The sequence below is a fragment of the Ursus americanus genome, chromosome 2 (genome assembly GCF_024610735.1).
Source record: "Ursus americanus isolate L20-20 chromosome 2, mUrsAme1.1.p, whole genome shotgun sequence".
Classification (NCBI taxonomy): domain Eukaryota; kingdom Metazoa; phylum Chordata; class Mammalia; order Carnivora; family Ursidae; genus Ursus; species Ursus americanus.
The window spans coordinates 38,161,138-38,278,350 of record NC_142128.1 but is presented as its reverse complement, the minus strand read 5'-3'; the positions used below and the strand labels follow the sequence as shown (position 1 = coordinate 38,278,350).

At 56.9% G+C, this 117,213-nt stretch overlaps 10 protein-coding genes and 2 long non-coding RNA genes across 18 annotated transcripts; 5 read left to right on the top strand and 7 right to left on the bottom strand.

The window, feature by feature from the left end:
• Positions 1-2,295: 2,295 nt before the first annotated feature.
• LOC123783336 (serine protease 27) lies at positions 2,296-17,488 on the bottom strand. Its single transcript, XM_045784018.2, has 8 exons — positions 17,386-17,488; positions 9,622-10,099; positions 5,455-5,481; positions 4,887-4,960; positions 4,625-4,787; positions 3,552-3,823; positions 3,078-3,247; positions 2,296-2,651 (listed from the first exon to the last, which is right to left on the bottom strand). Exons 1-8 carry the CDS (start codon positions 17,486-17,488, stop codon positions 2,358-2,360), a joined length of 1,581 nt encoding a protein of 526 aa, XP_045639974.1. The 3' UTR covers positions 2,296-2,357.
• A 6,543-nt stretch (positions 17,489-24,031) lies between these two features.
• LOC148110550 (uncharacterized) lies at positions 24,032-28,756 on the bottom strand. The gene is made up of 2 exons (XR_015720862.1): positions 28,408-28,756; positions 24,032-26,939 (listed from the first exon to the last, which is right to left on the bottom strand). It is a non-coding gene; the product is annotated as an uncharacterized LOC148110550 (long non-coding RNA).
• A 441-nt stretch (positions 28,757-29,197) lies between these two features.
• Positions 29,198-34,471, top strand: LOC123783768 (brain-specific serine protease 4-like). 2 transcript variants are annotated; one of them, XM_045784761.2, is made up of 6 exons: positions 29,198-30,346; positions 31,056-31,082; positions 31,365-31,536; positions 31,742-32,019; positions 32,822-32,979; positions 33,539-34,471. In XM_045784761.2, the coding sequence occupies exons 1-6, from the start codon at positions 30,265-30,267 to the stop codon at positions 33,749-33,751; spliced, it is 930 nt and encodes a 309-aa protein (XP_045640717.1). In that variant the 5' UTR covers positions 29,198-30,264; the 3' UTR covers positions 33,752-34,471. The 2 variants fall into 2 exon arrangements, with proteins under 2 accessions (XP_045640717.1, XP_087709489.1); XM_087853363.1 differs by lacking the exon at positions 31,056-31,082.
• A 14,168-nt stretch (positions 34,472-48,639) lies between these two features.
• Positions 48,640-50,470, bottom strand: ZG16B (zymogen granule protein 16B). Its single transcript, XM_045784017.2, has 3 exons — positions 50,293-50,470; positions 49,961-50,060; positions 48,640-48,976 (listed from the first exon to the last, which is right to left on the bottom strand). Exons 1-3 carry the CDS (start codon positions 50,438-50,440, stop codon positions 48,640-48,642), a joined length of 585 nt encoding a protein of 194 aa, XP_045639973.2. The 5' UTR covers positions 50,441-50,470.
• An 8,752-nt stretch (positions 50,471-59,222) lies between these two features.
• Positions 59,223-63,160, bottom strand: LOC123783333 (testisin-like). Its single transcript, XM_087853352.1, has 7 exons — positions 63,086-63,160; positions 62,970-62,997; positions 62,855-62,881; positions 62,508-62,673; positions 61,756-62,039; positions 59,756-59,910; positions 59,223-59,471 (listed from the first exon to the last, which is right to left on the bottom strand). The coding sequence occupies exons 1-7, from the start codon at positions 63,158-63,160 to the stop codon at positions 59,223-59,225; spliced, it is 984 nt and encodes a 327-aa protein (XP_087709478.1).
• Positions 59,411-73,848, top strand: LOC123783625 (uncharacterized). 2 transcript variants are annotated; one of them, XR_015720856.1, is made up of 7 exons: positions 59,411-60,295; positions 60,404-60,546; positions 62,188-63,714; positions 67,707-68,211; positions 68,999-69,096; positions 70,585-70,673; positions 72,233-73,848. It is a non-coding gene; the product is annotated as an uncharacterized LOC123783625 (long non-coding RNA). The 2 variants fall into 2 exon arrangements; XR_015720857.1 differs by lacking the exons at positions 70,585-70,673; positions 72,233-73,848 and adding an exon at positions 69,535-69,786.
• LOC123783332 (serine protease 33-like) lies at positions 66,050-70,268 on the bottom strand. Its single transcript, XM_045784015.2, has 5 exons — positions 70,148-70,268; positions 69,452-69,614; positions 68,624-68,901; positions 67,053-67,219; positions 66,050-66,333 (listed from the first exon to the last, which is right to left on the bottom strand). The coding sequence occupies exons 1-5, from the start codon at positions 70,266-70,268 to the stop codon at positions 66,061-66,063; spliced, it is 1,002 nt and encodes a 333-aa protein (XP_045639971.2). The 3' UTR covers positions 66,050-66,060.
• Positions 73,849-74,604: 756 nt separating the features above from the next.
• On the top strand, positions 74,605-84,157 carry LOC123783624 (testisin-like; the record flags this gene model as incomplete). Its single annotated transcript, XM_045784477.2, has 4 exons — positions 74,605-74,771; positions 75,428-75,711; positions 83,286-83,440; positions 83,845-84,157. Coding segments are annotated over 4 exons (855 nt in total), but the record flags the coding sequence as incomplete, so codon positions are not given.
• Positions 84,158-86,380: 2,223 nt separating this feature from the next.
• Positions 86,381-88,788, top strand: LOC123783688 (serine protease 33-like). Its single transcript, XM_045784603.2, has 6 exons — positions 86,381-86,447; positions 86,817-86,849; positions 86,948-87,110; positions 87,201-87,472; positions 87,680-87,849; positions 88,009-88,788. Exons 1-6 carry the CDS (start codon positions 86,402-86,404, stop codon positions 88,165-88,167), a joined length of 843 nt encoding a protein of 280 aa, XP_045640559.2. The 5' UTR covers positions 86,381-86,401; the 3' UTR covers positions 88,168-88,788.
• Positions 88,789-93,532: 4,744 nt separating this feature from the next.
• ELOB (elongin B) lies at positions 93,533-97,947 on the top strand. 4 transcript variants are annotated; one of them, XM_087853456.1, is made up of 4 exons: positions 93,533-93,665; positions 93,820-93,954; positions 95,059-95,164; positions 97,668-97,947. In XM_087853456.1, exons 1-4 carry the CDS (start codon positions 93,663-93,665, stop codon positions 97,883-97,885), a joined length of 462 nt encoding a protein of 153 aa, XP_087709582.1. In that variant the 5' UTR covers positions 93,533-93,662; the 3' UTR covers positions 97,886-97,947. The 4 variants fall into 4 exon arrangements, with proteins under 4 accessions (XP_087709582.1, XP_087709579.1, XP_045639758.1 ...); XM_087853453.1 differs by having other exon boundaries at positions 97,665-97,947; XM_045783802.2 differs by having other exon boundaries at positions 93,534-93,665; positions 97,773-97,947.
• A 500-nt stretch (positions 97,948-98,447) lies between these two features.
• LOC148110549 (serine/arginine repetitive matrix protein 2-like) lies at positions 98,448-109,534 on the bottom strand. Of its 2 annotated transcripts, none has more exons than XM_087853404.1 (6): positions 109,304-109,534; positions 101,568-108,268; positions 100,548-100,832; positions 99,345-99,458; positions 99,108-99,218; positions 98,448-99,015 (listed from the first exon to the last, which is right to left on the bottom strand). In XM_087853404.1, exons 2-6 carry the CDS (start codon positions 107,060-107,062, stop codon positions 99,006-99,008), a joined length of 6,015 nt encoding a protein of 2,004 aa, XP_087709530.1. In that variant the 5' UTR covers positions 107,063-108,268; positions 109,304-109,534; the 3' UTR covers positions 98,448-99,005. The 2 variants fall into 2 exon arrangements, with proteins under 2 accessions (XP_087709530.1, XP_087709533.1); XM_087853407.1 differs by lacking the exon at positions 109,304-109,534 and adding an exon at positions 101,231-101,325 and having other exon boundaries at positions 101,568-101,707.
• Positions 109,535-109,949: 415 nt separating this feature from the next.
• LOC123783218 (serine/arginine repetitive matrix protein 2) lies at positions 109,950-115,577 on the bottom strand. The gene is made up of 10 exons (XM_045783801.2): positions 115,543-115,577; positions 112,919-113,191; positions 111,936-112,043; positions 111,587-111,751; positions 111,297-111,374; positions 110,799-110,861; positions 110,663-110,695; positions 110,407-110,457; positions 110,142-110,234; positions 109,950-110,056 (listed from the first exon to the last, which is right to left on the bottom strand). The coding sequence occupies exons 1-10, from the start codon at positions 115,560-115,562 to the stop codon at positions 110,014-110,016; spliced, it is 927 nt and encodes a 308-aa protein (XP_045639757.2). The 5' UTR covers positions 115,563-115,577; the 3' UTR covers positions 109,950-110,013.
• Positions 115,578-117,213: the final 1,636 nt, after the last annotated feature.

Below are 117,213 nucleotides of genomic sequence, written 5' to 3'. Positions count from 1 at the left end.
TTCTCTTCCACTCTCTTGACTATCTGCCCCTGGTCTGGGTGGGCCCGAGTTTGGGGACCCCAGGGGATGGGGACTGTGCCCGGAAGGATCCTGACCAGACCCTTGCGCTGTAGCAGGGGCAGAAGGATGGGGGTGTTGGGAGTTCCCCAGAGCAACAGAAAGCTGGAACGGCCGAGAGGAGGCACCAGTGGGGTGGCACGGCCGCCTCCGAGGGGAGCCTGGTCTCCACCTGGTCTCCCACGGTCAGTTTCGTCCTGGCCTCTCAACACAGAGGCAGCAGAGGGGCCTCCCTCCAGAGACCACTTAACCTTGAAGCTCCCTACACGCCAGCCCTGGGCCTGAGGCTTTTTCTACCCCCACAGTGTGATGGTGGGTTCACCCAGGCCTCTCTCCAAGGCTGCAGGACCCAGGCCGGCCCCTGTTCCCAGCCAGGATGACCCAGAACTTGTCCCTAGGCTGCCCTCAGGACACCCGCAGCCTCCCTCTCCCTCCACCCTCACCCCATCTGGACCTCAGTGCACCTGCTGCCCCCGCCTCCCACCAAGGGACTTGGACCCATGTGGTCTGGAGAAGGAGCTCATCAAGCCACCTGGTCCCTAGAGGGCCACTGAGCAGCCAGCAGGGAGGTGGGGCCCTGGGAGCCTCTGCCAGTGCCTCCCCTCCTGTCCTTCCTGCCTGGTGTTAGGGACGCGCCCAGACACAGTGGAGCACGGAAGGGAATTCGTGTTTGTTCCCAGTCTGTCCCCGGGGCCAGTTCGCAGCAGGTGCTTGCTAAGTGATTATTGATCCGTTCCAGAAATATCCAGGTCTGCTTTCTTCCTGGCACCAGGCCTGGGCAAGCTGTGCCTTTGTGTGTGCCAGCGATTGTGTGCATGGGTGCGTGTGTGTGTGCGCGTATGCGCACATGTCTGCATGCGTGTGCATGGGTGGGACGCAAGGCAGCCGGAGACCTGGCCCTGTCTTCCTAGAAGGTTCGTCCAGTGGATGTTGCTGAGCTCACAGGCAAGCCCAGGTACCTTTCAGGAATCGGGCCGCACGAGGGAGCTGGCCATCTGGCTGGAGAGTGGCTTGCTGTGGACGCACCGGGCCGGCGGCAAGCCTGAGACCGTCTCCCAGGGCAGCTGCGCCGAGCAGGCCTGAGCAACGCTGGAGCAAGCTGGGGACCTGAGCTCTGGGGACCTTTTGTGCTGGATTCCTGGTGGCAACAGGCCACAAGAGGGGGGCTGCAGATCTAGGGGGCTGGTGGTGGATTCTAGCTCATTTCTGAGTTCCCGGGGAGCCTTGCACAATCCACTGAAGACTCCGGCTAGTATGGCCTGAACCCTAAACCCTGTGGAAGGAAGAAGGAGTGGGTCCTGGCCTTGGTCTGGGCAGACGGGCCTGTCCTGCTGATCTCCATGGCCCTCAGCGGCTTGCCCATGCAGTGTGTGGACTTGGGGCTCATGCTGGTTCCTGCATCCCTGAGGTTTAGAGAGGTCTGGCCTCCCAGGGTGTCGGGGCTGGTGGCCCAGGAGAGCTGTACCCAGGCTATTGCAAAGGGGGTCTGGAACCCAGGAGGGAGGCGGGCAGGCATGGGAGCCCAGGGGCAGGATGTACGTCTCTACCTTTCCCTGCCTTGATCTTCCACCACCCAGTCACCCCTCTGAGAGGCAAGTGGGGGCGCTCGTCTCAGGGCTCAGAGAGGGTAGCAACTTGTCCGATGTCTCCCAGCAGATGTGGGCTCCAATTCCAGCCCCTTCAGTTCCCTGCAGTTTTGGACTCACCACTGGGAAGTCGAGGCTGAGGGAGGAGATGGAGGAAAAGGAGCCAGGGGCCAAGAGGGACCCAGGGAACAAGGAGTCCCTGGGGGGGGCCAGGGCACCAGGAACAGCCCTCGCCTCCCCCCCCCCCCCGCATTCCAGTAGGAAAGCACACACGTGGGTGAGTCACCCTGCTGATGTTAGAGGAGACTTGGGGTGATTCAGACAGGCAGTGGGGGCCATGGGAGAGCAAAGCCTTCCTCCTCGAGGACCCTCCAGTGGGCCCCCGCTTTCTCTGCTGGTATCTGTTGCTGCCCCCGGGGTGCCCTTCAGTGATACAGTGAGGACGGTGTTGGCAGCTGCTGAGGCAGGGCTGGGAGCCTGTGAGGGGATCCGGGAATGGGTGTCCAGTGAACCTGCCGCAGCTCCCTTCCCGCTGGGGAGCCTCACCCCCAGCCCAGCGGCGCAGCAGCCCCCCATCTGGTGTGCTGAGGCACACGGGGCAGCCAGCACTGAGGTTGGGTTTTTATTGGAGGATGAACATAAATAAAAAACAACGGCGCCTGACGGGAGAGAATGGGGTGCTATTTACAAATGTACAGCGTGGGTCCCCGGGGCTCAGAGTAGGGCGAGCAGGGCAATGAGGACTGAGAGGAGCACAGGGGCCGCCAGGCAGGGCACAGAGTTCCCAACGGGCGGCTTCTGGCCCCGGGGCCCCCGCGTCTGGCCACCCGGCTCAGCCTGTTGGAACTCTAGTTCCGGGATGATCCGACGGATCCAGGCATGGTGGGAGGTAACGCGGATGTAGACACCTGGGCGGTTCCGGCGGGCACAGCCCTCGCCCCAGCTGATCACCCCAGCCTGCAGCCATGACTGGCCCACCAGGCATACGAGGGGTCCCCCTGAGTCGCCCTGTGGGAGAAGCAGGGGCACAGTCAGAGCCCACGGGCCCAAAAGCCAGCCTCTGCTGCACCCAGGTTCACGCACACACACGCGGCCTTCCCTCGTCCCTCTCCTCAGCTCCAGGAGCGTCCCTGCCCCGGACCCCCACCCCACCACCCGCTGGCTGGTCCTTTTCTGCCCTGGGGTGCCCATTTCCCTAGCACCCCCAGACTGCCTGGCCTGATTCACCTACGAGGGGCTCTTGGAGGTTCCTGGCCCCACGGCAGACCTTACTAAACTGGCTGACTGTGCTGGGTGGGGCCTGGGAGTCCACTTCCCAGCTGCTGAAATGCCAGGCTCTGGTGTGGACCACGGCCCGCCTACGGGGGCCTCCTGGGCCCAGCCAGGCTAACTCCCACCTCCACGGGGGCCAGGGGAGCAGGGCTTGGCCCCTACCTTGCAGGCGTCCTTCTTACCCTCGGCGAAGCCAGCGCACAGCATGTCGTCCTTGATGGCTTTGGGCTGGAAGCCAGACTCGGCATCTTTGCTATAGAGCAGGTTGCACCTGGGTGTGTCGATGATGGGCACGGCGAGCTTCTGCAGGACCCGCGGGTTGGGCAGGCGGTCTGGGGAGGGGGAAATAGCCTGCAGCTCAGTGCACAGTCTTCCCGAGGACCCCATGGCCCTGGCTTCTTGAGATCCACAGCTCTGTCCCCCCTCGTTTCTTGCTTGGGTTTAGGTTGGGCTCTCGCTGCCCCCCTTCTCCCCACTTGCCCCTTCTGAGCCCTGCTTTCCCGTACCCACCCCACGTTGGGGGAGAGATCCACGTGTACCAGTCAACAGAAGACTGTTGGTTCAGAGTGGTCCCCCCACAGACTGCCCTTCCCCAGACCTGGCCCCCACTCCCCACCCCCAGCTCTGCCCCATTACCTTCCTCACTGGGGCTGCCCCAGCCAGTGACCCAGCAGTTCATGCCCGTCTCAAAGACGACGGAGGGGTCAGGCACACACACGGGGAGGATGTAGTTGGTGAAGGTCACCGGTGCCTCCAGCTCCACCAGGGCCACGTCGGCACTGGAGGCCATGCCCTGGTACAGGGGGTTGCTCTCCACCCGCTTCACCCGGGCGAACACAGCATGTGGGCCTGGCCTCACCAGCTGCCGCGCCCCAAGCAGGACCTGGTACAGGGATGTCTGGGAGGTGCTGGTGGGGAAGAGCAGAGGGCTGGTGTGAGACAGAAGAGGGACTGGGAGGGGTCGGATGGAGCCTCGAAGCAGGGAGGGGCTGGGGTGATACCTCTGCTACCAGCCCCCCGCCCTCACCCCTGTGCCTGCACACGGTCTTCAGAACCGTCCTCTCCTGGGGCACGTACAGTACGGTTAGACTGAAGCAGCTTTAATTCCTGGCTTTAATGCCCAGACCCACCCTTGGCTGGCCAGGTGACCTTGGGTAGGTCACCCCGCAAGTTCTCTGTGACTCAGTTTCCTCCCTGTAACAGTCCCTACATGAAGGGGTTGAAAGTGGTGCCTACACGAATGGGTTGAAAGAGGTGCCGCGCACAGGCTGCAGCTGGGGGCCAGCCCATGAGCCTTGGGCAAGCAGCCTGCTCGCTCTGAGCCCACGTTTCTGAATTTAAGATGTGAGGTTGTCAGAGAATCCCTGTGCTGTGGTGAGGCAAGAGCTCAGATGAGGGTCTGGGGCCGGGCGGCTCCTAGTATGGTGGCATGGGGGACCTCAGCCCAAGGGCTCATCTGGAACCCGAGTCCCGGTCGGAAAGGGAGTGTCCTGGATTCGAGGTGTGGGAGGGGGGCAGGGAAGAGGGCCAGGATATGGGCTGAGCCTGCCAGCATGGCGGGGACATGGCCCCAGGCCTGGCACAGCCCCTCACTGTCTAGACGAGCAGCAGGGCGAGGGCCGGGCTGCGGCCGTGGCGCTGTCCGAGGTGCTGGAGCCCGGAGACACCCTTGCCGGGTGTGGAGGGAGCCTGGGGGCCGGCTGACTCACTTGGAGAAGCAATGCGCGGCGGTGAGAACCCATCGCTCTGTGATGAGGCTGCCCCCGCAGAAGTGGCTTCCGTTGCGCTGGATGCTGACCTGCCAGGGCCACTCGCCCTCCAAGGCGTCCTGGCCGCCCACCATCCGGTTCAGCATCCTTGGGCGCCCGCACACTAGGGGACAAGGCGGGGGTGGTGCTCACTAGGGGCACTTCTGATTCCCAAACCCACACTCCAGCTTCCATTTTCTGCCCAGTTCTGGGCCCTCTTTACCCTTGACCTGCACGGAGACCTTGGGCAGGTCAGGGGTGTGGGCGGCTGGCTGGTCACAGGCAGACACCTCACGGCTGTAGGAAAGCCCCCGTGCCCTTCACCTCTGAAACGGTGACCTCAGACCTACCTCTCTAGTCATGAGACACGGAGAGGGTTCACATAATTCTCAGAAAGGTCTTATCCCAGGGCCCAGCAAATAGAGGCTCCCGGAGGGGCAGTGGGCGCTGGGAGGGTCCCACACAGCATTGGTGACCCTGCAGGGTCTGTTACTGTTACAGCAGAATGGTCTTCAGATTGTCCTTAGCCTCTTTGCAGTCACTTTTCCCTGCCCACCTCCTCTTGCTGGGCTCCTGTGCCCACTGCACCGCGTGCCAGGCCTTCCTCGTCCTCTCCTGTCTTGGCTCTAATTCTGCAGAGCCACAGCTGTTCCTTACTTTGGGATTCCCTGTGCCCCAGCCCTTGATTCTGGGTCCCCCTCTGGGGGGTGTGTGTGAGCCTCTGGCCAGTCTTGCTGCTGTCAGACCAGCCCCTGCCCTTGTCCCCCCATCCAGTGGCCTTGGATGCTCACCACTTGATGCCGTGGCTCCTTGAGTCCCTGGAGGTGAGAAAAAAGGGGGTGATCAGCCAGCTTTGCCAAAGCCAAGGTCTGCTTCTCCCCTGCCTACTACTAGTCAGGGCAGCCCCTCCTCTGCTCCACTCCCAGCCTCCTGAGGACACCGAAGGACAGTCCATGGAGGGACCTGGCAGGAAAGGCCGGGGGCTTCCATGTCCCTGGAGGCCTAGAGCTTACCTGCAGGGGCTGACAAGCTCCCTGCCACACAGGAGCCAGTCAGGACCCCCATCATGGCTGGACTCTGCTGCTTCTCCTGTCCTCCGGGTCTCTCCCTCCACGCCCTCCACCCGTCCCTGTCTGGAAGCTTTGGTGCCGGGGGGGGGGGGTCTGCCTGCCCCCCTGGGACAGTTTGGAGATGGGGTCAAGCAAGAGGCCCCAGAGCGGCTCACACACACTGCTCCAGCAAGAGCCAGCCTCCGTAGGGTTCTTCCCGGAGTCTCCCTCAGGCCTCTGTGGTCCCCGGGGAGCAAACAGAAGCCAGCCGGTGGCATCGTGGGTCAGTCCCCCCGAGATTCCAGGCCCCCAAGGACTGAACACCCGTCACGCGTCTCAGTATGTTCTGTAGTTGGCACCCAAGACCCCCTGCTGGGCCACCCTCCCAGGGGAGGGGACAGGCAGAGGGGTCGGAGTAGTGCCCCTCTCCCCAAGACCCGTCACCCCCCACATCCCTGGACACAGGGAGGCACACGGGAACCTCCACCCCAGCCCAGTGTCAGCAACACTCCAGAAACACTTGCCGGTCTCCCAGCGCCCCCAGCATATCTGGTTCATTGGGGGCAAACCTGATCAGAACTGGGGTGGGGGGCTCAGGACAGCTTCTCCCCACCTCAGCCCCAACCCCTCCGGTGACCAGAGGGTGTGGTAAGTTCGCTAGCAGTCCCATGGAGGGGAGGGGCCGTGGGGTCTGAGCCACACATCTCCATGATGCTGGGGGTTTTTACAAGGACCCCCCCGTCCGAGGGGTGCGCTCCCCAGTGCTGAGGGTGGGGTTGGCGATGAAGCAATGACGGGGAGGAGCTGGACAGCGGGGGGCGGGGGGGCGCTGAGCAGGCACGGGCAGGACTGGCCGTCTTCCAAGTAGGGGTGCCAGGCAGAAGTGTGGGGGCAAGCATGTTGTCTGCCCAGGCCGGTGATGGGGACAGGAAGTCTGCCCTGGACATTCCAGTCCCTGGTTCGTGTTAACAGGTGCCCTTTTAAAATGCCAAAGTCCCCTGGGAGGTCTGTTCCCTGCAGCCCCACTCACCTAGTATAAAATGACTGCATTGGATGGAAGACGCCCAGCCAGCTGCTCTTCCTAAGCCCTGGCGTTCTGCTCGGTAGTCGGTGTTCACCCCAGTCCCCTTGGGAACTGACCTTCCTTCAGGTTCATTCCCTCCCCGTGCGGATTTCCCAGGGCCTTCCGCTTCCCCCACAGCCACCCGCCCTTCCCTTACATGCAGATGCCTCTGTAGTCCACACCCAGGATCAAGTACGCACTCCTGTGGCCTGGTGGACAACCCCCTTGAGTCTTCGCAGACTTCCTCAAATCAGCTTCATGCAACTCTCTGTTTCTCACACAGCCTGAGCCTTCTGACCTGTGAGTGCTTGCTAACAACGCCCCTCTGCCTAGAGGCCCTTAGCTCCTGGTCTCTACTAGTGTGAATCCTACGGGTCCTAATCCGGATCAAGGCCCAAGTGAAATGCCACTGCCTCCGGGCAGCCCTCCTTGCTTGTGCTGTCTGTCTAGGAAGCCTGGCTCCCACTCCTGAGCTCTGTCCACCTGCTGGGCCACACAGAGCTCTGCCCACCTTGCTGTGGGGGGAGTACCATAGTTTCATCTCACTTAGGGGCCCAGAACCTCAGTCCAAGCAGAGCCCCCTTCCAGGGAATGTATAGAAGGACAGAAGGAGGACAGCTATGGGGGCAGGGCTGACCAGGAAGGGCTACTGTGGAGCCTTGGGCTCTGCAGGGTGGGTGCCCTGTCAGGGGCTGGGTGAGCCACCCGGGGGGGGCCAGTGTGGGCCCAGGGTCCCCATGCTCCTGTAGCTGGTCAGGGCTCAGCTGGTGGGGATGGTAGAGACCCAGGTTTCTAGGAGGTGGGGAGTGAGGGTGGCATTGAAGGAGCCCACGACTCCTGTTCACAACTGTTTGTAAGCCAGATGCAGGCTGCTGTTTCATCTTTGGCAATGATTGCGATTACTCACCCCATTAGGAGCAATCACGGTATTACAGCCTTACTGGAGATGGGCTTCCTTCAAAAACGTCATTATCCCCATGCCAGGAAACCAGGAGGCAGAAGCCAGGCAGCAAGGGTTGGGGAGGCCCTGTGGAGCCTGGGGAGACTGGGCCTCCCCGCCGAAGTGCCGCCCTGGTGTCCTCTGACCCCTGGTAGGAAGCCTGAAGCCCCAGCAGAGTCGAAGCCGGGGTGACCTGGCCCAGCCCTGGGAGGTAACTTGAGGACAGGGAAGTGAGGTGGCACCGGGCTGGCCAGGCTAGCCCAGGAATGCGGGAGTGTTTCCCTGGCAGGGAGCAGCCCGCCCTCAGGGAAGGGGCCTGGCAGGTGGGGTCCCCCTGGCTGGCACCTGCTGACCCTGACCCAGGATTGGGAGAGGGGAGGAGATGCAGGCCTCGCTCCTCCCCACACATCCTCCCAGCCTGGTGGGAGCAGGAGCCCGCACCCCTAGCTCCCCACTCCCCGGTGAGCCCTTACCGGCCTCCTGGGGGCTCTGGCTCAGGTGGCAGCTCAGCCACCCCCCCCAGCCCAGCAGAAGGGGATCCAAGGCTTCGGAGCCCAGTGGCCCCGAGTTCAGATTCTGCACACATTCAACCCCATGTCTTTATCTGGGGGACGGGAAGAGACTGAGATGGAAGGAAGCAGAAACCCCAAACCCAGAGCTTGGCCCATGAACGCCAGAGACAAGCCGGGGGACAGGGCGAGGAGAGCCCCTCCCATGTTTCTGCTCAGGGTCCTCTTGGACCTGTGCCTCCAGCCCCATCCTGCCTCCTGCAGGTCACTGCCTCAGGAGTGAACCCTTGAGCCTTTCTCCCTGCTCAGCAGGCCGCCCACTGGGGCAGGAAAGGGAGGCTGGTGCTGCAGCCTCAGGTCTGGCTAGGGAGTGGGGGATTTTGCGAGCTCCAGGCAGGTCAGAGGGCGCCCCTCTGGGCAGGAGGGGGACGGACTTTCTGCAACATCCAGTACTCACCAAACCACAGCAGGAGCAGGGCCATGGCTGGCAGCCGCCTCATGATCTCAGGCCGGCTGGGGCACCGAGTCGGGGGCGGGGGGGGCAGTGGTGGCTGGAGGTCCGTGAGCACCAGCTCAAGATGCACGGCTCCATGAAGTGGGGTTTTATGCTGGAGGTGAGTGTCAGCTTGGCTATGCCACCCAACCTGTTGGCCCGGCCCGCCCAGCTCTTCTCAGCCGGAAGGAGGTGCCCCAGAACCCCAACTTCTCCGTGACCTGTCCCTGAACCCCGAGGGGGCAGACCCCTCACCCCAAAATACCTTAGGGTCTTGGAGTGGGGGTGTGCCTGCCTCATTTCGGTGCTTGTGGCCTGGGATTCCACCATAACTGACCAGACTCCCCCCCATCTGGCCGCAGGCCTCACGTAAGCTGACAGCAGTCTGCCCACCAGACCCTCCCTGTTTCATTCATTCATTCATTCGTGGGTTCATTCATTGATTTATTGAGCACCTACTTTGTTTCAGGGCATCAGTGATCAACACAGTTCAGGTCTGTGTCTTACACTGATGAGGAAGGGGACTCGGAAAAGTCCAGGTCACCCGTTCTTATGGAACGAAGAGCAGGGGCGCCATCGGGCCGTGGGGGGACTGTCCCTAGCTGACCCCAGCGCCCCTCACGGGCCCTTGCGCCAGGAGAACCTGCGTCCCAGGACCTGCCCCAGGGTGGCCCCGACCCCCGTCCCCTCCCCGGGGCTGCACCCTCCTCCCGCGCGCGGCGGGCGGGGGGCTTCCCGGCACCCGGGGGCAGGGGCGGGCGGGGCGGAAGCGGGTTCTGGGAAGGCCGGGCCGGGAAGGAGCGTCCACGGACGCCCCTGCCCTGGGCGCGGCCGGCCGGGCTCCGGGACGTGCGGCCGCGGCGGAAGAGGCTCCGGAGGAAGTTATTTGGGGCATGGGGCTGACGTCAGGGCCGGACTCGGGGCTGGGGCGGCCACCCCCCGCCCGGGCCGCGGGGTCCCGGCTCGGGACCAGGTGCGGTCGACGCCGCCAGGCCCCGGCCGGTGGGTGCCGGGCCGCAGACCAAGCCGTGCCTCAGTTTCCCCGCCTGCGCAGCGGATGCGTGCGCGGACTGGGAGCGCGTGGGGGCCCGGGTGGCCGGCTGCGGGGCGCGCTGGGTGTGCGCCGGCCCGCGGCCCCCGGCCCCCGGCCCGAGCGACGCTGCTGGGCGGAGCGGGCCTGCCCCCTGGTGGCCGCGGGCTGCAGCGCGGGGCGCGTGGGCTCGGGTCTCTCTCGGGGACCGCCCGCCCCGCCCCCAGGTTCCCGCTTCGGTCCCCCAGCGGCCCTGCGAGCGGCGTGGGGGTCATCACCCCGATTCGCTCGTCCGTTCTTTTCTTGCGCACGGCGATCTGAGCACGGGCGGTGCCCACCACCGCTGTCCCAGCTGCGGGGACCGTGGAGCTGAACCGCACAGACGCAGCTCCCAGCGTGGAGACGACAAGGCTACTTTAAAGGAAAAAATGTCTAATCACAGACTGTGGAAAGTGTTTCAAAACGACAACCAGTTTGACTAATAGGCTTTACTGAGAAAGGTCCAGCCTCCTTAATCAAGTAAATGCAAATCGGAGCCGCCGGGAGAGGCCAGTTGTCCTGTTGGGAGTTAGCAGGTGGCAGAGGAATGCCGTCCGTCGGGGCTGTGCGGAAATGGGCCGGCTGGTGGGCGCAGCTCTTCCGTGAGTCGGCTGGCCAGTCTGTGGCCTCAGCTTTTTAAAATAGTTATTCCCTTTGATTCACTGACCTCCCTGCTGGCGGGCTATTCCAAGAGGAAAATCCTAAGTACAGAAAAAGCAGTCAGGTGTTAGTGGGGCACGTTCTACTTACACTTGCAACAACAAACACACACCAAACAAAGTCCGGTTTGGCAACGAGTAGAATCCATAAGTACAAAAACGATTAAAACATTTTAAGTTTTGTAACAACAGCAGCATCCTCCAACATCCATAAGGAAAGGTGGCGGAATGTTCAGCAGTGACCCGCTGGGAACATGTCTGTCACCTTGTGGATTTCTTTCAAAAGCGGGTGACAGGAAGCCAGCCTAGATGCATGGAACACAAGGGATGTTCACAGAACCTTTGGTGGGTTTGTACCTCCCTTCTCACCCCCAGGATGCTCTGCCTGTCTCTGCAGTGCCCAGGATGACTCCACGAGCCGGGAACTTCATAAGAACTTCCTATAAGGAAAGCCAGCCGAGAGGACTAGAGCTCCTTTTCTGTCCCATTCAGATGAACCATCCCAGGAAAGACATTAAGTGGCCCAACTTGTCTCCTGACCGTGTGATTGTCCCAGGCTGGTCACAAAGCCACCGCGTGGCTACAGGACAGATTTTTTTAAATAAAGATTTTATTTATTTATTTGAGAGAGGGAAAGAGAGAGAGGGCATGCGCGCAAGCAGGGGGAGCAGGAGAGGGAGAAGAAGGCTCCCCACTGAGTAGAGAGCCTGATGTGGGGTTGATCCCAGGACCCTGAGATCATGACCTGAGCCGAAGGCAGAGGCTTAACCAGCTGAGCCCCCGGAGCACCCCCCAGGACAGAAAGGAGGAAGAGGGAAAGGTGCTGGTCAGTAAGAAGCAGTAACCACCACCTCTCAGTAAGCATGAGAGTAAAATAAAGACCTTTTCAGACATGGGATGTCTCAAAAAACTTAGCCCCCCATGCACTGTTCTTGGGAAGCCCCTGGAGAAAAGATGTTCTCTGACTACAGAAGGGGTGCACCAAGAAAATTAGGATATGTGGACTGTGGAACACAGAGCTCAAATGCAGAAGAGCAGTGAAGGGATCCTCTAGGATGCTGGTGAAGGGGGGTGCTGGAGTGACAGCTGCAGAGAGGGCAGGCAGTCCTCACTGGGACACAGGGACACAAGCAACAGGAATGATAACATCATCATCATCATGCCCTCTGCCACTACACGGTCTTCTCAGTCTGATGAACCTACCGAAGGATGTGCTCCACCAAAACAAGATGGAAACTGAGGCAGAGGAAGACGGGAGACCCAGGACAGGGAGTACAAGCCCGGAGAGAAGCAAACAGAATTCCAAGGATGACAGCTAAAGGAATGTCCCAGAGAAGAGGAAAATGGGCATCTCAAGGAGGAATGCAGTGGGCAAGGAGAAAAAGGAACTGATGTCGTCCCTAATGGGATTGACCTTGTGGGGAACCGGAAAGTGTGGGTAGATACGAAAGAAATGAACACCATCAACAAAAGCAGTCATTAACTTCAGGGAGTCAAGTTAAGAAAGGAAGCAAACGGGTGCCTGGGTGGCTCGGTTGGTTACGTGTCTGCCTTCGGCTCAGGTCATGATCCCGGGATCCTGGGATCGAGCCCTGCATCGGGCTCCTTGCTCAGCATGGATCCTGCTTCTCCCTGGTGGCAGAGCCTTCATGGGTGAGGTTGCTCTTAGAGTTCACCTTGCCCACCCACCCAAGACACACAGAGAGGAAGAGACAGGACAGCCGTCATCCATAACCACACATAGCAGTCGCTGGCCCATAGCAGTTCTGAAATCCAGCCGGGCACATGCTGCTGCTATCTCCCACTGGGATCAGGGAGGGGGCTTGTCTGGAGTCCCTGGAAGTGATTCTTCATGACTCTCCACACCACCCTCCGGGCTTTGGGCTCTGGTTTCTGAATCATCCGTCCTTTTCCATAGGAAATGGTCTGTGTTTGTAGTGCAGTAGTTTTCTCTGCCAACTTGTTTCTTACCTGCAGAAAGTTGGAATCTAAAGAACCCTTCCTTTCATTCAAGCTTGTGCAACATGCTGGCTTCTCCTGAGAAACAGTGGATGCCAGAAGACAGTGGAATGTCTTCATGTTGGAACCCCATGATGATGATGGTCATGGTGGTGGTGATACCTATCAACCCAGAATCCCATAAAACCCATGTCCAATGAAAATATGCTCTAAGAATGAGAGGAAAAACACAATTTCAAATAAATGAGAACTAAGAGAATCGATTGCCAGTAGGCCTTGCACTGCAGGAGAAGCCCAAGGAAGGTCTCAGGCTAAAGGTAAAAGGATCCCAGATGAAATCACAGATCTTCAGAAAGTAATAAGAAGCACAGGAAATGGAAAATATGTAGGTAAATATAAAATACTGGTTTTTCCTCCTCATTTCTTAAAATACAGGAGCACTTAAAGCAAAAACTGTGTTTTGGGGTCTGTAACATGTAGAGGTAATGCATATGACCACTATAAAGTACAAGGCGAGGAAAATAAACCTATATAATTACAAAGTTTGTACATTTTGTATGAATTGGTACACTAAGAACTTTATGTAGACTGTGAAAAGTTAATAATTTCCACCTTTTTGCATTTGTTATTGGGCCATCTCATGCATTTAACCCAAACTCCCGGGTAACCAATACCTGGGTTCATTAGGAGCCTAATGTGTTAAATTCTCAAAAGACACCCAACACTCTGGATCTCACTGGTTTGTACAAGAATTTCCACCTGACTAAAAATTACTTAAAAATTGTGTAGCTGGGGTCGCCTGCATGACTCAGTGAATAAGCATCTACCTTCAGCTCAGGTCATGATCCTGGAGTCCTGGGATCGAGTCCCTTGGACTCCACACTCATCAGGGGGTCTGCTTCTCCCTCTCCCTCTGCCCCTCCCCCTGCTTGAGCGTGCTCTCTCTCTCTCTCTCTCAAATAAACAAATAAAATCTTTTAAAAAATTGGTGTACCTGTAATTTGTCTCTGACTCTGACCCAAATAAGAGGTAAAACTAACCATTAGTTTTTAAAAGCCACTTGAGAAAGTTGACCAATCTGACCCTTGACCCTTACTCTCCTACTTAGACCCTGTTTGACTAAAACATCGAATACAAAATATGCTCCACCTGTTTCTCACAACAGTTGTGATTGTTCTCAGACCGTTCTGCCCTCCTGTACTTTCTGATACTCGGGTGCTTAGATATCACCACAAACCGTTGTCCTGAATGGGCATCCAACAAATCACACCATGTCGACAGAAGACCGAACCCTCGTGGGCAGATGGAGTCTTTTAAGAGCTTTTGGGATTTTCTCTTGCGGGGCGGGAGTTGGTGTTGAGAAATTCTAATGAGAGAAATGTTGCACACCTGGGTGAGCTGAACAGGTGCTGTCAGGTTAAGGGCAGATGTCATGTCACCTGTCACCTCTGTTTATCACACGATTCTCAAGATTTTCTCAGAATCCATTACAAGGGCAATTGTTTTCTCAGATCTTTCTAGAAGACCTACTCAGGGACAGAACAACCAGACCTACCACTCTGCTGATGAATTTACTTCGCAAAATGTGTTAAATAGATTCACTTTTTGCTAAACCATATAGTTCGTTCATCCTTTCTCTTTTTTCTCTCTTACAAATATTTATTTGTCTATTTATTCATCCAGCTTTATCGAAATGTAATTAACAAATAAAAATTGTATATATTTAAGGCATACGATGTGGTTTCATATGTGTGTACATTGTGACATGATTACCACAATCAAGCTAATTAACACATCCGTCACCTCCTGTAGTAACCTTTTGTGTGTGTGTTGTGAGAATGCTTGAGGTATAATCTCTTAGCACATTTTAAGCATACAATACACTATTATTAACTACAGTGACTGTGCTGTACGTTAGCTCCCTAGAACCTATTCATCTTATCACCAGAAGTTGGTACCCTTTGCCCAATGTCTCCCCATTTCCCCCACCCCACAGCCCCAGCAACCACCACTCTGTTCCTGTGAATGTGACCTTTTCAGATTTCACGTATCAAGGAGATCATAGTCTTTCTGTAGCCCTGACCTTTCTGTATATATTGTTTATATCCTAACAGATACACACAGATGTATCTTACTTCAATGTCACTTCAAATCAGTGGGGAATGAAATGATTATTCAGTAAACATCATTGAAAAAAGTTAAGTAATATCTCTGTACTTTTGATCATTCACAAAAATGTTTTTAAAACCCTAAACTATAGGGGTGCCTGGGTGGCTCAGTCATTAAGCGTCTGCCTTCGGCTCACGGCATGATCCCAGAGTCCTGGGATCGAGCCCCGCATCGGGCTCCCTGCTCCACTGGGAGCCTGCTTCTTCCTCTCCTGCTCCCCCTGCTTGTGTTCCCTCTCTCGCTGGCTGTCTCTCTCTCTGATATATAAATAAAATCTTAAAATAAAAAAAAAACCCAACCCTAAACTATAAACATATTGGAAGAAAATATAAAATGTGTTTACAACACTGGAATACAGAAACAGAATGCAAATGTCATAAAGATTAAAACATTATTTTTTATTTTTTAAGATTTTATATATTTATTTGAGAGAGAGCATGAGAGAGAGAGAGATCATGAGCAGGGGGAGGGGAAGAGGGAGAAGCTGACTCCCCACTGAGCAGGGAGCCCCAACGTGGGACCAGATCCCAGGACCCCGGAATCATGACCCAGAGCTGAAGGCAGACGCTTCACCAACCGAGCCACCCAGGTGCCCAGATTAAAACTTTTAAATGTAAATGCTACGCAAAGGCAGTTTTATTTTTTGAATTTGTCCTATGGAATGATTTTGAGTCGTACATTCAGCTAGTCAATAAATTTGGGTAAAATTTACAAAACAGAGTGTGTGAATGAGAGAGAGAGAGAGAGAGAGAGAGAGAGAATATGTGTGTTTGAAGAGAGTTTGGGGCATAAGAGCAGGGGGTACCAGGTATGGAGTCCGGCGCCTTCAGCCATACTACAAGCAGTATTCCTTTCTGGCGGGAGCACGGAAGGAAGGTGGGAGATACAGCGGAAAAGTCGAGTGTCACTGCAGACACGGAGCTCATGACTGGAGAATAAAGGAGAACACACCCGAACTCCACTCTGTCGGGACTGGCTCCTTGCCCCCCACACTGGAACATTCCCCCTCAGCCTCATCAGCCATCTCCTGGACCTCGCCCACCCTCGCCAGCCTCTGTTCCAGCCCAATCTCCTAGGCCCTCTACAAACAAGGGCCTTTGCCAGGGCAGTCTGTCAGCCTGGGAGCCCCACCCTCTTCCTTCTTTTATAACTTCCCTCTGCCTACAAGCCCCACTTGTCCGGGCTGGGTTACAGCTTCCTTGCCTCCTCCAGAAAGAATGAGTCACCCCTTGGCACTTAGATCTGCGTTTTTCAATGCACTTATCACACTCATATTAATTGTTTACTATCTTCTGCCCCACTAGATTGAACTCCTCGGGGCCATGCACTGGGGCTCACGGCTATCTCTGCAGCCCCATCTCTCCACAGGTCAAACACAGTGAGTACTGAACAAAGTCCTGAATGAGCAGGCTGGTCTCCTGGTGTCTGTTCATTCCTCTCCTCAGCTTGTCCTCCATACTGGCCTGATGCTCATCCGAAAGCGAAGTTTGGGTTATATCACCCCAATTAAAAATCCTTTCCTGGCTGAAACTCTTTTGAGTATTGGCATTCAAGGCCTTGCATGAGTGCAGTGAAGGCTGTTAGGACAATTAGAGAAAGGTCAGGTGAGAGTCACAGTCAGGGTCAGGGTTAGGCAAGCTGACCTTAAGTAAACTGACAGCCCAGGGTAGCACATAACTTCCTCCCTCCCTTCCTCAAACATGTACTGAGCACCGGTCAGGACCCGCACGAGGTCTTAATAAAGAGGAGGCTGATTCCGTCCCTACGCTGGTCCAAAAAAACCCTGGGCCTTATGTTCTTGAAAGTCTCCCCTGGCCGTTGTCTGACTCAAGTGGCGTGCTGGGGAATGCTTAACAACTGGCTCTGGGAGAATGGGGCGGAGATGTGGTGATTTGTAGAGTCCACCAATTTTTATTATGAAAATTGATAAAAAGGAAACCTCCTTTAGAACGCACTCAGGACGCCAGCAGGCGGCACTCGCAGCCCTGTCACTCACGAACAGCCGACCCAACAGGGAGAGCCAGATCCAGCACGTGGCTGCCACTTTACTAGTCCAGCTGGAAGGTTTCCTCCTGCCCCGGCAACAGCCCAGCCAATGAGAGACCGTCACGGCGCAGCCAATGAGAAGCCCCCATACTTACAGCTCCCGGTTTGCTCCAATGGACTTTCAGTTGACAACAGCCCTCCCACCTTCCCCCTCCCGGGTGTTCCGGGACCCGCCCATCCGCTAAGCTGGCTGTGGGGACGTTTTTCTCCTGGCAGCTGCCAAGCGACCACCACGGTCACTGAGTGTGGGGCTGCAAGTAAATGTCCCCAAGCACACAGTGCGGACATAATACACACAAAAAAGTCTCTGAAACATAGGTCAGAGTAAAAAGTAGCACAATAGTTAGGAAGAGAGGTTTTTATTGGCTTTGTTTTTAATATAACTTATTTAGTTGCAGGTCTACAGAATTGTTTTTAGTACTGGCTTTTAAAGACCATGAACATTTGACAGCCAGCTGCAAAATTCCGGAAGTTTGCGCGGGGGCCGTAGGGACTCCGCACAAGCCGGTGCCGGCACGCCCCGGGCGGCGCTCCCCGTCTGGTGGTTCGTATTCTACTTCTCGAGCGGGAGCAGGTAAGAGCTTGGGGGGGAGGGGGGCGGGGTGCTGGCCCGGCCGGAGCACTCGGCTCGCCGGCGGGCACAGGCCTCAGCCCCGGGTCCCGCCGGGGCCCAGCCGAGCCTCGCATCCCGGCCGGGCCTGCGCCGGCCCCACGCGCACTCTCAGCCCGCCGCTCCCGGCGTGGCGGCCCCGCGCACTCCCCTCACCCGGCAGCCTCTGCGGCCGGAACTCGGCCGGCCGCCTTCCCGGCTCCCCCCTCGCGGTGCCCGCACTTCCGCCGGCTGGTGAGCGGGTGCGAGTGCGCGTCATTCGGCTGTAGGAGAGTCTATTAGTCACCGCGGAGTCGCCTTGTGTTTTCCCGGGTCCTGAGTCCGGCTGGATTAGTGCGGAGGGACGAGCGACCAGAGCTTCCTCCTGAGTCACCCTGAGGCAGCGGCGCCCGGGGGATGAGGCAAGAAGGCTGCAGGCGCCCGTGCGGGCGCGGACAAGGGCAGGGCCCCTCGGGCGGGGAGGCCGGGGGCCGGGGGGCTGCCTTCTCCTCCCGGGGCGCAGGCCTGTTCGCGTGACAAGGCATCGCACCCTGCTGGGCCTCGCTTTCTGCAGCGGACGCCGCCTTCCCTCCTTGCTAGCCTGCAGTGCAACGTCCCCGATGCAGACTCGTTCGCGCTAGCGCGGCCGCCACCGAGTCAGATGCTGAGAACAGCGTCGAACAACCTGTCGCTTGTTCAGGGAAAGAGTTCTGAGTCGAGAGGAGGTGGGAGGGCTCAGTTGAGGTATTGAGGTTTGGGGCCAGTTGAAGGAGGGCTTTTGGATGCAGGGTTTAATTAGGATTGGGTAAGGCTTGGGCTACATAGTTGAGGATCGTTGGGCACAATAGTTCAGGATTTGTGGTCCCAGTGAGGTGAGGGTTTCAGTGTCTGGGAGCTTCAACTATTCTTTAATGCTGCCTGTTAAAAGTTGTGTGGTTCTTTTTTTTTTTTTTTTTTTTTTTAAGGTTTTCTTTATTTGAGAGAGAGAGCACGAGCAGGGGGCGGGCAGAGAAGAGAGGGAGAAGCAGACTCCCCTAATGAGCGGGGAGCACTATGCGGGGCTCGATCCCAAGACCCTGAGATCATGACCTGAGCCGAAAGCAGACGCTTCACCGACTGAGCCACCCAGGCGCCTGGAAAGTTGTGCGGTTTTAAATGGATTTTTGTGAAGTGGGAGAGTCAGGTTATTTGCACCTTTTGTTTCCCTGGGCAGGTGTTCCTGGCATGGTTAAGCCCCAATAATAGTCACGTTATTTTGCCTCAGCCTGTGTGAGTCACGGTCCTTGGTTATGTGCACCCAGAGGAATCCTGTATAGGGTTTGCTTGCCTGGGGAATGGGGATCATATTGCAAGGGGAGGGGAAGGAGCTAGGCCTGCCCTGAGAAGACCAGGGTTTCAGCCTGTGCTAGCCTTTAAGTATTGCAGCTCTGTGGGGCTCATAAAAAGGTCTGGGTCCTGAAAAACAATTCTTATTCTCACATAGGAAAAGGAAGCTGCCAAATTGAAATGAATAGATGCTTGTTAATATCTCGAAAGCATTACTGTTCACCACCCAGCTGCACCTCAAAGCATATAGTTATAGGGTCCGTTGCATTTACTCTGCAGAGAGAGGTGCGTGTACATGTGATTGATGCCATACGGTCAGGGCTTATCAAGATCTTAAAATGGCCCTGGGGCATTTGACTCCTGACCTTCCCTGCTGCTCCCTTCTCTCGGTTCATTTCCTCATCTGTACAGTGGGGAAGATGAGGCTTTGAGCAGAAGAAGGAGGAAGTGAGGCCATGCGTTGAGTATGGCAGCCAGCTGTTGTTGGAACTGAAGTCCACGTGATCCTGGAGCAGCATCAGCTGTCACCGGCGTGGGCTGCTCTGCGTACTATGGATCTAGAACAGGCTGAGGGCCCAGAGTTAGCAAGTTGGCAAGGACTTGGAGGGGTAACCAGGTTGGGAGACAGCAGGAGAAATGGACAAGGTATTAACCACTCTACCAGCTCCCTCTAGTTTCCTCCCTTTCTTTTTTTTTTTTTTTTAAGATTTTATTTATTTATTGACAGAGAGAGAGACAGCCAGTGAGAGAGGGAACACAAGCAGGGGGAGTGGGAGAGGAAGAAGCAGCCTCCCAGCGGAGGAGCCTGATGCGGGGCTCGATCCCAGGACCCTGGGATCACGCCCTGAGCTGAAGGCAGATGCTTAACGGCTGAGCCACCCAGGCGCCCCGTAGTTTCCTCCCTTTCCTGCACTGCTCCCCACCCCTGCCCCCCAGGACAGGTGCAGGGGCAACATTGAACATATTCAATAACTAGTTCCAAACAGTCAGAACAGGCTTGCTCAAAAGGCTTGGAGGCCCCCTGCCTTAACAGGCATTAACTTTTTTTTTTAAGATTTATTTATTAGAGAGGGAGAGAGCAGGGGGACAGGCAAAGAGAGAGAGAGTCCCTCTAGACATGGGTCTCATGGAGCTCTATCCCAGGACCCTGAGATCATGACCTGAGCCGAGATCAGGTCAGGAGTCTGCTGTGCAGCTGGCTGAGCCACACAGATGCCCCCAGGCACGAAGTTTCCAATTGCTAGAGTTCGGGAAGGTTTAGGGAAGGGCTGGAGCAGCTGGGCATTTAGGGGCAGTTGGGGCCTTAGGGAAGTGGCTGTTTACCAGTCCGTAGTTGACATTCAGTTTGGGCCCTATCAGCATCCTGGTTGCTTAGGGAAGCATGGAGCTCCACCCCAGGCCCTGGCATGTGAACGACAGAGTCCTGGTGAGAGCTGGGGTCTACCAGTGAAGCCTCGGCTTCCAGGGGCTCCTGGACATACAAGTGGCACTCTCACGGAACTTTGCTAGGTTTGCAGGCCCGCCCATCTTAGACTTGGGGAAATCTTTCCCGTTTCCTGGTCCTAGCTGACACACTTCCTGTCTCCTCTCTCTCTCCACACCAGTGCTCCCCTCTTTCACAATACCGTGCTGGTGAATTCAGCCTTGACACCACATCATTAGCAGCTGGAGAGCTAGTTCTTTCCTTAGGACAAGGAGGACTGAGCTTTCAAACCCTGCCAGGATGCGAGGGAAGATACTTACATTCTATTTTTCCATGGTAAAGAAAGGGGAGAAAAATCACTACACAACTCTAGACAAGTCTTTTTAGAAAAGAGAGTAGTTTGATAATACATATCAGCTAAATTTATAACCTAGTGATTTCTGTACTAGGAACATACTTGAGGAAGTAATCAGAGATGTTTTTAAGTGTTTATGAACAAGGTTGTTTACTGAAGTATTACGTACAACAGTAAAAAGAATGAATGTACATATAAGAGGACACGGCCTTGGGTCACTTATACAGTGGAATATTACACGGCATTAACAGTCGTGTTGTGAATGGTTTACTGACATGGGATACCAAAATATGTTACATTTTAAAAACAGGTTAAAATAGTGTAATAGCATGAGAGAAATAATATAAAAGGGAAAAAATAGAATTTGAAGCCTGCTTTATTAAGTACAAATTTATAAACTATTCCATTTAATTAATTGATTCAACAAAATTGCCATTACATGCTAAGCACTGAGGGTATAATAGTAAGACGTTAAAAATGTAATTTTCAAGGGGCGCCTGGCTGGCTCAGTCAGTGGAGCGTGCGACTATTGATCTCAGGGTTGTGGGTTTGAGCCCCACATTGGGCATAGAGATTATTTAAGAATAAATTTTTTTTTTTTTTTTTTTTTTAAGATTTGATTTGTTTGGGGCGCCTGGGTGGCACAGCGGTTAAACGTCTGCCTTCGGCTCAGGGCGTGATCCCAGCGTTGTGGGATCGAGCCCCACATCAGGCTCTTCCGCTATGAGCCTGCTTCTTCCTCTCCCACTCCCCCTGCTTGTGTTCCCTCTCTCGCTGGCTGTCTCTATCTCTGTCTAATGAATAAATAAATAAAATCTTTAAAAAAAAAAAAAGATTTGATTTGTTTGTCAGAGAGCACAAGCAGGGGGAGCTGCAGGCAGATGGAGGAGCAGACTCCCTGCTGAGCAGAGACACCCCCCCCATGTGGGGCTTGATTCCAGGATCCTGGGATCATGACCTGAGCCGAAGGCAGACGCTTAACCCACTGAGCCGCCAGGAGCCCCATAAAATGACTTTCCTAAGATCGTCTCAGATTTTTTTTATCAGTTGAGGGAATCAGTAAGATATTACAACTTGTACAAAAGAGGGTTCAAAGCACCACATGTTTATAGTCCGGGAAGGATTGCTGAAAGAGTTTGCCAACTGACAGAAACTGGCAAAGGTGTCAAGACACTGAGGAAGCAACCAGTTGCAGTTGGTGGGATGTGACTTGGTTTTCTAGGGACAAGAATTACTGGCATTACTGTCCGTTTTCTGCCAATTAAGTTCTGTCCCTACAGAGTTGTGAATAGCTTCATCAGAGACAGGGAAAGGCACACACCCCATAGGATCAGATCATCTCTGGAGGCGCCAGTGCTGCCAGCAGGGATCTCGTGTTATCTTGCTTGCCCAGGGCAGATCTTCCCGCTTTTACCCGCGGGGCTGAGGAGAGGAGTCAGGGAGAGAGTGCCACTTAAACCAAGCCATTGTAGAAGCTGTCAGCTCTGAAGACGGGCTTAGGGCCTTCCAGGTAGATGGAGGAGCATGTGTGGAGGCCCTGAGAGGGCAAAGGGCTTCGAGCACAGGGAGGGCCGGTGCGTCGTCATGTGACTGGACAGAAATGAGCCAGGAGAGAATGTGAGGGAGAGGAAGGCAGGGGGCACGTAATGCAGAGCCTGAGGGAGGAGTCTGGCACTCCTTCCAAGTGCAGTGGGCACCGGGCACCAGCAGAGTTTTAAAGGAGGAAGTGTCCTGATCTAACTTGAGTTTTGTTAAACATCTCTGGTTGCTATGGGAGGAGACTGGCGTGGAGGCCGTTGCCGAGTCCAGTGCAGAGCTGATGAGCTGTGCACTGGGGAGAAGGGCCTGGATGCCCCAAACGTGGCTGGAACCCCCCACCCTGCCGAGGGATCCCGTTGAGGGTGCTGCTCTAGGCTGGGGGTGCCTGGGGCTCTGGTCTGCCTGCACTGTGGTGACAGGCTCCCCCAGACACGTCGTGGCTGCTTAGGCCCTTGTGGTTCCTGCGACTGATTAGAAGATGCGCCTCAGCGACAACCGTCAGGGAACGGGAAACAAAACAGAAAAACCCCAGATTTGTTACTCACATCTCCTGGAGGGGCACGGCAGGCCCTAGGGCCACGCAGGGAGGTCACGGGAGGCGGGGGAGAGCACTGACCAGGGCTCTGTCTTTACTTGGGTCCAAGCCAGGCAAGGCTGGGGTCTCACAGTCTCACTCTTTACTGAATTTACACAAAGAGCAGGGATTAGGGCGTGGGAACAGAGAAGTGGGGTCGCCCAGGGGTCAGTTACCTACCTCACCCAGCGCTTTCCACAAGGGGAACGTAGCTTTGTCGTGCAGCTAGTGACATGTTTATTCCAGATGGATGTGTTTGAAATGGATGCCCTGCGATCTGCGAGCCAGAGCTTTGTGTCAGGACTTCTGCTACAGATGCACGCTGCCCTCTGCCCCCCAAGGCCTGACCCAGAGCTCCTGAGTCCCTTGCAATTTCCTGGGTGGCTTTTGTTTGAGGAAGCAACTGTTGGTGGGCTCTGGGTAGCTCTAGGATGGAGGCCCGTCACCCTAAAGACCAAGCCTCCGGGGGACGGGACGGGGCTGGAGTGGAGTGAATCCTCATTCACACCCACGTGATGAGCCTCCATGAAAATCCCTGCAGTATGGGGGTCGGGTTGGTGAACAGGTCCATGTGCTGGGAGCATGGTGCACCCCAACTCCACAACACGGTAGCTCCTGTGTTCAGGATCCTTCTTGACTTTGCCCTGTGTGCCCTTTCATTTGGGTGTTCACCTGTGTCCTGTATTATATAATAAATTGGTAAACATAAGTGTTCCCTTGAGTTCTGTGAACCATTCTAGCGAATTATTGAACCTGAGGAAGGGGTCCTGGGAGCCCTGGACTTGCATCCGAGTCGGATAGAAGTGTGGGTGACCTGAGGACCCACTACCTGGGGTTGGCACCTGAAGTCGGGGGAATCTTGTGAGGCTGAGCCCTTATCCTGTGTGGTCTGCGCCAAGTCCAGATGGTGTGTGAATTGAGTTAAATCGGAGAACACCCAGTTGGTGTCCACAGAAAATTGGAGAACTGCTTGGTGAGCAAAATCCCACACATCTAGTGTCGAAAAAGCATTCTGCGCGTACACAGTAGTTTTTGGTTTTCAGTTGGATATGGGGGGGGGGGCACAGGATGAGTCCGGGATGGCTCGCCTTAGGCCTGGAGCCCCCAGGTGAACGGTAATGCCATTTTCTAAGGTGGGAGGTCTGGGGGTGTCAGGGTTTGAAGGAATGTCAAGGTCCCTTAGCTGGAGATGCCCGTCAGGAGTCCAAGTCCTCAGCACCCAGACGGGCTTGAAGGACAGGCTGTGGTAGTGGAAGTTGGTGCCTCATATCTCACTAGGTGTGCTGGGCCTCCCCCACCCCCAATTCCCAGCACAGACGGGTCCCCATCCCAGCCACCGACTTATGCCCCAGAGCTGTCTGTCCTCTTGGCTGGAGAAACCACACTGACTTAACCCAGAAGCCATTCATTAGCAGTAACCAGCAGTCGCCCCTTGCCCTGGAGGGGTGAGGGGGAGGAGGAACGTGGTTGGAGGTGGCTCTCCACCCTGCGGGGGAGGCTGGGGCTGGTTTTCCGTGCTTCCTCTCCGCAGGCATGACTCGGCTGGGCAGGTCACCTGGGGGGCTATGTCACGTCTCTGTAGGAAGGCCTGAAGGAAGTCCTGGGGGACCTGCAGCTCCCAGCTCTGGGACCAGCTCCCCTGGAGAATTGGACTGGGGCCCCTAATTCTGCACCTGCCCCCAGATGGGGCTGATCCCATGCAGCAGTCACTTCCTTTCCATGAGCCCTTGGCCATGACTTGTGACCTCGAGACTCTGAGGTCCTGCCCCCTCTTCTTGGACTATGAGTCACTGATGTGTCACCAAGAGTGCTGGGAGCTGCCCAGCCTGGTGATGGGTACCCAGCGAGTCAGCTTGTCCGTTGCCCTCTGCCCTTCTTCCCAGCAGGCTCCTCTGGCCCTGGCCCTTCCCAGCCTGGAGCTCCCCTCTGCTTCCTGGTCGTAGAGAAGCGCAGCCCTTCCAGACCGATGTCAATGTGGTGGTGAAAGTAGGCTCCTGTCTGTCCAGGTGGAAGGAGACATGCCTGAGTGCTGAGAGTCTGACTCTAGCATAGGCTGGTCATGTGGATGACATTCGGGGGCATGTGGGTCAGAGCTTCGCGGTGGACCGTCTCAGGGGAAAGGCCTGTTTTGTGGCTTTTGCTGATTTCGGTGGTGTCAGCTGTCCCGCTGTGCACGCCCGATTTCAGGATATTAATGTGCTGTCAACCACTTGAAGACTTCCTGCAGACTTAGATCGGTTCTTGCTAACCAGTCAGAGCCCCTGGGAACACATTCCTCTAGTAAACATGCTGTTTTAAAGATAAACAAAGCAGGGGCGCCTGGGTAGCGCAGTCGTTAAAGCGTCTGCCTTCGCCTCAGGGCGTGATCCCGGCGTGCCGGCGTGCCGCATCGGGCTCCTCCGCTGTGGGCCCGCTTTTTCCTCTCCCACTCCCCCTGCTGTGTTCCCTCTCTCGCTGGCTGTCTCTCTGTCACATAAATGAATAAAATATTAAAAAAAAAAAAAAGATAAAGCAAAGGGGTTTGTTTGATCAAGTTTACCTGTGATCCATCAGCTTAGCCAGACATGAGGAGGAAATTCTCATGGGGAGGGGGCAATTGAAGGGGTTCTCCACCAACCAGGGAAGTGGTGTGTAGACTAGAGAATGGAGGTAAGGGATTCTGGCCCCGAAAGTGGACAGGCCCAGTGATATTTCTGTTGGGGGACTGACTACCTTCCTCCCCAAAGATTCGCAGCCCAGACTGATGGGTTATTTTTCCATGAGAACAGTAGGAGTCACTGAGAAAACATGAAAAGCTCTTCAGCTTTTCTGAAGGAGGAAACAGTTGTGAACAAAACTTAGGAGAGTGATCTAAGGCATGGAAGGAAAATTCTGGAGCAAGCTGACTTAGAGATGTGCCGTAGCAAAAGAGAGTAGATCAGTAAGGGATGGGGGAGTAAACTGCTGTAAGTGCAGTTAGGAAAATGCCTGAAGGTCTTAGTGGACCACCAGAACTAACAATGCTTTCTATTCCAGGAAGACGTTAGCCAGCACAAAGATACCTGACTCATATAATTAACACCTGGACCCTAGAAGTCCAGCATGCAGAGTCAGGCAGCTGGGGCTTTGCGTTTAGAAAGTGTGCCACTGAGGAAGGGAGTGGGGAGGGGGCCCCCCTAAGACCAGAGAAAGGAAGGCTGGGCAACAGGGGGAGGATGCTCAGCCTCCACTTTATGGAGGTGTCACGAGGACAGGCAGTGCTGTTATAAGGTGGAGAAAGCTCTATTCCCCAGAGTTGGGGGGGGGGCGTGCCCAGACCACACAGGCCAGGGGTGGAGGGCCAGAAGATGGGGAGGGGATTCGGTGTGCTTGCCACTTGAGACTTCGGTGGAGTATCCCAAGGCGCCAGGTGTGGAAGGAGCAGGGGCAGAGCTCTGCGGCCAGGACCGGGATGGGCAGAACTGGGGAGACGTGAGGAACCTGGGCAGAGGCAGAGCAAAATAGGAGGCCCAGGCTGTGGGGGCTGGGCTGGGGTAGAGGTGGGGCTCTGAGTGGGACCTGGGATGGGGTTGGAGACGCGTGGGTTCCTAGGAGAGTCAGGAGTGCGGTTAGACCAGAGAGAGGACATCCCCAATGTTGGAACACCAGCCAGTGAGCCGTGTCCTCGAGTGTCCCCAGGGCCAGCCAGCCAGGGACGAATGGTTCCTGAAAACCATTAGTGCCCCAGAAAACCTTGCCTGTAGACGCGCAGCCCGGTGTTGCTCGACTGGCACTGAGCCCTGCAGGGCTGCCAGGCCCTCACACCTAAGCAGCCCTGGCTCCTGCACTTGTGACAGGCAGGGTGGGGGGTGGGGCTGACCAGTTCCTCCTCACAGATGGGTAAACTGAGGCCCAGGGTGCAGGAAGGCACTCCGTTTACCTGCTTTTGTGAGTGCCCTGCTCTCATGTGAGGGGGCTGTCGTGGCTGTTGCTGTCCGGGTGGACCAGGGCACTGGCCAGGGCCACTCTGCCCCCTGCAGCCCAGTGTTGCCCCAGATCCCAGTGTTCACAGGACGGGGGGACATTCAGATTTGCTCGCCCATTCTTTTAGTTGTGGTAAAATAAACATGATTTACCACTTTCACCACTGCTAAGTGCACGGCTCAGTGGGATTAAATACGTGCAGACGTCCTGCCTTTGTCTGTGGGCCTTTTCCATCTTCCCGAAGGACTCTGCTCCCTCCGAACCCTAATTCCGGGCCCCTCCCTGGCCCCCAGAACCCCCCCTTCCACTTCCTGGGGCCGTGGTTCTGCGGCCTGGGGACCTCCTAGAAGTGGAATCCTGCAGTGTTTGTCCTTTTGCCTCCGCCTCCTGTCACTGAGCACAATGTTCTCCGGCTCCCCCATGCTGTGCAGGCGTCAGGCGCTTCATCCTTTTTATGGCTGGATAATAAGATCATGTTCTGTTGGGTGGGTGGACGGGCCGCACCATGTTCATCCATTCATCCACGGTGGACATTGGGCTGCTTCCACTCTGGGGCTCCATGCGTCCTGCTTCTGTGAACGTGGGGTGCAGGACATGCTGGGGCAGGTGCTCAGATCTGCCGGCCACGTGCATCCCCAGCTCCCTCTGCTGAGAGCCCTCAGCCGCGCCCCCAAGCACCCTGCCTCTGTGCCCAGGAGCTGGTTGGTCCCTCCCCCTGAAACAGCCTCCCCACTTCTGTCCCCCTGTGGCTCCCTGGAGCCCAGGTCAGTGTCACCTCCACAGAGTGGCCCCCCTGAACCTCTCCTTTGCCACAGCTCGAATCCGCCGTTCCCACCCAGCAGAGCCTTTGCTGGTGCAGTTCTGGGGGCTGGGATGACTTCCGACTGCACCCCTAAGACTCAGCCGGAGAGTGAGCACTGTCCTGAGTCCTGACAAGATGGCCACCCTCCCCCCGGCCCCATCCCCTTCCTGGTTTGGCTTCCCCGGGACTTCACCATCCATCATCCATCCACCATCCATCCATCCATCCATCATCCATCCATCATCCATCCATCAGATTCCTATTGTTTATTCTCTCTTTCCCCCAGCGTCCCTGACACAGGGGCCGGGGTTGGTTTTGGTTTGCTCACTGAACGGCAGCACCCAGCACATGGCGGGCACCGGTAGACTTGGGTTGGAGATGGACAGATAGCCCGGGGTGGATATCTGCCCTGTCTGTGGTGGCGTGGGTGGACCCCTTCTTTGGGTGGAGCGTGGCCAGCCCCAGCTCTGCAGCCCCGTGCATTCTGCGCGCCTCGCTGCACATCAGCCGTGGCCCTGAGATGGCGCCGCAGATACACAGCCGTGTGGGTGGCAGGGGGCACCCGAGCGAAGAGGTGCCCAGCCAGCACGCCTGGCGTGGCTCCAGCATACAGTAGGCACTGCCTAAATCTTTTGTTGAATGTTGGATCACACCGAGGCCCCCACTCTGGGAAATGGGGAGCCGGTCTCTGGGCCTTGCTTAAGACCCGTGCCAGAGCCTTCACTGGCTTTTCGGGACTTCCTGTGCACCTGCCAGTTCGTTCCCCTGAGGCCCTCTGCCTGGCCACCCTGTCTTGGGGACAGCACGTCTCAGGACACACACCTGCCCCTTGGGTCACCTGGGCAGTGACCCAAGTGTCAGGAAAGGCTGTTACACAAAGGACACTGGGGAGACAGCAGTCTGGAGCAGTTTGGCCCAGCAGAATCCTCCAGACTCCCCTCTGCTCTCGTCCCTGACTCCTCACCACCCTCACCTGCTCCATCTCCTAGTCCTGGGGAAATGCGTGCTGCCTGAGGTAGGACTTCTGTCTTACCCACCATTGTGTCCTAGTGCCCAGCACAGGGCCTGACATACAGCAGTTGCCCAGTAAATGCTTATCAAAGGAGCCGGGGAGGCCGACCACCTTAGTTGCAGGAAGGGAGTGGGTTGGGGGAGCCTGAGGCTACTCATGGAGTACAGGGGTGACCCAGGATCATGAGCAGGTGGGGAGGGGGAGCACCACAGAACCTGCCCCTCACCTCGGCCGCTGTGCTCTCCGGCAGCCCCCTCCTTCCAGTCCTGGGAGTAGCACATCAGCTGGGGGCTGTTGTGGGCAGACGGGGTGTGACGGGGGCTCCCCCTAATGCGGAGGGGTGGTTCGGGCTGCAGTTTAATCCTGGGTTGTCTCCTGCCCTTCCCACCAAAGTGGGGGGGGGGGGAGCGTCAGTAAAACACACTGATGATCCTTTGGTATTGACAGTCCCAGTCTCGGTGGGGGGGGGGTAGGCGGTCAGTTGCCAGGGGGAGGGGGTTGGCTGCTGACTCTCCTGCCGCCGGACCCTTCTGGCCTCTGGGAACCAGCACGGGAGTCGCCCCCCCCCCCCACAGGCTGTGGGGACAGAGCATGTTGGCCAAGCTGGGGAGCTCCAGAGAGGCCTAGGTGGTCTGCCCAGCGGGGTGCACTGAGAGTTGGCCTGGCCCCCAGCTCCTCCCAGCCCCAGACCCCCTCTCTCTTGCAAGCCCTCCTACCTGAGTCTCTGCAAGGCCCACTCCCACTTGCCCTGCAAGCCTCTGTCTCAAGGTTCCTCCTTTTCCGGGCAGCTTTCACCGGTCGCCCTGCCAGAGTCACATGCCTCCTTGGGCCCCTTGAGGCCCTCAGGCTCCCCACAGCTAGGACCTTGGGTGAAAACCACCCACCCCTTGGACCGAGATCCCTCAGGATCTACTGAGTCCCATCCAGTCACCCGCCTCCAGATTGAGGTTCACATCGAGGCTCCACCCCTCCCCACCAGCCTCCCCCAGCTCCACCCCTCCCCACCAGGCCCCGGTTTCCTCATTGCAGAGCAGGAACAGTAAGGGGATTTGAGCCCGAGATGCAGCGATGTGGGGCACACCATATGCCCCGCTGTTTCGTGCCCCTTCCCAGCACGAGGATCGAATGAACAAAAGGACAGAGACACAGTGGGTCTCAGAAGAGGAATTGGCCCGCCCCTCCTGCTAGGGGAGCAGGGCGCTGAGTCAGGGAGGAACTGGTAGGGACACCGGGTCACAAGGTCTCATCTGGTGCTCCCCCCAGGCTCCCTGCTCCAGTGGAGCCAAGCTGCCCTCTGACCGTTCAGAGTGCATGGGCCAGGCCAGGCATGGGGGATGGCATCCCAGCCCTTCCCAGGCAGCCACGTCAGTCAGCCACCTGGGCACCTGGCTGGCCCCGCCTGGGCTTCCCTGCAGTCCAGGTGAGGGGTGAGTTGTTCGCCACCGAGTGACAGGGCCCATATGACCCATCAGGCGGCCACTGGGGGCCTGATGCACAGCTTTCTGGGAAGTGGGTTAACGGGATCCCAGAGCGGAGGGCTCGGTCAGGTCTCCTGGCTGAGTCATGGTGGCCCCTGGAGGAAGGAGCCATTACTGAGCCTCTGGGCAACCCCCTTCTCCCCAAGGCCCTGGGACCTTGCCCAGACTCCATAACCTAGCCTTCAGCTGCTGCAGACCCAGGCCCCAGGTGTTCCCTTCCCCACCCAAACTGGGGAGCTTTCCCAGTCAGTGTCAAGGGCATTGGCCTAGACCTCTGGGTCCGGGTCCTTTTCCTCCACAGGGTTGATCCTGGACCTACAGCTGGAGCCAGGGTCCAGAGCCCTGAGTCCACTGCTCCAGGGCAGAGGTAGGGGTCTCAGCTAGAGCCCCCAGTCCCCTTAACGGCTCATTTCCTCCCAGCAGTCCCACCCCTCCTGTGACCTACAGCCTGGGGTGGCAGGGACTGAGCCACTCACTCACTTGGGGGACTGGTCCAACAGCATTCCACCTCCCAGGATAAAACCTGGGGTGACCTGTAGGGAACTCTGCACACTCCTGTCGTGGGCAGGACTGCTCTCCCAGCCTTTCCTGCGCCCCTGCTGGCCATGGTGGTTTCCAGAACTCCCCCGGCCCTAGGTGGGGGCTGTCTCAGAATCTTAACCCCCCTGCTGCTTCTGGCTTCTGCAGGTGAGTCCTGAGGACCTGCCACCCCTCCCTCCTCTGCCCCTCTAGGGCCACCCCTTCCCTTCTCCGTACTCAGCACCTTCCTTCCCAGCCCTGCCTGCACCCGGTCTCTGTCTTCCGTCTCTCCCTCACCTTCTGTGCTCGCTTGCTCCTCTCTGCCCTGTCCTGTGGCTGCCAGCAGAGGACTGCAGGACACACTGAGGCAGGCGCTGGGCACAGGCTGCGCCAGCGCCCCGACCTCAACACACCTCAGCCCTCCCGTTCCTATCCGTCAGCGTCCTCCTCATCTTCCTCTGTCCTCCTCCTCATCCTCATCACCGTCTTCCGTCCTCTTCCTCCAACCCCCTCCCAGCACTTAGGTCCACACGTTTCTGTTCCAGGCCTCGGGCTTGGGGTTGAGGGGATCTCGGGCCACAGCCTCAGGTCTGGGGGGGAAAGCCTGAGAGGGTCAGGCAGGTGTTCCCCGACTCTTACCCTCCGTGAGAGGCACCCCGGAGCCAGCCGTCCTCCCCCAGGCAGGTGGGACGGAGCACAGGCACAAGACGGACAGGAAGCTGGTGGGAGGGTAAGGCCGCAGCTTAGAGAGAGCCTGAGGTTTCTGTCAGCCCTACCCAGGCTCCAGGAAATGCCCCACCCTGGAGGTCTGGGGAGCTGCCCTGGGCACTGGGGGGCTCCTCTCCACTGGCCTGACCCTTCCTTCTCTTGCCCTCAGCCTCCCTCCATGCTGCCAAGATACCTGGTGAGTGGGGCCCCCCCGAGCGGGGGGGGGGGGTCAGAAGGGGTGGTCAAGCAGGAGAGGAAGGCAGAGCAAAGGGGGCCTGGAAGGCAGAGCAGAGACTCTGACTAGGAGAGGGGCCCAGGGCAGGGCAGCACCAGCAGGTGAGAGGAGCGCAGAGGGAAGGCCAGCCTGAGGGGAGGGCAGAGGAAGGGCAGGGAATGGCCAGGGGAAGAACAGTGCGGGGCGTGGACAGGGCGGGAGGCTTGTGCCCCGGGGATGATAAAATGTGACCTCCTCCTCAAGCACCCCCAGCCTGTGGGAAGCCCCAGCAGCTTAACCGGATCGTGGGTGGTGAGGACAGCACCGATGCCGAGTGGCCCTGGGTCGTGAGCATCCAGAAGAACGGGACCCACCACTGTGCAGGCACCCTGCTCACCAGCCGCTGGGTGGTCACCGCCGCCCACTGCTTCAAGGGGTATGTGCGGCCAGTCTCTTGCGCTGGACCCCATGCTCCCCACTCAGCCCCAGCCTCCAGGTCTTTGTCCCGTCTCGCGGCCTCTCAGAAGAGAGACGCTGCTTCTCAGGGCCTCCATAAGCATGTTGTCCCCGAGACCCTTCCCAGCAACACCCCCCCGCCCCGGGTTCCTGACTGACCCTACCCCCTTTCCTCTTCCTGCCAGCACTCTCAACAAGCCATCCCAGTTCTCTGTGCTGCTGGGGGCCTGGCAGCTGGGGAACCCGGGCCCCAGGTCCCAGGAGGTGGGTATCGCCTGGGTGCAGTCCCACCCCGTGTACTCCTGGAAAGAGGGCTCCCGTGCAGACATCGCCCTGGTGCGCCTTGAGCGCTCCGTCCACTTCTCCGAGCGAGTCCTGCCCATCTGCCTGCCTGATTCTTCCGTCCGTCTCTCTCCAAACACGCGCTGCTGGATTGCAGGCTGGGGGAGCATCCGTGACGGAGGTGCGGCTGCTCCCCACCGGCTGGCCAGGGGTGGCTGGGGTCGGGCTAGCAAGGCTCCTGGAGACACAGGAACAGTGCACAGCAGAGGGTGGAGGCCAGAGGCATAGCAGAAGGAAACAGACTCTTCGGACGACACAGACAAAAAGTGAGCTGCAGGTGGGAAGTCACAGAAAGCTAGGTGGACAGTTGTAGGTCCTTTCTAGTTAAAAGGGATCTGTGGTGCCGTCCTGGGGCGGCAGCAGCCAGATCAGTGAGGCCATTAAGTGATGGAGGAGGGGCTGGAAGGAGCATGTGTGGGGCCAGGCTGACTGCGGGGATAGGAAGACAGCTGGAGACTCCCAAGGGGGAACAGGCACCTCCTGGTGGCAGCGTGCCATGATTGCAGGCGAAAGTTCCAGAAGGATGTAGTCTCCTTAACAAAAATACAGTTGTCAGACCAAGTCTGGAAAACATCATCTAGAGACACCAGGCAGTTAAAGGAAGAGGCAAAGAAGCAGAAAAAGATGGATGGATGGATGGATGGATGGATGGATGGATGGATGGAAGGATGGATGGATAAATGGGGGGATGCTAAGAGGAAAAAGTGTAAGAAAAATGGGACTTTAACCAGAATCCAGAAGAATTAAGAGAAGTGACACCAGGTAGGCCCAGAGGTGGAGTCTTGGGATTGGGGTTTTCCACAGGCATTTGGGAGAGCTGATCCATTAGCCTTTGAGAACTGCCTCTGAGGGGGAGCGGAGGGGGTCGTGGGGACAATGAAGACAGGGTTTCTCAAGCCTGACCCTCTGCTCCCTGCCCGCAGTGCCCCTGCCGCATCCCCAGACACTGCAGAAACTGGAGGTTCCCATCATTGACTCAGAAATTTGCAGCCGCCTGTACTGGCGGGGAGCGGGGCAGGGAGCCATCACCGAGGACATGTTGTGTGCTGGCTATCTGGAGGGGCGGCGAGATGCCTGTCTGGTGAGCACCCCATCTTCTTCCCCCATTGCCGGCTGCCCACCCCCCACGTCAGCTGGGACCCGCGAGCCCCCCAAATGCCTACAGAACCGGCGTCCATCCGGTTGGCTCAGGCATCCATCTGTCGGGCTGCACACCAGGCGTCTACTGCGCGTCTTGGGGGTGCCGGACCCCACTCTCTGGAAGCTTGCCTTCTCCTGAGAGGCTTCCTACGTCCTGGTCCCCAGAACCAGCTTCAGCTCCATCACAGGGGTAGCGGACAGCGGTGGTGGAATGGTCCACACCCGGGTTCAGACACTAAGGTCCTGGTTGTGGTTCCTTCTCTGCTACCCAGGATGCCAGTGTGGCTCGGGGGCCGTGAGCAGGAAGGTCTGGCACAAGGTGCTCCTCGCCAGCAGCGAGCCCGAAGGCCTGTCTGGCCCGGTCCTGCTGGGTTCCAGCACCTCCTCCGACAGAGAAACCCACCCCCAAGGGAATTGCTCCTTGCCACCTGCTGTGTCAGGTCCGGGGCTCTGTCCAGCCCTGACCCACGTGGGTCCCTGACCTTGCCTCCTCTCCGCAGGGTGACTCCGGGGGCCCCCTCATGTGCCAGGTCGAGGGCACCTGGCTGTTGGCGGGCATCATCAGCTGGGGCGAGGGCTGTGCGGAGCGTGACCGGCCCGGGGTCTACATCAGCCTGGCCTCCCACCGCTCCTGGGTGATGAGGATCGTGCAGGGCGTGCAGCTCCGCGGGCACTCGCAGGGGAGCAGCCCCTCCCGGGGCCGCGCGCGGTAGGGATCTGGGAGACGGGCAGCCGCGTGCCCCAGCTGCCTGACCGCGCGTCGTCAGTGAGCCACCTGCCTCCGGGGGGCGCCCGCGTGCCGGCACCGCCGCCTCTGCTGCGAGGCCCCGCCCCGCCCGCGGGAGCACCTTTCTGTGTGTATATATGTGTTAACGATTTTTACGGTTATTTGTAGCCCTGCCCGCCTATCTTATTTATTTCAATTTCAATAAATTATTTATTCCCCGTTCCTGTTTTTCCAGGTATGGGGACATTGGGAAGCAGGGGTACACTTGGGATTAAAATGGGGGAGGTGGGTGTTTGTCTGGTGGCCCCACCAGGGACCTAGGTGTCCTGTTCACCTGTGTTTCAGCGTTCTGACCCTTGGCCTTTGCACTTCTTTCCTATGCCCCCCTCCCATCGGGAGGCCCAGCGGGCTGCAGGGCCACTCCAGGCCCCCAACCTGCCTGTTGGGTTTCCAAAACTGGGCTAGCTAGGAGAAACCCGCCCATGTGATAGTGGTCTGACCCCTCCCTCCCTCCCCTGAGAACCAGGTCTCCCGGATTCGGGCTGAGGCAACTCAGGCCTCTGCACCCCCGGGAGCTGACTTGAGTGACTCACTGCTGGTTCTGTGAGTCGTCCTTGCAGGACGGAGCAAAGCAAAGCAATGAGAGGCAGGTCTCTGGGCCATGATGGGCGTGAGTCACTGGCCAGTGCCCACAGGGGGTCTGCCAGCTAACACCCCCCTTCCCCCAGGACTGCCCCTCCCCCGCCCCCTCCTCTGCAGCTGGGGCCCTGACCTCCTGGACCTGCCCCCCCCCCCCGCAGCCCCCCACGCCTGGGACCCCGTCCTCTCCCACCTGGTGTTCCCTGCAACCCGTGGAATGTGCGGACTGAGGGCTCTGTGGCAGGTTTCAGGAGTCTGAACCTGATGGTGGCCCACACAGAGATTCGTTCTAAAAGTCAAGAAAACAGCTAGGTCCAGCCACGCTGAAGGACTGCTGACAAAGTGTCTCCAACTAGAAATTCACCGTGAAGCGAGTTTTTGAGAAGGTGGCATGGGGTTTTGGCTGGCTGGCTTTTTGGCACCCTTTATGGGGAGCAGCTCCTGAAACACTTGCTCGTGTTGTTTTGATGACCCTTGTGTCATTACCAGATTACAGTAGATGCCTTGGGTTGGTTTTATCAAAAAACAAACACCACACTGGTCTCCTGCTCGCCTGGGAACCAGCCTGGGGACTGAGCTCAGGTGAGCACCACATCCAAATCCGGGCCTTCCCTCACCTGCCACTCCCCCTGCCTGCTCTCCCGCCTGCAGCCCCCCTCCCACTCTCTGGGCCTCTTCCTCCTCCCTCTGTCCTCCAGGGTTGGCTCTCCCTATGCTCCCTGCCCCTCCTTCTGCCCCTGCTTCTTCCCCTCATTCCTTCTCCTCTCCCTCCTCTGTCCCTCGCTTTCTCCCTTGCTCTCTCCCTCCCCTTCAGTAAGCAAAGGGTCCCCCACAGAAGGAGGGAGCAATGCCTAGACACATCTGGGGGGGGGGCAGGGGGAGATGTTGCCAGGACACTCTGGTGGAGCGGGTTGCCTCTGAGTTGGGCCATCCGCCTCCAGGGAGCCCCCAAGCAAGTGCGCCCTCCTGGAGGAGCCCAAGGGCAGGCTGGGCTCCAAGTGGGGAACCAGCACCTGGCTCCCCACCTTAACAGGAAGTGCGATGACCCCTCATCAGGGCTGGGGTTCTAGGAGGTGGAAGGGGGTCAGCCCAGCACCAGTAGGGTCCACACCAGGAGCACAGAGAAGCCCCTTTGCTCCCGGGTTGGAGCTGGGCCCAGGAACACCCCAAATCTGGACCACTGTGGGTGGGGAGGACTCATTGCTTCAGCTCCACCGACACCACCCAGAGCCCTTGGGCCTGCCGGCAGTCTCCTCGGAAGAAGTCCCGGGGGCCCAGTGGGCAGGTGTCTCCACCCGCTGCAGCCTCCCACATGGAACAGCCCTTCCCAGAGCTGTCCTGACTTCCCCAAGGGGACCGATGTCATTCCAGCAGGAGCTGCCTTAGCTGCAGGGTCTGTCCCTCCACGTGCTCTCTCCTCAGAGCTTTAACCCCTGCGGGGACGTCCACCCCCACACCTGCGACTCCGCAGCTCTGCCCCCGCGTCCAGAGAAGTGAGCACACACACACCGAGCCCGGCTCTTCTGTGGTGGCAGCCTCCTGTGCCTGGTAAGCCCACACCCCTGCCTTGCTTCCTCCACCGCAGAGACTGGAAAAGGGAAACGCTCGCTTCCACAATCTCCCGCCAAGTCCCAAGAGCCTGTGGGACTGAGTGTTGGCCCAGGGGAAGGAAGCAGACACCTGGGGGGTGGTTTCTTGGGAAGACGGCTTTTTCCTCATTAAAGGGACATATTCAGCTGGTACCCTTTCCCACCCTCTTCCTTCTTCTAGTCTGGGATGTCAATGTGATGCTTAAACATCTGCAGCCATCTTATCACCATGAGGTGACAAGCTGCTGTGCCAAATGAGAGTGATGACAGTGAGCAAAGCTTCAGGAGCTGTGGGTGTGGGGACGCAGCAGCCCCGTCACCCTGTCTCTGACAGCTGCCTCCATCCACGCATCCGTGCTTCTAAACCGCTATTGTTTGATCTTGTTTTACTTGCAGCCAATTGCATTCCTAACTGATATACCTGCTTCAATCCTTCCGTTTTAGAATAGTTTTAGATTTATAGAAAACTTTTGTTTTTTTACAGAAAACTATTTTTGTTATCATGAAAACGACAGTGTCAGATTTCATCAATCACACACATTTGGGGTTTTTTTTCAGAGATTTTACTTTACATTATTTTTTAAATTTTTTCAAAGATTTTATTTATTTGAGAGAGAGCATGAGCGTGTGTGCACAGGCAGGGGGAGGGGCAGAGGGAGAGGAAGAAGCAGGCTCCCCGCTGAGCAGGGAGCCCAACGCGGGATTGGATCTGAGGACCCCGGGATCATGACCTGAGCTGAAGGCAGACACTTGACCGACTGAGCCACCCAGGCGCTCCAAGAGTTTATTTTTAAGTAATCTCTACATTCAGCATGGAGCTCGAACTCACAACCCTGAGATTAAAAGTTGTACTCTCCACCGACTGAGCCAGCCAGGGGCCCCACACATTTCAATTATCCAGATTAGGAAGGCTTTGAAATCATACCTGTCCACAAGAATTCTGGACCTGCAGAGGGTCCCCCCCACTTGGTGTCAGGGTCCCCAGGATGTAAAGATGTTATTCAAGAACAAGTCTTTTCCTTGTCTCTCTTTCCTGCTTGAAGCCAGTGCTGACATCCACCAGGGCACCTGAAGGAGTCTCACCGTTGCCCCGGCTCAGCCAAGCGCGCCCTCCCCAAGCTCCCTGGACGGCCCGGGTGGTCAGGGCTCCACGTGGAGGAGGAGAGAACGGCCTTTCCCGGCTCCAAGCCGCATCTTGCCACGTGTGCCCACGTGGTTGTGCTCAGAAGGTCACGAGGTTGCTCATGGACACCTCCCTTTGGGGGGCCGTGGGTCTGCTTTCCCATCAGTCATGCACAGGCACGGCAGGACATGTGAGTTTTCAGAGGCTCTGCGGTCTCCATCCTTACGGAGAGGGTCATCCCTTTGACAGGATGAAATCCTCTTTGCTGGTTCTGCCTTGTGTCCCAGCATCCGCATTATGGCGGCCCCAGCGCTCCCTGCCTTCTTCGCCCGCTGACACTGGCTCCTGGCTCACACCGCTGGTTCCAGAGCTCCATGACCATCTGTATGGTGACTCCCAGAGCTCTCCCCCACAGCCCCCGGATGCCTCGACCTCAGCGAGACTCCAAGTGAATCCTGTTAACCCCTCCCAAACCTGCATCACTGTCAGGATTTCCCATCCCAGCAAAAGGCCACAGTCCGTCCTTCCAACTGCTGAGTGTGACAAACCCGGAGGACGGATACTGCCACGTGCTGGTGGGGACCCGGGCACGGGTGGGAATGCGGCCTGGCATGGCGTCCGCGCAAACCAGGCGACCATCTCCTGTGAAGCTGGACTTTCCCACAGCCACCGACTCCGGAACCTGCACGTGGACACTTACAGCGGCTTTATGCAGAATCGGCAAACGCTGGGAACCCAGATGCCCTTCCGCTGGCAGTCAGGAAAACACACGTAGGACGCCCGATCAGGAGAATTCTGCTCAGCAGCCGAGAGGAGCAGACGGCACGCAGGCCCGCGGACGCCCAGTGCAGCGAGCTGGAGGAAGCGGCCAGGCTCCGGGGCCGTGTGGACGGCGCTGTGGAAAAGGCACAACCACGGAGACGGAGAGCAGATGGGTGGCTGTCGCAAGCAGTGCTGGGGGAGCTTGCGGTCGTGGTGGAGGTGGCGGTTACATGACCGGATGCATGTATCAAAACTCCTGTGGTCGATACACTAAAAATGTGAATTTTCCTGTGTGTAGTTACACCTCCTTCAAAATGATTCAGAAACAACACAAACACGTGGAGCCCCCCTTGCCTCCTCTTTCCCTTATGCTCTACGTCGAAGCTCACCGAAGCCATCGGCAAACCCTGCTGCTTTTACTGGAAACATGTGCAGATGTGTGCACTTGTTGCTACGCTGGCCCGGCTCCTCCGCACGGTCCTGCGATTGGGCAGTGGCCTCCTCACTGGGCCCCCGGCTTCCGCGCTCTCTCCAGCAGCCTCGTCGTGGCACAGCGCCCAGCGGCCAGACTGGCTCTCTCCAAATCTGAGCAAGACTGCCCACGCTGCTGGTCAGAGCCCTCTGCTGACTCTTCATTTCACTCAGAGGAAATGACGTGGTCCTTCTGGCCTCCCCCACCCCCGCCCACCTCCCCTTCCTTGCTTGGGTAGCTGCCCCCGCAGGGCTCCCAGCTGTGCCCTGGAACCCCACAGGCACGCTCTTGCCTCAGGGCCTTTGCACCTGCAGTCTCCTCTTCCCCCGCATGACTGCAGCTCCAGCCCCCACTTCCTGCAGACCTGCACTCGTGCCACCATGTCACCGGCCCCTTTACAAGAGCAGTGTTCCCGCCTCCCCCTTGCTTCTTTCTTTGCTCTCTTTTTCCCAGGACATTTATTACTATTTAACATACTGTGTTACAGGAAGTTTAAGTCACCCCAAAATCTTCCCTGGGCCCTTTCCCGGTCAAATGCCCTGTCCCACATCACGGTCCCCAAGTGACCACTGATCTGCCTTCTGTCCTTCCCAGTGTTTCAGATAAACGGAGTCATCCAGCCTGTGCTGCCTTGTGCCTGGCTCCTTCGGCCTCAACGGGATGTGTCTGGGAGCCGCCGGGGTGTGGTGTGTCTTTATTGCCAGTGGTGTTCCCGTGTGTTCCCGTGAGACCACAGCGCTGAGAGACTTCACCTGTTCTTGTGTTGATGGGCATTTGGGTTGGTTTTGGGTTTTGGCTGTTACCTGTCGAGCTACTGCGAACACTTGGAAGTTTTTATGTGGACATGTTTTCATTTCTGTTGAGCCAACACCCAGAAGTGGAATGGCTGGTCATAGGCGACCTGTATGCTTCGCTTTTTTTTTTTTTTTTTTTAAGATTTCATTTATTTATTTGAGAGAGAGTGAGCACGAGACGGGGAGAGCCAGAGAGAGAGGGAGAAGCAGACCCCCCGCAGAGCAGGATGCTGGATGCAGAGCTCGATCCCGGGACCTGTGGAGCATGACCTGAGCCAAAGGCAGACGCTTCACCAACTGACCGGGGCGCCCCTATGTATGTATAACTTTTAAAGAAAGACACCACCAGCTCCTGTCCAAAGTGATTGTATCGTCTGACCTGCCCACCAGCAGCATGGGAGGTAAGGGTCTCAGCATCGCCAGTCCTCACGCACACCTGTGCTTGCCTGTCCTCCCGATCGGAGCCCTCCTAGCCGGGAATCGGGGGCTGTCGTGCTATCTCCTGCGGCCTCACTGTGTGCTTGTCTGATGACTCATGGCGTGGGGCATCTCCTCCTGGGCTCATCTCTTGTGATTTGCCTATTCAGATGTTTGTCCACTTAAAAATCTTTGGTCTGAATATCGAATGGTAGGACTTCTTCATTCTGGCTGTGAATCTTTCGACAGAGCAATTATATAATGTAGACTCTATTTTTATTCTTATAGAAAACATGGGTATGTGTTTTGTCTTCTCCCCCCTCCTATTTTTTTATTCATATTCATTTTTATCGTGTTTTACAGTTATATGACCATATTTTACGAAAGTATATGCTATGGTCTTTTTAAGGTTCTCAGAGTCGGTTCCAGCGTGGTGGGGGGCGGGGTTCCTCAGATACCACGGGGTGCCCACAACTGAGTTCAATCGTGACACTGTCCACCCAGGGACAGCGTCAGCCCCACAGGTGAGGGGCTCAGCCCTGCCCCCACCCCAGATGCCAGTCCCCAGTCCTGTGCTTCTGATCACAGCCTATAGGGTGGAGGGTCCCTCGTCCAACCCCAGCCCTTCTGGTGGCTAGAGCGGCTCACAGAGCGCAGGGAAACATGCGCGTTTCCCAGCTTACTGAGGGATTGGACCATGTGAGCACATGGTAGCAGAGGCCACCTGACGGCCAGGAAGAGAGCAGCCCGCCCCCCATGCCTTCATCTCTGACTCCTAGCAGCCGGAATGGAGGGGACAAAACCGGCCTGTGGGATTGCTGAGAGCCGCCCGAGCAGGTCAGGACCGCGTCTGACCACGGCAGACCGCGAAGAAGTAGTCCTTTACCCCAGAGAGTTTGAGAAGCATTTCCCCCGCCCCTGCTCAGGAGCGGTCACGGCGTGTCCTGGCTTGCTTGGGACGGTCTAGGGTGACACCTGTCTCGCTGGGATTATTGTTAAAAAGAAAATCACAGGCCCCAAATGGCATCACTCAGGCCAAGTCTTCCACCTGGAGTTTACCTCCTGACCTGTGTGCCTCCCCCAGAAACACAGTCTTAAGCGGTGGGTGGGGAGTTTCTGGCCGGCACCAATGAGGTCATCTGCCCCCCCAAGCCTGGCCACCCCCAAAGAAGGTGTGGTAACCCACTTTAGACCCCTGTCCTCCCCCTGAGAGAGACCGGCCTTGCCTGGAGCCATCCCTTCTTCTGCGGTTCATCCCTTGCCCAGCCCCACTTCTTGTAAAAAGATCCCCGTTTTGTGCAATGCAGAGCTCGCCGCTGCCGGACCCGTGCATTGCTGATAAAGCCAGCCCAGCCTTCACATTTACTCCACCGAATTTTGTTCCTTCACATGGTCCATGCTCTCCTAAGTGTCCCGAGAGCTGGATAAATTACACGGTCTGCCCAACAGTGACTCAGCTAAATCAAGGGCCCCCGGAGCCCCCCGATCTTCAATCTCTGCACCCCCGCCCCAGTCGCCGTGGCCACCACCTGACCATTTAGCACTGGATCTCCCAGCTCTGGCCAGTGGCATGCCCGCCACCTCCCCCCCTCCCTGCCGGTGACGCAGGGGCAGCCCCCGCGGGCCCTGGCCGCCAAGGCCAGCTTGGGGGCCAGCGCCCTGTGTCCCTGTGTCCGAAGCAGGGACTAAGCCATACCTGTGGGAGCCAGCCCAGCATTTGGCCATGGGCACACGCTCTGTCACAATAAACTCCTTTGGCCCCTGTGAGGTTAGGGGGTCCTGCTTTCAGTCCAGTTGGCCCACTGAGGGCTGGGGGGAGGGTGCAGCCTCTGTGTCCCCCGTGCCCCTCCCCTCCCTGGAGGTGGCTGTCTGGAACCATGGAGGAGTTCCATGTCAAGAGCTCAGGGCTGACTGGAGTCGTGAGAGCTGGTGGAGGGAGAGGACAGTGAGGGGCAGATTGGATGGTCCTGAGGCCTCGGCCCTTCAGGGGCTAGACCAGCCCCAGCAGCCTCTTAGTCACGCCTAGGGGAAGCTGAGAGCTGCCTGCTGCCCAGAAGGCTTGCTGCCTTGGCCGCACACCAGGGATGCTCTGGAATGTTCCCTGGCCCTGCTGAGTGGTCCTCAGAGCCTCTCCTCTGCTGCCCCTCCCACGTCCCCTCCCCTCTGCCTCCTGGACGGGGCGCCTGGGCCCTGCAGAGTCTGTCCCTCCTGGCGACTTTCTCTCACTCATCTCTTCCCCGTGCTCGTTTGCTAGATTCTCCAGCTCTTCACTCTCCGTGAGGACCCTTCCGGAAAGCAGTGAGAAGAGGACAGGAAGGACTACAGGTAAACAAAGTCCCTCACTTCCTCGGCCTTTGTGCTTCACATTTGATAATGGCCGTTTCCCAGTGTGAGCCAACCACCCAGGAGCCGCAACTGGCGGCCCAGGGCTGGGACCCCGTCTCCCAGGTGACCACCGGCCGCCCAGGGCCATGGTGCCACGCAGCCCTGTCCCTGGGGCCTCCTACCCCGTGCCCATCTGTGCATGTCCTCCACATGCGTGTGCGTGTGCACAGGTCTGTGTGTGCTCCTGGGAGCCCAAACGTTCAGGCCAGTCGGCAGTGAGGCTACTCTGCTCCTGCCCCCAGGGGTGACTCCTGAGCCCCCTCCCGCCCCCCAGCCTCCCATCTCTGCCAGGCCAGTGAGAGGGAAGGAGCCCAAACCAGCGGCCACACCCACGGGAAGATTTTCCCAGCTGGCCATGACTGCAGCATAGACACAAGTCCTTTTGTCTGCTGTCCCTCGGCCCCCCCCAGAGGTGGTGTGTGCAGAGGATTAAGAAGAACACCCCACCCCTGGCCCCCACTGACTGCAGCAGACAAAGGAGGTTCTCTTGTGCCTGGTGGGGGGTGGGAGGGTCCGGCCCGAGGAGGTGGGGTGGGGGCTCTCGCGGAGGGGCACTCACGACCTCCTTAGTCCCTGGTTGCCCTGCGCATCTGCCTGCACAGCTGCATGTCTCTCCGGGGCGCTCCCCACTCGTGGCTGATGCGTCCGTGGACCCTGGGGGGCTCTGGCAGCCCTGGGGCCAGTGATGCCTCCCAGAGACAAGTCAGGGCCAGGAGCTGCACAGTTCAGTTCGTGGCCAACACACCGCGTCTGCTGGGCTTGAGCCAGGACATGGAGAAGGAGGTAGTCAGATTGACGCCAGGGCCCCCGAAGGCGGACTTGGGCGCAAAGGCCAACTCTGAGGAGCAGGAACCAAGCGCGAGATAAACCGTCCCTTTTTCAGCCTGGACCCCGGGCTCGGGTCCGGCGCGGACCTCGTCTCTGAACTTGTCGTGCGTCACCGAGAAGGAATTCACAGCCCATGGAAACCAGCCTGAGACAACCCCATGCCGTGGAGTGCTGAAGCCTGGGCTCTTGGGGTGGGGGACCCCCAAGAAAATGGGAGCCTGTACCCACCCTACCGGTGTGTGCGGGGTGGAGTGAGGGAACACCTGTGAACCACCAAGCATCAGGCCTGGCCCCAAACAGGTGCGTGATGGACGTTAGTGTTCCTCTGTGCGTCCGTCCGTCCCCATGTTCTGAGAGAAAGAGCCAAACTGACACTAGTGCACACAGCACAAGCGGCACCTGGGGGCCAGTGGCCTTCAGCTCAGAATTGCTCTTCATGGAGACCTGTGCGCCCTGCCCCTGCCCGGCCTGGAGCCTCAGCTCCCCCTGCAAACACCTGGGGCTGTTTCTCTGTCTCTCCTGTCGTGTTAAGTCGCCCCTGGTAACTTCTTTCCAGACCCCTTTGTCCTCAGACAGGTTCTCTCTTCCCTAACGCCAGCTTCTGTAGCTGGGTGTCCTGTTTATCAAACTTACCCCTTTTACATGCCTAAATCCATTTTATTTTTTTTTTTTAATTTACTTTTTAGTAATCTTTACACCCAGTGTGGGGCTCGAACCCATGACCCCAAGATCAAGCGTCACACCCTCCTCCAAGCCTGCCAGGCACCCCTGCCTAAATGCATTTTTTTAAGTTTTTTTTTTTTTTTTAAGATTTTATTTATTTATTTGAGAGAAAGCATGAGGACACAAACGGGTAGGGGCAGAGGGAGAGGGAGAAGCAGGCTCCAGGCTGAGCAAGGAGCCCGATGCAGGCCTTGATCCCAGGACGCTGGGATTATGACCTGAGCCGAAGGCAGATGCTTCACCGACTGAGCCACCCCGGCGCCCCTGCCTGAATACATTTTAAAGCACTGGAAGCAGGTACATCGAAATGTCACCAGTGAGTACCTCTGGGCACTGGGCATTCTTTTCAACGTGGCTATGTTCCCTAATTCCTGCAGTGTACATGTATGACTTTTGTAACAGGAAAAAATATCGTACAATTACAGTTCATGGAAGAGTTGATTACAATTTCTGTTCCCTCTCCCCTGGCTGCCAATCTTTTGCCAATTTGGGAACATCTGAAGTGTCTTCAGTCTGTTCACCGAAGGACCTTTGCATCACAGCAGCAGGGACATTTCCAACTTTAAATGAGAAAGCTAAGGCCTCAGAGAAAGTCCTCCTTCTACAGCATGGGCACCTCGGTGTGCGCTTCTGCCCCTGGGGGGCCCGTGGGTGAGCCCAGGCCGGAGCAGGTGGAGCCGGGAACGGGCTGGAGCTCTCTTTTACTGAGTCATCCACAAGTCACTAGACCCTCTCTTCTCCTCATACACCAGGATAAGAGCCAGAAGGAAAAGGGAGTTCAGTATAAAATATCCAACAACTGGGCAGAGGTTTGGTGTGAGACGCCATGGAGGAAGACACGGGAGCGGGCAAGAGACACAGAAAGACACTCCGTAGTGGCAGTGATGGGATGGCCTAAATGTAGGAGACTGACAACGCCAAGTGTTGACATGCGTGTGGAGCACCTGGAGCGCTCGTGCCTGCTGGTGGGAATGCAGAATGGCCCAGCCACCTTGGAAAGCTGTCTTGCCGTTTCTTCTGAACTTAAACCTACAATGGCCGCGTGAGTCATCGATCCCACCACTAGACGTTTACCCAGGAGGAGCGGAAACAGATATGTCACAAAGATTCACGCACACACGCTCACAGAAGCTTTGTTCCTAACGGCCCAGACAACCCCAGTGTTCATCGGTGCCCATGACAGAGAACTACTGCTCAGTGGTAGAAGGGGAAGGAACTGGTGGAGTACAGGTCACACGGACGAGCCTCCGAACCCTAACGCCAGGTGAGGGAAGCCAGACACAGAGGAGCACATACCGTGTGATTTTGTTTGTTTGAAGTTTTAGAAAAGACAACACCCATTTATAGTGACAAAAAAACCGGATCAGCGATTCTCTGGAACTGGGTTTGGGAGGAGATGGACTCCAGGGGCCTTGCGGGGGGACAGAAGCTTCCTACATTTTGGGTGTCGTGGTAGTTATACTGGCGTATACACTTGTCAAGATTTTATCAAACGTCATTGTGATCACAGATGCATTTTACTGTGTGGACGTCGTACCTCCAGAAAGCGGACAACAGGAAGCCTCGAAGAGCGCGCAGGGGACCCTTGACACTGTAGGGGTCCACGACCTAACCAGACAGAGCCATGAACAGACACGACAGCAGGAAACAGACCTCTCTCTGCACAACGTGTCTAAGGTCGGTCAGACAACTGAGGAAGTATTGGGAGTGACCACTTACTGGGTTTGGGGTCTGGGGCTTCTGCTGGGGTGATGAAGAAGTTCTGGGGCCAGATGGTGGGGATGACGCACAGCGCTGTGCAGGCCCGGAATGTCACGGCGGTATATACTTTAAAATGGCTCAAATGGCAAACCTTATGGCACAATAAAAATACCTGCCAGCCTCGTACAGCAATGAATTGATGTGGAAAACATCACAGACAGGTACCTAAGTGGCTCAGTCGTTAAGCGTCTGCCTTCGGCTCAGGGCGTGATCCCGGCGTTCTGGGATGGAGCCCCACATCAGGCTCCTCCGCTGGGAGCCTGCTTCTTCCTCGCCCACTCCCCCTGCTTGTGTTCCCTCTCTCGCTGGCTGTCTCTCTCTCTCTCTCTCTCTGTCAAATGAATAAATAAAATCTTTAAAAAAAAAAAAAGGAAAACATCACCAAACACCTCCTTTGCTGGAGAGCCCAGGAGCAATGGGGACCAGGGTCAGAGAGCGGGAGCGCAGAGAAGATACTCCGTGCCCAAAGGCACGTCAGGCTGGGGGCACAGACCTCCGGCTCTGAGGTTTGGAGCTCCAAGGAGCTGGACCCCACTGTGGATCCCCATCAGACTCACGTGGGGCAAAAGGGAAAGGTGCCCTCTCTCCACAGAGAACAGGGCACGGCACAGACCGAAGCAACTAGCCCGTGGTTCTCAACCTCGGCCTACTGCAGTTTGGGGCCAAAGAGTTATTTTTTGCGTGTGTGTATGTGTGTATATGCGGGCTGTCCTGTGCATTTTAGGATACGTACCGATGTCTCTGGCCTCCAGCCCCTTAAGGTCTGTGACACCTACCCAGTTGAGACAACCCACAATGTCTCCTCACACGGCCAGAGGTCCCCTGGGGACACCATCAACCCCAGGTGGGAACCACTGCTCTAAGCCAAGGGGGTTGGTCCTAGCCTTGGGAATATCTGTGGCCTCTCCATAAAACTGAGTCCCCCATGATGGAGAGTCTCCCCAGGGTCAGGGGCCTGTCCTGCCCCCTCCCTGCCTGGCCTGTAGGAGCTGGCCCGTCTATAAAGAAAAACTTCTTACCAAGTCACCCTCTGTCACCAGAGAAATGCCTGTGATCAGCTGGTTCTCTTGGACGGGTCCCTGCAGCCTCCTGATGGACACGAGGCCCTGGAAACGGCGAGCCCCTCGCTGAAGACCCTGATCTGCCAGTAGGGACCAGCTGGCTGTGGGTTTCTGGCCTCCTCACCAGGAGCACAGGTTTGGGTTTCTGTTCGGGCCTGGGCGCATGTTCGTCTGCCAGGATCCCTGCTCCGCCATGTGTAAGGTCCCACCCATTACTTCCCCTCCTGGGGTCCCAGCTGGCTCATCTGTAAAGCCGGGCAAACCCGGCTTACTCTCAGTAGCGGCAGACGAGATGGTGGCCCAGCACGCGGCTTCCTGATCCGTCCAGGGTGACGGTAAAGAAACCTCGGGCCACCTGGTCCCCAGGGCAGCCCCCGGACTCGGCCAGACCCGCTCCTGGCCCTCCCTCCCTCCTTCCAGGAAGCTGCCTGGGGAGGGGGAAGGAAGGAATCTGAAAGGGCAGCCAAACCCACAAAGGGGTTTCCAGCCTGGGGCTCAGCCCGTGGAACCACAAGCCCTTTGTCTGCCTCCTCCCGGTGCCCTTTCCCCGACAGCGGCTTGCCCGGGGCCTTAGCTGGCAGCTCTGAAGGCCCGGCCCTCTGTCCCCACCCCTGGCATCCCAGCAGCCCTACAGTGATTCTCTCCCAGGCCTGGAGCTGAAGCTGCCAGCCCCAAGAAAGTCCCGTGGGAAAATGGTCAGGCGTCTCATACTGAAGACAGATTGTCCTTTTAGCAATCCAGGGGCAAGAAATGAGGCACCAGAGCTGTCCCTTGGGTACCAGGGAGCGGCTGGCAAGGGGGGTGGGGAGCCCCCAGCCGACCACAGTGGCTTTTCCACAACGCGGGAGGAGAACAGATACATTCATCAGAAGGTGTCCTCACGTGTGTTCTCCAAATACCCTTTACTACTGACAGTCACATGACACATCCTGAAACACCCATAATTTTGAAGTTGGAATGAGTGTGAATTTCAAGGTATCTGGGACAACTGTCAATGTCAAGGTCACAGGCACTGCTGATGAGCTGCGTGAGGTCACACTCACGCATGAAGGAAACACAAAATTTCCAGTAGAAAATAACTAAAATAAACAGGTGACATCCCCCCCTCCAGCCAAGTTCATGGATTCTCTGGAATTTGCCCACGGACCGCAGGTTAGAACCACAGAATGGGTCCCAACCAGCATTTAAAGGATAAGAAACAAAACAGAGAAAAATGTCAGCGTGTGTCTGGGGTTGCCAGCCCAAGCGAACCTCAGCCGTTCTGCTTGCTGCTGTGTGACCCAGGCCAAGCTGCTGGGCTCTCTGGGCCTCAGTTTGCTCGTTTTCCAGAGAGGAGCCACTGCAGGCCTGTGCCCCGGGGTTGTTGAGGAGCAGCCGGACCCGGCACCCCGCACTGGCCGCCAGCATTTGGCTGTGTCTGTGCTCATGCTCGGTGGTCCCGAGTGCATCTGCCTGCGGTCACCGCCCCTACTGTTTGGAAGCCAAGTTGCTGCAGGTCTCTGGGACTCAGAATCCGGGCTCAGGATGGGGCATACAGAGAACGGCAAGGTCTGGGGTCTGCGTTCATTCCCCAGGCTGCTGTCACAGATCACACCTCTAGAAGCCCTGCCTTCGCCCGTGCTGGTCGTGCTGGTCGCTGCTCCTGCAGTGCCCTCCTCCCCTTGCCTCTACCGGCCGGGTCCCCCTCGGCCTCCAGGCCCAGATGCTGCCTCCGTCTGAAGGCGTCCCTGCAGCACACCCCCTCCCCCTGCCTCTGCACCATCACACAATGCTCTGCGTGTGTCCCCATCAACACCTGCTTCTGCCTCCACCTGCGCCCCCTACAGGGCACCCTTCAGCGGAACACCTGGCCTCCTCTTCTAACCCTGAGTGGCCAGGGGAGCCCAGGTCCTGGCAGATGTGTGCTGGGCGAGCGGGTAAGTTAATGGCTGGCTTCCCTGAGGCCCGTCACACACTCAGAGAAAACCAGGACTGAGCCTGGGCCGTCAGAGGCCAGCTGGACAGGCTTGGGGTAGGGCCGGGGTGGGGGGCAACCTTGGAGCCCAGACTCCTCAAGGATGGAAGATCTGTGAGGCCCAGGGCCTGCACAGGCAGGGTTCCCACGGCCTGGGGCATCGGACCGCTCCTTCCTCACCCTGCGCCTCCCCCCCGGAGGCCTGGTCCCCCCACCCGCTGGGAAAGCTTAGGTCACATCCCGGGACGCAAGGACCACACCCGGAGGCACCGTTCTTGCAGAAGCTTTATTTGTTGGCGGATTCCAGTGTGAGGTCCAGACTCCGCTGTTCTGAGCCCCTCGGCTCATGCAGAGCCCTCCCTGTGCCTACTGGCTAGTTGGCCGTACGGTGGTCCAGTCCTCCTCCGGAGGATAGTCCCACTCAAAGCAGAGGCCCGAAAGGCCTAAAGGCTTATGCTGGCCACAGATTCCCGTGAGCACCTTCCCCTGCTCACTGGGGAAGACGGTGAAGGTGTTGCCATCTTCCTTCCCAAACGTGGCATAGTGCCCTTGATCTGTGAATATGACCAGGTATCGGATAAACATCCTGTAGGAGCCGTAGATTAAATCGATGTGTTCTCCCGGCTGCAGGAGGAATTCCTGGGTAGTCCCACCTGGGGTGCCGAACACTGCACTCCAGGAGACGCCACACCTCACCTGGATACTGGGGGATGGCAAGCGTCGAAGGCCCAGAGTCAGGCCGAATCACCACTCCCCGGGCGCTCCATCCCCTCGCAAGGACAGCAGTCCTGTGCCTACAGGTAGACATCCCCACACACGGACTTGGGCTCACGACACAGAGCTGCTGCTCTCAGACCCCTGCGCTGATGCTTTCGGGCTCTGCGAGCCAGCCCCTCTGGGCCTCAGTTTCCTTATCTGAAAAGTGGGAGTGGTTTGGGGGGGCAGTCAGCGAGATCATTCGTAAGGGGACCCTCGGGCAATGCCAGCTGCTGTTACTGTGCACAGTGGGGAACTGTCCCCAGGCCCAGCTTGGGCTTTCTGAGCCCCAGTTACTGAGTAGACCAGAAGCCTTAGAAGCAGGCAACCCCCACAGTTACCTGGGGGAGTTCCACTAGCTGTGCCCATCGGGGCCTCCCCATTCCCCTCACACGCCTCCTCCACCTGGCCCTGCCCACACTCTGTCCCCCGTGGCGCCCGCTGCTCTCCCCAGGACCCTGGGAGTGCAGAGCACAGATCCGCCCAGGCCTTGAGCAGCATTAGGGAAGAGCCTGGCTCTCTGCCTCTACACGCTTCTGGCAACTCGTGTTCTGCCAGTGGCCCTTTCTGACCTCACTGCCTTTCCTCTGACCCTCACTGGACAGACCGTCCCCTGGGTTCCCCACTGGGCATCTCGGATCAAGAGGTTGTTTGGGGTGGAAGGGAGAAAGGAGGGAGAAACCTCATCTACCCCTCTTTTTAGATCAGCCCAAGAAGCCAGGCCGGACTTGCAGACAGAACGGCAGGGGCTGTTGTGCAGGGGAGGAGGTGCCCCAGGACAGGAACAAACGGGGAGGCGGTGGCTGGTGGCTCCAGAACTTCCAGGGTCATTGGGAGCCCAGCGCAGGTACAAGGGGATGAGGTGCACAGCCTCCTCCCCCAGTTCCCAAGGCCGTGGCGATAGGGCTCCAGGGGCCCTGCTCCTACTCACCTCTTCACCAGGCCCAGGAGACCCACGGCCACCCGGACTCCGGTGATTTCACAGTCGCTGGAGGTGCTGAAATGTTTGCCTCCTCCTTCCCCGTACATCTCTGCATGGATGAGGGGACCAGGTGGGAAAGGGAAGCACCACGCAGGCTGGGATGGAGCGTGTCCCTGCCCAGAACTGGACGCCGCCCTCCAGGCAGCCCCTGTGGCCCTGGGACTGGAGTCCATCTATGGCAAGAGGTGAGGGTGGCCCCCCGGGGGGATGGGCCAGGAGGGCAGGGGTGAGTGCGCCCCCGGGGTGGGGGACGAGGTGGGGGCAGGCCCAGCCAGACTTACGTGCTGCCCGGCAGGTGGCGCTCCACAGCAGGGCGAGAGTCAGCCACCGCAGCATGGCCTCTGGATGGTGAGTCCCAAGGCTCCTGGAGGGAAGAGGGCAGGCCCTGCTCTGAGAGGGGCCCCATCCGACCTGGCCAGGCACCACCATGGGAGAGGAGCGCTGCCATACCTGCCCGGAGAGTCCTGTCGCCTGGTTCTGGCCGCGCAGTCTTGTGCCTGGACGCTGTCCGCCGGCCCTTTATACCCATGCCGTCCCCGTGGGCCCCCATCCAGAAGGAAGGAGTGAGGGCCACCAGGGGAACAGGAAGGAATGGCAGTGGGAGCTCTTCCTGGGGAAATCCCAGAGCCATCCCGGGGGAGGCTCCCGGACTCGCCGTGTTTTTCGTCTTGGCCTCGTGGCCAGGACAAACAAAACGTGACAGTGACAAGCGTTTCTCTGCCACCGCTGGGTCTCTCCTCAGCACCTGGACTAGAAGGGCACTTCAGAAGTGGGGGGTTGCTGAGAGCCTCCCCTAGCTTGGCCAGACAGGTCTCCACCCCATGGGGGGAGGTGCGGGCCACATGCCCACAGGAGCTCCTGCCTCGTGCAGAACTGGGCCCAGGACCTCAGCAGGCCTGTGTGGAGCTCTGTGTCTCGTGGGCTTCCAGGAGCTCAGGCTGAGCTCCCCGCAGACCCTCAGAGACAGCTGGACTGTGTGCCTGGCTCCAGGTGGAGGAGAGACCCCAGGGGCTGTCCCCCATGGTGTGTCACTTCGAAGACAGTGAGGATCTTTGCTTTGTGCCCAGAGCAGATGTCACTGGGACGGGCCGGCCTCAACGGGCCTTGGGATGACCCAGGCCCAGAGGATGGGGAGAGAGCCATTCTCTAGGCTAGTGCCTCTGGGGGTTCCTGGGGTCAGGCCTAGGGGTCAGCCTTACTGGGAGGTACTGGGGTACTCCTCGAGGGCTGCAGGTCTGAGGCCCCTGCTGGTGCTGCCGCCGGAGCCAGACGAGGTCCAAATCTTGGCTTCCCTGAGTGTGAGGCATGGTGTCCGGGGAGCCGCCACCACCCAACAGTTGATTGGGTCATCCGTTGTCTGCAGGGCGTGATAGAGCCTCCTCGTGGGCGTTACGAGAATTCAACCGTCCTTCTCCAAGCGAGGGCCCCAACACCCGGGACTCACGCCTACTGCCAGAGGGGCAGCGTCATTCCAGGCCGTGTCCTGCTAAATTGCAGAAGATCAGAAACAACACACTTGCCCCTGGTGACCGGTCAGCTAAGTGACAGTGTCGGCAGCGCAGGGGAGCACTCCCTGGGCGCGAGGAAGGACTAATGCAGGGCCCAGGAGCCGGGCTGGGCACAGACCAGGTGTTTAGGAAGGTCACAAGAAGAGGGTGCAGAGAATGGCCTCCTGCATGCACAGACCCACTCTGGAAGCGCTGGCCCACCTCCTGGTGTCACTGGAAGGGCAGTGTTGGGGGACTGGGGACGGGGCGGAGGCCCTGTCTCACTGGCACCTCCATTCCCTAGACGCTGAGGTACCTAGGCCAGGGGTTAGCAAACTGGGCCCGCGGCCAAATCCAGCACCCCACCCCCACCCGTTGTAGTGCAGCCCGTGAGCTGAGAACACTTCCTACAGTTTTCAGTGGTTAGAAACAATTCAAAAGAATAGCACTTTGTGACACGTGAAAATCCTGTGACACTCCATTGCCCACGGACAGTGTTCCAGGCACACAGCCAAGCCCATTCACGTGCACGTCGTCTGGGGCTGCTGTCACCGCCCAGAGCTGGGCAATTGTGAGAGACACTTTGTGACCCAGAAAGCCTGCCACGTGTATCCTCTGGTCCTTCACCCACAAAGTCAGCGATCCTGGAGGCTCCCTGGCTTCACTCTGGAGGAGAGGCAGTCTGTCCACAGCATTGACCAGCCAGCCCTCCGTGGGGAGAGCACAGAGCTGCTTTGGACGTGGCTGGTCTCCCTGCAGAGGCCCCTCAGGGCTCAGGCACCCCCCGCTGACTCATGTTGGAAGCTAGGGGCTCCCCACCTGGTCTCCCCGTGCTCCTCCCCCCTCCCAGAGGCCCCAGATCCTTCCGTGGGGCGGAGGCAGCAGAGGCCCAGGACCTTGGCAGGCGCAGCTCTGGAGGAAGGGCCTGGAGGCTGCACAAAGGGGGCTCTGTTCCTGACCCCACTCAGCCACTGGGCGCTTTTGTGGGTATTGTGCCAACTCAGGGGCCTTCTTCCTAGTGCCAATCTGGCCGGGCTTGGAGCCCAGAAGTTCTGTGACCTGGAACTCTGGGGAGCACTACCTGGGGGCACTGGAAGAAGAGCCGGTTGCTGCCTAGATAATGGGGGGGGGGGGGCCCGGGACGTGCCCAAAAGCACACACGAGGTGCATTTTCGGGGGACAGGAGTGTGGTTGCACATGCACACACACACTGTCACACGGATGCATCCTCAAGCACGCACGCCTGCCCAGCGATCCCGACACACAGGGCCTTGCACACGACCTGCACGTCCGTACACTCACACACACCTGCAAAGGGGCAGCTTTCAGGAGCCCTGCCCCCTCATCCACCCTGGCCCAGTGCTGGCCCTGGGGAGACTCAACACAAGCCCTTTGTCCCTCAGGATCAGGGCTCCCCAGGAGGGGATTTGCAAGGCCCTAATCCTCTGCATGGGCGTGCCCAGACCTCACTCTGCCGGGGCTGGAACAATGCGGCCTTCTCCCCGCAGAGGTGAGGGGTTGGCTCAAGTCTCCTCGCCCTCTGGATGTGGGGTTTGGGGAGACCCCTCTGTGCTCTGCAGCTGGCGGCACAACGGACAAGAGGGCCTCAGATTCTCACCGATGCCATGCTCTAAGCTAAGTGTTTTTTCCCACTTTCCCCAGAGAAATGCAACAACTATTTTGGAAAACCGGGACACTCAAGCACACATTTTGTCTAATCTTTTATGCAATTAAAATTCCACGGGGCGCCTGGGTGGCTCAGTCGGTTGAGTGGCTGACTTCGGCTGGGGTCATGATCACAGGGTCCTGGGATCCAGTCCCACCTCGGGCCCCAGGGCGGGCTCTGCACTCGGCAGGGAGTCGGCTTCTCCCTCCCCCTCTGCTCTGCCCTCTGCTCGTGCTCGCTCTCCCAAACAAATAAATCTAATCTTTATTTAGCCCGAAGTCTCTAAAGGAGAACATTTCCTTGCTTCTTCCAGGCTCTGGTGGCTGCCTGCCCACCGGGCACTGCTTGGCTCGTAGCTGCACCCCTGCAGAATCTCCTCCTCTCTCACCTGCACTGCTCCCCATGTCTGTGGCTTCTCTTTTCCTGTCTCTATAAGGACGGCTTGTGTTGCATTTATGGCCCATTCTATCCAGGAGCGGCTCAAGATCCCTACCTTAATTACATTTGCAAAGTCCCTTATTCCAAATAAGGTCCCATCAGAGGTTCTGAGGGGACATATCCTTTTGGGGGGACCACAATCTAATCCACTACAGGGCATTACCCAGCCAGCTGGAGGCTCGGCTGGGAGCCTCTCCTGAACCCCAGAGCCACAGCGTCCCACCTCCAAGCGGCCAGGACTCCACCCCCATCATCTCAACCCCATCTGCCTCTCTGCTTCGAGAAGCCCGCCACATAGCTGGGGTCCAACACTCTTAGAGAAGGATTCCCTTTGTAAACGTCTCCTTGTTCCCTGGAGTTCGGAGGGCGTCTGGGAGAAGCAGGCACATGTGTCTGGGCCCCCACCCTGACCCACACCCCACCCATCCTTCCTCCTGCCTGTCCTTGAACCTGCCTTTCCAAACAGACTTCTGGAACAATGTTCAAACAAAACTATGGTTACTTCCAGATGAGGGGATTTGGGACATTTTTCTCTTCCTCCCCTGTCCTTTTCTTGTATTGCTTTGTATTTGACCTTTTTTTTTTTTTAAGACTATACCACTTTCACAAACACAAAGTGATTACTCTTTTAAAAACTGAGAAGCAATTTTTTTTTAAGATTTTGTTTATTTATTTGACAGCGAGACAGCACAAGCAGGGGGAGCAGCAGCAGAAGAGGGAGAAGCAGACTCCCCACCGAGCAGGGAGCAGGACATGGGACAAGATCCCAGGACCCCGGGATTATGACCCGAGCCAAAGCCAGATGCTTAACTGACTGAACCACCCAGGCGCCCTGAGAAGCATTTTTTAACCTGTAAGTTTACAAAGGATATAAAAGTGGACACCTTTCAGGGTCAAAACAGGGTGGGAGGTGGGTCCTTCTTCCTTTCCTGGAGTCCTCCTCGTGGGTTAAACTCCTTTGAAAACATGAAGCCCATTGCACCCATAGAACAGTTAGCCGAAGAAATGATTAGGACCAGGTGCCGAGGTTTATAAAGGTTACGTGAAGATGCCATGTTTTGTTTTAAGTAGGCTCCATGCCCAGCGCAGAGCCCAACATGGGGCTCGAATTCACGACCCTGAGATCCAGACCTGAGCTGAGATCAAGAGTGGGACGGTTCACCGACTGAGCCACCCAGGTGCCCCAAAAGTGTCCTTTGTAATGACATTGCCAAGAGCCTAACTGTCCAACATTAAGAAATCGGTTCCGGGGCACCTGGGTAGCGCAGTCGTTAAGCGTCTGCCTTCGGCTCAGGGCGTGATCCCGGCGTTCTGGGATCGAGTCCCACATCGGGCTGGGAGCCTGCTTCTTCCTCTCCCACTCCCCTGCTGTGTTCCCTCTCTCGCTGGCTGTCTCTCTGTCACATAAATAAATAAAATCTTAAAAAAAAAGAAAAGAAATCGGTTCCAAGTTTGGTTCTCGTGATCTTGAACAGTTTCTTACAACAGTACGTTACAAACGAGTCTGGCTCTGCGATGACAGAACCACTTCTCCCATTATCTGAGACAGCTGTCGCAGCACCGACGTCTGAGAGGCCGGCAATGAGCAGCCCCGGGCAGGGTGTGTGCAAATTCTTCAAGCGACCTTCCGCTTCTCACATGCGAAGGAGACCAGCCTGCTCCGTGGGCCAACCTGTGGAAATGCGGCTCTGCACCTGGCCATCAGACTCCGTAAGCGAGAGACCTCCTGGGGTGGAGAGAAGGGATCCCACAGACACAGCACGGGGCTAATGGGAACGGGGAGGCGGTGGGGGGCTGGGGTCCTCATGCCATACAAGTAAGTATGGGAAAGTAAACATTGTTTCAGGCCCCTTAGGTCTCCTGCATGTGCTGGTATCTGCTTATTTAGCGAACATCCCATGAGGGACCAAGCACATGGGCCCTTGCCTCCGAGTTAGAGGAGCCCCTGGGCCGCTTGGGCAGGGAGCCCGCAGCTCAGCAGTGCCCCCTAGTGTCAGAGGGGGCACACGGCAGAGAGACAGGTGCTGAAAGACCCGAGATTTTACAAAAGAAAAGTCTACCCCAGGAGATGGAGGATATCAGATCAGGGGCTCCTACGAGAGGGAGGGACCGAGGGAACTGCCAGGGCCCGGCCTGGCCCTGGAGATATGGGGCAGCGTCTTACAGGTCTCGTGAAATTCCCCCCAAACGAGGGTTCCAAGGCCAGGTCAATTTGGGGAACGCTGCCCACCGTATATCCACTTAGAGATTTCTGACGCATTTTAGCCTATCCAAGTCACCGAACGGTCCTGCAACCCAGAAACCAATTTAACTTTCCCAAAAGTCTGTGATCATAGAATCCTTTTACAAATCCCATTCCACGGAGTACACATGGGAAACCGCAGCTGAGGGGGACCCGTGGGTGAGCAGGGCTGGGCTTTCCCAGGATTGACTGGAGGCGGAGGAGCCAGACGGGGCGTGTGCTGGGAGCCCTCATCCCCTGCGCCCGGCGCACACAGGGGTCAGCCACTCACCTGACGCCTGCTGCTTCGCACGGCAGACACGCTGGCTAGTTTTGGACCTTGGGCTCGCTGCCCTCACCCCTAACGCTCCTGACTGTCCTTTTTCTCTTCCTTCCCGGAGTAGAAGTGGAACTTCCGCGCCTTCTTTCTACCACGTCGCCATCTGTCATTTATTCTTTCTTGCATGCGTCCCTTCTTCCGGCCTTGTCCTAGGGCACCGCTCTGACTGGTTCTTCTGACTTCTTCCAGGTTTCAGGATGCCTGCGATGACACCGGTCCCACCTGGGCAATCTGGATAATCTCCCCATGTCACACCGCTGGCTCAGCCGCGTCTGCAGTGTCTTTTGCCACATAGAGTGACATACTAGGTCTCCGGAGATTAGGTCGCGGCCATCCCTGGGCTCTGTTCTGTTCTCTACCGCAGGGACCTCCCTCGGGAAGGGCAGGCAGGAGGTCAGCTTCCTAAGCCATCCTGCCTGACAATTACATCGTGTTGCCCTCCCCCTTGGCTGGTTGGTAACAGGTCTAGAATTCAAAAACCAAAACAACTTTTTCTCAGATCTTGGAAGACCCTGCAGCACCACCTTCGAGCTCCTACTCCGGAATCTTGGTAGAATTCTACTGTTGCTAACAGTGGCGGCCCTGGCGTTTGTCCTTGGAAGCAGGAGGCTTGAATTTGCATCTGCAGAGCCTCCTCCGTAAGCCTGAGAAAATGTCAGTTGTCCACACACCCAACCAGCTGGGTTCTTGTTCGTTTGGTTTTTAAATACACTTATTGGTTTTGTTTTCTGATAACAACACGATAGGAAAGGGGTAGCGAAGGAAATCTGGAAAAGGCTAAAAGTGATGGTAATCGCCTAGACAGCCATCACCCAGGGGTGACAAGTGTTGATGCCTGGTGTGTCCCCAGTTGCGCCCAACTTGCCACACGCTACAAGATACACAAAGCTCTGGATTGTGGTTACGTTCAGAACCCGTCAGAAATACCTCAGTTTCTCCATAGTTATTCTTGTTTGTGTAAGGGAAATAATAAATCTTAGTGGCTCCCTAAGTCCCTCTGACTGCTGGGGAGGACATGCATGGTGGGGACCTGGGAGCTCTCTCTGGCGAGGAGGTGGAGGCTGGGTGGGGGGTAGCCAGACCATGAGTGACCAACGTCCCGTCATGTGCTTTCCCACCAGCCAGTGTCAACACAGAGGGGCCCTCCCTTGTGATCCAGTTCATGGACACAGTTAAACCTGCAACTTTCATCTTCGAGGACATCTTTACCTTGGAGTCGAGATTTTTTTCTTTTCCCCCCTCCCTCCCCCTGCCCTTTCCTCCTCCCCCCTTCCTCCCTTTCAATTTTTCTTTCTTTAGTAGGCTCCATGCCCACTGTGGAGCCCAATGTGTGGCTTGAACTCACAACCTGAGATCAAGACCTGAGGTGAGATCAAGAGCCGTGGTGACACGCCCTGATCCAGCTGTGGGGGGGCAAGCAATTCCACTGGCCACCAGGTCAGGCCCACTGCTCAGGGACCGGGTCGCATCAGCGGCTGGTGCAGGGCGCGTGTGACCAGGAGCAGAAGGTCACTCTCTACGGCAAGGTCATGTCTTCCATGGAAGACAGCTGGGAATTTGAATGCCGAAGGGGGCAGGGACGGGTGGTGGAGGGGCGATGAGCCCCGAGTTGCTTGCCTGAAGCTGCCAATTCCCTTCCCAGGATGGCTGAGAGCTCTCACTATCTCCGGCCTATCTCAGGAGAGCAAGGGCGGGGGGCACTGCGGGGTGAGTGAACGAGGGACCCAGCGCTGCACCATGATGACCCCTGGGGCAGAGTGTCGATGGTCCCCTGGGCTCTCTTCCACCCTGGGCCCAGAAGCATCCAGCCTGGCCTGGCTGGTGCCACGGCGGGGGAGGTGGGCGGCCGTGGCCGGACCTCCCAAGCTCGTCACTGATTCCAGGTGGGGTCATGTGGTGTCTCCACCCTGAAGGGCACAGGGCTGTGCGGTCATTGCTGGGCCACCGCAGGCTCCAGGACTGCCCATGCAGGAAGGTGCAGCCAAGGCCAGGTAGTGACAAAGGGAGAGTTGGCATGAACGATCATAGGGGCTGTGATGGCTGATGTCTCAACTGAGGCCTGGAGAACAGCAGGGCTCAACCAGGAGAAGGAGGAACATTCCAGACCAAGGGAACAGTATATCTGCAAGTACCCTAAGTCAGGCCAGAGCAGGTCACACAGGTGCCATGTAACAGTGTGGGGGAGCCTTGCAGGGGTGAGGGGCGACAGGAGGTGGCAGGGTCCCTGCAGGGGTGGGGTGCCCAGCCTGGCCAGGAGCCCAGGAGCTCCAGGAAGCCGCTGGCTCTGCTATGTGTGGAGTGGAGCCCCTCCAGCTTCAGGGGGAGGGCAAGAAGGAAACAGAAACGGGCACCCGCTCCTGACGCAGGGGCGGCCCCTGGATGAGCTGGTGAGGCGGAGTGGACGGGGGCCTCTCTGCCTGCTGGGGAGGACTCTGGTCTCGTTCGTGGCAGCCCACCAGCATTCGACCATTCCCCGTTGGGGAAGCAGAACCCCCTTCCAGCATTCCTCTCAGGATCACGGGGGAGCAGGGAGGTTTCCTTCGCGGGTGCCGAGGCGCACCTGTGGTTTCTCATGGGCTCCAACGGGACTGTGCCTCAGTTCCCCACATCGGGAACCTCCCCATTGGGGCTTCGTGGTATCACCTCCCAAATCAACTTCCCGCACCCCAGTTCTGGTCCCAGGTTGGCGTCGGGGACAGAGGTCAGACCAGGAGCGTCTGGAGTGTGTGTGGTGGAAGGCCCGAGCACCGGAGCGTTCAGGACCTTTCCTCCCAGCACCGTCCTTGTCTCCCCAGAGGCTACTATGTCTCCCATAAATTATGTAACTGAACTAACCGCAGGGGTTCTGTGGTTTGCCCCCCAAACCTAAACAGTGCAGACAGCTGGAGCAAGTTTAGGACTTCGGGGGTGCTGCTGGGGTGACTGGGAGAGCGTCCAGGGAGCCACCCGGGGCCACAGAAGGCTCTGCAAGGCACAGACTTCAACATGCAAACGTGTTTATTAAAAAAGGGACAGAGTGGGACGGGGCCTGGCTCAGCAGATGGCCCCAGCTCTCAGGCTCAGGTGCAATCGGGCAGCCGCAGGAGGAAGGCAGGCGAGAGCAGAGGGAGGAGGACCAGCGGCAGGCAGGGGGCTGGCCTGTGAACACCGCTGCGAGCCAGCAGCGTCCGGATCCAGTTGAAGTGCCTACTGACGTTGGTGTAGACACCGGGCCGGTTGGGCCTCCCACAGCCTGATCCCCAGCTCACGATTCCAACCTGAATCCACAGCCCTTTCTTTTCACAGGCCAAGGGCCCGCCTGAGTCGCCCTGGGGAGCAGCGTGGGTGAGCCAGGCCTGAGGCGGGGCCCGAGGGGCCAGTGGAGAGGCGGGGAGAGCAGGAGGGGCTGTGGAGCTGGGCAGACTGGGTGTCAATCCTACCCCCACCCCGGAAAGGAGCAAGCCTCCGTTTCTGCGTCTGCAAAGTGGGGCAATGGTCTCTACCCTCTAGAGTGGGCACAAGGACCACGTGAGGTGCAGGCCTGGGGCTGGGGCTGGGGTGGTGGACTTCCAGGCCCCAGAAGCCCCTGGCTGGGCTGGGGAGGGACACTCACAAAGCAGGCGTCCTTGCCACCTTGGGGACTGCCGGCACAAATCATGTCTCCCCAGATGTCATAGCGGAAGGCGGGCTGTGTGTAAAGGTAGTTACAGATGGCAGTGTTTATGATGCCGACCTGCACCTCCTGGAGGATGTAGGGGGATGGCAGCTCTGCGGGGGTGGGGGGACAGAGAAACATGGCACCCTGAGCCTCTCCTCTGTCATCTGGTCGAGAGGAACAGCACAGGCTACAGGGTGGGGGAGAGGGTCCCTGGGTCCAGCACCCTGCCCCCGTGGGTGACGGCACCCTGCCAAGGGCCTGTTCCTGAGGTCCAGCTTCCTGGTCCGTGGTCCGTGGCAGGCAGACGGCAGCCCCTCCCGAACCAGCCAGCAGCCGGCAGACGCTGGGGGCGGGGCGGCAGCTGAGCCGCGGGAGGGTCAGTGCAAAGCTCTCCGCGCGTGGCCGCACAGCCCAGTGCTTCTGGAGCGTTCAGGATGTGCTCTCGGGGCCCCTGGGGCCCTCCTAGGACGCAGCGCCAGCATGACCCTCTTTCAGGTAAGGAAAGTTTCAGGGGGAGGTCTGCCTTTCCCATCCCGCCCTCCCCGCAGAGCACCAGGGACATGCCAGAGCCTGCTGTGAACCCAAATCTGGCCAACTGTTCAGTCTAGACCTGAGCCACAGCCGAGCCGGGGCACGGCCACAAGGCTACCACTGACAGCTGATCACGGGTACAGCCTCTCGTCAGCCACGCACTCTGCTGGGCCCTTCCGCGGGGACAGTTGCAAACCTCCGAGCTACTCCAGCAGGTAGGAGCTATTGTTACCCCGTCTACAGATGAGGAGGCCAAGGCACCATGAGTCGAGGTCTCCCAGCCAGCACATGGCTGAGCTGAGCTTGACACAGGCAAGACGGTCGTGTCCACAAGTCACCTCTACCTGCGAGAATGGGGGCGGGGGCTGGGGCTGGACGGGACTACCTGTTGGCCGGGCCCCTTGGTTCACACCCATTCGGCCCTTTGCGCCAGGGGAGGTCTGCGGCAGGGGCAGGACCCCAGCTCTACAGGAACGCAGGGCTGGTGTTGATTTCTCTACCCCCTCCCCAATTCCAGATGTGTGATCTTAAGGACACATTACCGTCTCGGCCAGTGAGCCTTGGCTTCTCCACTGACTCTTTCTGGGGCCTTATGGCAATTTCCATACCTCTCTCACTTTCCTCATTTATAAAGCAGGTATAAAAATGTTCCCAGCTTCATTCATAGGTAAAGTCAGAAGGAAGAAAGACCTCACCCTGCTCATTCCTCAGTCTTGAGAGCCTAGAACAGTGCCAGGCACACAGCACGCATGCCAGAAGCTTCATCTGTTGTTACTGCTGTGGGAAGGGTGCTGCAGGAATGGGCGGGGCCAGAGAGCAGTGTATGGGGCAGTCCAGGCCCAGGGCACCTCCGGGGAGGCTGTGCCCAGCAGTTTCGGGGAGTTCGTGATGAGAAATATGCAAGTGGCACTTCATGACCGCCCAAGGAGCCCCAGAGAGTGGGGTGGGGAGCCGAGGGTTGTGGATGGCTTGAAACTGCAAGGACAGAATAATGGGCTCGGCGCGCCGGACAAGGAAGCAAGGCGGGTAGACGCAGGTGTGGGAGAGCCAGGGTTGGGAAGCCTGGGGGCTGGGTGAGCACCCATGCCGAGGTGGGAAGAATGCTTGGCTAAATCAGTCAACGCCCGAGGCCTTCTGAGGCCCTCCCACAACCCCAACACCCCTGTACTCTGTGGGGTGCAGGCCAGGGCCCAGCTGGCCTCCCTCTCACTGTGGCTTCTGGCTCACAGTGTCTGGCAGGGAGAGGCAAGCAGGTGTGAGGACAGGAAGTCTGTCCCTTCAGGGGGAGCAGGAGGGGACAGCAGGTGAGGAGATAGTGCTGAGCGGCCCCCAGGAGGGATCCAGCTGCACACAGACCCAGGGGTACACGGAACAGATGGTGGAGCGTGGGGCCCCCCTGCCCCGTTCCCTGCCCCCAGCCTCACCCTGATCTTCTTGGATGTCCCCCCAGCCAGTCACCCAGCAGTCGGTCCGGTTCTGGAACTCAGAGGAGGAGGTCAGAACGCAGATGGGCTGGATGTACTTATTGTAGGTGACAGAGGAGGACAGCTTCAGCAGTGCGATATCATAGGACGAAGCCCCCAGATACATGGGGCTCAAAACGATCTCCTCCACACCATAGCGGTTGTAGTAGGCCTGCAGGTTCCAGATGGACGGCGAGGCAGAGAGCTCCCCGAACTGGACCGACCACTCAAAGGGGTCACTGTGCCTGGCGGGGGAGGAGAGAGCGGGCAGGGGTCTTCAGAGGAGGCGGGGCCCCTGAGCACACCTGATGTCTTAAGGGCTGGGGGCAGCAGGGTGCCTCCCCCTGGGGCCTGATCTGGCCAGTCACTCAACCAGCCCCCCACCTCCCGCAGCCGTCCGAAAAAGAAGGAACAGCTGCACAGGGCCAGAGCAGCTGGAAAACTCCACCATCACGGTCGCCACCGGCCAGGCTGTGTGCCCAGCGCTTACCCACCTCCTTCCACCCCCTGGTACACCTCCACCCCGGGAGAAAAGAACAAGACGCGAAAGTGCACGCACATGTTCTGAAGAACATTCTAGAAAGGAAACAGGGTTTGCCTCACGTGGCTGTAGCCGGGCCTGGGGCTCAGGAGAACAGGAGGGCCTCGTCCGCACCCGAAGGGCACGCAGGACCCGGCTCGCCAATAAGCGGGCCGCCCGCCCCCAGACTCACTTTTCAAAGCAGTGCGCGGCTGTGAGTGCCCAGCGACGGTTGAGCAGGCTCGCTCCGCAGTGGTGGGAGCCCCACAAGCGCAGGCTGCCCTGCCACGGCCAGCGGCCCAGCTCCGAGTCCTTTCCGCCCACCACACGTGTCGAAATGGATCGTTGGCCGCAGGGCCCTGGGACGGACAGACGGACACGCGGCTGAGCTGCAGGACCCCGCCCGCCCGGCCCCCTGCGTGAAGGGAAGGGGCGCCCCGGGGAACACGGAACGGCGCGCGTCGGGGGTCGCGTCGCAGTGGGACCCTCCCCACGTGGTCCGCGGGCGCCCGCCCCTCCCCCCAGGGGCCCGGCAGTTACACGTGAGCAACGACGAGTTCTCGAAACCTGGGCGGAGGAGAGGAGAAGATGAGGCGCCCTCTGCGCTCCGGCACAGGGGCCCTGCGCGGGCCATCACGCGTCCTGGACGCCTTACCTGCAAACAGCTGGTCCCCATCCTGAAACTCTGCGGGGCGGGCGGGCAGCCGGGTGAGCTCCGCCCGCTCTGCACGTGCCCCAGCCGCCCCCCACCAGCCCGAGGGCGGCCGGCACCCCCCGCCTGAGCTCACCCTGCCTCCCGAACACCAGCAGCTGCGCCAGCAGCAGCGCCCCGACGCGCGCACCCATGGCCTCCTCTCCCGCCGCGTGGCGCCCCCTCCGCTTCCGCCGGCTCGGGGGCCCGGCCGGGGCGCCCCCTGGGGGAGAGGGAGCCCTGGATCCGGGCTCATTGAGGGCCTGGCCCATTGAGGGAGACGCTAGTGAGAGACGCTGGGTGCTTGGTGACCACGGAACCTTCTCCAGAGATTGAAGCTGGGCTGTCCCCACACCTCCTTGACTTTGCACACTGGTGCTCCCTCCACCAAATCACCTGCAGAGTGAGGGGCGGTGGGCTCGGTCTCAGCCGGTGGACTGAGGGACAGAATGGGTCCCTGTGGGAGGCCATGGCCCGGTAGGTCCTGGGTCCCCAGGCACAGCAAGGGGGCAAGATTTTCCCTAACACGGCCCCCTCTGTGACCCTTGACACCACAGCACTTGTAACTGGCCAGTGTCCTGTGAGCTCCACGCTGGGGCCATGGGCGTACATGGTCCAAGACACCGTGCCCACGACCACCTCCTGGAGCTGCACGAGAGCCCAGGCCGTCCCTTCTCCACTGCAGCCCAAAGGATCGCTCCCGCCACAGGTATAGGCTCCCCCAGCCCTCAATACCCCTGTGACCACCTCCCCCGAATCCCGTCCCCTCCCCAGCTGTCTTCTCCTAGTGAACTCCGAGCTTGTTGCAGCCTGGGGTGGCCTCTCCCTGCAGACTCTTGTCCCAGACGGTCACATGGCAGGCTTCTTGGTGGCATTCAGATCTTGTGCTAACATCACCCCTCAGCAAAGCTTTCTCTACTCCCTTCCCATCTACAGCGCACTCCCCGCTCCTCCCCTACTGACTTTCTGTCTCACTGCCACCCCCGCCCCGTATTTTCTTCCTAGATGTTTGCAATATCCAAAATGATGTTTGGTCATGTGTGCATCTGTCTCTCGGCCTCCAGGGCCCACATGTGACAGGCTTGGTGTGTGTGGAATTGAAGGGTTGACAGAGAACCAAGGAAGGGAGGGGTGGAAAGAGAAAAGGTGGAAAAGGAGGGATGTGGATGGGCAGAGTGTCCCTGAGGGTGGAGGGGCTCTGGCTCTCAAGGTCCCTGTTGTTGCCGTTCTAGAGGACCTCCGGGTCTCCTGGCCCGGAAGGAGTGGTGTGGAGGAGCACCGGGAGGACATTAGTGGCCCAGGAGTGGCACTGACCATAGGCTTCATCAGGTGTCCACTAGGTGCTCCTTGGGGGATGTCAGCTTTTGGGGATTGAGAGGTTGGGTGTGCCAGGCTCAGAGAGGTCATTGAGACCCCTCCGGGTAGGCGAGGAGGTAACATGTCCTCCCCTCCCTCCCTCATGCACGCTGTCGCACTCGGTTGCCACCCTACGAGGTGCCCGTAGGGGAAGCGCCTGGAGAAGGTGGGCAGCAGCAGCTGGAGGTCACGTCTGTGGTTCCACATGCACGAGGGGCACACAGTCTTCCCTGGTGTGCCCGGCTGGCTACCCAGCACGCTGCTCCGGCTGGCATGTGTTGGATACAGGCAGCGTCTGGGGCCTCGGGGGCATGGTGACTGCAGCCACGACCCTGGTGGTCAGCCCGTAGCTGTGGGCTGGGCACCAGATGATCCTGGAGCCCCAGCACTGGCTCCTCTCCCCCAGGGCGGGCTGCAGTGCAGGGCCTGCTCTAACACCTGGGGCTCGGGCCATCCTTCACCACAGCCCCCCATCCTACCAGCACAGCTGCTCTCCTTCCTGGACAGGCCCAGGGCTGGGGACGGGGGTACCTCCCTGGCTATCTGGCTATAGGGAGACAGCCTGACAGGGACACACAGGCCCTGTGCATCCAGAGAAGGCTCCAGAGAAGGGTGCAGGGCTCAGACGGACTCGGCAGCAGGGACGGGGGGGGGGGGGGGGATGCTGCAGAGAAAGCCCTGGAGGGGTAGGTGGGGGCTGCAGAAGGTGAAGGGTTCCCAGCATGGTGCCCAGGGGCAAAGGGGGCTACTGAAAGATGTGACCACTCGGCTCACCTGTGGGTGGGAGAGCCAGGCGTAGGCCGGGGTGGGAGCTGTCCCAGGATGGAGGTTGGGACTCCCACCAGAGGGGGCTCAGACTGCCCTCCCCTCCTCCCATCTCCAGCCCCTGCCCAAGGTCCCAGCCCAGTGCTTCCTCCTCCAACAGCCGGCTCCCACATCTCCAGGCTGGGGAAAGAGGGAGAAAGGTGGACAGCAAGCTCAGCCGGGCTCTGAGCCTTCGAGGTTCACACCTGGGGTGGATGGATGCCCCCCCAGCCAAGAGGCAGGGCTGCCAAACCGAGTGGGCTCGACACACCCTGCAGCTTGAAGCCCTCAGCCTCAGTTTCCCTGTCTGAAAAATGGGAAATAATAGCGACACGAGCCTCTCAGGGCTGCTGTGAGCATCCAGTGGCAGCCTGGGGGGAAAGCCCCCACAAATGGGAGGTGCCTTCCCAGACACCCTGTGGGGCCCGGAGGCACAGGGAGGAATGCCTTCTGCCTGCCAGCTTGTGTTTATTGCCTCTCAGATAAGACAGGCCTACAAAGGCAGCCGCCCAGCATTGGGGGCTGGAAACCCCAGTCCCAAGAGTCCCCAAAACGCCCAGAGGAATCCCCGAGCAAGCGTGCACCCTGGTACTCAGACTTGGATGGTGGGTGAGAAGCAGGACAAGCAGGCTGTCCCCAGGGGTTCCCAGGCTGGCCAGGGAAGGTGAGGGCAGCTTAAGGCCCGTGGGGGACATGTGAAAGGTGGGGCTGGCCTGAGGGCTGTGGGGTCTGAAGGGGGGGAGGGGGGGGCCAGAGGACAGAGGCTGGGGAGGGTCATGGAAGGCAGCTGTCCCGGGAAGGTTTGTGGAGGGCTTTCCTGCCGGACACGAGCAGACAGCAGAGAAAGGGCTGAGTTTACATGGCAGAGGCTGAGTCCGCAGGGCTGGCTGCTGGGTTAGGCAAGCCCCAGGGAGGCAAGGGTGTCGTCCCCCAGCAGCCCCAGAACCAACAGCACGGTGGGGAAGAAGAGCCCAGCAAGGCGTGGAGAGGAGTTTTCCGTGTCCAGGTCTGAGCTCTGGATGGTCCTGGCAATCCACGTGGTATACATGCTGACGTTGACGTACACTCCCGGCCTGTTGGGGAGGCCGCAGTCAGACCCCCAGCTCACGATGCCTGCCTGGGTCCAGACTCCATCAATGTCGCAGACCAGGGGGCCCCCGGAGTCACCCTAGGGAGAAATAGGAGTCCAGAAGTGTAGGGCCCACGAGGGAGAAGGAACACAGGGGCCTCCCCAGGCCCACCAACCTCCCGTCAACGTGGCTAGCCAGGTCTAGTGGACGGAGGATCGGTGGGTTGGATGTTTCTGGAAGGCAAGAGAGGTCTGGGAATTTGGGGCGAAATCTCTGGCAGATGGGAGAAGCAGGGCCGTGGGAATACTGTGTTCCCTAAATAAAACCATGTGTGTCAGAGTAGGGGCTCCGGGGGGCACTTCTGTGTTGCTAATAATGTCGATTGCTTCGTTTGGGATGAAAAAAAAAAACCCTGTTTGTGATGAAACAATACTGAGAGGGCTTGTGAGGTAAAGCACGTTTGCTTATAAAAGCAGACAAAGACCACACCAGCCCAGCCCAGTAGCGACCTGCTGCTCAGGACAATCTACCCAGAGGCCCTGAGGTTCTTTTTGGGAAAGAAAAAAAGACATTCCTGGCCCCCGAAGAAAAGCTCTAGGGATAGGGATACGGTCACAGTTTGCTTAAGCACTTGAAGTATTTCACGTTCTGACGATATTGTTACGATTGACATATGTAACGGCAGACAGGGTCCAAGAACATGCTTTTCTATTTGAATTGACTCTGGTATTGAAAGCCCTGCTCTGCCCTGGGGTGGTCCCCGGGGGTGCTGGGGAGGGGGGAGAGCCTGCTGCGCCCACCAGGGGTGCCCGCTCACCCCGCAGGCGTCTTTCTGGCCGCTCTCGAAGCCGGCGCAGAGCATGTCGTCGAGGATGATGGGGATCTCGCTGGAGATGCCGGAGTTCTCGTGGTAGTAGCCGTCGCAGGTCTGGGCGTCGATGAGGGGCAGCTCCAGCTCCTTCAGGGTGAAGGGTGGGGGGAGGGCTGGGGTGGGGAGCAGAGCAGCGCTCAGACGGGCGGGGCCGTGATCGTCCGCCGGCTCTCAGGGGGCCCATCCCTGCTCTCCCACACTCCGCGGGACGCACGACAAGAAGCCGTTTCTTGTCGTTTCTGCATGCCGTCCTCTGCTTCTCGAGGACCGAGGACTGGGGCCTGCATTTGTGTTCGGGAGACCCTGACCCAGGAGCCCGCCGAGCAAGGTGACCGTGTTGAATATTCAGAACCCGAGGAAGAGCTGCTTCCTCCCTCTGGCGGGGCACGCCCGGGGCACGCAGGGGGCACGCATGGGGCCTGCACGAGGTGCGGCGCTCCCCTCGGGCTTGGCTGCTCTCCCGGTGCCCAGGCCGGGGGCCGGCTGGACACACACTGAGGTGCAGGGCAAGAGCCAAGAGCTGGCGTCAGGGCCTGGCCGGGCCGCAGGGTGTGGTCACGTCGCTTCCCCAGCTGACCCTACTCTTCTTGGCTTCCCAAGGCCCGGCCGAGAATGGGTTGAACAGCAACTCTCAGCAATCTGTGCCCACCCTGCACCAAACAGTGTGCCCTTTTGTGGAAGTAGGGGCTTTGCAGATTAATCAGGATGAAGTCCTACTGGACCCAGGCCGGACAGAAAAGGAGGGTCACACAGAGACCCACCGGGCAGAGGCCGTGTGAAGATGGGGGCAGGCCAGGGCACGCAGCCTCTAGCCGAGGAATGCCAAGCGTCGCCAGGAGCCCTCAGAAGCTGGAAGGAGCAGGAAGGACCCTCCCCTGGAGCTTTCGGAGGGAGCCCGGCCTGCCCACGCCGTGACTTCAGACCCGCACCGTCCTGAACAGTGAGAGCCTGCATTTCTGCGGTTTGAAGCCCCTGGTCTGTGCTCATTCGTTATGGCGGCCCAGGACACAGACGTGGGCAGCGGGGTGCTGGCGACCTCGGTGGCTGACCGCGCTCCTGCCCCGCCCTGTGGGAAGGGCCTGAAACGCATCCTTCCCCACCCGAGGTTAGCACTGCCGTCCCTGCTTGTCTGAGAGGGAAGCCACAGCCCCGCAAGGCCGGTGGAGGCACCCAGCCAGTCAGGCGCTGGCTCCCACACCACGAGGGCAGGGGGGATGCGCAGCCCATTCTCCAACCAGAGAAGGCTGGCATTCATCCTTGGTTACTGCGTGATGGGAGGGCAGACTGGGGAGCCCGAGGGAGGGTCCGGGGTGGCAGGCTGCTTACTCGTGGTCATGGCAGTATTTCTGTGGCTCCCCTCTGCTGTGCCCACACCAGTGTGTGTAGGCTGTATGTCCAGCCTTTATGAGTGTGGGGGCAGGTGCAGCTGCCCGAGGACAGAGGGCCCTAGGGAGGTCCTAACAGCCCTGGTCCCCACCTGCCCCCCCCCGCTCACCCCCACACTCTGGGTGTCTTACGTAGATTTATGTCGATGTTCCCCCAGCCGGTGACCCAGCACCAGGTGCCGTGACCCAGGGGGTCTCCGGGTTTGGGGAGGCAGACTGGAAGGATGAGGTCACTGAAGGTGACGGGGGAAGCCAACTGCACCAGGGCGATGTCCGCTCTGTTGTTCTCCTCCAAGTACTCTGGGTGGGTGATGAACCGGGCCACGGATTGGAGCTCCTGGGGCTCCCCGGCCTGGGGGTAGGAGGAGATGGAACCCAGCAGCACGGAGTAGGCGGACAGGGGCTGCTTCCTGGAGGTGGGAGAGGCCAGGGCGTCAGGAAGACTGTGCCAGGGTCTCACGGGTGGGGGCCCAGGACCATCTTGATTTGAGTGTCCTAACATTATAGACGGACAACTATGCAAGTGGAGCACGTGCCAGAAATGAAAAGGACGCCATGTATTCCTTGAGACACCCCCACACGGACCCTTCCACCTCCTCTGTTTGGTGAGTGTGAAACAGGCTTGAGAGGCGGTCAGCTGTCCCCGTGCCGCCCAGCTGCTGAGCTCAAGAGATCCCCATATGGGAGCCTCTGGTCTCTGGGAAATGAATCACTTCTTGGGAGGTGGCCAGTGGGAGGGCCGGGGCTGGGTCTGTCCCCTCCCCCACTCTCCCCAGCGCCTGGCCCAAGGACAGGGGCCATCCTGGGGGATAAGTCACTCCCCTGGAGGATATTTCCCCCCACCTAACTCCAGATGTGCGGAAGACTGTGGTTCAAATGGGGAAGGGAGGGTGTTGGCGAGGGGTGAAGGGCAGGTCCTGGCTCCCCCTGGCTCACACCTGTGCCCCCGAAGATACTCACTGGTCCAAGCAGTGGGCGGCAGTCAGCACCCAGTCCTCAGTGATCAGGGAGCCCCCACACACATGCTGTCCGTCCTCCCTCAGGCTGACCTGCCACGGCCACTGGCCCACCTCGGCATCCTGCCCTGACATGATGCGGCCTGACACGCGTGGGCGTCCACACACTGCGGGGGGAGCCCATGGGCCAGCTAGACGCAGTCCCATCTGGGCTCCCCTGGCCCCGCAGCCCTGCCCTGGCTAGTCCCTGCCGCTCACGGGTTGGAACCCAGTCTCTGCTCAGGCTCCACGAGGTGGAATTCCTTGCGATGTAGGACCGTCTGCTTGAGGAAAGGACTCGGTGGCCCTGGGGGGGGGGGGCGTGCACAGCAGCTGAGTTGGGGGAAGTGGGAGCTGGGAGCCTGGGGGGTTTTTCCAGGCTCAGTGGGAAGAGGGGAGTTGTGAGCCGCTGGCCTGGGGCTCCTGGGAGTATCGTAGCCCAGTGCCGGCCACATCACTGCACCTCTCTGGTGCTGAGGTCTGGCGGGGTCTGAATGAGAGCCCCCTCCCCACATCTGGGCTCCTTAGAGGACCTGCCCCAGCACAGGGTATAAGGGGCAGGGAAGGAATTACACACTCCTCTTGATCTGCCCCCAAAACTCAGGCTCTCTCTCCTGCAGTGCCTGTCTCCCCCCCCCCCCCCCCCCAGTATCCGTCCTACCCGCATCCAGGCTTTTCGCACAGGCAGCCCTCAGGGAGTCGTTGGCTGGGAGACCAGGGGTGCTGTCCTGGAGGGCCACTGGGATGAGGGAGAGCAGGATGGCGGTAAGGGCCAGCTCCATGGTGTGCTCCAGCCACCACTTCCGGGGGCAGAGTCCTCAGACACTGAGGTGTAGAAGATGATTGCGGTCTAGCCCAAGTGCTGGGCTTGCCCCAGGGTGGGGCTGACACTTCCCCGCCTCGTCCTCGAGACTTGGCTCCCACACTGCTCCTGGGTATAGGGTCCCAGGCCTCCTCCACGTCTTTGGAAAGACCCTCAAGACCTTCCCTCCCCTGCCCTGGCCCTGGCATCATAGCACCCACCATCCCCACCATATATGGGGCACTTACTGTGTGCTGGCCCTGTGTCAACAATGCCTCTGCCTCCTGATTCCCCAGGACCTATTATGATCCCCATCTCACAGCAGAGGAAGTGCAACTTCTGAGGTTGAATGACTTGCTCAAGGCCCAACAGGTGACGAAACCAGGTATTTCTACTTTGGGCTCTGCATCACAGTGCCTGGTGCAATGGGGGGGCTGCCGACCCCAGGACACACTCCACTCTGCTCCCTCAGCTGTTTGTTTTCACCCTGGGGCTCTGAAGGGTCTAAGGTGGGGCCAAGATGCCCGGTGAGTGAGAGGGGACCCATTATTTGAGGAGGCGGGGCCGCTGGAGGAGACACCCCTGCTGTCTTTCTCTGACCACAAATAGCAAAGTGCCTGGATGGCCGCTGCCCTGCGCTGGCCTTACCTGTGCAGACTGTGTGGCCAAGAGAGCAGAGCTGAGCAGCCTTGGCACTGGGGGCAGGAGGGATGCAGGACTCGTGCCCTGATGCCTAAGTTTTATCCATTTCTCAAGAAGTACCCATCCTTTCTGATGCCCCGGTCAACCTGGCCTACAGGCAGCTCCCCCTCCAAAGGGCTCATTACCCCTGAGGGGCATGGTAGCTCTCTGAGCAGCCCGAAATACTTAATGTAGGTCAAAATCAAGTTCAGTGAAAACTCTGGTGTTACTGCTTTTTCCATCTACTAGATCTCTTGATTTCTGAGAAAAATGTGAATTTATTTGTATTTGAGTTTTTAGATTTTTTTTTTTTGCTTTCAAAGGTCTATTGTTGGGGGCATAATCTTTTCAGTGGCTTGTAACTTGTGTCGATGTAAAGTATCCCTTTATTTCAATCTTAAGACTCCTAGCCCTGGGGCACCTGGGTGGCTCAGTCAGTTGGGTATCGAACTCTTGACTTCAGCTCAGGTCATGATCTCAGGGTTGTGGGATCTTGTCCTAGGTCAGGCTTCACACTGAGCATGGAGACTGCTTGAGATTCTCTCTTTCCCTCTCGCTCTGCTCCTCCCCTTGCTTACTCTCATGCTCTTAATAAATAAACAAATAAATAAATAAAGTGTTAAAAAAAAAAAAAAGGGGGCGCCGGGGTGGCTCAGTCAGTTGAGCAACCATCTTGATTTCGGTTCAGGTCATGCTCTTGGGGTCATGGGATCGAGCCCCACGTCAGGCTCTGTGCTCAGTGCAGTCTCTCTCCCTCTACTCCTCTCCCTGCTCTCTTTCTCTCTCTATGAAATAAATAAGATATGATAAAAGTAAATTAAATTAAAAGATATGCACAGCCTTGTGCTGTGGTCGGAATATGTGTGCCCCCCACCTCTCTGCCAAGTTCATATGGTAAAATCCGTATGTTGAAGCCCAGGGTGATGTGTTCAGAGATGGGACCTTCGGGAGGTGATGAGGTCAGAAGGGTGGAGTCCTCGTGAGCGGAGATCAGTGCCCTCATAAAAGAGACCCAGAGAACTCCTTCACCCCTTCTGCCATGCGAGGGCACAGTGAGGAGGCTGCGGCTGTGAACCAGGAAGCAGGCTCTCCAGACACCTTGACCTCAGACTTCCAGCCCAGGAACCATGAGAAAGAAGTGCTTGTTTTCTGTAACCCACCCAACCTCTTTATGGTATTTTGTCACAGCAGCCCAAGTGGATGAAGTCATCCAGCAAAGCATTTGACTCAGAAGTGATGTCACATTCCTCTTCTTCCGTGCAGGCTCACTCCATCCCTTGTTTCTGCTGAGCTTGTGTTAGGAGCATACAGAATGGAGCGGAGGAGAGACACCCCCCCACCGCCTGCGGGCCCCCCACCCCGCCACAGCCTTCCGAGCTAGGCCAGTTCACACGGCTGCGGACACATGGCCTGGCTGATGGTCAGCTGACCTGCCGGGCCATCCAGAGCCCCGCATCATCTCTGTCTATTCTCAACCCTTGATTTTATTTTGCTTAAAACATGTTTTGTTACGGAAACATTTAAATATACACAGATTAGAGGAGAACAAGAAACACCTCCTGTCACCCAGCTTAGACGACTGTCGGTGTGGAACCGACCTCGTGTGTCCCTCCGTGTCCGCACTGTTTTCTCTTAGGCAAGCGTTGTAAGTTCTTGCTCTAAGTTCTGAACATGTCTCTCTACTTCATCTTCAAATTTGCCAGGTCATCTTTTAGCTACAACCATCTTATTCCTCAGCCCCTGCCTCAAACGGTTTCTCTCAGCAGCACCTTCAGGGTCCGCCCCTTCTTGCTCTCCCATCGCGCTTTTCGTGGGGAATTCTTGATTCGTGTTCACAAACACCCTCGACGAGCTTTCTGAGGATAGCAGCTAGGATCCTCCAAGTGGTCTGCTGTTCCACGTAATCTCTCGGTTTTCCCTGAAGACAGTTCGGTTTATGCAGATCGATCACTCGGGCACACGTATGGGCTTTCTGGGAACGTTGCTTTGTCCTTGGTTGTTGGCGGTAGTAGCAGGCCTACAACGCTCCCACGCTGTACCGTCCGAAGAAGGGACTGGCCCTCGACCAGCTCCTAGGAAATCCCCTCTGAGCTTGGAATGTCTTGCTTGAGAAGAGTGTCTCTGTGCCCCTCCGGACAGTTAATGCTAACAGCGCGACTGAGGGCAGCGCCTCGGGCCACGTGGCGGCCTCCGGACCTCTGCAGGCCCTGAGGTCTTCGAACTAAGGTCCGTCACAGGGGCTGTCGGTGCTTATGTGATGGATGTCTGATAAACCCTCCAGACCCCTGGGCTCACGGGAGCGTGCGCGGCTGGCAGTACTTCACGAGCGTGGTCACATGTCATTGCTGCGAGAACCGAGCTCTGCCCATCTGACTCCACTGTGAAGGGGAAACTAGAAGCTTCCACGTGGTCTCTCCTGGACCCTGCCCTCTGTACCTTTTGCATTTGCTGATGCTCCCCGTACCACTGTAGTGAGCTGCAACCACGAGTATAACAGCTTCTGGAGGTTCTGTGAGACCTTCTAGTGAATCGCGACTCAGAGGGCGTCCTGGGGGTCCCAGTTCAGTTGTCCATTCACAGCTGTAACTGAAGAGAGAACTTGGTGACCTTGGTGCCCTGCAACCCTGCGCACGGAAAAGGAAGGCTGCCTGTGGGCTCTGCGGAGTCGGGTGGGGCCAGTTGGGAGCAGCAGGCGAACGGAGGCTAAGAGCCCTCCCGGTGGTCAAAATCGGCTCCTGGCTCCTGTGAATGACCACTGCTTTGAGCAGCAGCCCGATACTGCCAGGCCCCCGACGGGCACCCAGGAAGGACGTGTTCCCACGGGAGTCCGGGCTACGGGCCAGCCTTGGCCCTTCCCGGAGGAGGGCGAGGGTGGAGGAACGGGGACAACTGGGGGGCGACGGGGGGGGGGGCAGGTGCCGCCAGGACCCCAGGGTCGCGGACAAGCGGGACTGTGTGGGCGCACGGTGGGGTTGGGGGACCCAGCCCGAGTCGAAGCTCTGAGCCGGGCGTCGGGAGGTCCGACGTTTCCCGACGACGGCCCCTGCGCCCTGAGAGGTCCAGCTGCGGGAAGGTGCGGGCCCGCGTAGCGGGCGCTCCTTCTCCCCCGGAAGCGGAGGGGGCGCCACGCGGCGGGAGAGGAGGCCATGGGTGCGCGCGTCGGGGCGCTGCTGCTGGCGCAGCTGCTGGTGTTTGGGAGGCAGGGTGAGCTCAGGCGGGGGCTGCCGCCGCCCTCGGGCTGGTAGGGGGTGGCTGGGGCGCGTGCAGAGCGGGCGGAGCTCACCCGGTCGCCCGCCCGCCCCGCAGAGTTTCAGGATGGGGACCAGCTGTTTGCAGGTAAGGCGTCCAGGACGCGTGATGGCCCGCGCGGGGCCCCTTAGCCGGAGCGCAGAGGGCGCCTCATCTTCTCCTCTCCTCCGCCCAGGTTTCGAGAACTCGTCGTTGCTCACGTGTAACTGCCGGGCCCCTGGGGGGGAAGGGCGGACGCGGACCACGTGGGGAGGGTCCCCCTGCGACGCGACCCCCGACCCCCGACGCGCGCCGTTCCATGTTCCCCGGGGCGCCCCTTCCCTTCACGCAGAGGGCCGAGCGGGCGGGGTCCTGCAGCTCAGCCGCGTGTCCGTCTGTCCGTCCCAGGGCCCTGTGGCCGCCGCAAAATCGAGCCGCGCGTGGTGGGCGGAAAGGACTCGGAGCTGGGCCGCTGGCCGTGGCAGGTCAGCCTGCGCAGGGGTAAATACCACCGCTGCGGAGCGAGCCTGCTCAACCGTCGCTGGGCACTCACGGCCGCGCACTGCTTCCTACAGTGAGTCCGGGGGTGAGCGGCCCCCAGACCAGGGGACAGGGCGGGGGTGGGGGGCGTCCGGGTCCTGCGCGCCCTTCCGGTGCGGATACGGCCCTCGTGTTCTCCTGAGCCCCAGGCCCGACTGCAGCCACGTGAAGAAAACCCTGTTTCCCTTCTAGAACGTTCTTCAGAACATTCACAGGCACTTTTGTGTCTTTTTCTTTTCTGTCTTCTTTTCTCCCCAAATGGCAGCACCAGGTGTCCCCTTCCTCATCCCACCTCCGGGTGGTGGTAGGCGCTGGGCACAGAGCCTGGCCGGTGGCGACGGTGGTGGTGGAGTTTTCCAGCTGCTCTGGCCCTGTGCAGCTGTTCATTCTTTTTAAGGACGGCTGTGGGAGGTGACAGGCTGGTTGAGTGACTGGCCAGATCAGGCCCCAGGGGGAGGCACCCTGCTGCCCCAGCCCCAAGTCCCCAGAGTCTAGGACTTTGGTCCATCTTCTCTGGGCAGTTATCATTTCTACACTGGCCGCTTTGGCCGGTGAGGGGAACCCTAATAGTGTGCGGGATGAGCCCTAGTAGCCCCTGCAGCAGTGTCACCTCAGGGAGTGGGCCCCCGATGTGCTCAGGGGGGCCTCCCTTCTCTAAGGATCCCTGACTGCTCTCTCCTCCCTGGCCAGGCACAGTGATCCCTCGAAATGGACGGCTCAGATTGGTGAGCTGTCTTCTAGGCCAAGTTCCTGGAAAGTGTGGAACTTCTATCATCGTTATAGGGTGAAAGATATTATTATATATCCCCAATTCGGTGGGACTTCACTCAAGGACATCGCCCTGCTGAAGCTGTCCTCTTCTGTCACCTATAATAAGTACATCCAGCCCATCTGCGTTCTGACCTCCTCCTCTGAGTTCCAGAACCGGACCGACTGCTGGGTGACTGGCTGGGGGGACATCCAAGAAGATCAGGGTGAGGCTGGGGGCAGGGAACGGGGCAGGGGGGCCCCACGCTCCACCATCTGTTCCGTGTACCCCTGGGTCTGTGTGCAGCTAGGTCCCTCCTGGGGGCCGCTCAGCACTATCTCTTCACCTGCTGTCCCCTCCTGCTCCCCCTGAAGGGACAGACTTCCTGTCCTCACACCTGCTTGCCTCTCCCTGCCAGACACTGTGAGCCAGAAGCCACGTGAGAGGGAGGCCAGCTGGGCCCTGGCCTGCACCCCCCAGACTGCAGGGGTGTGGAAGTTTTGAGGGTGGACTTGTCAGAAAGACCTCAGGTGTTTAGGGGTTTTTTAATTCAGATTTAACTCACAAAACATAAAATTCACCATTTTATTTATTTTTATTTTTTTTTTAAGATTTTATTTTATTTATTTGACAGAAACAGCCAGTGAGAGAGGGAACACAAGCAGGGGGAGTGGGAGAGGAAGAAGCAGGCTTCCAGCGGAGGAGCCCGATGTGGGGCTCGATCCCAGAACACCGGCATCACGCCCTGAGCCGAAGGCAGATGCCCAATGACTGCGCCACCCAGGCGCCCCAAAATTCACCATTTTAAAGTGTAGAATTCTGTGGCATTTAATTCAGCACCTTCAGAGCGTAGAACCATCACGTCTATCAAGTTCCAAAACATTTTCATCACTTCCCAAGGAAATCCGACAGTCGCTAAGCGGTCCCTCCTTACCTTCCCTTTCCAGCCTTTGGTAACCACTAACAAGCTTTCGTCTTTATGGATTTACATACTCTGGGTATTTCATGTAAACACATTCATACACTATGTGACCTTTTGTCTTCGGCTTCGCTCAGCAGAATGTTTTCAGGATTCGTACGTGTGATCCTATGTGTCAGAATCTCATCCCTTTTTTGGCTGAGTAATACCCCGCGGTACCGGCGGGCACACCGTCTGTTAGCCGGTCTTCCACGGGTGGACATTTGCATTGTTTCTGCCTTTGGGGACTTGTGAATAGAGCTGCTATAAACATTAACATAAAATTTTTGTTTGAACACCACTTTTCAGTTCTTTTGTGTATATATTTAGGAGTGTAATTGCTGAATCATGGGGTAATTCTGTGTTTAACTTTTTGAGGAACCAAGAAACGGTGTTCGACAACAGCTGCACCATTTTACGTTCCCATCGACAATGAGTGAGGGTTATAATTTCTCCCCATTCTCCTCAACACTTGTTTGAACTTTTTCCTCCATCCTAGCGGATGTGAAGTGGCATCCCATTGGGGTTTTGATTTGCATTTCCCTAATATGACCAGTGATACTGAGATCTTTTCATGTGCTTGTTGGCTGTTTGGAGAAATGCCTATTCAAGGCCTTTACCCATTTCTTTTTTGAAAGATTTTATTTATTTATTTATTTGACAGAGAGAGAGGCAGCAAGAGAGGGAACACAAGCAGGGGGAGTGGGAGAGGGAGAAGCAGGCTTCCTGCTGAGCAGGGACCCTGATGTGGGGCTCGATCCCAGGACCCTGTGATCAGGCCCTGAGCCGAAGGCAGACGCTTGACGACTGAGCCACCCAGGCTCCCCCTTTACCCATTTTTAAATTGAGTTGTCTTTGTTGTTGAGTTGTCCACTTTTTTTTTAATTTTTAAAGATTTTATTTATTTAATAGAGAACACAAGCAAGGAGAGCAGCAGAGGGAGGTCGAGAAGCAGGCTCCTCGTTGAGCAGGGAACCGGACATGGGGCTCAATCCCAGGACCTTGGGATCATGACCTGAGTAGAAGGCAGACGCTCAACTGACTGGGCCACCCAGGCACCCCTGTTGTTGAGTTGTAATAGTTCTTCATATATTCTGGATACTAAACCGTTATCAGGCATATGATTTGCAAATATTTTCTCCCATTCTGCAGATTTCTTTGCACTTTTTTTTTTAAAGATTTTATTTATTTGACACAGAGAGAGAGCAAGTGCACAAGCAGGGGGAGCAGCAGACAGAGGGAGAAGCAGGCTCCCTGCTCAAGAGAGCCCCATGTGGGGCTCGATCCCAGAACCCTGGGATCATGACCTGAGCTGAAGGCAGACACTTAACTGACTGAGCCACCCAGGCGTCCCTTCTTTGCACTTTCTTGATAGTGTCTTTTGATGCATAACATTTTTAAAATTTTGATGAAGTTTAAATCATTTTTTTTCTTTTGTTGCTTGTGCTTTTGATGTGGTATCTAAGAAACCATCGCCAAATTCAAGGTCATGAAGATTTACCTCCATGTTTTCTTGAAGAGTTTTATAGTTTAAGCTCTTACATTTATGTCTCTGATCCATTTTGAGTTGATTTTTATATATAGTGTGAGGTAGGGGTCCAGGTTCATTCTTTTGCATTTAGATATCCAGTTGTCCCAGCACCATTTGTTAAAGAGATTCCTCTCGCCCTTTGAATTGTCTTGGCACCCTTATTGATTGACCATAGATGTGTGGGTTTTATTTCTAGACTCTCAGTTGTACTCCTTTGGTCTGTATCCTTATGCCAGGACCTCATTGTTTGATTCTTATAGCTTTATAATATGTTTTGAAATCAGGAAGTGTAAATCTTCTAACTTTGTTCTACTTGTTCAATATTGTTTTGGTTATTTGGGGTCTCTTAGTATTCCGTATGAATTTTAGGGTCAACTTGTCAATTTCTTTTAAAAAGAACGTGGCAGGGGGCGCCTGGGTGGCTCAGTCATTAAGCATCTGCCTTCGGCTCAGGGCTTGATCCCGGCGTTCTGGGATCGGGCCCTGCATCGGGCTCCTCCGCTGGGAGCCTGCTTCTTCCTCTCCCACTCCCCCTGCTTGTGTTCCCTCTCTCACTGGCTGTCTCTCTGTCACATAAATATAAAATCTTTTAAAAAATAAAAAATAAATAAAAAATAAAAAGAACGTTGGGATTTGGCGAGGAATTGCATTGAATTTGTAGATTCCTTTGGGGAGTATTGCCATCTTCATTATGTCTCCAGTCCGTGAACGTGGGATGTATTTCCATTTGTTTACGTCTTTACTTTCTTTTCCTGGGGCTCCTGGGTGGCTCGGTCAGTTAAGCACCTGCCTTCAGCTCAGGTCATGATCCCAGGGTTCTGGGATGGAGCCCCATGTGGGGGTCCCTGCTCATCTGGGAACCTGCTTCTCCCTCTTCCCCTCCCCCTGCTTGTGTTCCCTCTCACTGTCTCTCTCTCTCTCAAATAAATAAACAAGATCTTTTTTTTTAATTTATTCTTTTCTTTTCTTCCCTCCCTCCTTCCTTCCCTCCTTCCTTCCTTCCTTCCCCTTTCCTTCTCTCTTTCTTTCTTTCTTTCTTTCTTTCTTTCTTTCTTTCTTTCTTTCTTTCTCTCTCTCTCTCTCTTTCTTTCTTTCTTTCTTTCTTTTCTTCTTTAAGAGAGCATGCAAACTAGGGAAGGAGCAGAGGGAGAAAGAGAGAAAGAATCCCAGGCAGACTCCACATTGAGCGCAGGCCTGATGTGAGGCTAAGTCTCACCACCCTGAGATCGTGACCCGAGCTGTAATCAAGAGTCAGACGCTCAGCCAGCTGAGCAGCCCCTAGGTCTTCAATTTCTTTCAGCAATGTTTTATAGTTTTTTTACGCTCAAGTCTTTCATTTCCTCAATTAAATCTATTCCTATTTTATTTTCGATGCTGTGTAAATGAAATTTCTTATTAAATTTCCTTTTAGAGTTGTTCATCGGTGGTATAGCAGCCTTTTGTGTTTTGACCTTGGACACTCCAATTCTGCTGACTTCACTCCCTAACTGCAGTCCTCTTTTGTGTATTCTTTGTGATTTTCTCTATATAAGATCATATCATCTGTGAATAGAGATAGTTTTACCTCTTCCTTTCCAATTTTTTTTTTAAAGATTTTATTTATTTATTTAACAGAGATAGCCAGCGAGAGAGGGAACACAAGCAGGGGGAGTGGGAGAGGAAGAAGCAGGCTCATAGTGGAGGAGCCTGATGTGGGGCTCGATCCCATAACGCCGGGATCACGCCCTGAGCCGAAGGCAGACGCTTAACCGCTGTGCCACCCAGGCGCCCCTCTTCCTTTCCAATTTTGATGTGTTTTATTTCTTTTTTCTTGGCTAATTGCCCTGACTAGAACTTCCAGTAAAATGTTAAATAGAAATGGCAAAAACCAGCATCGTTGTCTTGTTCCTGATCTTAGGGGGAAAGCTTTCAGTCTTTCACCATTCAGTATGATGTTAGCTGTGGGTTTTTTACATATATTCTTTATCATGTTGAGGAAGTTCCTTCTGTTCCTAGTTTATAGAGTGTTCCTATAATGAAGGAATTTTTGGATTTTGCAAACTGCTTTGCCTGCATCAACTAAGTTGACCATGTGGTTTTTTCCCTTCACCTTATTAATGTATACAGTGCATTATACTGATTGATTTTCTTATGTGGAACCACCCTTACATTCACGGGATAAATCTCACTTGGTCACGATGTCCTGTTGTTTTAAGATGCTGCTGGATTCAGTTTGCTAGCATTTTGTTGAGGATTTTTGCATATAGATTCATAAAGGATATTGATCCATTGTTTCTTTTTTGTGTGATGTCCTTGTCTGGGATTTGGTGTCACCATAATGCTAGTCCCATAGAATAAGTTAGGAAGTGTTCTTTCTTCTTCTGTTCCTTGGAAGAGCTCAGGAAGGATTGGTGTTAATTTCTTCAAATGTTTGGTAGAATTCATCATTGAAGGCCTCTGGTCCAACGCCTGTCCTTGTTGGGAGGTTCCTATTACAGATTCAATCTCTTACTGCTCTGTTCAGATGTTCTGTTTCTTCCGGATTCAGTTTTGGTAGTTTATGCGTGTCTAGGATTCTGTCCATCTCATCGCTGCGATCTAATTTGTTGGGGTACAACTGTTCACATGGCCTTATAGTCATCATTATTTCTGTAGGGTCAGTAGTAATGTCCTCCCTTCCGTCGTCAATTATGTTGATCTTTCAAAGGACCAGATTCTGGTTTTGTTGATTTTCTGTTCTTCTATCCCCAAGCTTGATTTTTGTCTGTTCCCCTCTTTATTATTCCCTTCCTTCTTCTACCATTCAGTTCGGTCTACTCTTCTTTTTCTAGTTCCTTAAGCTGTGAATGAGAGTATTGGTTTGAGATTTTTCTCCTGTATTAATGTCGGCATTTCCAGCTGTAAGTTTCCTTCTGAGAGCTGCCCGTTCTGCATCCTATTAGTTTTGGTGTGTCTTATTTTCACTTGCATTCATTTCAAAGTGTTTTCTCATTTCCCTTGTGATTTTTTTTTCTTTGATCCATTGGTAAAGAATATGTGGTTTTGTTTCCACACACCCACGAATTTTTCAGTTTGTCTTTTCTTACCGGCTTCTAGCCTCAGTCCCCTGTGGTTGGAGAAACGTTTTGTATGATTTCAGTCTTCTAATTTATTACAGCTTATTTTGTGTCCTGACCTACCATCTGTCCTGAAGAGTGTTCCACGTGGGCCTGAGAGGGATGTGTGTTCTGCCATTGTCTGGGCAGGTCGTTCTGTGTGTGTCTGTTAGTTCTAATTAGTTTATAGTTACTCAGGTCCTCTGTTTTCTTTCTGATCTCCTCTCTGGTTGTTCTACTCATTATTAAAAGTGGGGTACGGAGCCTCCAACTGTGGTTAGAACTGTTTCTCCCACCAGTTCTGTCAATTTTGTTTCATATATTTTGGGACTTGGTAGGTGTGTAGATGTTTGTAATTATTTTACCTTCTTAATGATTTTGACATTGTTATCAATATAGAATGTCCTTCTTTGATTCTCATAACAAGTTTTAACTGAAAGTCTGTTTTGTTTGACATTAAAATAGCAACCTCTGCACTTTTCTGGTTGTTATTTGCATGGAATCTCTTTCTTTAGCCTTTCACTTTCAAGTCTATGTGCCTTTGGATCTAAAATTATTGTCTTGCACACAGCATGTAGTTCGATCCTATGTTTGTGGTCCATTCTGCCCATCTCCACTTGTTTGCGGTGTTTAATCCACTTACGTTAAAATTAACGACTGATAAGTAAGGACTTCTGCTATTCTATTTGTTTTCTGTATCTTGTCGTATCTATTAATATGCACATCTGTATAGGGTTTTTTATTTCTTCCTTTTGTGTTTCATTGATCTTTATTAGTGTACTGTGTTGATTCCCTTCCCATTTCCTGTTCTGTATATTTTCTTAGTGGTTGTCCTGGGGATTACAGTTGACAATGTAAATTTATTTTGTTTTATGTTATTCAAGATTTTTTTTTCTAATTTTTTTAAAGATTTTATTTATTTATTCGACAGAGATAGAGACAGCCAGCGAGAGAGGGAGAACAAGCAGGGGGAGTGGGAGAGGAAGAAGCAGGCTGCCAGCAGAGGAGCCTGATGTGGGGCTTGATCCCAGGACCCTGGGATCACGCCCTGAGCCTAAGGCAGACGCTTAACAACTGCGCCACCCAGGCGCCCCTTTTTCTAATTTTTAAGCAATCTCTACATCCAACGTGGGGCTCGAACTCATAACCCTGAGATCAAGAGTCACAAGCTCCACCCATGAGCCAGCTGGGGGCCCCCATAGCAATTTATTTTGAATTAATTCTGACTTAGCTTCAATAGTATACAGAAATTCTGTTCCTGCACGGCTCTGTTCCTCCCTTTTAAGCTGTTATTGTCAAGTTTACATATCATGCAACCATGAAGAGAGATTTATAATTGTTGTTTTATGCATGTGTCTTTAATTATAAATGGGAAAAAAAGAAATGACAAACCCAAACTCTAAGAACACTTCGCTCTCGTGTTTACCCTTGCGATCTCCTTTACCAGTGCTGTCTCTCTCTTCCTATGAAGGGACAGTGTCCTTTGATTGCAGCCCGAAGAGCTCCCTTTTGCCTTTCTTGTCAGGTGGGTCTACTTGTGATGCACCCTCTGGGCTTCTGTTTATCTGAGAATCTCTTAAACTCTCCCTCACTTTCCAAAGGGCAGTTCTGCCCGGTACAGAATTGTGGGTTGACTGTTCTGTTCTTTCGGCCCTGGGCTGGGCCATCCCTTTGCCTCCTGGCCTCCCTGGTATCTGAAAAGCGTTTGGCTGTTAAATCTTGTTGAAGGTCTGTCACTTGATGGGCAGCTTCTCTCTTGCTGTTTACAAAATTCTCCCTTTGTCTTTTGAGAGTTTGATGAAAATGTATCTCAGTGTGGATCTCCTTGTGTTTATCCTATTTGGGGTCTAGGTTCACATCTTTTAACAAATCCGGGGCATTTTCAGCCTGGATCCTGCAGATGCAGTGTGTTAATCGCTAATCCTAAACCATCTCAGCGTGTCAGCCCCCCGCCCCTCCCCCGGGCGCGCTGTGGGCAAGGGGCCTCCCCACTGGCTCAGGCAGCGGCTGTCATCTCCGCTCTACAGAGAGGGAAGCCAAGTCCCAGCTGTCCATCTGTTGGGTCCTTTGGTGACGTTCTACATCACCCATAACGTGCGGGGTGCTGGGCTGGCGCAGAGGAGTCATCGAGAGCCATGTCCCAGGCACCTTGGGTGTCCCAGGGACCCCACCCCGTGTCCCAGATGGCAGAGGAGGGGCTAAAGTCGTTGTCTCTCTGTCACCCCCACCCCTGGCAGCTCTGCGGTCTCCTTATGTTCTCCAGGAAGTGCCGGTCTCCATCGTTGACAGCTCCAGGTGTGACTACGCGTTACAGCAGCCCAGCTTCCTCAGTAATGACCTGAACGACATGATTTGTGCTGGTTCCGAGGATGGCAGCCGCGACGCCTGCAAGGTGAGTGCCCCTGCCCCAAGAAGGGCCTTGCTGGGACCAGGCCCCACCCCTCCCAACCTTGGACCTGGGAGCAACCCCCAGGATGCCCACCAACCCACCCTCAGCATTTATTCCTGAGAAAACAACAGGAACCCTTAGCCATCCAGCCTGAGACGAGCGTTGTTTTGCATTAATCGTACCTCCTTTGAGCCTCACCTGGAAATTGGGGGGGGGAGGGGGCGGGTGCGCAGTTAAAGACCATTGCCCCACTTTGCAGACGCAGAAACGGAGGCTTGCTCCTTTCCGGGGTGGGGGTAGGATTGACACCCAGTCTGCCCAGCTCCACAGCCCCTCCTGCTCTCCCCGCCTCTCCACTGGCCCCTCGGGCCCCGCCTCAGGCCTGGCTCACCCACGCTGCTCCCCAGGGCGACTCAGGCGGGCCCTTGGCCTGTGAAAAGAAAGGGCTGTGGATTCAGGTTGGAATCGTGAGCTGGGGATCAGGCTGTGGGAGGCCCAACCGGCCCGGTGTCTACACCAACGTCAGTAGGCACTTCAACTGGATCCGGACGCTGCTGGCTCGCAGCGGTGTTCACAGGCCAGCCCCCTGCCTGCCGCTGGTCCTCCTCCCTCTGCTCTCGCCTGCCTTCCTCCTGCGGCTGCCCGATTGCACCTGAGCCTGAGAGCTGGGGCCATCTGCTGAGCCAGGCCCCGTCCCACTCTGTCCCTTTTTTAATAAACACGTTTGCATGTTGAAGTCTGTGCCTTGCAGAGCCTTCTGTGGCCCCGGGTGGCTCCCTGGACGCTCTCCCAGTCACCCCAGCAGCACCCCCGAAGTCCTAAACTTGCTCCAGCTGTCTGCACTGTTCGGGTTTGGGGGGCAAACCACAGAACCCCTGCGGTTAGTTCAGTTACATAATTTGTGGGAGACATCAGAGCCGGCCAGCTGCCCCCTCAAGTTTGCCCCACACCCCAGGGTCCCTTATCACTCTCCCACCAGGCTCTCCAGCTGCCCCAAGGGGAACACGTCCAGACCCACTGCTGCCAAGCCCTCCGGGGGCAGCTGAACCCCAGGTCATAAAAGGTCAGGAGCCTTGGGAGAACAGGAGGAAGCTTCTTTTCTTCTCGCGCAGGCCTGGGCTGAGCCAGCTCTTCCTCACAAGAGCCTTTTACAGAAGAGACTGCCCGCAAGGCCTCGGTCCCACAGGGAGCGGGCGTCACAGCCCGATGCCAGACCCCACGGACTTGAGCATGGGCCACGGGGTCAGGCCCACAGCTGCCCTCGCTCCATCCACATCAGAGGCGGGTACCAGGTTCCCTCTCCCGTAGCCCCTGCCCTCGGCCCTAGCCCACTGCCCTGTGCACCCCGTTCGCTTGTCCCCAGTGCGTGCTCTACGCTGGGTGCTGCTCTGGCCCTCGAGGACCGTTATGGACTGAAGGTCTGTGTCCCCTCCAAAATCCATGTTTTGAAGCCCCCCCTCCAGCGTGACTGTATTTAGAGATGGGTCCTTTATGGAAGTAGCCAGGGTTAAGATGGGTCCTAAGAGTGGGGCCTTGATCCCCTAGACCCCCTTCTTATAAGAAGAGACGTCAGAGAGCTGTCTGTGTCCCAGCACCGCCCCTCCCGGAGGCAGAGAAGAGGCCGCATGGGCGCCCTGAGAGACCACAGCAGCCTAGGTGCCGGGAACGGAGGTCTCAGAGTGGGACCCACCTTGCCAGCACCTTCTTCTTGGACTTGACAGCCTCCTGAGCTGTGAGAAATGTTTGTTCCCGTGCCTCAGTCCAGCAGTCTGTTCCGGCAGCCGGAGCTGAGACGGACACCCAGACCCCACCTCACAGAGAGGAGACCAACAGCCGTGAATCAGGCCTCCTCTACCACGTGTCAGCACGCACGGGACATGACCGGGACGGAGTTACCGCCGGGCAGGAGGCTGGGACAGAGCAGACAGCTGCGGGAGGAGGAGCTGACCAGGCAGAGAGGAGCTCCAGAGCCTTCTGGGTGGTGGTCACGGCCCAGGCCCAACCCTCCACCGACCCCTGTTCCCAGCATGCACCAGTTTCACCGAGGCCAGCAGCCTCGCTGTCCTGGCCGCACCAAACTCAAGAGTGGACCATTCCCCAAGGTCAAGTCTGCTGCTGCTTCTGGCCAAGCAAGGAGGGCTGGCGGCGTTGAACCAGCCACCCCCACTTCGAAATAGTGCAAAGCGGGATCCGAGTGGGGCTCCTTGTGGGCGGCCGCGCTGGGGTTTCTAGACAGAACTGCAGTGTTCGTGAGCTCCACGAGCAGCTCTAGCGGGAGCCAGCAGCTAGGATTAGCCTCGGGGATGAGCTGCCACGGATTCTCCAGAGCTTCCTGGCCTGACCGCAGCCCTCCGCCCCTGCCCTTGCCTGCACGAGCCCAGGCTCCCACCCCCAGCTCTCAGCACCGTGGCCCAAGCCAGGTGTCCTTTGACAAACCCAGGTGTCCCTTTCCTGCCACCTCGAAAGTGCTGCTCAAAGCATCTTTGTTTGAGGCCACACTGGTGAAGCCACAGCCCCGCCCTGGCTCCTTAATCACCCCCTGGCCAGGCCCCAGCCGCTCTGGGCCTTTAAGCCCCCAGGTCCTCCCCTGCCCAGTCAGCAGGGAGGGCTCCAGCCGCGGAGGTGAGAGCAGCGTGCAGGGGCTGCCAGGGCAGGTGGAGGCGGCCGGCAGGCAACGGAAGTAGGTGGTGGGGCAGGGTCCAGGCTCCGGGGCTCCCGGGGAGGCCCAGGGTGCTCAAATCTTGCAGGGGGTGGAGGGACAGGCATAGTCCCTGGGGTGTGGGCAGAGGGACGTGCATAGACCCTGGACCCCTGGGGATAGGTCCACGACCAACCAGGGGCTGAGGGAAGACAGAGGGTCTCTGGGGCCTGGGCTAGGACCCTCCTGTCGTCTCCTTGCAGGCTCTGACCAGAGGCCCCACCCTGAGCCGTGCAGCCCTTACCAGGCCCAGCGCTGAAAACACAATGAGGGGGGCTTCCTGCCTTCGGGTCTTGCTCCTCCTGCTGCTGGGTGAGTGGGGGGCATGGGCTGGGGGGTTCCCAGATGTCCATCACACCTCTCTCTGGCCTGGTTCCCCTAGAGCACCCCGGGGCACCCTAATCTTGGCTTCACTGGTTCACCTTCCCCCCATCACTGCCGTGGGCTCTCCAAGCTCTGATGTGCCTGCATGTGTTGGGAGTGTGAGTCCCCACCTCACGCTGCCCTGGGGAGGGTTAAATCAGGTAGCCAGGCCCAGGTGTTGATTGCACAAAAGCCTGGCACCAGGTCCGTGTGACAAGTATGTTCCACCCCCATCCTGATCTCTGACATCCCTCCCCCTCACCCCCGTTATCTGACACCAAATTCATAATCCAGCCCCTTGGCTGCTTCCTCCTCCAGGAGCTGCTGGGACAGGGACGCTGGAGTCTGCAGGTAAGGAAGCCTCAGAGTCCGCGCTGTCTCCCTGACCCCACCCACCTCCCAGGCCCCCAGTCTATCGCCCTCCCTCGCGTCCGCGTTATCCCCTGCAGCCTGCGGGCAGCCCCAGGTGTCGAGTCGGATCGTGGGGGGCCGGGACGCCCGGGACGGACAGTGGCCGTGGCAGGCGAGCATCCAGCACCGCGGGGCGCACGTGTGCGGGGGCTCGCTCATCGCCCCCCAGTGGGTGCTGACCGCGGCGCACTGCTTCCCCAGGTCAGCGGGCTGCGGGGGCGCGCGGCGCGGGGCCAGGGCGAGGGGAGGCGGGCCCGGGGCGCGGTCAGCAGCACCGCCCCCGTCGCGCAGGCCGACGCTGCCGTCCGAGTACCGCGTGCGCCTCGGCGCGCTGCACCTGCGCCCCGCCTCGGCCCGCGCGCTCTCGGAGCCCGTGCGCAGGGTGCTGCTGCCTCCCGACCACTCCGAGGACTGCGCCCGCGGCGACCTGGCGCTGCTGCAGCTGCGCCGGCCGGTGCCCCTGAGCGCCCGCATTCGGCCCGTCTGCCTGCCCGAGCCCGGGGCCCGCCCGCCCCCCGGCACCCCGTGCTGGGTCACCGGCTGGGGCAGCCTGCGCCCCGGAGGTGAGGCAGGGGGCGGGGCGCGGGGGCCTGGCGGGGAGGGACCGGGAAGCCCAGCCCCGCTCCGTCCCAGTCCGGGACGCAGCGCGACCTCCAGGGACCCAAACCTCCTCCTCCCGGTCAGAGCAGCGAGTCCTGCCTGGCCTGGCGGGTCACACTTGTCAGCCCCGGCCTCTCCCAGCTCTCAGAAGGCCCCCTTCCTCCCCCCAGTGCCGCTTCCAGACTGGCGACCTCTGCAGGGTGTAAGGGTGCCGCTGCTGGACGCACGCACCTGTGACCGTCTCTACCACGTGGGCACCGACGTGCCCCGCACGGAGCCCATCGTGCTGCCCGGGAGCCTGTGTGCCGGCTATGTGCAGGGCCGCAAAGACGCCTGTCAGGTGCGGGAGGCTGCCCGGAACCCCTGGCGTCTAGGTCTTGTGCCCAGACCCTCCCTCCCTGGCCCCTAACCCAGAGGCACCACGTTGGGGACTGGAGTCTTGGGGCTGCCATCCCAAATCTTCAAAGGGCTGAGACCTAAGCTTGCCTTTCTCCTGCAGGGTGACTCTGGGGGACCCCTGACCTGCGTGAGATCTGGGCGCTGGGTCCTGGTGGGCGTGGTGAGCTGGGGCAAGGGCTGTGCCCTGCCCAACCGTCCAGGGGTCTATACCAATGTGGCCACTTACAGCCCCTGGATTCAGGCCAGCCTTAGCCTCTAACGCAGTAGCACTGACCTGGAGCCAGAGCCTGGGGTCCCTTTGAGGACCTGCCCGTTCCCCGCACCTTGCCCCTTCCGGCTTGAGGCTCACAGGCCTTACAAAGCTAAGGTGTCATCCATCTGTCCATCCCTGCCTCCTCAGTAGGGCTCACCAGGCCCTAGCTGCGGACCCTCTTCCAGGAGCCTCCCCTGGGGTGGGGGTGGGGCTGTCTCACCATCCCTCCCTCCCCCTTCCCCTTCCTGCTCATATTTACCCTTCTCAGCTCCAGCCAGGGTCTGGGCCTGGGTCCCTAGAGACAGGCAAGCCAGCATGTGCCCAGTGTGGCCTCTGGGCCCCCTCTATCCGGAGGAAGTCAGGGAGATTCACAGTGTGAGAGGGATTCAGCACCAGGGAGACTCTCCATTGCTGGCTTTGAAGGTGGAGCAGCCTCCAGGAACAGAGGGGAGCCCCCAGCTGATGGGCAGCGGGGAACCCCTCAGTCCTACAGCTGCAAGGAACTGAGTGAGCCTGGGACCCAGTTCCCCCCCCGCCCTGGCCTCCAGATGAGAGCCCTGCCAGGCCAAGCCCTTGAACGCGACGGAGCCCACCCAGACCGCTGGCCCCCAGAGTTGTGATTTAATAAATTGGGTGTCGTAGGCTGCTTTGTTGGTAGTGTTTACTACAGGGCAATGGACGTGCCCCTGGGGTCTAGGCGGGCGAGCCCTTGGCTCAAAAAGGCTCAGGAGCCTGGGGCACCTTGCATCATGCCGTCCACCCAGGAGGGGCTGGGAGCCCCCAGACCGGCCGGGCCTTAACTTCTGCTCTGCTTGGTTCTGTGGTGATGGCCACCGTCGCCGGGGCGCGTCAGGCCGTGTCCTAGCTCTGGCAAGGGCCCACGGACCCAGGACCACCCCCGCTGCACCTGGAAACCAGCTGAGGCCCCTTGCAGCTCCCTGCCCAACCCCTGTGTGCCTGGCACCTGGCTCCTGTCCCCTCCCTGCCATCTGCTCATCCCCAGGCCGAAGACCATCCATCCATCCATCCATCCATCCATCCATCCATCCATCCATCCCAAGAGAGACAGCTCGGTGTCTAGAACCGCAGAAGGAACCAAACCTGGAAACCCCAAAGCCTGATCTTTGGGGCTCATGGACAGTGGGGCAGGGGGCATGGGGGAGGTCATCACCAAAGGTGCAGTGAGGGGGGGCAGGCCTGAGGCTCACCTCCTCCCTTCCCTCCCAGGAGGAAGGCAGCCACACCCGGCAGTCGCTGCCAGGAGGGGCCAGGCGGGCAGGGGGCCCACAGACTTGGGCCACAGGAGAGCTCCCGACTGCTTTCTCCCCCGGCCGAGGGCCATCCATCCGGGGAAGTGCTTATCTGTCCTTGGAGGATGGTTATTGGGGAGCAGGTGTCCAGAACGGGGTGTAGCTATGGGAACGTCAGCAAGGGGACCCCGTTGGCTCCTGCTGGGTGACGCTGGCCATCCTCACTCCCTCCCTCGGCCTGGGGCCAACTAAGGGACCTTCCTGAGGACGCCTCCCGAGGCTCTGAGATGGGCACAAGCCAGGGGCAGGGGGGCCAGTCTGCCTCAGCCGTGGGCCGGCTGTGATTTGAGTGTTGGGTCCCCACTCAGAGAGCCCGTGTTTCTGAAGCATAACCTGGGAGATAAACTGGGGAGTCCGGAGCTGGAAGGACAGGACATGGGCCTGGAAGGGAAGGGTCAGCAAATGAGAAGAAATCAGCGGCTCCTTATCAAGCCCTTACCAGATGCCACGAGGAAGGCTGCGCAGCCCCGCCTCAGGGGACCCTCACCTGACACCCATCGTCAGGCAGGAAAGCTAAGGCGCAGGGTCGCGCGGCTGGGATTCCCGCCCAGGTGGTCTGAGTCCAGAGGCTGCTGGCAATGGCGGAGGGGAGTCACAACCCCCTTTACTCTCACCCCTTGCTTCCCCCTCAGCGCCTTCCTGGTGGCCATTCTCATGAGACGGCGACGTTCACCTCCCCGCCCGCGGCTGCAGCGGCAGCCACCCTGTGCTGCTGCATCCCGTCCGTTGGCAAGGTCAGTGGGGGCCCTGCGTCAGCCACAGCTACCTGACCTGCCAGGTGACAGGCCAGGACACTGTGCCACCGGGAGGGGAGCACCAGGGTGGCAGGGGAGGTCCTGGGAAATCCCAGGCATGGGGGCCACTGGGCTCCTCTCCAAGGCCGGCGTTTCCCGGCTGCCCACCCGCTCCAGCTGGGGATGCTGCAACCAGATGGCCTAGCCTCTCCCGAGAGCACTGACTTGACCTCGGTTTCCCCTTCTGTCCTCCAAATGGATGCCACGCACCCTGTCGTGGCTGCTGGGAGGGCTCAGAAGGTGGCCAAAGCCCTCAGCCTTCTGCCCGCCAAGCATGGATGCTGTGCCCAGCACGAGCACGCTCTCGGCCACTCTGAGAACACCCATGAGCTGTTCTCATTTTCACTTTCACCGATGGGGAGACAGGCGCAGAGAGGTTAAGTGGCATGCCCTAAGGCCCACAGCAGGCAAGAGGTGGAATGAGATCAGAGCTGGGCCTCAGACTCCAACTCCCCACTGAGTTGTGAACCTTCCCTTGTGGAGATGCAAGTCGTTGTAAAACTCTACAAATGAGCACCACCCCAGCAGCTACCAGTCATGATAATGACTATCTAGTCATCAGTGCTGGGGGGAGAAAAGGAGGAGAAGGCCCACTAGGTCGAGACCCTGCAGGCTTAATTTGGAGGCCAGGGAGGGGTCCCCGTCACGAGGGTTGGGTGGTTGAGGCGCAGGGGCAGAAAGGGCCCAGCCAGCCTTCCCGTGCAGAGAACCGAGAGCAGCCGGCCGCCCAGTTTACCCACCGTGTTGGGACTCCCATTCTGTCATGGCTCGCAGGAGGGCAGACCTGCATCCAGCGAGACCACAGAGCCGGGGGCTGGGGGGCCAGCCCCTTCTCCCCCTCAAGTATCCCATTCCCACTGCACTCACAATGACATCAAGGCCTGCAGTCATCTCCTACAACCAACCCACCAAGTGGATGGCCCCGGGGGGCTCACAGAGACACCCCGAGGGGAAGGACTCCTGTTGGGCAGGCCCCCCACCCTACTCGCCACCTCCCGTAGGCTGGGTGACCTCTAACTGCAGAGACCACTGTAATCAGACCCCAGTCATTACCCAAATCCCAGCCCTGTGCTGTGTGCATTCGCTCATTAATGCCCCCAAATGCCATACGGAGTCCAGTTGTGTATCCCCTTCGTGGATGGGCAAGCAGGTGGAGGCTCAGTACCTCGCCTAAGATCACAGGTAATGAGCTGGTGCTGGAACCCGGAGGGTCTGCTGGAGCGTGGGTGGAGAGGGGCACAATCCTCAGAGGGATGGAGTGTGGGCCCACCCAGGATGACTCCCGGTAGGCGTCCCAAGCTGTGACACTGGCCGGGACAAACCTAACAAGGCCGGTGTCTACGTGGCGACAGTGCGCTCACTCAGGATACTGTGCTAGGGTGCAGCTGGGCCAGAACATCGTGGGCGGAGAGGAGACCCCCGTCTCCCCACACCCCTGGACTCCATCTTTACCTGCCTCATTCTGGCAGGTCAGCTGGATGCCTCTGAGAACCTCCTTGGCCCCCATGGTCCACACGCCTCCCCTGCCACACACTCTCCTTCCTCAGCAGTACAGGATCTAAAACCTCCAAATCTCTGTACCCAAAGATGCTGAGATCGAGATGGAAATCTTCAGCCTGAGCTAAGGACTGGCCACACCAGTGACTCATCCACCGCCTCCCACCCAGGGGATGAAGCAGCGGTGAAGGTCAGCCAGGGGCGGGTGAGTTAGCGGGGAGCCAGGGCTGCCTAGGCTCGGGGAGGGAAGAGTCACAGGAGGGGAGAGGACTTCAGGGGGCCCCGGGGGAGGCACAGGCTAGAAGTCAAAAGTAATAACTACCGTTACAGTTTTAGAAACACCTACTGAGGACCAATTCTTGATGAAAATCTACAAACTTTACAAACAGCTGTTCTGTCATCATAAAAGGTAGGAGACTGCACTTTCAAGAGGTTAACTGCCCACAGCTGCGCAGGTTGCGCGGGGAGCAAGGATGTGAATCCCCGTGTATTGAGCACGGAGGCCGCCCCGTGAGAATTAGTGAAAGGAAACCCCGTTTAGAACGCAGTCGGGAGGCCAGCAGGGGGCGCTCTCGGCCTTCTCGCTCGTCTATTGCAGCCCCAACAGGAAGAGTCGCACCTGGCAGGTGGATGCTGCTTTATTAGCCCAGCGGGAGGAAGGCAACAGCCCAGCCAATGAAAAGCCACTATTAGAACTCCCTTTATTCCAACGAACTTTTTGTTTATAACACCCTCCCACTGTCCCCTTTCTTCTATAGGAGAGTTTCTCTCCTTTGTTCTGCGGACTTGCCTATGGTTTTGCTGTAGCTTGTTGGTCCTGGCTTGTAATTCTCTATCCCCAGACAAGCCCAGTTTTGCTGGTAAAATAACTGGCAGTTTTATTTTCTTAAGATTCTGCCCATAGATGGGCAGCCAGCCAGGGAAACCAAGTCTAAAGGCCCTTCCAGAGCCCGAGTGGACGCAGGCAGGAGGCGGTCGGCCGCCCAAGGCCCCTGGACTGGAGGGGGCTCCTCCTTCCTCCCCCTAGGGAGTGAGCGCCAACTTTGGCAGAGCCTTGTGGCATTTTTTGAAGATTTTATTTATTTGTCAGAGAGCGAGCACAAACAGGGGGAGGGGCAGGCAGAGGGAGAAGCAGGCTCCATGCTGAGCAGGGAGCCCCATATGCGGGGCTCCATCCCAGGTCCTGGGATCATGATCCCAGCCAAAGGCAGATGCTTCCCGGACTGAGCCACCCAGGTATCCCGCGCCTTATAGCATTTTCCCTGGGAGTTCCCTTGGCCCACTCCCTAACACCCACGACAGCTTCCTGGGGTCCTTCCCGGCCACAAAGCCCAGCCAAGGGTGGACGTGGAAACGGGGACAGCCCACCCATGGGGGCAGCCGGAAGGTCCAGAATTATCACCGCCTCAAAATGGCGGCCAGGGAGCCCCTCAGTTATAAGCAGACCTCCCCCCCGCAGACACACAGCAGCCCCGGTGGTCGTTGACACGCAAAAGTCCTGCGCCCCAATGACCAAGATGCACAACATTCACTGACCCTCCCTGGGACGTGGGGGTACTCTGCACTCGCCAGGTCAGCCCCCAACGTTCCCCCCCAGAGGGCCGAGCATGCGCCTAGACCACCCGCTGACCGCAACAGGGGCGCCTCAGCTTTGCCACTCCCAAGATGGCGCCGTCACCTGCCGCGCCGGACCCCTGCCCCACGCCCACCACGCCACGGCGCCGAGATGGCGGCCGAACGCGCAGTTGGATCGAGCGGCAGGCGCATCTCTTAAAATGGCGGCGGTGGCGGGGCGGGGCCGCCGGGCGCGAGGCACGCTGGGGCGAGGCGCGCGGGCTGCCGGGAACGGGGCGGAGCGCGGCCGCGCCGGCGCGTCGAGGGGGGACAGGCAGCCGCCGCGATGGTGAACGGGCGCGGGGGGAGGGGTGGCGGGCGGCGACGGGGGGCGGCGGGCCGCGCGGGGCTGGGTTGGGGGCGGCGGGCCGCGCGGGGCTGGGTTGGGGGCGGTCAGCCTTGGGGGAGGGGGCTCCGCGCTCACGCCGGCCCGCCGCCCCCAGGACGTGTTCCTCATGATTCGGCGCCACAAGACCACCATCTTCACGGACGCCAAGGAGTCGAGCACCGTGTTCGAGCTGAAGCGCATCGTCGAGGGCATCCTCAAGCGGCCGCCCGACGAGCAGCGGCTGTACAAGGTGCGGCCCGGGGCGGGCGCTGCGCGGCGGCCGCGTCGTTGGTGTAAACAGTGGCCGGAACTCCCCCGCGTGGAGGCGAGGCGGTGCCGGCGCTCGGTGGAGGGGCGGCCCCGGGGGGCGCGCGGGGGGGCCTGGGCGCTGCGCAGGGGGCCGGCGGCGCGTCTCATCCCCGCGGCGGCGGGCTGGGGAAACAGGCTGGGCGAGGTGGCCGCTCGGCCCAAGGTCAGCGGCAGAGTCGGGCTTTGAACCCTGTTGCCCTTAGCCCCCCACGGGCCCGTCAGAAGCGCAGCCCTTCATCCCCACGCCTTACCACCGACAAGCGGAGGGTGTCGGGGTGAGTAGCGGCCCAGCAGGCCTCCACCCAGCGAGCTCATTACTCCTCAAGCTCCTGCAGCTGCTCTCAAAGTCCGTCCTTCCCCCTCAGACCAGCTGCAGTTACGTAGCGAAGATGGCCTGGGGCTTTGGATTTCGTGGGGGAGCCTGTCGTCTTGGCCCGATTCGGGCGGCCGGCAGCGTGGGCCCCTCACCTAAGTGCGTTGGTCTGGTTTCTGCTAGAAACTGGCCTTTCACTCCAAACTGAGCCTCAGTCTCTGAGCGCTTCATCTGCGCGGTGTCCAGGGGGGCCTCCTTGCTGCCCGTGCTCCTTCCATGTCCTGTATTCCGCGCTTTCTGGGTCTGCTTCGCTCACTGAAACCTCCTGGCCGCCCGACAAGTTGGGAATTCCAGTAATTCCCATCTTACAGATACACTGCGCATCAAAAAGATCAACCGCTTTGTCCAGTGTGGCAGAGCTGGGATTCAGATCAGGTCTGCCCGCGGACAGACTGGGCACTGACTCTTGAAATTAGGATCACCTGGAGCCTTGGCCGGGGGAAGGGGGGAGACGACAACATTCCAGAGCCCTACCTTGGGAGGTTGTGATTTGGAAATCTTGTGTGTAGCCCTGGAAATTGTGTTTGGTATGTTCTGGGGGTGGTCCTGGGTGCCACTTGGGGCCATCTATCTTCCCTCTTCTGACTTTCAGGGGAGTTGCTGACCAGGGAAGTGTCTGGGACTCAGCCCTCCTGGGGCCTCTCCCAACACCCTGCCTGCCTCTCCCCTCAGGATGACCAGCTTCTGGATGACGGCAAGACACTGGGAGAGTGTGGCTTCACTAGTCAGACGGCACGGCCGCAGGCCCCAGCCACTGTAGGGCTGGCCTTCCGAGCAGGTGAGCGGGGCAGCCGGGCCGGGCGAAAACAGCCAAGGAAAGGGGTCACTGCGGAGCCGCTGTTGTTCCTCCCAGCCTCCGGGGTAGTGTCTTCCTAGTCCACAAAGCACAGGCAGCATGAGATAAGTGTATTTGTTTCCCCACAAAGGAAAAAAAAAAAAAGCAAAGGAGGTGCTTGTAGAAATTTCATGAGGGATTCAAATATCCTTAATCACAATACCAGCTTCTGCTACAGAGGTCTTGAGTACTGGGTCCTGTACTATGCATTTTATTTCCGTTGTTCCATTTAAAAGTCGGTACCCTAAGAGGGAAGCACAGCTGTCCCCACTTTGGAGACATGGAAACTGAGACTTGCTGGCAGTCAGCTGGGGAGCTGTGGTTCAGATACAGATTGCTGGGACCCTGTCTGAGCTGGGCGCCCTGCCAGGCAGTCTTTGCAGGGCGTCACTTAATCCCGCAGCATCTCTGTGCATGCCAGACTTGTGTTGTGCCCATTTCAAGGATGAGTAACTGCGTCTGGGAGAAATTAGGTCACTTGCTGGGGCTGTCAGATCTGGAATTCATGTGCAGTCCCTGCCTGTCCCAGGGGCTGCTCTCATGAACCACATGCCCCCTGCCCAATGTTAAAAACCCAAGCTTGGGGGTGGTTCACTGCCCTTCAGTATATCTCCTTCCCCCAAGAAAGAGAGGTTTGAATTTCTGTTCCTAGAAACTTGAACAGGGGTTGTACTGTGTTTTTGCAGCTGTGGACCCAGGCTTGTGTGGATGGCTCAGTAAATTCGGTTGATAAGTAAGGACTTTTCTGGCTTCTTTTGAGAACACTGTAGTGAGGGTTGAGGAAGGAGTGTACAACCTTGGCCGCACTTCGGAATTTCATGAGGATCACTGTGCCGGGTCTCAGCAGCTGTGTCCTTGGGCGGCTGCTTCATGCCCTGAGTCCTCCTGGCTGGAGTTCCCATCTCCATGGAGGGCTGTGACACTTAGGCCAGCCTCACAGGTGGTGTGAGCCCCCATGTGCCCCAGGTCTTGGCCTGAGGGTGTTCAGCAAATGGAAGTCTTAGGGGCCTTCCCCAGGGGTCCCCCGACCCTCTCAGTGATACGAAGGCAGGCGCACAGCTGGTGCAGACTTGATACAGTTAGGCTCTGTACAGGGGCGACCTTCTGAGGGGGGCAGGTGAGGACTGAAAGCACATCTCCCATTCTGCTTCCTCTGAAAGGCAGTCTTCTGTAGGCTTGCAGGGACTCTTGGGAGATGTCAGTAGGCCTATTTTGTTGATGAAAAAATCAACACAGGGAGGGGGGTTTGTTTTTCCCTATAATCTGTGTTAGGGCACTGAATGGGGGGGCTTACTAGACCCTAGGTGGCATCACCACTGGGGCAGGGGATTGCAGTCTTGATAGAAGACACAATATGGACTGGACAGGCTGTTCTTTGGTCCTCCCATGTGCTACTTTTGTTGCAAAAATGCACTTTTTCGTGGGTAATTGTTTTCCTTACATAGTTTTTGGAAGGGCAAGACACAACTTACCCCAAACTGGCTGCTCAGTCAAATCGAGTGTTAAATGGTATTAGATTTAACAAACTAAAAATGAGAGATGTGATGAAGATAAGATTGTCACTGCAGATTGTGACCTGGAAGATGAATTAGTGAAGCTGAGCCAGGGGTCTTTTAAGTCAGCATCATTGGCATGTGGGGTCAGAGAATTCCGTGTGATATGTCTTGTGTGTTGCAGGCTGTTCAGCATCTCTGGCCACTGTTAGATGGCCAGCTACCCACTCTGCCAAGTTAGGACAACCAAATTTGCTGCGGTACATGGCCGGCTCTCCTGTGGGGGCCTGACTGGTTGAGAACCCTGAGCTAGGTGGAGAGAAGCCTCCCTGCTGGGAGAAGTGCAGGAGAAAGGTTAGGAAGTGGGGCTCATCTGCTCTGCGCTGACAGGGGCAAGATGGGGCCTTCTGGAGCTGCTGTTCTAGTGGGGGAAGCAGCTTGGTCGAAGAAACGGCCGTTTTGGTGAGTGATGAGTAAATGCTCCTGCACAGCACACAGGTACTGGGACGCGGTGACTGTCTGTGTAGAACGGCTGGGGAAGGCTTTTCTGAGGAGTCATGTTTGGGTTGACCCCCTGAACGCCCCCAGACAACCAGCCATTCAGAGTGGCAGACTAGGGACCAGCAAATATAAAGGCCCTGAGGCAGGGAAGAGATTGATGTAGGAACACAGGGCGCACAGGAGACGGGTGGAGAAAGGGCAATTATTCACAGTGATGCAGAGCTACTGGAAGGTTTCAAGCAGGGGAAGAACAGTCTGGTTTGAACTTTAAAAAATAATCTGTGCTTGGAAGAGAGGTGGCGTGGAACAGAACAAGGAGATGGTAGAGGTTCCGGGTAGGGGTCTGTGCAGTCTCACTGGTAGGTGTGACGGGTGAGGAAAAGGACTCGGATGGTGGGCTGGGGGATGGGAAGTCCAGGTTGGGCCTATAGGTATGGAATACCTTCTAGTAGGATCGTGGAAGGGACTCAGTCTGCAGAGGTGGGATTTGCTCAGTGGACCCTACAAGCTAGAGGTGGCTGCTCCCTCCAGCTCTCCCCACCCCCCCTGTCCACCAGATGAAGCTTTCGAAGCCCTGCGCATCGAGCCTTTCTCCAGCCCACCTGAGCTACCCGATGTGATGAAGCCGCAGGACTCAGGAAGCAGCGCCAATGAACAAGCGGTCCAGTGAGAGGGCCTGGGGCCCACCCCCGGTGCCGCCCCTCCCCCCCCAATAAACGAGATTTGGGTGTCTGCCTGGTTGCTGCCTTTTTCTGTGCACCCTTTCCTAAGGCATCACCTTCCCTGGGATGGTTCTGCTCCCCTGCAAGGCTCATCCTCAGCCCCTTGCTTGCCTAGGCCACCTTGAGAGACCACTCTCTCTGGTCAAGCTCTGTGGGCCCAGCCAACCACCCCCACCCCAGCCTGCCCCTCTGAGGCCACTGACACAGGACTGGGAGGAACCCAGAGCCCGAGGCCAGCCTTCTGCTCAGCCTGGAGACCCAAGGTTTGAGGCTTTGTTCCTTTAATGACTTCCTGCCACCAGGCAGGCTCCCAGGCAGCTTCTGAGCGAAGGAGCAAAAGTAAGCTGCAGCCCGTATGCTGGCTTTAGATTGGGCTCCATGGAGGAGGACCCAAGCCTAGAGCCACCCAACACAGGTCCTCTGAGGCCAACAGAGTGCACTGGGGGGAGGGGGGCAGTCAGTAAGAGAACAGCTCTCTCTCCACCCCTAATAAACCATCTACAGACCCAATTCCTGCATTTCTCATTTTTATTTGACAGAAAAAGTTGCTCTTGCTGTACAGATTTTAAAAAACCAAAATGCCTTTAAGAAACGTGAAGAAAAGTTGGGGGAGGGGCCACAACCTCACAGGGGCGGGGAGCAGTAGGGGCCAACTAATTTCCACTCCTGCCCCTTCCTTCCAGGAACACCTCACACACAGGTTCGCAAGTTCCAAACCACCGACCCCCCAGGAACTTACAGGTAAAAGGGGGCATCACTGCCTCCCAGGCCCTTTCTAACTCAAGACCAGGGTGTCCCCAACTGTATCCTCCCCTCCCGCAACTCCCATTCTCATTCCCACCCACCCCAAACCCCCCAAAACATGAACCAGGAAAAACTCACGGAGATTAACATTTCACAGGAACAAAGAAAAAAGTGGGGGAGGGAAAAAAGAGAGCCCTCCCCCAAAATGCTGCCAGGGTTCAAAGGGGGGCAGACAAGGACCCCTCCCCATGGCTCTGCTGGGGAAAGGGGACACTCCCTGTAGCTCCAGAACTTGGGGTATGGTGGAATTCCCCCCAGAAAAATTCAAGGAGACCTGCAACAGAAAAAGGGACAGTCAGTGCAGAGATCAGCCAGCGCTGGGGCACGCAGAAGGGAACCTGGCACTTGAGTGCCGTAAGGACGCACCTGGAGGAGCGGTGCCGCACGGGGCGGGGGCTAGGTGTCTCCCTCCTGCGCTTGTGGCCCGGGGAGCGGCTGTCCCCACGCTGGCCTCTGCGGGAACCCCGCTCGCTGCTGCTGCAACAACACAGGGCAGACATCAGACCACACACAACGCAACACCAACCTCTGGCACCTTCGGGCCTCAAAACCGTTCAGAGTGATGGTGGGCAGGCTGGGCTGGTTACCGACAGGAGGCCCTACCTCTGCTGGTCCCGTGGTGAGGGCTGGGGTGAGGGGCGGCGGCGCTCCGCAGGCGAGTAGCTGAGAGACCGAGAGTCTCGAAGGGAGTCTATTGGCTTCCGGGGGCTACGGGACCTGGGGAGCAGAGTAAGTCCCCATAGCACCACGGTTTTCCAAACCCACCAGCCGGCACTCAGGACCACCCCCCAGGTCCTGACCACCAAACCTCATACCACACAGGGCCAGCCTCAGACCCACCTTTGTCTGCTCACTCACCCATCCGCCCGCACACCATCCACCGAGTGCCCCAACGGGCAGGGCATGGGGTGCAGCGGGGGATGCAAAGATAAAGACAGTCCCTGCCCTTGGAGGGGCTCAGTCTGGTGGTGAAGGCAGGCCACGGAAGGCCCACTTGGCCCCGTGTATGGGAAGCAGCCCCACAAGGACCGATGTACACGGGTCTGGGGACCCGGGGGGAGGGGACATGGGGCAGGGAAGGGGCAGGGTAGTCTTCTCGAAGGTGCTGTTTGAGCGGAGTCTTGCAGAACGAGGAGTTCACCAGGCGGACAAGGGAATTCCAGGCAGAAGGAACAGCATGTCCAAAGGCATGGGGTTCTCCTTAGACTGCAAGGCGCTGGGTGTGGCTGGAGCACAGGGCATGTGTGGGGGCGGGCAGGAGAGGAGAACACAGGGCAGGCAAGGCCAGTTGGTGAAGAGCCTCACACGCCATTCCCGCAGAGGTGGGGCTTTATCCTGCAGGCCACAGGGCGTCCCGGAAGGATTTGTGGAGTGGAGGGAAGTAACCAGATGTGCGTTTTAGAAAGATCCCTCTGGCTACGTGTGGAAGAGAATGGCGTGGAGACAGGGAAGACAGGGAGGAGGCTGTGGACAGAGTCGGGAGAAGATGACGGTGGCCAGACCAGAGCCCTGGCAGTAGCAATAGGGAGATTTAAAAGCTAGAATCCCTGGGACCTGGGAGCAGGGAACAGGCTGCATGTCAGGGGCAGGGAGAGGAAGGAACCTAGGACTCCACAATTCTGACTGGAGCACCCACTTGGATGGTGCAGCCCTTTGCCACCACAGGGCACAACGAAGGTGGTAGGGAGAGGAGAGCCCAACTCCTCCCACATAACCAGAGACCACAGTCCACCTGAGACTCCCAGCAGGGATCTCACACCCAGGGTCTCACCCCACCCCTTCCACCTCAAGCAAGGCAGCACTCACCTCCGCTCGCCAGGGGGCGGCTTCTTGGGGCTTGCAGGTTTGGGCAAGGCCTGAGGGCCAGGCTTAGCAGGGGAGGGGGAGGAAGAAGTAGAAGAGGAGGAGGAGGAGGAAGAGGAGGAGGAGGAGGAGGAGGAAGAGGAGGAGGAAGAAGAGGAGGAGGAGGAAGAGGAGGAGGAGGAGCTGGAACTGGAGCTACTAGAGCGCCTCTTCCTCTTGGCTGGGGTCGGCTCCTGAGGACGTCCCTCTCGAACAGCCTCCTTTGGGGCTGGGGCGGGGCTGGGTACCCTGTGGGAGAAGCAGAGTGTCACAGGAGACAAGCTGCCCCAGCCCCAACCCTACCTTCCTTGGCCTGTAGGAACGGCAGTGGGGGAGGGGTGCCGCAGAAAGGCCCTGCGCGCTTTCCAAGCTGAGAGCCAGTGAGTGCATTCTCTGGAGAGCAGTGGCCCCGAGCTGACCCAACCTCTGCTAACACAAGCAACAGGCTGGGGCCCGCAGCACAAGGGATCAAGGCTAAACCTCAAGAATGTCCCTGATGGAGAAATAAGGTCCCTGGGCTCAGGTGTGGAAGGCGAGCTGGGTGGTCTCCTTCCATGGAGAGCCACAGTTTGGGGAGGCCCCTGTGTGCGCGGGTTGGCTGGGGGAGGGGCCGTCCTGCCTGGAGGCAGGGAGAGGGATGGGATGACCTCTGAAGATCCTTCCAGCCCAGGGAGTTCCTCTTGAGGTCTAACTGCCATCCCTCCTGCTGTAAAATTAAGTCCATTTCCTCTAGTTCTGTCCTCTGTAGAGACGGAAAACTCATCATTATCCTCTAGAGAATGAACCTTTGGAGACTTTTATCTGACCCATTCCTCCCCCCATTGCCCCCACCCCAGCATTCTCTTCTACCCCCAGCTTAAGGGTCAAGGTCCCCATACCTTCTTCAAAGAGCAGAGAACCTCTGGAAAGGGCTTCTCCCTCCCCACCACCACCCATCCCCAGAACCTGCCCCGTAGAAACAGTTCTAAAAGTCAAGCCCCTCACCTCTTCAGTGCTACCTCAGGCTGAGCAGGAAGGCTAGAGCCCTCTGAGTCGCTAGAACTGGAACCAGAAGAGGAGGAGGAGGAAGAGGACGAGGACGACGACGACGAAGAGGAGGAGCTGGAGGAGGAGGAGGAGGAGGAACTCCGCCGCTCCTTTGCTGGCTGCAGGGCGGCCAATGCAGAAGGCTGCTGGGCCCCCGTGGAGGCAGGTGGTTCCCCACCCTCAGGATGGGACATTCCAGGGACAGGGCCAGAGAGCATGCCATTGTGGTCACCAGCAGAGGACGTGGTCTTGGCCACTGTCCCAGAGGAAAGGGACTGAGACCCTGCTACAGGGGTGGTCTGGGCAAGCAAAGCTCGGGACTGGTCAGAAAAAGCAGATGGCACAGGGGACCTAGGTCTATCCTGAGCTGGAGGGAGAACACACTGTGAGGGAGCCTGGACCATTCTAGAGGCAGGAGAGGGAGCCCGCTCAGAGGTCATTCTAGACTGGCTCAGGGCAGATGGTGGGGTTCTGGAACCTGGGCCTCCTGGTGGGGTTCTGGATCTGGCTCTGTCAAGAAGCGGTGGTGAGGTTCTGCCACTAACACGCTCATAGGCAGAGAGGGGCACCCTGGGGCTGGTAAGGTTTGCACCAGACAAGGCTGGAGCCATTCTAGCACTGGTGAGGCTTGCAGGTGCCAAGGCAGGAGGGGTTCTTGAGCTGGCAATATTCACAGGAGCTGTGGCATGTGCAGATCTAGGACCCACCAGGTTTGCAGGGGCTGCAGCCTGGGGTGTTCTGGAGCTGGAGGGATAGTTTGCAGCAGTTGGGGGTGTGCCAGAGCCAGTGAGACTCAAAGCTGCCAAAGCAGCTGGGGTTCTGGCTCCTGCTAGGTTCACAGCTGGGGCTGTAGGGGTGCGAGGGTCAGCAAGGTTCACAGCAGAAGGTGCCACTGCTGTTCTGGGGCTGGCCAAGTTCATGGCTGCTGCTGCAGCTGGTGTTCTCGAGTCAGCCAAGTTCACTGCTGTTGGTATGGCAGGTGTCCTGGCGCTGGCCAGGTTCATGGCTGCTGCAGAGGCTGCAGGAATCCTACTGGCCAGGCTAGCAGCTGGGGCCGTTCTGAGACTCATGAGAGGCACTGGAGCTGGAACCTGGGACATTCTTGCAGCAAGGCCAGCGGCAGACATGGATGGAGGCGGCCGAGCAGTGCCAAGACTGATGGCTGTCAGGGCAAGTGCAATTCTAGACTGTGCGTGATTTTCTGGCACAGATGTTCTTGGGTGATCTGGAATTCGGGGACCTGGACCATCCATCATGGAGCCACCAGCTTGCTGCAGGACAGACATCGGTGTTCTAGAGCTGCCAAGGGGTTCAAGCATTCCAGGTGATCGACAGCGGTCCAGAGGTGTTGGTGACATACTAGGACGACTGAAGCAACTCATTCTGGAGCTATTGAGCGCTACTGGAGGTGTCCGAGAACCAGAATGATTCCTTGTTGCCGGAGGACTAGCAGAACGTGAACGATCAGAACTACTTCCAGATGCAGAACGCCTTCGGATGGCAGGAGGAGATCTTGTTAAGGACCGTTTGCCCCGAGTTGTTCGCGGAGTACGAGATCTAGAACGGCGGCGGATAGCAAGTGGAGAGCGACTTCGAGAACGTTTGCGTGGCAACAGTGGGGTCCGAGACCTAGAGCGGCGCCGAATAGCTGGAGGTGTTCGGGACCGAGATCGGCGGCGTGTCACTGGAGAAGTTCGAGAGCGGGACCTCCTTCGATTTACCGGAGACGTGCGAGATCTAGATCTCCTGCGAGTGACTGGGGACGTTCTGGATCTCGACCTTCTGCGAGTGATAGGGGAAGTTCTGCTTCGAGATCGCCTTCTGGTTACTGGTGGAGTCCTAGATCTAGACCTTCTTCGGGTCACGGGCGGAGTTCTAGAACGGGAGCGCCGACGTGTCGGTGTTCTGGACCTTGATCGACGGCGGGTTACTGGTGGTGTTCTAGACCTGGATCGCCTTCGACTCACTGGGGATGCCCTGGATCGAGACCTTCGTCGAGTCACTGATGTCCTGGACCTTGATCGTCTCCGACTGACTGGTGAGGTTCGAGACCTGGACCTACGGCGGCTGACCAGAGGTGTTCTGGACCGGGATCGCCGATGAGTAGCTGGAGAGGCCCGAGACCTTGAACGTTTCCAAGGAGCTGGTGAGGTGCGTGAGCGGGACCGCTTCCGACTCGTCGGGGGTGTCCGAGAACGGCCTCTTCGGCGTCGGGAAGAAGTTCGGGAACTCTCCTGCCGGGGAGGAGACCTTGAGTGGTAACCAGAGCCTCCCCTCCGCCGACGAGTGACCCGAGACCTTGACCGGCTCCGCTGTCTTCTCCGAGAGGTTGACTGAGAAGATCCAGACCTATCTCGACGTCGAGTTGTTCTGGTTTTCTCCCTCCTTGAGCGCGAACGGGACCTCTGGAGCCCACGAGGCTTTGGTGAAGGAGAACGGCCTCTCCTTGAAGTTGTTTTAGCACGTGGGGATGAAGCTGAGCGCCGGCGGCGTGAGGATCTTGACTTTTCAGCTGGCTCCGGGGAAGACACTGAAGGACTTCTTCGGCGTCTTGGAGGAGTTCTAGAACGGGTCTCCGGTGAGGATGATGCAGAGCGGCTTCTACGAGACAGTCTGGCCTTCCTAGTCAGCTCAGGAGATGATCGAGAGCTGCGACGGCGAGGTGGAGTACGGGACTTGGTCTTAGGCTCTGGTGACGACCTAGAGCTTCTTCTAGCAGTTCTGGATTTGGGTGGGTGTTCTGGAGACGACTCTGAACTGCTGCTTCCTTCAGGAGAAGGACCTCTGCCTTTACTTGATGAACCTGACCTGCTTCGTCTGGGAAGAGCCCGAAGGGCAGGGGCCTTGGGTTCAGGGGAGGAATCAGAACCACTCTGTGCCCTGGGTGCTGCTCTTGGTTTATCTTTAACTTCAGGAGATGAGCCAGATCTACTGCGCCGAGGAGAAGGTCGGGATTTGCTCTCAATCTCTGGAGATGATCCAGAGCGACTCCTTTCTCTAAGCGGTACTCGTGTCTTAGCTTTAGAATCTGGAGAAGAGTCTGATTCACTTCTTTCTTGAGGGGATCCACTTGGCTTCCCGTCAAGTTCTTGAGAAGATCCAGATCGACTCCTCTGACCAAGAGGAGTCCTAGCCACAGTCTTCTGTTCAACTGAGGATTCTGACCCACTTCTTTCTCTCTGGGGGGTAAGACACTTGTTGTTGAGCTCTGGGGAGGATGGTGAACGACTTCTTGGCCTAGGAGTCTGAGGCAAAGCTTTTGGTTCTGGAGAAGAATCACATTCGCTTCTCCCCCTGGACGGTGTTCTAGGTATATCTTTCATTCCAGGAGAGGACCCAGATAGGCTGTGTCTTGAAGGAGTCCCAGACCCATCTCTAAGTCCTGGAGAAGACCCAGACCTGCTCCTCCTCGAAGGGGTTCTGGGTAAGCCATCTTTCAGTTCAGGAGATGCAGAGCTACTTCTTTCCCTTGATGGTGTTCTGGGTACTGCATCAAGTACTGGTGAAGAAACACTCTGATTTGAAGACATTCCAGCTTTTTCCACTGCATCTGGGGATAACTCAGAACTGCTGCGCCTAGAGGACCTTGTTGATTGTTCTTTCAGGTCTACAAATGGATCTGTCTCCAGCTGATTAGGAAAAGATCCATTCAAATCTTCTTTAACTTCAGGAGAAAATCCAGTATTCATTTCTGCAACAGGGCCTGAGTTTCTGAATTCTAAAGGTGACCCAAAACTATTCTCCCTCGGGGGAGAATTAGACAGTTCCTTATGTTCTGGAGAAAAATGTGGCCCACTCCAAGCTGAAGCTACTGCAGGGACTTCTACTTCCAAAGAAGTCTGCGACTGGCTTTGGTCAAGAGTCAAAGACACAGTGGGTCTTTCTTCTATTTCAGGAGATGATTCAAAGTTACTTCCAGCCACTTCTTTAAGTTCCGGAGACAAATGGGAGAGAACCTGGTTTGAGGATTCCTCAGATTTCTCTACCACCTCCATTAACTCCTCTTCTTGGCTTGGCTTAGCTAACGCACTTTGGTCTTTTGTGTCTGGAGATGATCCAACACCACCACCTCTTTCCCTTGACGGGGTTTTAGGCATCTCTCTGAGTACTGGTGAGGAATCAGGCTTATCCTGCACTGGAAGAGGACTCGATCTGTCCCTTGGTCTAGGAGATGATGCAGTAATATCCTCCTGAAGGAGTAAGACTGTCTTCTCTTTCGATTCAGAAGGCTCCAATCTACTATGCCCCAGAAGAGACTTAGAGTCCACTGCAATATATGGGGAAGAGTCAGACTGAGACTTGCTCTGCTCAGGAGACATTCCAGATTTTAGCTTAGGACTTGATAATTCGCTTCTTTCTTGTCTTGCTGGAGATTTGGGTGCCAGCTCAGTGATTGGAGATGAGGACCTGGACCGGCCACCCTTAAGAGGTGTCTGAGATTTGCTCTGCAGAGATGGAGACTCAGAGTGACTCTGTTTCATTTCTGGACTTGAAGTATCAGACCTAGGGTCTGGTGAAGTTTGAGATTGTCCTTTCTGTTGCAAAGAGGAGGCGGCAAAATACAGCTCTCCTGGTGGTGTGCTAGACTTTACTCCTGGACAGAGAGAGAAGGATCCAGAACTTTGTGCTGATGAGTCTTTAGACTTCTCTTGGGAACATGGTGACTTTGATCCACAAAGACTGTACCCCGATGGAGTTTGGGGCTTTACTTTAGGGCATGGCGAAGTAGACCTCGAGTGACTTTGTCTTGGTGGTGTTCCAGGTTTCACTTTGGTATCTGGTGAGGACGACCTAGAACGGCTGTGTCTTTGCAACAATCTAGATTCCACCTTGGAGCAAGGAGACTCTGATCTGCTTTGCCTTGGAGGTGTTTTAGATGTCACCCTGCTAGGACTTGGAGAAGAGGAGCCGGAATGGCTTTGGATTGGTGACGTTACTGCCTTCACTTTGGGTTGTGGAGATGACGACCCAGATCGGCTCCGTCTCGGAGGTGTGCTAGATTTCACTCTAGGAGGAGAGGACCCAGAGCAGCTATGTCTTGAAGGAGTCGTAGATTTCACCTCAGGGTCAGGTGATGATTCTGAACGGCTCTGTATCTGTGTTGTTGCAGATTGTTCATTTGCCTGGGGACTTGTTACAGACCCTTGCCTCGGTGGCGTTCCAGACTTGACTTTAGGTTGAGGAGATGAACTGGAACAACTCTGTCTTGATGGTGTTTTAGATTTCTGATTAGAAGGAGAAGAACCAGATCGACTTCGTCTTGGTGGTGTTCTCGATTTAGCTTTTGGTTGGGACGATCCAGAGCGACTGCGCCTTGGTGGTGTCCGAGACTTCTGTTTAGGACATGGAGATGACCCTGAAAGGCTTCGCCTCAAAGACAAGCGAGATTTTGCTTTGGACCGTGGTGAAGAGAGAGACCTGCTCCGCCTTGAAGAAATGCGAGATTTTTTCATTTCTGGGCTTGAGTTGGACCTGCTCCTTCTCTGTGACGTTCTGGATTTGTTCTTCCGCTCTGATGACGAACCAGACCTGCCTCTTCTTTGTGGTGTTCTTGAGTGAGATCTTCCCCGTCTAACTACACTTCTACTACGAGATCTTCGTCTTGCAGGTGTCCTAGACCGAGATCGTCCTCGTCTCGCGGGTGTCCTAGACCGAGATCGTCCTCGTCTTGCGGGTGTCCTAGACCGAGATCTCCCTCTTCTGGCTGGGGTTCGAGAGCGTGACCGACCACGTCTGGCTGGGGTTCTAGAGCGTGACCTGCCACTTCTCCTGGCTGGTGACCTGCTACGAGACCTCCGTCGTACTGGTGATCGGGTCCTAGATCTGCGCCTAGCAGGTGTTCTAGAGCGAGACCTGCCCCGCCTGGCTGGTGTTCTAGAGCGAGACCTACGTCTGGCAGGTGTTCTGGATCGTGATCTCCGCCTGGCGGGTGTTCTAGAGCGAGACCTGGCCCGACGGGCTGGCGTTCTAGAACGAGATCTGCCCCTAGTGGCTGGGGATCTAGAGTGTGACCTGCCTCGCCTTGCTGATCTAGACCTGCCTCTTCTCTGGGTATTTCTGCTTCTAGACCAGCCTGGTCGCTGAGGAGACCTAGAGCGGCCACGTCGCTGGGGGCTTCTGGATCGTCCCCACCTCTGTGCAGACCGGGACCTACGCCACTGAGGGGACCGGGACCGTGAATGACCTCTCTTGGTAGGGGTTCGAGACCGAGATCGTCCCCTCTTAGTAGTGGTAGGGCTACGGGACCTCCCCACTCTTCGAGAAGGGGAATGAGAATGTGACTTATCCCGCTTTGCCCGGCCATGTGAGCGACTCTTGGATGCGGGAGAAGAAGAAATCTCTCGGCGGGACCCAGGAGCTGGTGCAGGTTTAGGACTTTCGGGGGAAGAGCTGGCATGTCGAGAAACTTTGGTAGGTTGAGGGGATGGTGGGCAGCTCTCTGAAGAAGACTGGGGCGGTTTCTCAGGAGACTTAGGTAGTGAACAGCCCCGGGGTGGGGAAACCTCAGATGGGGGGTTCACTGGCTCCTGACTTAAGGTGGTTGTTGCAAGGGATTGTGGGGAGCCGCCATGTTGCTCAGCAAGGAGCGGAGTGGGAGCAGGTGGTTCTGGGCCTGTGCTGCTCCTTTCCGGAGAGGGGCTAGGTCGAACTGCAGATTTCTAAGAGTGGGGAAAAAAAGTATGGATAGGAACATGAGCACGAAAACTTCCTATCACCTGTAAGAGCCCAACACCCTTCCCAATGAAATTTTTCTCTACACACCCCATTACGCTAACTGGTCCCTTTCCTGACCACACGCCGTTATTAACAAAAGATCATATAAAAAGACAATAGGGAAAACACGAAAATGTGGACAAGCTGTCACTTTAAAAGTCTTATCTAGGAAAAAACACAATGCAAACAACTAATGCATGACATTTGGTAACAACCACAACAAAATGCCATGGCAATGTTAAAAAAAAGACACTTTTTTAAAATGGAGAAACAAAGCAGGTTTCCCAAAGTGGGAGGCATCTGACTTCATCCTTCAAAAAGAATACAGAAATAAAAGAACAAAAGCAAAGGTTTGACATGATTTATGTAAACAAGACTACGGTGAACTACAAAAAAGGAAACCAAGTTATAAAAGCTTTAAATAGGAAAAATTTTTGTGGTGACCAACTTGTAGTTTAGAGAAAGTAACTCTGGATGACATGGAAAATGGACAAAAGAGCTAAGAATTTAGCAAAGAGCAATTTATGTAATAGCTGAAGCAAGAAAACATCATGAATAGAGCTCAATCAGAATAACCGTAAGATGACAGGTACTGAAAAGACAAATACAGTAGTGTTTTCAAATTGCAGGCAGCACCCCAAGTGGGTTGAAAACTCCTAGTTAGCTACAACCAACATTTAACAAAATAAAAAAACTAGAGCTATCACAAGTAGTGAAACTAGATACAATTTTTAAAAAACCTTTTGCCCAAGTTGTACATAAAATTATAAAACGATATTAACGTAAAACCTATTAATAACCAGGCCACTTTGAAAGAAATAATTCTAAAAAACTTGCAGATGCAAAACAGATCTTGATAAATGAGAAGTGCATAAAAAAGAACTAATTCAGGTCTTTCAAAAACTTCACTTCCCTTCTTCACTTCAAAAACCCATCCTAACCCTGCAACCCAATAAACATCCATTAACTCAGTGACATACCTCCTTGTCTTTATCTTTGTCTTCATGAGGACTGCTAGGCTGCTTTGTAGAGGGCTCTGGGCTGCTAGGCTGCCCTGTGTTGGTGGTACCTGGTTCCTTAGAAGGTGCATCTCCCTCCCCTCGACGCCCTGAAACAGGGGAAGGACTTCGCCCAGTCAAGGCAGTTGTATGGGTTTTTGCTGCTGCACTTCGAGACCTGAGGAAGGTAATTGAGGGCAGGGAAGAGGAAGGAAATCAGCTCAGGGGAGAACAGAGAACCCCCTCCCCAGCTCCCATCCACCTTTCCTGACTATACAAACCCTCTTCCAAAAAGCCTTCTCTTACACGACTCAAACCACTCATAGAAATTCAAGTCCAATTCACTTTGGTCCTTTTCTTCCCAACACAGTCCCCAAAAACGTTCTCCCTCTACCCCTTTATTCACCTCCCCCAACCTCCCCAAACCCTCCACCCTGCCCATTCCCTACCCACTTCATTCACAACTCACCTCTGAGCCCACCTCCTTCAGGAAGCCTTCCCCGATTAAGGAAGCCAGGGTAAGGATTCCTTCCTCCCCCAGACACCACGAACAAACCACCACCCCCCCTATTCTGGCAGTCCATATACATCAGAACAAAACAAAAAATAACAAAATAAACACAAAAACAAAAAAAAAAAGAGAAGGGGAAATGTATATGTCTGTCCATCCTGTTGCTTTAGCCTGTCAGCTCCTAGAGGGCAGGGACCGTGTCTTCCGAATGGTCTGTGCAGCGCCTAGCACACCGTGGGCGCTCAATAAATATTAAATTGATTAACCCACAAGTCCCTCTCCCTCCCTTCCTCTTGGACCACCCCTTACCGACTGCGGGAAGTATCAGAAGAGGAAGCAGAGTCAGCAGATGTTGAACGGTGGGCCCGGCGGCTCTTGGGGGCTGGTGTTGTACTTCGAGACCTGAAGGAAGGCCGCCGCAACTCAGGGTGCTATCATACTTGTACTGGACTCTCCTCATCCATCTCTCAACCCTCCATCATCAGTCAAGGACATAACTAATTCTCCCCTATTCCCCACCAGGTAGCCTTCACCTACTTGCTAAGCAAATTACCCTCCAATTAAATTCACTCACCGCTTCCGCTTCTTGTCCTTAGATTTACGTTTGCTCTTTGGAGTGGGAGACCTGACAAATGAAAGTGAGATTATTAAAAATAATCATCGTTTTAGAATAAAATCAAAAGTGAAATGGAAAGAAACAGGGAATTATTAACAATGCAACATAGAAGAATTGAGCTATATTCCAAGAAACCCCCTAGAGAACAGGCAAGGCCAACCTGGCTCACCGTTCCATGTGCCACTATGCCCCTTATACCCCAAAAAGGTCTTACCTATGCTTCCGTTTTTTGGATTCAGACTCTGACCTGTTAAGAGGGAGAGGAAGGGAGGGGAAAAAAAACATGAACCAATACCTATGCCTGGACTCATCAAGCCTCTCCAATCACTCCACGTACTCCCACCTCATACCTGTGCTTCTTCTTCTTAGAGCTCTTCTTCCTCTCTCGTCGAGGAGAGCTGCTCTCTGACCTGCTAAAGATGGATTCAAAAACAAAGTCATTCTGCTCGGCTCCTTCCCTGACCTTCCCACTTACAATTCACCCCCAAAAGAGGCTTCTTAAAAAAACAAACAAACAAACAAAAAAAAACATAGCACCAATGTCTCAGACTGACTTACTCTCCAAGAGGCCTACGTACCTCTAGCATAAAGCAACAAGTCTCAAAATGAAAAAGAAAATCCAATTTAAGACGTTGCTGGTTAGTTCTTAGTCGGCAAAACTGCAGAATCAACCCTTCCCCACTGAAGAAACATACATATTCATTCTCTGACTGAAATCTGAATGGTAACTCCCTCTTCCCTGACTTATCTGACAACTTTCACCTGCTTCCAAGAACTACTTCCAGAAAGAGAACGGAAACGACATGATTGGTTCACTGGCTATTACAGTAACTTTCCAACTAACTTACCGTCCTCTATCTTTCTTCTTTTTTTTCTTCTTTTGCTTTGGGGTTGGTGAGCGAGAACTGCTGGACTCCCGGACAAGGCTTGGAGAAAGATGGTAAGCGGCAGGGTGAGTGTTAAGACAAATCTTAGACATTTCAACTTCAAAACAACAAAATCTAAACAGTCTGATAAGAAACTGTTCAATAAACCCCACAAAGAACAGAAAAAAAAAACCCAAAAAACCCACAAATACAAACAAAGAGTACTTAAAATCGAGAAAAGCAGCTGACATGTGTTTCTTGGCCTTGAGTACCTGTAAGGTTTGGGAGGCTCTGGAGCTGGTTGTTTAGCTTCTCGAGCACGACGCTGAGGATCAAAAGAGCTGCCATCCACATAGGAATCACTGATGCCAAAGGCAGCGCGGAGTCGCTCGTTTTTCTTCTCATTCAGTTCTGCCAACTGGTGAGTCTCAGTTACCCTAAGAGGGAAAAAAAGGCAAAGGTCAGAAGGAGTTGGCAAAGAACACAGTCATATTCACACAACTGTAGGCAGCCAAATGGGACTGGGACAAGAAGATGAGAGCAGGGAGAAAGTACAAGGTACAACGAGAGGATAACAGAAGCAGCTATTTAGCGTCCAGAGGAAACAGTGAAAACACTCACGCTGGCCTCTGTCCTGGGGTCTCTTCCTTGCCCCCAGGGTTCACATCCTTCTCCAGCAACATGAGTCGAAAGGTAGCCACTTTTTCCTGAATTTGCTGTTCCTCGTACCTAAAGAACAAATCCCTTCAGGTTAAAGCTTGACAAGGCACTTTCCCCAGTCCCAGGTTTACAGTTTCCTCATTCCCAGGAGGATCCCTTCCCTTTCCATGCACACATAAAACTTTTCACTCACTGTCACCCAAAGGGCCTTTCTCTTAAATCTTTCTGATCTTTGGCTGTTATCTTTCTTCTCTCCACTTACTTTAGCCTCTAGAACAGTGGATTTTAAACATGCTACACTCCAGGGGCCAAAAGAGGAAAGTTAAGCAGAGTTCCAGGTGCTCCCCCCAACTTCAACAACAGGTATTTCCTGAGATTCCAAAGGTACATTGTATAAAAAGCGTGCCACTGCTGAAGTTTGAAAACCACTGCTCTACAAGGTCTTCAGCCTGATTGTGCCCCTTTTTCCAAAATTTCACTTCCCTACCCAACCCATGATCCCCTTTTATCCAGATATTATTCCAATTCCTGTTTTCCTGCCTTCCATACTTTCCAAGGTCTCAATCCTTAAATCCATTTACCTTCCGTTTCTCTACCAATGACATCACCTGTCAGCTTATACCTTAGCTCTTGTCTTCTCTGGTACCTGCTTTCCCACCTCTCCCCTTAAAGCACATTTTTCTCTATGGCTCCCCTCTTTCCCCATGTGCCTTCACCTAAATAATAAAGACTCCCTGAGGCTTCCTCTTCTCGAAGACAGTTTCCTCACCTCTCACCTTGAGCTGTCCCCTTAACTCCTTTCCATTTGCTAGCTCCTTTATCTCCTCCCGTCCTACAACTCCTCTCCAGGCCTCTTCAACCAGTCCTAAGAGCCCTATACCCCACCTAATTCCCCCAGCTCTGCACTCACTCAGTGCTTGGCTCTCCCCCAGCCCTCCCCTCACCCCTGCTCTTCCATCATCTCCTCCAGCTCGAGGCATCGCAGCTCCACGCGCCGCTTGCGCTCGTGGTCCAGGATGTCAGGATTAGGCCGCTTCACCAGGGCAGCCTCCAGGCGCCGCAGTTCCTCCTCTCCCTTGTAGTCAGGCCGCTCACCCCGGCGGCCCCGCACCAGGGACAGGTTGCGCTGGACGTAGCCGTTGGTGCCGCTGCCCCGGGGCGTCGGCAGCCCGATCCCGTTGTACATGGCCCCGTGCCCGGGGGGGGCACCACCGCTCCTGAGGGGGAGCGGGGAAACACGGGTCAGGCCCCTGACCCCAAACTAACCACTCACCACCACCCAAATCCTTGTTCTCCTTCATCCCTGTTTCAACATGAAATCTCCACACTAAACCACCTTTAGCCGCGTAATCCTCCTAGTCTGCTAACAAAAAAAACCCCTTTCTTACCCTTCCCATTATTTTATTAGAATCACTGCCCAGCTCTTACAGCCTTTTCCCCAAAGTGCAAGAGCTATTTCCATTTTTGTTTGCACCTAGACGTTCTTCTTTTCCACCCTAAGAAAACGAGAATCCATTTCTCTCAAATTTCTCCACACTCTTTATTCTCCTTTAGCCCCAATAAGCACAAGTGATGTCTCCACCAACTAATCTAATCCCTAACATCTGGTAACTGAGGCCTCCAAATACGGCACAACAACCACCACAGATCTGTGGCAACTAAGTCCCACAATCCAAGTTCAAAGATCCTTCTAAGACCTGACCTGAGAATTTCAGACTACCCTGTTATGAAAACAAAACAGACTAATCAATCCCCTACGTATTTGAACAGGTGGACTGATTTGTTCCTGACATAGGCCAAGTCACACTCAAGAATAAAGGCCACTATGCATATCAGAAACATATGAACCTTATATACATAATCCTCTTGTACTTTACCTCCCAGAGGTAAGAGACCATTTCCTTGATTCCAAATACTTCAAAGCCTCCTATCAACTACCCCACCTGGTATCTTACTCCTTTAATCTCCTTCCCAATAGGATTTCTTACATGATTTGCAGCTCACCCAAGTCTCATTAGCTCCTCGTAAACATCACCTGTTTTCAACTCAATGCTCTGAATACATCAAATCAGCCTCCTCCGCTCCAACTGTTCCCATACCCTCTACATTCCTTGCCCTAAACTTCTTCAGAAGTCCCCTCACTCTCTATACCCCCCCTTCACTAACATCAATCAGCTTTCCCTATCAATCCCCTGTATCTCACTTCCCAGAGTTTCTCTTCCAGCTCTGCCTTATCCCTCTCATCTTATCTCCATACCTTCTACCAAATTCTATCCTCTCAACCTGTTCCAACCCCAACATGGCTCTGAAGAGCCCTCAAGCCCCCATTCTTCTGGTTAGATTTCTTAGTTATACATACTCTATTCCTTTTCCCTATATATACACTTTATTTCTTCTCCCATCTCATTCTGTCCAAGACAGCTTCAAAAAGCCTAAATATGAGGGAAAACTACCCCAAGACAAAACCCAACGAACAGTGGAGAGATTGAGAGAGATAAAATTGGATAAAAAGAAACTCTTTAATTTAAAAATTCCAGAATAAAAAAAAGAGTACACAAATACCTCAAAGAATGTAAAACAACAAAATTTTAAGTATGGGGAGACAGTGAATGGAAGGAAAATTGCCCAATTCCAGAACTGCTTGTACCTCTATACCCAAATTCTAAAGGCTGGATCCTTGCCCAATCCCAGTAGCACTCAAGAGGACTAAAAACAATAAGAGAAAACCACACTAAGGTAAAGCAGTGACAAATAAGGCTACATCTAGGAAAAATAGAATGTACCCAAAAAAGGGAAAATCTCTTTACAGCACAAGAAATCAGTTTCTCTACCTTCTAGACTTCACTTTTGTTTTCTCAAATACCAATCCTCCCCACTCTAAACTTAGGTCCTTCTTTGCCTCTCTAAACCCCACCTAATTTCTGCCTCCCTTACAGAATGCTTCTGACATACAATTAATTCTTCAGCTTAACCATTCACCCACACTTCCATACCACCTCACACAAAAATCCTCCCACTCCCTTAGGAGGGAAAACCGGTAGCTGCTAAGGAAAGGGTATTAAAACACAACGAATTGTAGAACTTTCAGGGAACAAGCCCCCCCCCCCCCAATAACAGCCCACACCTTCGGAGGCAGTCCTAAAAACACTAAAAGGAAACACCAAAGGGGAACACCAACAAACAGAGAAATCACCAAAACCAGGTAAGTTTATAAAACAAGCATTCTTAACTGGGGTCCACAGGCTGTGAGTACACAAGTTATCCAAGCTAAAGTCAGAGAATAAAAATAAGCTGCAAAGCAAGACAACAGAATTTCTTTTGTTGGGAATTTTATCACGACGCCAAACTAACAAAAAAATATAAAGGAATCTGGAAATTCAATACTGAAATACTCAAGAAAAGAAACGCACCAAAAACGAGGTCGGTGTGCAGAAAAATGGACATAGGCGCACAGTAAGGGGGCATTTCGGTAGCTAAGCGGACACTGGGGAACCCCCAAATTTTAAATATTAGCTCAAGAAAAGATCTAAAGCCACACACTTAAAAGACAACGAGACGCTCTTTTTACATTTTTGGTCCAGACGACATCTTAGATAAGCCTGAGTGGAAACGAAGGCTCGGAAGAGTTGGGTGCCAAATAATGCCTGAATCGGCGCCCAGCGTTTTCTTCCCAAGGAAGGGCTCCTACGGCCTCCCCAGCTTTAACACAACTTTTGAGAAGACAGCGAAAAAGTGAAAAACTAAAAAAAATTTAAGAGAAAGAGAAGCGCATGATCTATCTTTATGTACCTCGGCTGAACACGTCTTTCAAAAAAAAAAAGGAAAAAGAAAAAAAAACCAAGGTTTGCAGCTCTCCTCTCCCTACCGCTTCGAGACAAACAGTAAAGAGTCCGAAGGGCCCCAATATGCGGGGCACCTAGTCCCAGGCCTGCCTGCAGCGGCGGGGCCGCCAAGGCCTATTTTCGGCCTTGAGACATGGGGGAGGGGGCTGCGTGGCGCCCAAGAGTCTGGGAGGCTCCGCGCCGGACCGCAGGCCCCCGGGAGGGACGGGGAAGCCGGAGGCCGGAGAGGCTCGGAGGAAGAGATCCGGGGACAGGCCCCCGCCGCCTCCCCGCCGAGAAAATGTCGGAAGGGGCAGCCGCGGGAGGGCCTCCTCGGCCGCAAGCGTGGGGGAGGCGAGAAGCCGAGGCGCGCGCTCCCCCCTCCTCGTCGCGAGCGCGCACGAACCCGAGAGCAGTCGGCGGCGCGAGCCGTTGCCATGGGGGAGGGGGAAGGCAGTAAAAGCCCGCGCGCGACAGGAACCGAACGAAAGCGAGGGGGGGAGGGGAGGCAGGCAAGCGAGGGCGTCCGCGTGAGCTAGGGGCGGCGAACGCGCGTGCGCGCGGCGGCCTGGACCGTTCTCCGCGCGCTTTGGCCTCGCGCCGGGGGCCGCCGCCCCTCCCCCACCCGGCTCGCGCGCTCCCTCACCCTCTCACCCGCCGCCGCCGCCTCCGCCCGCCGCCTCTGAGGGGGAGAGGTGCTGCCGCTGCTTAAGCTCCCGAGTCCCTCGGGGCCTGGAGCTGCCGCCTCGCCTCGCCGGTCCGCCCGCCTCAGCCGACACCGACGCCTCCTCGCTTCCTCAGGGGCCGCAGCGGGCTCCGACTGCGCCACTCGCACCCCGCCTGGGCCGCGCTGCACGTCAGCACGACCAACTGAGCGCGTCAGCACGCACCCGCGCGCGTCGCAGGGACCGCCGGGAACCGTAGTACGCCCTGCGGCTTTGTGCGCAGGCGCCGAAGCCACATCGGGAACTGTAGTTTCTTAAGACCCGAGGGAGCGTCAACACCGCTACCAATGAACTACGAATCCCTTCGGCCAGTGCGAGGAAGGGCGGGTGAGCGGACCGCAGCGAGCCACGTATTCCAGAGGGTTTCGGCTGGGAGGGGGCGGGGTACAGGGCCCAGCGCCACATCGAGGGACGCTAGCGCGCTCCCCGCCCTCCCACTTTCGACCAAGAGCACTCTGGGAGTTGTAGGTCCTGAGTGCCGCGGAACCCGTATGTGGCTTCGGCCGGAGACACGGCCGCCATTTTGTCTCCCCATGTTTGGAGTTGATGGTCCGAGTCCATCGACAGAGCTGTTTGTGTGTGACCACGGGCCCCGAGGGGTGTGCCCGCTGCCGCGTCGTACCTGGCCTTCCGCACCCGGGAGAAGCCCCCGCAAACCCCTAGCAGCGGGCGCGCCCCTAACTTCAGAGCCCG

Excerpts from the sequence above, each read along its gene's own strand:
- LOC123783336 (XM_045784018.2), bottom strand. The coding sequence starts at position 17,488 with ATGACGCGCACTCGCACCCGCTCACCAGCCGGCGGAAGTGCGGGCACC. Across the intron at positions 10,100-17,385 it reads CCGGCCGCAGAGGCTGCCGG|CTGGGACAGCGGTGGTGGGC; the intron begins GTGAGGGGAGTG and ends CGGTCCCCGCAG. Across the intron at positions 4,961-5,454 it reads AGGAGCCACGGCATCAAGTG|CCGTGAGGTGTCTGCCTGTG; the intron begins GTGAGCATCCAA and ends GCTTTCCTACAG.
- LOC123783768 (XM_045784761.2), top strand. The coding sequence starts at position 30,265 with ATGGTGGTTTCCAGAACTCCCCCGGCCCTAGGTGGGGGCTGTCTCAGA. Across the intron at positions 30,347-31,055 it reads GCTGCTTCTGGCTTCTGCAG|CCTCCCTCCATGCTGCCAAG; the intron begins GTGAGTCCTGAG and ends TCTTGCCCTCAG. Across the intron at positions 32,020-32,821 it reads GGGGAGCATCCGTGACGGAG|TGCCCCTGCCGCATCCCCAG; the intron begins GTGCGGCTGCTC and ends CCCTGCCCGCAG.
- ZG16B (XM_045784017.2), bottom strand. The coding sequence starts at position 50,440 with ATGGTGGTGCCTGGCCAGGTCGGATGGGGCCCCTCTCAGAGCAGGGCC. Across the intron at positions 50,061-50,292 it reads CGCCACCTGCCGGGCAGCAC|AGATGTACGGGGAAGGAGGA; the intron begins GTAAGTCTGGCT and ends TCATCCATGCAG. Across the intron at positions 48,977-49,960 it reads CTCCTGGGCCTGGTGAAGAG|TATCCAGGTGAGGTGTGGCG; the intron begins GTGAGTAGGAGC and ends GCCATCCCCCAG.
- LOC123783333 (XM_087853352.1), bottom strand. The coding sequence starts at position 63,160 with ATGGGTGCGCGCGTCGGGGCGCTGCTGCTGGCGCAGCTGCTGGTGTTC. Across the intron at positions 62,674-62,854 it reads GAACTCGTCGTTGCTCACGT|GGCCCTGCGGCCAACGATCC; the intron begins GTAACTGCCGGG and ends TGTCCGTCCCAG. Across the intron at positions 62,040-62,507 it reads GCCGCGCACTGCTTTGAAAA|GCACAGTGACCCCTTTGAGT; the intron begins GTGAGTCTGGGG and ends CTCCCCCGCCAG.
- LOC123783332 (XM_045784015.2), bottom strand. The coding sequence starts at position 70,268 with ATGGAGCTGGCCCTTACCGCCATCCTGCTCTCCCTCATCCCAGTGGCC. Across the intron at positions 69,615-70,147 it reads TGCGAAAAGCCTGGATGCGG|TGTGTGGACGCCCACGCGTG; the intron begins GTAGGACGGATA and ends CTCCCCCCGCAG. Across the intron at positions 68,902-69,451 it reads GCCGCCCACTGCTTGGACCA|GAAGCAGCCCCTGTCCGCCT; the intron begins GTGAGTATCTTC and ends TCCCACCTCCAG.
- LOC123783688 (XM_045784603.2), top strand. The coding sequence starts at position 86,402 with ATGAGGGGGGCTTCCTGCCTTCGGGTCTTGCTCCTCCTGCTGCTGG. Across the intron at positions 86,850-86,947 it reads AGGGACGCTGGAGTCTGCAG|CCTGCGGGCAGCCCCAGGTG; the intron begins GTAAGGAAGCCT and ends TATCCCCTGCAG. Across the intron at positions 87,850-88,008 it reads GCCGCAAAGACGCCTGTCAG|GGTGACTCTGGGGGACCCCT; the intron begins GTGCGGGAGGCT and ends TTTCTCCTGCAG.
- ELOB (XM_087853453.1), top strand. Across the intron at positions 93,955-95,058 it reads ACGAGCAGCGGCTGTACAAG|GATGACCAGCTTCTGGATGA; the intron begins GTGCGGCCCGGG and ends CTCTCCCCTCAG. Across the intron at positions 95,165-97,664 it reads AGGGCTGGCCTTCCGAGCAG|TAGGATCGTGGAAGGGACTC; the intron begins GTGAGCGGGGCA and ends AATACCTTCTAG.
- LOC148110549 (XM_087853404.1), bottom strand. The coding sequence starts at position 107,062 with ATGAAAAAATCTCGCATTTCTTCAAGGCGGAGCAGGTCTCTCTCTTCA. Across the intron at positions 100,833-101,567 it reads CCTGAGGTAGCACTGAAGAG|GGTACCCAGCCCCGCCCCAG; the intron begins GTGAGGGGCTTG and ends CTTCTCCCACAG. Across the intron at positions 99,219-99,344 it reads TCACCACGGGACCAGCAGAG|CAGCAGCGAGCGGGGTTCCC; the intron begins GTAGGGCCTCCT and ends GTGTTGTTGCAG.
- LOC123783218 (XM_045783801.2), bottom strand. The coding sequence starts at position 115,562 with ATGTCGTCTGGACCAAAAAT. Across the intron at positions 112,044-112,918 it reads GAGATGATGGAAGAGCAGGG|GTACGAGGAACAGCAAATTC; the intron begins GTGAGGGGAGGG and ends TTTGTTCTTTAG. Across the intron at positions 110,458-110,662 it reads TCCAAAAAACGGAAGCATAG|GTCTCCCACTCCAAAGAGCA; the intron begins GTAAGACCTTTT and ends TTCATTTGTCAG.